General features: G+C 41.4%; 2 pseudogenes; both read right to left on the bottom strand.

The window, feature by feature from the left end:
* Positions 1 to 31,307: 31,307 nt before the first annotated feature.
* On the bottom strand, positions 31,308 to 58,692 carry LOC149258534 (cell division control protein 48 homolog D-like; annotated as a pseudogene).
* Positions 58,693 to 59,072: 380 nt separating this feature from the next.
* LOC149258533 (cell division control protein 48 homolog E pseudogene) lies at positions 59,073 to 125,648 on the bottom strand (annotated as a pseudogene).
* Positions 125,649 to 144,179: the final 18,531 nt, after the last annotated feature.

Below are 144,179 nucleotides of genomic sequence, written 5' to 3'. Positions count from 1 at the left end.
TTGATGAAAAGGGATATATTCCTAGGCAAATACATCGTGAAGACATCGAAGAAGATGAGAGCTACCCTCAAAGACAGAATGATGAAGAAGAAGAACCTCAAGAAGAATCTCAAGAAGAACCTCACGAAGAAGCAGAAGAACGGACAAGAATAGAAGAAAAGACTCCATCCAGATATGTTCAGAAGAACCATCCAGAATCTCAGATCATGGGACAAAAAGAAGCAGGTATACAAACTAGAAGAACAGTTGCAGAAGCTTCAAGCTATTTGGCATTACTTTCCTCCACCGAACCACAAAATGTGAAAGAGGCATGCAAAGATGAATGTTGGGTGAAAGCAATGGATGAAGAACTTGAGCAAATCGAAAAGAACAACACTTGGGAGCTGGTTCCTAGACCAAAAGATAAGAATGTTATTGGAACAAAATGGGTCTTCAAAAATAAATTGAATGAAAATGGAGAAGTAATTAGAAACAAAGCCAGACTCGTTTGTAAAGGGTATGCGCAGCAAGAAGGAATAGACTTTGAAGAAACTTTTGCTCCTGTTGCAAGACTTGAGGCCATCCGAATGTTCCTTGCTCTCTCAAGTTTTCAGAACTTCAAAGTATTTCAAATGGATGTGAAATCAGCCTTTTTGAATGGAGACTTGGAAGAAGAAGTGTACATTGAACAGCCAGATGGGTTCATTCTTGGAAATGATCCAAATCTTGTATGCCGATTGAAAAAGGCTCTCTATGGTCTCAAACAAGCTCCAAGGGCTTGGTACTACCGGTTGGACAAATATCTTCATCAACAAGGTTTCTTAAAAGGTTCAGCAGATAGCAATCTGTATATAAAAGTTGAAAATGACAAATTGCTAATACTTGTTGTGTATGTAGATGACATTATTTTTGGCAGCAATGAAGAAGCTATGAGTCAAAGCTTTGCCTCAGTCATGCAGAAAGAATTTGAAATGTCCTTGCTAGGAGAACTGACATATTTCCTTGGTTTGCAAATCCAACAGAAGGAAGGAGGAATCTTTTTATCTCAAACCAAGTATCTCAAGCAGATTTTGAAGAAATATGGCATGGAAGATGCAAAACCAGTATGTACACCCATGGTCACAGGATGTAGTCTCAGTGCAAATGATGAATCTGCAGCAGTACATCAACCAACCTACAGATCTATGATTGGAAGTTTACTATATTTGACAGGTACCCGACCAGACATCATGCATGCAGTTGGAATAGTTGGAAGATTTCAGGCAAATCCAAAGGAGACTCATCTTCAAGCAGTGAAGAGAATTTTCAAATATCTTCAAGGGACTCAAAATTATGGCTTATGGTATCCTAGAGATACAGATCTCACTCTTCATGCTTACACAGATGCAGATTGGGCCGGAAGCGTGGATGACAGGAAAAGCACAAGTGGTGGTGCATTCTTTATGGGCTCCAGACTGGTATCTTGGTTCAGCAAGAAACAGAGTTCAATTGCCTTGTCTACAGCTGAAGCGGAATATGTTGCTGCTGCATCTTGTTGCACCCAACTTCTTTGGATGATGCAGACTTTGCAGGATTATCACATCACTTGTACACCTCCTATTCCTATCTTATGTGACAACACAAGTGCAATCAGCATCTCAAAGAATCCGGTTATGCATTCAAAAACCAAGCACATACCAATCAAGTACCATTTTCTCCGGGAACAAGTACTTGAACAGAAGGTCAAGTTGGAGTATGTTCCTTCTAAGGAACAAGTTGCTGATATTTTCACCAAACCGTTGCCCAGGGACACTTTTGAATACCTCAGGCAAAAGCTGGGGGTTGTTGATGCATCATCTTACTGTTGATCATCTTCCTATTGGTGGTATAGGCTCAGGGGGAGCACATAATGCATTGTTGGCATTATGGAGAAGGAGATCTTGGAAATAGCTGCAATATGTCTCTATCTCCTTCATGATGGATTTCTGGTTACAGATCTGGAGATGCATGAGCATAGGGGGAGCATACCCTTTGCCCTTGATGTCAAAGGGGGAGAATGAAGCTGAAGATTATGTGGTTGCCATCAAGTCCAAAGGGGGAGATTGTTGGCATTATGATTCAGGTGTTGTCCTTGATGGCAAACCCATTCAGGTGATAAATCAAGAAGGACGCAGGAAATATGTTCAGCAAGTGCGTCCCCGCAGGTATACCATACAGAACCCGCGTCCAGGGACGCAGGCCAGCCGTTCAGGAGGTGCGTCCGCCCAGTGCACACATTTCAAGGCAGAGAAAAGCACGTGGGGGTTTCTTGTGTGGTATCTAGCCGACGGTTTTGTGTTTCTATGGTGTCGGCTCGTGGTTTTGATCCATGTTTTGGGGAGAAGCTCGCCTATATAAAGCAAAGGAGTTCATTTGGATTATGCATCATCTTGGTTGAAGATCTTTTGGTGAGATCTAGTCCAGATCTATGAGGGCGAATCTTCTAATGGACTGTGATCTCTATGGCGCATGATCAGATCTGTGGATCTGAGTGTTTGGGTTGGTTCTGAAGTCCTCATATCTTTTATATCTGAAGGGACGCAGGTTCAGTGAAGGGCAAGTGCGCCGGGACGCAGTACAGTAAAGGCGCAGGTGCGTCTCTGAGGCAAAGGACGCGGCGCAACTGTGTTATTGGGTGCGTCTCTGAAGCAAAGGACGCGGCGCGACTGTATTATTGGGTGCGTCTCTGAAGCGAAAGACGCGGCGCGATAGTGTTTCTGGGTGCGCCGGTCGCAGCAAAGCATAGAGGAACAGTGCGTCGCCACGCAGAACAGTGGAAGGTAGACTGCGTCTAGTCGCAGGTCACAGAAAGAAAATATGCGTCCCTGTCTTAAGATGATCTGTTGACTGTATATTTCTGTTCATAAAGTGTTCTGGGTTATTTCTGTAATTACTGATCTGATATCTGTAGTGGACTGTATCTGTTGTATACTTGTTGATCATTTGATTGTTCATGAAAAGAAGTAGGGGGTTGTAGCTCCCTTCCAGGAGAGACTGGAAAACGAGAGAGAGTTGTAGCTCTCTGCAGGTTGCAGCCTGCGTGCTGGTAAAGGACTGCACCAGTACAAAATCATTGTAAAAAGAATTTCTTGAAAGAAGATAGAGACATATTGCAGCAGGTGGTTTTCTCCCGCATTGGGTTTCCACCTTACATCTTGTGTTCTTTGGTGTGACTGTCTATTTTCTTTATTCATGCTCATTATTTTATGGTACTGATATGCAAGAATAATTCAAAAGATCAAATAAGGAAGATTTGGTAAATTGCTTGATAATACTGATTCACCCCCCCTCTCAGTATTATTTCCAACACTTACTTCTGGAGTATCGGCAGCTCCGGTTTCTACAGTCCCTGTAACCACTCCTCAGACATCTGTTCCGTTGTCTGGACCTACAGTCCAAACCACAGTCCAGATGCCTGTAGGACCACCTGGTACAAGTACGGTTGTTACTACTCAACCTCAATTTGTTCAACCTCCGTACCAGGGACCGTATCAACCTGCGCAAGCTGCCCAACAACCGGCTTACCAGTATCAACCGTATCCTGGGTACACTTATCAACAACCTCAGCAACCCCAGTACGGTCCGGTTAATCCTGGTTTTCCAGGAGGATATAATATCCCCAATGCGATTCCTGTTCCTAGTTATCCTGGATATCCTCCTCCTGGGGCTGGTATTGTGTCTCAGAATTTTAGAGATCCTAACCGGCAGTTACCGTTTATTGCAACTTTAGATTTACCCGACTTGACGCGCCTAACGAACGATCCAATTCAATATCAACAGTTCTGGCCGCCCATGCCAAATAAGTTGCCCAGCGATATACCCAAGTTCGAAGGAAAGTCTGGAGAGGATCCATCCAATCACGTGATGACTTACCACCTCTGGTGTGCATCAAATTCCATCTCAGATGATTCCATCCGCTTACGTCTTTTCCAGCGTACACTCATTGGTCTCGCGGCCAAGTGGTACATTGAGTTACCACGGGCCTCTTTTTACAACTTTAGCCAGTTAGCTACCTCGTTCTTAACTCATTTTCAGTTACCAGTCAGATACGATAATGGTACAGAATTATTAACATCGCTAAAACAATCGACATCCACGTACATTTCCGATCACATCCATGAGTGGAGACGTCGAAAGAGATTAGTGAAAGTTTTTATCCCGGACCAAATCTTAGCTGAATGGTTTGTCAAATCATTATTACCACGAATTACTGAAGATGTAGCCAAGGCCGGAGTAGTTACTGAGGAGCAAGTCATTGTTCAAGCACAGTACCTTGACTTAGTTTATACTCAGTCGGGTACGTTACATGAGAAAATTCCGGATCTTCCCAAGTCAAACCAAATCGCTGCTGCTCCTTCGGGATCTCATGCCGCTGATGGTATGATTGGTATCGTGACTACGAAGAGCAAGAAGAAGTCTTCCAAGGCTTCAACTACTCCAATTATCACTTTACCTGATTCTCTGACAGGAGAGTCTTCTCCTGAACTCACCGCCGACATTCACGCCGTAGAGTCATCTACGGCCAAACCAAAAAATGGTGGAAAGAAGAAAGGAAAGAAGAAGGCCAAAGCAGACAAGGCTCCAAAGGAGAAAACAGAAAAATCGGAAACCAATGACGAAAAGCGCAAACCTCGTTATCCTTGTCTAATTTGTGAAGAAGATCATTTTACGAGAGACTGCCCTCATCGGGCCGAGGTAGTGAAAATAGTCAAAGGTTCTCCCACTCCTGCTGTGTTAAAAAATCCATTTCCAGAGCAGGAGAATAAGATGATAGGTTCTTCTTCGAATGCCAGTGAAGAACCCATTTTGATGATGTCTCATGTCAGGATTGCGACTCGATCGCAAGATTATGGTAGTAAGGCTCCTGTTGATGGTAAAGAAGCAGAATCTTCTCACTCTAACCCATCAACCTCAACTCCTGGTTCCGATCCACTACAGATCGAAAAACCTAACCCAGACTTAGTGATTAAGCCACCCGCCAAGGGTGTACTTCGAAGGTCTGCTTTCAACCCACATGCGAGAGCAGCCCAGAATTACAACATTGTTGAAGACTTAGCTGTTTCACCTTCAGCAATGTCGGCACTCGAAGTGCTGCAATCATGTCCAGTGCAACGAAAATTGCTTTTGTCGGCTATCGGAGCTGTCGATGTTCAAGACCCAAACCTAATGATCTTTGATCTAGAAAATAGTACACCACGTCTCCCCCATCAAATGGCTTTCCAAATCCCAGTGATAGTCAAAAACAGGCCTATTCATCGGACTGTGATTGATGAGGGAGCTTCTACGTGTATTATGTCGATTCAATGTTGGAGATCACTTGGTTCTCCTTCGTTGAACCAACCCCCACCATCCTTAAGGCCTTTGATGGCCGTGGGTTCCGTCCGTTTGGTATTCTCCAAGAATTGCCTATAGGGGTCGAAGGTAAAACCGTTAGTCTCGATGTGGAAGTGGTTGATGCCCCTCTAGACTACAACCTTCTTTTGGGTCGAAGTTGGTCATATGCTATGACAGCGGTCGTTTCATCGGTCTTCAGAGTCATTAAGTTTCCACATAACGGTAAGATCGTGACTATTGATCAGCTGACATACTTTTCATCCGACCCATCCTCTTCAGAAACTATCCAACATGTTGGTAAAACGACAATCCCTTATAAGGACATTGGTGTAGGTTTAGTTAAGGATTCCGGTTTACTGGGAACTTTTCCTCTCCCTCCACTCAATGTAGATCCTTCATTTGCAACGATTCATATGATCACGTTAGAAAACATTATTTATGATGATCCTTGGTATGTTCCCTCTGACTCTGAGCTAGATTCACTCGGTGATGTTATGCCGTTGAGTCCGTATGAAATTGCTTATGAAGCTCTTATGTCTTTTACCGATTTTCATTCAACCGAACCCGACCAAATGAATGTGGTCAGTGAAGAGTCACTTTTCACCTCACCTTTAGAACGGATAACGTTTCCCGAAGACGTGTCATCTGACGAACGACTTCGCGAAATCCTAAGTGTAGATGATCTACCATGGGAAGATCTCCATCACAGATCTGTGTTTTTACCTAAGGGCGATGCATTTGAAAATGATTTTTCATCTATCTTTACCGCTGAATATGTCAAAGACGCTCAGGATCCAACGAAACATTCTGATTCAGAGCTGAACTTAGGGAATATTTCTCGTACTGTTCCCATTGATATATCAGTGAAGCCCGGAATTAAGGAGAACATTCATATAGGTGCCGCATGTACTGAAGAAGAAATCGAAACTTACAAGGCCCTATTCCAAGAATTCCGCGACGTGTTTGCCTGGTCCTACGAGGAAATGCCAGGAATCGATCCTGCCATTGTTGTTCATGAAATCAAAACCTACCCGGATGCTAAACCCATTCGGCAACGGTTGCGTCAGATTCACCCTCGAAAAGCAGCTGCGATTAAAGCTGAAGTCGAAAAGCTGTTGAAAGCAGGTTTCATTTATCCGATCCCGTTAACGGATTGGGTATCGAATATTGTTCCCGTCAATAAAAAACAAGGAACAATAAGAATCTGTATCGACTATAGGGATATCAATCGAGCTTGTCCAAAAGACAACTATCCTATGCCTTATATCGATCAAATAATTGATGATTGTGCCGGAAGTGAGATGTTTTCCTTTATGGATGGTTTCTCAGGCTATAATCAAATCAATATTCTACCTGCCGACCAACCAAAAACGGCATTCATTTGTCCATGGGGAACATTTGCTTATTGCAAATTACCTTTTGGGCTTAAGAACGCCGGCGCTACTTTTCAACGGGCCATGTCTTATGCATTTCATGACATCAAGCACATTGTGCAACCCTATCTCGATGATTTGCCTGCTCATTCTTTACACCAAGCTGATCACCTTGTCCATTTACGAGCAATCTTTATGAGGTGTAGGCATTATCGAATTCGGTTGAATCCCCACAAGTGTGTTTTCTGTATAGAAACAGGTCGATTGCTGGGATTTGTTGTTTCCAAAGCCGGCATTCGCGTCGATCCCTCGAAAGTCGAGGCTATCATCCAATTGCCTCCTCCTTCGAGTTTGCGCCAACTCCAAAGTTTGCAAGGGAAAGCGAACTTTTTACGTCGATTCATCCCTAACTACGCCGAGGTCACTAAAGGTTTTACACGGTTGTTGAAACAGAACGTACAATTCTTTTGGGACGAGATTGCTCAACAATCTTTTGATGCATTAAAACACGCGTTGACCCATGCACCGTTATTGCATCCTCCCAACTACAACCAGGACTACTTCTTATACCTCGCAGCTTCGCATTCCACCATTGGAATGGTGTTAGTTCAAGAAGATGAATTCAAGGCAGAGCATGTGATATATTACCTTAGCAGAACCTTAAATCCAATCGAGTTAAAATATTCACATGTGGAGAAATTGGCCCTGGCAGCCGTTCAAGCTGTCCAGCGTTTCCGTCACTACATTCTTCTCCGCAAAACTACTGTTATTTCGGATTGCAACCCTATGATTTATATCTTGACAAAACAACTGCTAAGGGGCAAGTACTCTAAATGGATCGTCATCCTGCAAGAGTTCGACTTGGAGTTTGAGAAGTCCAAGTCTAAGAAATCTTTAGTCTTCGCGGAATTGATGTGTGATTTCCCGAGTGCTGACACAGAGACTGTGGCAGAGGAGTCCATTGCGGACGAATCTTTGTTTCTTATTAGCACTGTAGATCCGTGGTATGGGGATATAATCATCTATCTCCAAACCCAAACCTTTCGGCCTGAAGCTTCCAAGGAAGACCGTCGAAAAATTCGGTTTCAATCCCAGCAATACAGGATTATTGGAGATACACTTTATCGCCTGGGGGCAGACTTAGTTTTTCGACGTTGTTTAACTCACGACGAGGCTGAGAGAGTTTTGAATGATTGTCACTCTGGAGCATGTGGCGGTCATATGTCTGGGTATGCCACAGCTCAGAAGGTGTTGCGCGCTGGCTATTTCTGGCCGTCTATGTTTAAAGATTGTATCCTTGCCGTCAGAAAATGCCACAACTGTCAAGTGTTTGATCGAAAGATGCGCGCTCCACCTGCTCCTCTCCACCCTATAATTGCCGCTGGTCCATTCGCCAAATGGGGTATTGACTTTATTACTTGTAACCCTCACTCGGCCGGGGGGCATGCGTATATCATCCTCGCGGTTGATTATTTTACAAAATGGGCCGAGGCGATGCCTACATTCGACGCAAGCGGCAAAACAGCTGCAGTTTTCGTATTCAATCATATCATAACTAGGTTTGGTGTCCCACAAGCAATCATTACTGACCATGGGAGCCATTTTCGAAATGTCATGATGACTGAGCTTACAAGCCATCTTGGTTTGCGCCACGATAGCTCTACACCTTATTATCCGCAAGCCAACGGTTTGGTTGAGTCAATCAACAAAGTTCTAGTCATCATGATTCGACGGATCATTGGTATCCATCGAACGAATTGGCATAACATGTTATTTTCGGCGCTATGGGCATATCGAACTTCAGTGAAAAATTCAACAGGTTTCACCCCTTTTCAGCTAGTTTATGGCTTAGAAGCTGTGTTACCTATTGAATGCGAAATCCCATCACTTCAAATGGCTGTCGAATTACTTCCAGCTACTTCCGAAGAGGAGAAACGGTTTTTATACTTGGCTAAATTAGATGAGACTCGACGTGACGCTACTTTAGCTGTCGAGACTCACGCAAAACGAATGAAAACCCAGTACGATAAAAATGTAACTCCTCGAAGTTTTTCGGAAGGAGACCTAGTACTATTATATGATCAAGCTAACGATAAGCTAGGTGCCGGAAAATTCGTTCCCATGTGGCATGGGCCCTACATTGTAAAGCGAAAGCTAGCAAAAGGGGCTTATGAGTTAGTTGATTTTGATGGGGACTCTTTGGGTAAACCCAGAAATGGACTTTACCTAAAGAGGTATTATGCTTAAAATGATGGATGGAGAAGTTTTTAGATAGGTTAGATTTTTCTTTCTAGCTAGCAAGTGTATTAGTTTAATCTGTGTGCTTAGCTTAGCGAGTGTGGTTTGTCGTCATTATTCTGGCTTATTTTGGTTTTACTCTTGAAATTGTAGATGTCGATGCCTCTCCAAACATACATTGGATTCGCTGATGGTGCTTGTCGTAGTACACGGAATATTTCTTCCGCAGCTTGGGTTATCTATTCACCCTCTGACGAGTTAGTTTCTATGCATGGGGTAAGCCTCGGTCAAACAACGAATAACATTGCAGAATACAGTGCAGTGGTTGAATTATTATCCGAATCTATTTCATTTGGAATTCGACGTTTGATTGTGAGGTTAGATTCTGAACTTGTTGTATTACAGCTTAATAGAGTTTATGCCATTAGAAATCCGTGTTGTTAAGGTTGTTTTTGAGAGTGCGTCTCTTGGAACGTGAATTTGATTACATTGAATATCAACATATTCCAAGGTCCCTGAATACATTAGCAGATGCAATTGCTTCTCGAGTGTTGGACAGACATTTATAATAATCATGCAAGTAAATTTAAAGACATTTCATCACATATGTTAAACAAGATAAGCCGGTAATAGTGATATATATAGATAGAAGTGTGTCCAAAAAATATATACATCGTCTTCGATCATAGGTTGAAAACACCTTATGATCGGCAAAATGATAGTACAAAAAGTCAAAAATGTCACATGTGACTACAAAAGTGACTAGTCAATCACTGGTGGTGCTCTCTGTACGACACCACTGCGCGAGCTACCTTACGCAGAAATCTCCTAAATGGTCCAGGGACTGCAACTACAAAACGTTGAAGCCTGATAGGAATGTCGTCCATAGTAGTCTCAGGTATGTCTACCGTGAGACGATCTAGGTCATGCTCCAACTCAGCTAATACGTCTGCAGCTGCGTCCTGTGGGGCCGGTGCCGGTGCAGCTGGATGTCGTCTATCATAAGGCCGGAGATTGGCTGGACGCTGTGGGCCAACATCTGCATTTTGAAAATTTTACTATTAGTTTGAGACGATATATATGAAAAATAAAAAATACATAACTAGAAAACTTGTGAAAATAAAAGTACCTCTGTCGTCCCATTGTTCTCCCTGTGGAAGAACCATGTCCGGATCACCTCTGAAATCCATTCCGGCATATGGAAAGTCTTGTATCACAAAAAGCTGGCCCTCTAACCAGTCAAAGTAACTGTCTGAGAATCGAACCACTGCCGCGCCCTCGTCAGGATGCCGGGCCATCACCGCAACCCATCGAATCAGCTTTGGCTGTTGAGGACCCAAATCATCAACAGTGAGTTGCTGAGGGATCAGCATTGGAACTCTCTCCAAGGCAAAGCTCACGACTATAGGCCCATACCCAAAAGTCTTTAGTCATCCGTTCTTTGCCTTGGTCAGTTGGCTCTTCATATGAGCCGACACAGCTTCACACCAGTTGAAGATGGTGCCTTGGTAACAGTCAACTGCCATCCGCATTTGGGATCCGGAAGCAATATGTAAAGCGGCCGCACCGCAAATTCTGGTGACCGTGAACGCAATGACTCTGAGTTCCGGCAGGGCGATGTGTTTTATCTCTATGCCTTTTTTATGGCGAGTCCCGGGTCTACACCACTCCTCGCGGAGATCATCAAGGGATTGGCCACCCGGCCTGGTCCCCGCAAGATTGAGTTGCTCACCTCTGTTTGGCAAGCCAATAAGAAAGTATACATCCGAGGGCTCTATCTCGAGCTGGTGCCCTCCTATGTAAAAACATTGATCCTGAACGTTCCATCGCTCAACCAGCCATTCCAAGAATCTTACCTGGCCCCTCATGCCCGGTATGGTCCAATATTTATACAACCCGCATGTTCTTAAGGCATCCAAAGAGGGCTGGTGGTTTATTGCAGCTTCATCTTCATCTACGTGCTCTCTCTCTCTCCAGTCTAACATGATTAATGCCCTGCATATCAAAAAAGACAATTAGAAATTGATTTGAAGAAATTTGGTGGTTTTTTGAGAGAGTTGGGGTTTTCAAATGCGCATTACTCGAAGGACGCACTCCGGCTTTGTAGCACAGGGCGTCCGGACGCAGCTTGCCTGAAGGCGGGCTGCGTCCCCCGACCTTTTTCCCGTGTGAGAAAAAGTCGGGGGACGCAGGTCACCCGAAGGGCACCTGCGTCCGACGAGAGGCGCATTTTAAACCCAAAACCCCCCCAAAAAATGAAACAGAGACCTAAAACTTAATTCTAAACGGATAGAAATGCAGAGTAGGATGTGTAAAATACCTGGGTGAAGCGGCGTTCGATTCCGACGGTCAGATTTTCCGCAGCGACCACGGGAAGTTTCTTGTCAAAAGCTCCTTTTTCAACCTCCAAAGTCAAACGGTAAAAATGACATGGTAAAAGGTCTTTTTATAGGTTTTTTGGGTGAATAAGTTCATTTTTTACCATGAAAAGATGTTTTTCGACGTATTTTTGCCTATTTTAAACAGGTATGAGTAATGTGTCGCTTTTGTGCAGGACAAAGGGATTTCGAGGGAAATTGTAATTTTCACTAATAAAAATATCAGAGTCATCTTTTAAGCCCTTTTCTGACTCCTAAAACATGAAAAGATCGCCGAGTGTTTCTTTTACACTCGTTAAAACGGAATTAAAAGACGGTCCCCTTTTAGCTCTTTTCTGACCGTAAAATCAGGAAAAGATTGCCGGGTTTTTGTCGTTTCAAACTCGATAAGGAACTAAAACGACGTGTCTTTGATCGCTTTTTACTTTTCAGGTCAACGACACTATTATGAAAGTACTCCTTGGTCGCAAGATCAAGCGGTTCCCCCAGGTATTATTTTATACTTTTTCGGGCTTGAGGGACACAAATTTACGAAAAAGTTCAAAGTGGAGTTTCCTTAAGTTTTTCAGACTCCCTAAAAATGAAAAACGCCGAGTTTCTCCTATACTGGGCTCGTTAAAACTTTTACAGTAAAGGACCTGTTCAATTACAAACGGGAACGAACCACTCCTTCCTAGGGTTCGAATTTAAACTAGGTTGGACTCGTCCGAAGGATGAGCTTATAACCAAGCATATGTTATCCTCCTCAAGCTTGATAAAAATAAAGAGGTACTTGCCAGAAATGGTGGGGGAAAAGAGAGAAGAATGAACCTATTTGTCACCTTTTGTCTCAAACGAAACTTTATTACCACTCTTGAACACGACACTTTTTCATTTCACCTGGGTTGGGAAATCTTTTACCTCACTTTGAAAATCTTTAACCGGGTTCAGGGATCAACTTTGAGTTATTCGTCACCAAACCATCTGTTGTGTCGTTATGTGTTCAAGAGGTCTGCAAGCAAAACTTTCATCTGCAAAATACTTATCATCCATTTGACCATCCCTGAGTCAGTCCTTACAGCAACATTTCTTCAACTTGAACAATGATTTCGTGTTGCAGGCTTGCCTGCAACGAGTCGCTTTCTATCGACATCGACACATTATCTAGAAAGATGACTTAGGAATCGACAGTACCTTGAAGTCTGCATGCATCAATGGCAGGTTTCTCGCCTTTGACGACAGTTTACATCATTGACTTTCGATCAAAGGATTTCGTGAAGTGTTCGACATCAGAACATCTATTCACATTTCACGGGTTGTGCTTGGTACTTTGAGAACCATTGACATTACTGGTGGTCTCTCTCATACTTGTTAACAGTTCACATCATCGACTGGTAATCAAGTGGTTTCTAACATGTTCGACATCAAATCATTTAATCACATGTTTAGAATCGTACCAATTCGGGAAGTAGAAGTGAAGACCCTGGATCTAGTTTCCACCATCCAGGCTGCGAGGAGTTTTGTATTCATTATCTATGTAGACTAATCATAAACAGATGGCTGCGCCCATACTGTGTCTACAAAAGTCTATAAAAATGATGTACTGCAAGATCATTCCTGTATCAGAATAGTTAGTCCATTAGTTAAAGTTTTGAATCTGAGTATGGGAATGCCTACCTCAGTGATGATATGATCTTATACATGTATTTTGTGTTGAAAATTGCAGGTTCTAACCAGGTCATCCACAAGTCAATCCTTGAAATGATAAAGCGCTTCACCCTTCCTAGAATTACAAAACACCAATCTATTCCAGGCTTTGCACTTTAGGGGGCAATATGTTACACTAAAAAATGTCACCTTGACTACTTACAGTTAGTATGGCTCAAATCAACAGTCATGCTACCCTCTTAGGCAAGTCTCTATGCCTCTGTTATCCATCTCAAACTCAAAGAAGAGAGAAAGTCTTGTAAAAACTATGTTTATCTCTGGGGTCGCAGGTTCTCTCTAGCCTTACCTGCGGGGACGCAGGTCATGTTCACAAAAACTGCGTCCATGGACGCTCTGTATGTTAAAGGACAGGTGCGTCCTCCTGTAAAAGGCAAAATGCGCAAGTTTTATCTTGAGAAAGTTACTTGTGGTTACTTCTAGAACATTCTAGAGGTCGGTTTGATGAAATGGATGCGCCTCCAGTTGGTTCATGTATCTCTATTAAGAGGGGACTTATCCCATCAATAAGGGAGCTATCCCACCCATAGAGGGGGATGATCCCATTGATAGTGGACCTGAATAACCTCTTTACAACACTATAAATAAAGGCATTGAGCCAGAAGGAGAGGAGGTTGGAGCTATACATTTTCTTTGGGTAAATGCTGCAGGATTTAGGTCTTCCATTAGAACCTTTGTGAGGAGAGATTGTCTTTACATGATTCTACTTGGAAGTGGGTGAGCTTTGTCAAAGTAGGGGAAAACACTTGATGGACCCTGGGAGGAACTTGCACAACACCAAGGCCAGGTTGTAAGAGTTTCTTTGTTTCGTTATTAATACAAACTGGTTTATTTTTCTCAATAGCTTGTGTTAATGAGTTATTTCATGTGTTCCTTGGTCTGCATGTTGAATATATGTTTTATTATATGAAATGCAAGTGCTTGGTAATTGTTTGATTGTTTGTGGTTGCAGGAATTGACTTGAAAGAGGAGCTCATCTGGATCGTCAAGAACGAACTTCAACAACAGCGTTTTGGAATAAGGTAAGCCTGAACACTTGTAGTTTTCATGTTGTAAAGCGTGTATTTAGAGAAAGATCACTCCATTTTGTCTTGTTTGTCATTAGAACGTCTTAGACTTCTAGGAAGGTCAGTCGTGTCCGCACCCTTGACAGATTCCGTGTGACACTCCTTGGCTTTGAAGGTAGTCTTCCACACATCGGAGGGTTCGATTGGTACCTGGTGATATCTTGATTTCAAGTCGATCTTGCTGAAATATTTTTTCCCGTTCAATTGGTCCAGAAGGTCATCAATCTGTGGGATCGAGTACCTATTCCAGACAATGATCTTTTTTAGCACCTAATATTCAATACATAGTATCCAAGTCCCATCCTTCTTCTGTACCAACACAATCGGGCTCCCACAAGGTGATGAACTTGGACAGATGTGACCTTTCTGTAGCAGCTCCTAAATCTGCCTCTTGATTTTGTCATTCTCCAGAATATAGCATCAATAGATTGGTCCATTGGGAAGTGGTTCACCTGGGGTCAGATTGATGGAACACTTGACCTGACAGTGCAGAGGCGCCCCTACGGGGGAGGTGAAGATGTCCTTGTACTCCTCCACGACCTTGTCCATCTATTTTTGTCATGAAAAGGGGTCCTGTCTGGAGGTCATGGCCACCTTCTTCTTCTTTCTCTAAGGGCATATCATCAGGAAAACAAATTTCCTAGTTTTGGAAATGAGCTTACTACATTAGTTTGCAGTAACCAAAGAGATGGCAGTAGGCGATGCTACCTACGGTATCCTATACAATTTATTTCCCAAAGTGACAATAACAGCACGAGGCCTTCACTCATACCAGCATGTCACTTCAATAAGTATGGTTGGTCTAATAATACATCATAAACATCAAGGGGAGCAATGTAACATAATACCTCATCTGTGAAGGGCTTGATGTTGTATGGAAGGCGACACTGTTGGCTCACGCGAAGATCCTGTCCTTGGTGAAGCCACCCAATGATTTACAGTTGTGGATGTGCTATGGTCGGTAAGCCCAACTTCTTCATGACCTCTGCTGAAATGAGATTCTTTTGGCTTTTGCTGTCGACAATGAATTGTAGCAAGGAACCCTTTACCCACATTTCGGAGTGGAAGAGGCGCTCCTCCTCCTCTGGATCTTTGGGTTCCTCCTTCTGGATCTTCGTGGTGGCAATGGTGGTGTTGGGCTCCGCATCAATAATATGCTTCCCTTTTTCATTCCTCTTGTTAGGTTTTGACTCATAGTCAGAACATGCATCTGTTTCTGAAGCCTTTAGCTCAGCCACCAGTGGCTGCATGGCTTGATACTCACTTATGTTGTAGGTGGAGCTCTTATGGAACTCTCACCACTTTCCCGTGTCCTTCTTTGGCTTCGCGGTGTTCTTATTTCCTTACTGCTTTGGCAGGTTGTCTTGTGCCATCCTGCCTTGGCTTTGTCCTTTATTCTGCGATTTGGGGGCACCTTTCCCTTGCTTCAGATTCGCAGATCCAAAGTCTAGCTTTTTCTGTTTAAACTTTTGCTCGATCTTGATGGCATATCGGTATGCCATGCTGAGTGAGGAGATGTCCAAGAATTCCATCTCATCTTAGATGTACCTGTGTAGGTAGTCATGGCAGTTGAGAACCAAATGCTTCTTGAAAACCTTGATACCCAACTTCGTGCGAAGGGTATGAAAAATATTGGTAAACTTTGGCACATCTTGGTCCCTTCCCTGTTACAGTGTTGTCCACTTTATGTATTTAACCTCATAGCTCCAGAAAGGGTAGTACTTCTCCTTGATGGCATCCCTAAATGAGTTCCAAGTGGGTGCAACTGAAAACAGTGAGTTCATACTTTCATCCTTCTGCTCACACTAGGTTTCCCACCAATCCTTGACGTGGGGGGCTGCTTTGAGAAGTGCAAAACTGATATTTTCCCGGCTAGAAAAATCATGAATAGAAACATATCCTTCTAGAAATTAACCATTTATCTACAGCGTCTGCATCTATCTAACCCTCAAATATGGGAATGTCAAAGTCAACTTGTACCTTAAAGGGTGTGGCGCTTCCAGAGTAGGTGTTGGAAGTAGATGTGTCCCCCTGGGTAGTCGCTGAAGGATCTGGACAAAGTTGTCCATCATTGCATTCCTTTGTCGCTCGAGGGCTTCTTCGAGCAAGATTTTGATAGGATCTCCTGCCCCCTCGTCTCTCTTTTCATCCACCATGGGAGATTGTCAGGATTTGCGAGGCTAGTCTATCAAAGTTTTGAATACTTCGAGCCCTAACACCTTATATCCCGACCTCGTTGGGGACATGCAAATAAAATCAGAGAAAGGGCACACCGCTCTGATACCATTGATTCAGATTTAAAAAAAAATGCAACAAATTACAAATATAACCATAAATACAAAGATGTAGTAGAAATAACACTTCATTTCATTAATATCAAATACTAAAATATGCTTACATACAGAATGGAAATAAGACTAGCTTGAGCGATGGTAGCATAACTCTAAGAAGAGATGCGGTGGCTACATGCCTCTGAACTATGTTACAATGAGGATAAATGTCTTTTTTATTATTGAACAATAAGAGAAAACCATAAACAACCAAAACCCTAACCCGAGGAGATGTAATGCCAACAGTTTATTGGCCTCCTTGGGGTTAGTTGGACAAACAACTTCCCGGGGTCAGGACTTGGTCATATTATCTCTGTTTGACACACATGATATCTCATTAGAAAGAAATCTCTGAGGAGTACGACAAAAAAAAATGATTTATATCTATCACTAGTGGCATATTGCTAGATAAAAGTCATTTAGGGCCTTAAAACATCTTCGGAAGTTTAGGACCTGAAAAACCGCTAAAAATAGTAAACTATGCTACAATTAAGGAAACTGAAAAACTTAAAGAAATAATGGTGGGGATCCAAGTGGAATTGGCAAGTGGCCACCAATATCCATGTGGATCATTCCTCCCCCCTTAGGAAGTAATGGTCCCCATTGCATTGAGTTCCTCCATGAGATGAGAAAACTTCTGTTGATTTTGGTCCCTGGTGAGCCACTTGCCCTGGTGAAGGAGTTGGACTGCTTTGACAACTCGATATAGTTGGATCTTTTGCTGGCGAGTGTGCTTGATCTACATGTCCATGATTTGATCAGTTGTGGCTTGTTCCATGAAATATGGATTTAACTATGTAGGTGTGAGTTGTTCTGCAATGTTTGATGTATCTAGCAATGGTGGGAAGTATGGTCGAAGGTGGTCCACATTGAACACTAGGTGTAGGCCAAGGAATGGGGGAATGCTGAGCTCAAATACATTTTCTACCACATCCTTTGTAATTTTGTAAGGACCATATCAGAGTGTTCTAATTTTGTCATAGACTTTGGTAAGGCATTCCTTTTGCAAATGCAACCAGACTTTGTCACCCACCTGAAACTTGTGTGGAACCCGATGTCGATCATGTCGCTACTTGTACTTGGCATTTGATTTCTCCAAAATGTCATGGACCTACTGGCGGATATGTTGGATTTTCTTAATGAAGTTGTTTGCCTTATTGGTTTCAGACTAGACATGAGCCGAATCTGCCTGAATCGCTCCAAATGGCATGGCCACATCAATGGGACATAGTGGCTGGAATCCCAAGCCCACTTGAAAATGGTTGTGGCCATTCGAGTTGTGGAGAGCTCAGTTATAGTTGTGCTAGACATATGGGAGGCTCTTATCCCATGTGCATGGATGCTTTGAGTTGTACATGCACAAAATGTGTACGATCATCATGTTGATGACCTCTATCTGGCCATCAGTTTGGGGATGGAAAGTTCAGTGGACTTAGTGAGCTTGGTGTACAGCATCGACCAGAGACTGGACCAAAATGTACTAAGGAACCTGCTTTCCTGATATGATATGATAGACTATGGGATCCCAAAGTGTACCCACACTCGTTCAAAGAAGATTTTAGCAGTGTCTTCCGTTGTGATATGCTTCTTGCAGGCATCCATAATGGCCATCTTCGAGAATCTATCGAAGACTACAAAAACACAGACGTTGCCATGCTTAGTAGAAGGAAGGCCTGACATGTAATCCATGGATATGGATTCCCAATGTCAACTAGGGGTAGATTTCCAAAAAAATCGTTGGCAATAGATTCACAAAAAAATGTCGTTTAGGGCCCCAAAACAGCTCTGGAAGTTTAAGACCCGAAAAACTGCTAAAAATAGTAAATTGTGCTACAATTAAGGAAAATGAAAATCTAAAAGAAACAATCATGTGGGTCCAAGTGGAATTGGTGGGTGGCCACCAATATCCACTTGGATCATTCCTCCCCCCTTAGGAAGAAATGGTCCACATTGCGTTGAGTTCCTCCATGAGATGAGGAAACTTCTACTGATCTTGGTCCCTGGTGAGCCACTTGCCCTAGTGAAGGAGTTGGCCTGCTTTGACAACTCGATACAGTTTGATCTTCTGCTGGCGAGTGTGCTTGATATGTGTGTCCATGGTCTAATCAGTTGTGGTTTGTTCCATGCAATCTGGATTTAACTCTATAGGTGTGAGTTGTTCAGCAATGTCTGACGTGTCTAGCAATGTTGGGAAGTATGGTCGAAGGCAATCCACATTAAACACTTGGTGTAGGCCAAGGAATGGGGGAATGTTGAGCTCAAATGCATTGTCTCCCACATCCTTGGTAATGGTGTAAGGACCTGATCTGATATTCACCCTATGAGTGACATTAGTTAAAGATTTATTAAACTAAGGTATTACAGACTCATGTGATGGTGTGTGTGTTCTGTGTTATTGAAGCAACGGATCGATCAGATTGCTAATACACAGACAATAAAATGGAAAAACAGTAGAGGAATACAGTAAGAAAACATAAAGACACAAGCAATTTTAATAAGGAGTTCACCCTATTCTCCAGGGCTACAGTTCCTGTCCAGCTTTCAATGGTGGCCTTGTTTTATTGTGCCTTTAAGCAAAGAAATTACAATACAAGGACTCAATGTGAGTTCTCTTGAAGCAGGTTTTGCTTGGCAGGGTGGTTGTTGGATTCCCCAAGCCACTTGAGTACATAGACTTCTTCTTCCTACCATCTCTGTGACCTTTTGGTCTACAAGGGGAAGAGCCAAATGTGATGCTCAGTCCCGGACAGATTCCTCTATGGGATGGCTTAAGTCTTCAAGCTCTCTGGTGCTCAATGCTGCCTCTGGTCAGCTCGACCCTCTGTCTCTTCTGCTTTGCTTTACTGTTCTCTATGTCTAGTCCTCCCCTATGGGTTCACTGTTCCCCTTCTTCATCTCTCGACTCTTGTTGTCTTACTTCCACTGATTCGACTATCTATGTTCATGGATTTAGCCATTCAAACTCTATGCCTATTTAGTTCCTCTTCCGCTTCTGTCGATTCACCTTTTGTAGCTACGCTTGGAGTTCCCTATTCGGCGTTAGCATGAACGCTCAGGGAGTGGCCACTTGTCCTCCTCTTAATGGTGCCAGCATACTTCATCGATTCATTTCTTCAGTTACATCGTGGATGAATCTTCCCTCCACTATGGCAGTCAAAACGGATTCCAAATCCCTTCTAAAATGCGGCATATTCCCTTGTTGATTCTGCTTCCTCTGTCGGGCACGATCTCAACTGTCTGAACTGGGCCCTCTAGATCCGACGCCATATTCACGTTTTGCGTGGTTGACTTGCTCAACTGATAGTGCACGATCAACGATGGTTTTCTCTCACCTTTTCTTGCCATGCGTCGATTGATGTATGGAATCGCTCTGCGCTCGTCCAAAACCTCTTACCGTTCATGGGTGCCTCGATCAATACTGCTAGTTTTCCGGAGCACGGGTCTTGCCTTGTACGTTTAGCACTTTTTTCCTTTTCTGCCCATGGTCCTCCAGTTCCCAACTCGACCAGCAATGCGCAATTAGTGCTAGGATCAAAATCCACCTTCGTTTCCCACTCTGGGGCTCACAGGGGCTACTTTGGCCTCCTGCGTGGTCTCCATGGGCCTCGGTCAACGTGCTTTGACTGAGGTCCTCGTCGTTCCATGTTGGCTGCCATTGCCACTGGTTCAAGGTGTTTTTTATCACTATTTTGGATTTCTTTAGAGATTTGTTCTGACCTGATACAGTCATGGTTCTTTGACAATCTTCTATGGATCCAATTTGGATCACGACCTTCCCATTGAAAAAGCTTTTGGACCACCAAAAGTTGGTTTTCAAACATCGAATAAGTGAGGATACTGTTTCTTCACTTGTCCAATCTCAATCCACTTTGCGCTGCTCGGCTTTGAACCTTTGAGCCCAATCTTGAGGTACTCCACATTTCCCCTGCGTGTCATCCTTACCTTCCTGTCCATCATTGTGTCTTCCTGCAACTCATTGAGATATTCAGGTAGCAGGTCATCTATAGAGGCAATTGACTCTGTTCTTCAGGGTCCTCAATCATTGAAGGTTCAAACAATCTCAAGCAATCTTCATTTATGACTTAGTAGATGTGCAGGTAAGTTGGTAAATCAAGGCAAAAAGCATTTTCCCCAATCTTCTCAAGTACCCTAAAAGGTCCATACCTGATAGGCTTTAGATTTTTACCTTCACCTTGCATCCTGTCCTTGGTGATATATAGCCAGACTTGGTCTCCAACCTAAAAACTATGCTCCATCCAATGCTTTTCATGCCTAGCCTTGTACTTGGCCTGGTTCTTTTCCAACTGTTCTTGTACTGCTAGGTGGATCTCCTGGATTTGTTCAATGAACCTAGTCGCCTTGTCCACATCACTGTGTCCATCAACCATGGTATCTTTACCAAAGACAAAATCTAAAGGAGACCTTGGTGTGAAACCAAAATAGGTCTCAAAAGGAGATCTCTATGTAGAAGAGTGCTTGGCTCTGTTGTAAGCATGCTGCACATAACACAAGTTTTCATCCCAAAGCTTAGGTTGTTTGCTGCAATAACCTCTTAGTAACTGGATCACTATCCTATTTACTACTTCTGTTTGGCCATCTGTTTGTGGATGAAAAGCTGTGATTTTCTTTAGTTTGGTGTCCATCAATTCCCATAGACTTGACCAAAACTTCCCCACAAATCGGGTGTCTCGATCAGATATAATGGAAGTGGGTAATCCAAAATGAACCCATACATGTTCAAAGAACAATTTTTATGTTTGTTCAAATATAATTTGTTTATTACAAGGTATCAAAATACACATTTTGCTGAACCTATCCACAACAACATATAGATAATCATGAACTTTCCTAGATTTAGGCAGTCCTCCAACAAAATCCATGGAAACACTTTCCCAAGGGTGAGAAGGAACTGGTAATGGAGTGTACAAGCCTAGTTTTCTATTTATGGGCTTGCTTTTAGCACACCCTCTTACATATCTAGAATCTGTCTCATTCATTTTCGGCCAATAGCAGAACCTTTGCAACTATGCAACTGTTTTACTTACCCCAAAGTGACCTGATATCAGAGAAATTTGAGCTTCCCTAATTATCTTTATCCTCTCAATTTGTGGAATGTAGAGTTTCTCACAATGATATAAGAGTTGGTCCTTCACATGATAGTCCAATACTTCTACTCTTTTTCCTTGACTCAAAGTTGCATATACATCTTTAAAGTCCATATCCTAAGCATATTGTTCTATGTAGCTTTCATGTAGCACATAATTATGCTTAAGTATGGTGGATTAATTTATAATGGGTCTAGGTAACATGCATGTAACCCTGTTATGTATTCCCTTTTTATATCTAATAACCAAATGAAACTATTGTAGAAAACCCATCCATCTATAATGTCTTGATTGTTGCAACTTAGTTTGGGAGTGTATATATTGAAGTGGCTAATGATCAGTATGTATTACTGTCTCCTTGCCCATTAAATAATGTTTCCACATTTTCACACTCTGAACTAATGCATACAATTCTTTATCATATGTAGGATAGTTAACTACTGCAGGATTAAAGGTCTCAGAATGATAACATATGGTTTACCGTGTTGTGTCAACATTGCTCCCATGGCATAGTCACTAGCATCAGTTTGGATCTCAAATGGTCTTTGTAAATCTGGTAGCGCTAGTATAGGTGTTGTACTAATTCTCTCTTTCAAGGTGTCGAAGGCTTTCTGATGTTATCCTCCCCACTGAAACACCTTATTCAATCCTGTTAAAGTATGTAAGGGAGCTACAATCAAGGAGAAGTTAGAAATGAACTTCCTCCAATATTGTGTTGCTCCTAAGAAGCTTCTCACTTCTGTAGCAGACCTAGGTTTAGGCCAGTTCGCAGTGACTGCCACTTTAGAGGGATCCATTTTTAATTAACCTCCCCCTACTATATGAGCTAAGTAGTTTAGATATGTTTTTCCAAATTCACATTTTGAGAGTTTAACATAAATTTTTTCTCTTTTCAAAACATCTAATGTCTGCTTAACATGCTTTAAATGTTCTTCCCACATTTTACTAAAAATTAGAATGCCATCTAGATACACTAACAAAATCATCAAGAAAAGGTCTGAGTACATCATTCATTAATCTCATGAAAGTAGCAGGAGCATTAGTTAAGCCAAAAGGCATAACTAGCCATTCATACAATTCCTGCTTTGTTTTAAATGCAGTCTTCCATGCATCTTTCTTTGCAACTCTAACCTGATGGTATCCACTGTGCAAATCCAGCTTGGTGAAATTAACAGCTTCCTTTAATTGATTTAGAAGATCATCTATGCGAGGAAGGGGATAACTATTTTTTATTGTTATCTTATTCAGTGCTTGGTAATCAATGCACATTCTCCATGAGCCATCTTTCTTTCTCACCAAAATGATTGGTGACCCACATGGTGATGTGTTAGGCCTGATGAACCCTTTCTTGAGAAATTCCTACACTTGCTTCCTAATTTCATCATTCTCTAAAGCAGAAAACTTGTACATCCTAATGTTAGGCAAAGGAATATCTTGCGGCAAAATAATATCATGTATTATTCCATTTTTGGGCGGCAGACCTTTAGGTTCTTGAAACAAAACATCATACTCTGAAACAACCTTTTCTATATCAACTTGTTGTTCAACATTACAACCCTCAAATACATTGGTTTTATCAGGTTTCTTTTCCTTTACAACCATCAGTAAGAATTGTTTACATGAATTTATCATTCTTTTCATCTGTCCTAAGTTTATGAGAGTATAATTATTTTTGAGCTTATGAGCTCTTACAAAGTATTAGATTCCATCTTTAACAAGTAGAGTTTTTCTCAACTCTATAGAAAATAGCCTTTCTATCATACAAGTAAGGGCTTCCCAAAACAATTCCACATATATCTAAAGGAATTATGTCTAACTCAACCTCATCTACAAACACTGACCCAAAAGAAAACTTGAGTTTGCACTGTCTAGTCACTTGTAGTTGTGATTTATCATTCAACCATCCTAATGGGTATGGTTTCTTGTGAGGTGTAGTTGCTAATCCCAATTTCTTTACAATTGCTTCAGAAATCAAATTTACTTGTGAACCACTATCAAACTAAGTATCGATCTTTTGATTTTTGGAAATAACCCGAATATGGAAAAGCTCATGTCTTTTTCTCTCATTTTCTTCATCAATAACAGATTGAGCAGAATTACTAGTATATGCTTCAAAATTCTTACCTTTTATATCTATGGATGATATAGTTGTTTCATCTCTCGAGTCTGACCCCAAATCTTTCTGAATAGTTGCAGTTGTCTTCTTCTTCTTGCCCTCGGACTTCTTAGGTCTCAGCTCTGGATGCAGAATCCAACAATGCTCATCATCATGCCTATCCTTTTTACATTGAGTGCATGAAGCTTTGGATTTCTGTGCAATCTTAGCCTTCCTTTCTTTCCACCTCTGTTTTCTTTTCTCCTTTCTATTGCTTACAATGGGTTGGGATGGTCCCCCAACTTCTAGATTTCCATTCTTTCCTCTAGCTTCTAGATGAGTAGCTTGTACAAATACCTCATCTATACTAGTGGGATTAAACATGAGGATGGTATGCCTCATGTAGCTATGTAGACCAAAAATGTACTTCAAAAGAGTCTCTGGTGAGTCTAATGAGATACCCAACATCAATGCTCTCTTTCTGAATTCTTGAGTATACCCTTGCACACTTTGCCCCTTCAACTATCGAAGAGTTTTCCAACTCATCACGACTTGTTTCATGTAGGCCAATGAATAGAACTAATTTTTGATTGCAGAAACAAAGTCACTCCAGATAGAGATGGTCTTACCATGTCTTTTCATATCAGCTTGGGTTCTGCCTTCCCACCAAACCAAGGCAGTGCCTCCTAGGCATAGGCTTGCCAGCTGAATCTTACTCTTGTTTGAGTTTATGTTTTGTACCCTGCAATACACATCAATTTGTCTAATCCAATTGTCCAACTTTTCAGCATTTAGCTCTCCATCATATATAGGCAAATCAAATTTAACATCTAGCTTAATCAAAGATGCTTTATTATTATGCACAAGGCTATTAGGAGGTGTGAGAAAGCTTTCCTCTTTCCCCTTTCCTTTGGAGTGGTCATGGCAGTGAGACTCATCTTCTTCTTCTTTAACTTATTTAGAACCTGATGAATCTTCCAACTTTTGCTTTCTAAAGTCTCTGTACATTTCTTCTACCATAGACTTTATAGCTAGGAAACTCTCTATGAATTGAAGGTATGGCCCAACAAAACCTTCTTCTGACATTGCCTTCTGAGGATGGACTCTCCCAATTTTAGGATTAGTTTCCACCAACTCTCCTTCTCCTAATTTGAGCTTTGATCTTGTGAGCATTCACAGCTAAGCCAACACAAGCTTGTCTAACCTTATTACCTAGAGCTTTGATACCACTTGATCTGATATTCACCCTATGAGAGACATCAATTAAAGATTTATTAAACTAAGGTATTATAGACTCATGTGCTGGTGTGTGTGTTCTGTGTTATTGAAGCAATGGATCAATCAGATTGCTAATACATAGACAATAAAATGGAAAGACAACAGAGGAATACAGTAAGAAAACATAAAGACACAAGAAATTTTAATAAGGAGTTCACCCTATTCTCCAAGACTACATCACTGGTCCAAATTTCAGTGTTGGCCTTGTTTTATTATGTCTTTAAGCAGAGAAATTACAATACAGGGACTCAATGTGAGTTCTCCTGAAGCAAGTTTTGCTTGGCAAGGTGGTTCTTGGATTCCCCAAGCCACTTGAGTACACATACTTCTTCTTCCTACCAGCTCTGTGACCTTATAGTCTACAGGGGGAGGAGCCAAATGTGATGCTCATTCCCGGATAGATTCCTCTATGGGTGACTTGAGTCTTCAGGCTCTCTAGTGCTCGATGCTACCTCTGGTCAGCTTGGCCCTCTGTCTCTTCTACTTTGCTTTACTGTTCTTTTTTTTCATTCCTCCCCTCTAGGTTCACTATTCCCCTTCTTCATCTCTCGACTCTTGTTGTCTTACTTCTGCTGATTCGACTGTCTCTATTCATGGCTTTAGCCATTCAAACTTTATGCCTGTTCAGTTCCTCTTCTGCCTCTGTCAATTCGCCTTCTGCAGCTGTGCTTGGAGTTCCCTGTTTGACGCCATCATGAACGCTCAGGGAGTGGCCACTTGTCCTCCTCTAAATGACACCAGAATACTTCATCGATTCATTTCTTCAGTTACGTCATGGATGATTCTTTCCTCCACTGTGACAATCAAAACGGATTCCAAATCCCTTCTAAAACACAACGTATTCCATTGTTAATTCTGCTTCCTCCATCAGGCGTGATTTCAGCCATCTGATATGGGTGCTCTAGATCCGATGCCATACGCACGTTTCACGTGGTTGACTTGCTTGACTGATAGCACGTGATCAACGGCGGTTTTCTCTCACCTTCGCTTGCCACACATCGATCGATGTATGGAATCACTCCACTCTTGTCCAAAACCTCTTACCGTTCATGGGTGCCCCAATCAATACCACCAGTTTTCTAGAGTGTGAGTCCCACCTTGAACGTTTAGCACTTTTTTCCTTTTCCAGTCACGGTCCTCTGGTTCCCAATATGACTGAGTGCTCGGGCTTCATCCACTTTGGCCCTGTTCACCCAGCGATGCACGATTAGTGCATCAAAATCCACCTCCATTTCCCGATCTAGGGTTCTCAGGGGCTACTTTGGCTTCCTGCATGGTCTCCATGGGCCTCGGTCAGTGCTCTTTGACCAAGGTCCTCGTCGTTCCACGCTAGCTACCATTGCCACTAGTTCAAGGTGTTTTTGATCGTTGTTTTGGATTTCTTTAGAGATTTGTTCCGACCTGATATAGTCATGGTTCTTTGACAGTCTTCTATGGATCCAATTCGGATCAGGACCATATCAGAGTGGTCTGAGTTTCTGATAGGCTTAGGTAAGGAATTCCTTTTGCAAATGCAACTAGACATTGTCACCCACCTGAAACTTGTGTGGCACTTGATGTTGATCATGTTACTGCTTGTACTTGGAATTTGATTTCTCCAGAATTTCATGGATTTGCTGGTTGATATGTTGGATGTGTTCAATGAAGTTGTTTGCCTTATTAGCTTCGAACACGACAAGAGCTGAATCTACCTGAGTAGTTGCAAATGGCATGACCACATCAATGGGACATAGTGGCTGGAATCCCAAGCCCACCTAAAAAGGGTTGCAGCCATTCGAGTTGTGGAGAGCCTCATTATAGCTGTGTTGGACATAATTAATGCTCTCATCCCATGTCCATGGATGCCTCGAGTTTTACATGTGCAAAATGTGTATGATCATCTTGTTGATGACCTCTATCTGGCCATCAGTTTGGGGATGGAAAGCTGTGGACATAGTGAAATTGGTGTCCAACATCGACCAGAGACTGGACCAAAATGTTATGAGGAACCTACTATCCCGATCTGAGACGATAGACTATGGGATCCAAAAATTTACCTGCACTCGTTCAAAGAAGATTTTAGAATTGGCTTTTGCTGTGATATTCTTCTTGCAGGCAGTCATAATGGCTAGCTTCGAGGATTTGTCGACGACCACAAAAACACAATCGTTAACATGCTTAGTAGAAGGAAGGCCTAACATGTAATCCATGGAGATGGATTCCCAAGGTCAACTAGGGGTAGATTTCCAAAAAAATCGTTGGTGATAGATTGCCAAAAAAACGTTGTTTAGGGCCTCAAAATGGCTTTGGAAGTTTAGGACCTGAAAAACTACTAAAAATAGTAAATTGTGCTACAATTAAGGAAAATGAAAAACTGAAAGAAATAATCATGGGGGTCCAAGTGGAATTGATAGGTGGCTGCCAATATCCACCTAGATCATTCCTCCCCCCTTAGGAAGCAATGGTCCCCATTGCATTGAGTTCCTCCATGAGATGAGGAAACTTCTGCTGATCTTGGTCCCTAGGGAGCCACTTGCCCTGGTGAAGGATTTGGCCTGCATTAACAACTCGATACAATTGGATCTTCTGTTGGCGAGTGTGCTTCATCTACGTGTCCATGATACAATCAATTATGTCTTGTTCCATGCAATCTGGATTTAACTCTGTAGATGTGAACTGTTCTACAATGTTTGATGTGTCTAGCAATGGTGAGAAGTATGGTCGAAGGTGGTCCACATTGAACACTAGGTGTTGCCCAAGGAATGGGCGAATTTTGATCTCAAATGCATTGTCTTCCACATCCTTGGTAATGGTGTAAGGACCATATCGGAGTGGTCTAAGTTTCTGATAGGCTCTGGTAAGGCGTTCCTTTTTCAAATGAAACCAGACTTTGTCGCCCACCTGAAACTTGTGTGGCACATGATGTTGATCATGTCGCTGCTTGTACCTAGAATTTGATTTCTCCATAATGTAGTGGACCTACTGGCAGATATGTTGGATGTGATCAATGAAGTCATTCTCCTTATCATTTTCGGACTGGACACGAGCCAAATCTACCTAAGTAGTTGCAAATGGCATGGCCACATCAATGGGACATAGTGGCTGGAATCCCAAGCCCACCTGAAAAGGGTTGTGGCTATTCAAGCTATGGAGAGCTCGGTTATAGTTGTGTTGGACATAGGGGATGCTCTCATCCCATTTGTGTGGATGCTTTGAGTTGTACATGTGTAGAATGTGTACAATCATCTTGTTGATGACCTCTGTCTTGTCATCTTTTTGGGGATGGAAACCTATGGACTTAGTGACCTTGGTGTCCAACATCGACCAGAGACTGAACCAAAATGTACTGAGGAACCTGCTATCCTGATCTGAGATGATAGACTGTGGGATCCCAAAGAGTACCCACACTCATTCAAAGAAGAGTTTAGCAGTGGCTTCCGCTGTGATATTCTTCTTGCAGGCAGCCATAATGGCCATCTTCGAGAATCTGTCGACGACCAAAAAAACATAGTCGTTCACATGCTTAGTAGAAGGAAAGCACGATATGATACCCCATTAGAAAGATATCTCCGAGGAGTACAACAGAAAAAATGATTTTCTCTGAATATCACTCGCAGTAGATTGCCAAAAAAACATAGTTTATGGCCTCAAAACAGCTCCACAAGATTAGGACCCAAAAAATTGCTAAAAATAGTAAACTATGCTACAATTAAGGAAAATGAAAAAATGAAAGAAAAAATGGTGGAGGTCAAAGTGGGATTTGCGGGTGGCCACCAATAACTACCTGGATCATTCCTCCCTCCTTAGGAAGCAATAGTCCCCATTGCGTTGAGTTGCTCCATGAGATGAGGAAACTTCTGCTGATCTTGGTCCCTAATGAGCCAAATGCCCTAGTGAAGGAGATGGCTTGCGTTGAAAACTTGATACAGTTGGATCTTCTGCTGGCAAGTGTGCTTGAACTGCATGTCCATGATCCAATCATTAGTGGCTTGTTCCATGCAATCTGGATTTAACTTTGTAGATGCGAGCTATTTTGCAATGTTTGATGTGTCTAGCAATGGTGGGAAGTATGGTCGAAGGTGGTCCACATTGAACACTGGGTGTAGTCCAAGGAATAATAGAATGTTGGGCTCAAATGCATTGTCTCCCACATCCTTGATAATGGTGTAAGGACCATATCAGAGTGGTCTGAGTTTTTGATAGGCTCTGGTAAGGAACTTCATTTGCAAATGCAACCAGGCTTTGTCGCCCACCTAAAACTTGTGTGATACCTAATGTTGATCATGTCGCTTCTTGTACTTCGCATTTGATTTCTATAGAATGTAGTGGACCTGCTGGCAGATATGTTGGATGTGCTCAATGAAGTTGTTTGCCCTATCAGTTTTGGACTGGACATGAGATGAATCTACCTGAGTAGCTACAAATGGCATGGCCACATCAATGGGACATAGTGGCTAGAATCTCAAGCCCACCTGAAAAGGGTTGTCGCCATTGGAGCTGTGGAGAGCTCGGTTATAGTTGTGGCTGACATAGGGGAGGCTCTCATCCCATGTGCGTGGATGCTTTGAGTTGTACATGTGCACAATGTATACTATATCCTATTGACGACCTCTGATTGACTATCAATTTGGAGATGGAAAGTTTTGGACTTAGTGAGTCGACTGGAGACTAGACCAAAATGTACTGAGGAAACTATTGTCCTAATCTGAGATGATAGACTATGGGATCCCAAAGTGTACGCACACTCGTTCAAAGAGGAGTTTAGCAGTGGCTTTTGCTATGTTATTCTTCTTGCAGGAAGCCATAATGGTTGTTAGCACTTAGAATGAACCTCAAGGATGAGAAGAGGTAACTCTGAGGTAACCACAGACCAAGCTTTGGATTTGGCATCTAGCCTTGCCAGACCAGAGAGGGCTTTCTCTTTGCCAACAAGATGTGGCTGCAATAAATGAAATTTTAGGCTAGCTATGGAGTGTGGGGATTTGTTTGAAATGTTTAGGATCGAAACAACAAAAGAGAAGATGATTGGGCTATGGAGTCGATGCCAGTTTCCACCGGAAAACTTGGGGCAAAGTAAGTGCCATGTTCAGATAGATAGAAGATTGCAAATTTGAGAAGAATAGGGGAGAAAGCCTACTGTCCTGTAGGCATCAAACAGGGGATGGCTCTATAGTAGCAACGTTAGACGAAAGAGAAACATGAGGTTTCTCAACAAATCATCTAGCAGAGGATGAATTCTGCAAAGTCAACCATTACATCTAATAGAAAAATCATCATGAAAGGAGCATCATAGGGAATGAATTCCTAACACATCTCTTAGATAATGTTGTAACAAGGTAGAAAAAACAAAATATGTAAGTGAATGACAAGAAAAACATACCGAACAATAAACACCATGATGGATCCCAGGTCCAAAGGGCAAAAACTACTTTATTAAAATAATATTCAATAAACTTTACACAGTGCCAAGTAACCTCTCTCTGCTGCAAAAATCGAACCTCTATCTTTTAAAAATAATCATATATATACTAAATTACAAATCTGTTTTTATTTCCTCAACATAGGAAATAGGAAATAATAAAATAAAATTAATAATACAATCCTATCATAAAACAATATTATAAACTAATTTGCAACTAAAATCCCAAACTATCTCGAGAACCATGAGAAGTAGTTTTTGAAAACCCAAATTATGTGAAAGTTTGCCAAGTGGATTAATATTATTATATCTGCTCCTTCAGGTGTGGAACCATATTCCACAAAATCTTCCTTTTGACTGCCACCTTGCACCTGCTTGCACCAATCCTGGATTTGTTTGATCAACCTGCTGTTCTTGTCCCTCCTTGGATGCTCTTTGACTGCCATTTGTACCCAGAATTCTGTGAACTATACACCCTATGTTTTCAGCAATAGTCTCTCCAACACTGTGCATTCTGGTTTTGCAATCCTTCAAGCAAAAATTACGCTTTCACTCAGACATGTAATTAAACAACTGGCCTTCACTTGTTAATAATGTAATCCTGCATCAAATATTTAACACCATATAATGAATCCTCTGTCATTTTAATCAATTAGATACTTGGATTTAACATTTTTCCAGTGCCCTCTTTTAACATTTTCATGGGCTTGGCACTAGAATCGGTTGTTGCGCTTTGACCTGTGTATTATGACTTATAATATGCAGCATGAGTGGCTTGGAGATTTGGCAATGAAGTATAAGAATTGGATATCATGATAATGATTGTTTTTAGAAAACTAACAGTGCAACCTGTTGTTCTGTTTGTTTCCCAGGTGTAAGCGTTGCGCGTAGGGCCACACTCCAGAAGTGCAACGCCATAGCTAGATTGGCTTGGCTTTTGATTTCTTGACCTTGTGTGTGTTGTGGATGCAGGGGCGCTGAGCTGTGGTAGTAGTAGTCTGATCTGTGACCTAGAATTCTGACCCAAAACCTCGAGATTGTTGTAATTTTTGAGTAAATGCTTGATATTTACGTATGTCTACATTGCTAACACTTCTTTAGGCATATTTCATTGATTCCTCAAAATGAGCTACCTTTATTTCTGCAACTTCAGTTTCATCTTCATCCATGGCTTCAGGGTTTTCCTTTCTTTTCCTTTCCCTTTCAATGTCCTTCTCAATATGTTCTCTAATAGCATATTTGCAAGCACACTGATAAATTTCAATAATATCAGCTCCACTAAATGCTTGTGTGTATTGAGCAAAAGTCGCAATTTCAACATCCTTTGCAACAGGTGACTTCTGAAAACATGATTTAAAGATTTGAAAGTGGGAAGCTTCATGAGGCAAATGTATGTATATTAATTAACCAAGGAATCCGGGTCATAATAAACCCGAATCAATAATGTTAGGGCAATTTGTAGCTCCAGTAGTCAAAATAGTTTTCTTGGCAGACATGCCATCCATCTCAATTAGCAACTAATTCAAAATTCTATCTGCCACACTACTACCACGCTAGGTAGCAATCAAATCAAGATCATAAAAAAAACGACACAAAGTGCTGACTTCCTAGCCTGATCAAAAATATCGCACACATTGGCTTCACTTTCTCCAAACCACATTGTTAGGAGCTTTGGGCCTTTCACACTGATAAAATTGGCCTAACACTCATTGGAAATGGCCTTTGCCAGAAGTGTCTTACCACAACCAGGAGGTCCATAGAATAGAACACCTTTAGAGGGAGACATACCAAACTTCTCGGATTTCTCTGGATGTTTCGCTAGATATTGCACAGTCTCCTGAAGCTCTCTTTTGATATTTTCCATACCCCCAATATCCCCCCAAGAAACATTTGGCACATCCACAATATTCTCACGCAAGGTAGAAGGGTTGCTAGAGCCCAGTGCAGCCTGAAAGTGCTCATTTGTAACAGCCATAGAATTCAGAACTTCCACATCAATAGTTTCATCTTCCAAGTCAATGACATCCATTTTTTCCCTATTACAATGTAGTGCAGCCTCAGTGCAAAGAGCTGCAAGATTTGCCCCAACAAAACCATGTGTATTCCTCGAAATATTTTCAAGATCAACATCTTATGGTCTTATGCTCTTCACAAGTATCATCAGCCAGAACAATGCAAACTGTATCCTTTCCCTTTTTACCCTTAACAAGGATGGTATCACCCTAGAAAAGATGCAATGTTTCCATTGTTTTTGAATTAAGAGCCACAACCGAATTATCATCATTTATGGCTTCATCCACAACTAACCGATTGTGAGACTTCTTACACTCAAGTATTGTACTACTAAAGTCTTTCTTTGTTCCCTTCCTTTCACCCACAATATAACTGTCAACAATGTACAGTGTCCTCTGCACAGATTCATGGATATCTCTTTCAATCAAAGCATAACGAGCTCGCCATATGTTGAGATGAGTATTAGCAACACGGAAATAGACCTCAAAGGCTATGTTCTCTCATTCACTATCACAATCCAACCACAAATCCAGCCACTGACATCTCCTAGCTTCATTTGGATCATTCAATACCTGAACTGTTGCACGGGAGATTTTTGAGTCAATCATTCATTTGGGCATATCTTTTGATCCGGGAACTGGTTTTGGGAGTGTGATATACCACTGGAAATATTTTTCTCAGATGATCCTAATGAACATGCTTATGACATTTTTTGTGCTGAAGTTCATGTACAAAACATCTAACAAAATAAACATAATAAGAGACCCATTTTGATCACTGAAGGAAGGCCAAAGGACTAACTCTAACCGTGGTGCCATCTGGGATGGTAGCCCCTCGGAGGTGCCAAGAACTGTAGATATTTGGGAACATGTAGATTAGTGCCTCATCCGTTGGGAAATATGTTCAAATAGCTGCAAACACAAAACAACTTATACCAACCATAAAACATACACATACTACAACCTGTACATAAACAAATACCGAAAACTGAAATGTTGCCTCAGGAAGCTTATTTATGTAGAAATCTAACCTACTTTTTTGAAAAATTGATAGATCAAGTAATGTTGTAATGTCAGACCAATCAATCAAGTAACTATGACAAGGATGCTATTTGGAAGTACTAGAACTAGGACACAAATGTAAATGCTGGCAGCCATATATGCACATAATGAGTTTGACTGTGTGAAAGGCAATCTGATCTATCATTCAAACAAGAAAAAAACCCATGTATGTTGCAATAGGATCGAAGAAACCAGACTCTGTTTGCTGCCCCAACTCCTTAATACATGCTTCTAGCTACAACTTATTAATGCAAACATCCACGAACAACCCTATTGTTTCTTGTTTTAAAGGAGGGAGAGTTTCCAAGAACTTTTTGGGATCTTGGAATTCATGTGATTTAATTTGAATATCCAATAGTTCAATTTCATTTTCTAATCTTTCAGCAACTAAGCCAAGAAAACAATATTTACTTTCAGATGTGAGTCAGCTGGATTTCAAACAAAGAAACACTGATGTTGATAAATTCAGATCAATCTGAAATTTTTCTAACTCATCCCTTAAAGTCAATAAAATTTCACTAGATAACGGATTTTCCACATACCCTGTCATCAGTGATTACCATCAACATTCTGAAATCTAGATTCTGGATTCATTGGTAGTGAAGTCGCTTTGAAACTTTGAAACTCAGGATCTTGAACAATGGAGTCGTTAGGTAGATGATTTTAGCCTTCATATGTTTCTAACTACTATCCACCATCAACAATCAGATCTCCAACTTGAACGATATTTCCCAGAGAAGATCTCTCACCTCATGCCTGGCAATGGTGCCAAAATGTTAGCACTCATAATGAGCCTCAAGGCTGAGAAGAGTTAACTCTGAGGTAACCACAAACCAAGCTTTCGATCTGGCATCTAGCCCTGCTAGACCAGAGAGGGCTCTCTCATTGCCAACAAGATGTGGCTGCAATAAATGAAATTTTAGGCTAGCTATGGAGTGCGGGGATTTGTTTGAAATTTTTTGGGTCAAAACAACAAAAGAGAATACAATTGGGCTATGGAGTCGATGCCATTTTCTACGACAAACTTGAGGCAAAGTAAGTGCCATGTTCATCCAGATAGAGGATTAAAAATGTGAGAAGAATAGGGGAGAAAGCCCTCTACCATGCAGGAATCAAATAGGGGATGGATCTATAGTAGTAGTGTTAGACAAAAGAGAAACACGAGGTTGTTCAATAGAGCATCTAGCAAAGTATGAATTCTGCAAAGTCAACCATTACATCTAACAACAAAATCATCATGAAAGGAGCATCATAGGGAATGGATTCCTAACACATATCTTAGATAATGTTGTAACAAGGTATAGAAAATAAAATATGTAAGTGAATGATAGGAAAAACATACTAAACAATAAACATCGTGATGGATCCTAGGTCCAAAGGGCAAAAACTGCTTTATTAAAATGATATTCAAGAAACTTTACACAGTGCCGAGTAGCCTCTCTCTGCTTCAAAAATTGAACCTTTATCTTTTAAAAATAATCCTATATATACTAAATTACAAATTTATTTTTATTTCCTCAACATAGGAAATAAGAAATAATAAAATAAAATTAATAATAAAATCCTATCATAAAACAATATTATAAACTAATTTGCAACTAAAATCCCAAACTACCTCGAGAACCATGAGAATTAGTTTTTGAAAACCCAAATTATGTGAAAGTTTGCCACGTGAATTAATATTACTATATCTTCTCCTTCAGGAGTGGAACCATATTCCACAAAATCTTCCTTTTGATTTCCACCTTGCACCTACCTACACCAATCCTTGAGTTGCTTGATCGACCTGCTGTTCTTGTCCCTCCTTGGATGCTCTCTTACTACCATTTGTACCCAGAATTTTGCGAGCTATACACCCTACGTTTTCAGCAATAGTATCTCCAACACTGTGCATTCTAGTTTTTCAATCCTTCAAGCAAAATTTACGCTTTCACTCAGACATGTAATTAAATAACTAGCCTTCACCTGTTAATAATGTAATCCTGTATCAAATATTTAACACCATAGAATGAATCCTTTGTCATTTTAATCAATCAGACACTTGGATTTAACATTTTTCCAGTGCCCTCTTTTAACATTTTCATGGGCTTGGCACTAGACTCGGTTGCTGGGCTTTGACCTGTGTATTGTGACTTATAATATGCAACATGAGTGGCTTGGAGATTTGGCAATGAAATATAAGAATTGGATATCATGATAATGACTGTTTTTAGAAAACTAACTATGCAACTTGTTGTTCTATTTGTTTCCTAGGTGTAAGTGTTGCGCGTAGGGCCACACTCTAGAAGCCAGTGCTGTTATAGACATTTTTGTGCCTCGCGTCAAGGAGCAGGGAATGTCGATAATTACAGGGATCCTCAGTCCCTAAACATGTTGTTCTTACCCCTAAAAGAACAAGGTCATCAATCAACAGCACTTCCAATCAGTTCTCCACCTGAAAACACTTCAGAACAGGCTTATTTTGGATCATGTCAGCTGCTTAACTGAGCTTCTGCACTGTATTGCAACTGTCCCACTCTGTACCTGCGCTGGAAGTCAAAAACAATGAAGGCTACCTGCGCTGGGCGAGATTGGCCAAGTGGCACAGTCATCCTGCAAGGTGTCAGTTGCCCAGGAAGCTTCCAAACTGACACTTGGGTCATGAGATTCGCCCTGTGATGAGTAAGAGGTACCTGATCACCATGTGTAAGCAAGGATCTCCAAGTGGACACAGGAACTGAAGATTAACTGAAGATGGAGAGGACACTAGTCAGCTATATGCCAGCCTCCAGCTGACTCATCCTTTCCTCTTCCCTCCTATATATAGATCTCTTCTATGAGGTCTAAGGAGGCTGGAATTTTGTATAAGCAAGGAGGTGCTGTTGGTATACTGCCAGGATTATTGGGTGATTGTTTTACTAGAGGTGAAGAAGAGAGTTCTTGCTGCCGAGGAGGTGCTGCTGGATTGGAGCCAACATCATTGGTTGTAACTTCCTCTGGAACCCTGTTACTTTCTATCAATAAAGTTTGCATGTTCTTCTATATACTTGTTTTACATAGATGCTTTTGTGTTTACATGTATATTTGATGCAACCTAATCCATGCTTCAGTTATGATTGCTTGTATCTCGTAGTTTGCTCCCTTTTGTTGTGCAGATTCTGTGTGTAGCTGGATCGGCTTGGAGAGCAAAGAGCTGGGAATCGGATACAAAGAGAGAAGGACAAGGATCGACTAAGCGCAAGACACCAGGTTGGTTGACCCTATTTCCATTCTCTCTGTGCTTTCATAAAGATGAACATGAAAACTTTGTCATTCAGTTGTTGCTAAAGTCTGTCACCTTTAGAAAGGGTTAGTGTCATCCGCATCGGATACTTTTCCCCACAACAAACTGGCGACTCCACTGGGGAGATCCTAGTATCTTGTTGTTGTAGTATTTTGCTATTCATTTCTTGAAGAAAGGAGTACCGAATCGAAAAGCTTTTGACTCTATCAAAAGCGAAGTAGAGGGTTTTGCTACTCTTGCTCCTTTGCTGAGCAAATTCAAGATTTAAAGAGCTAATCTACAGATGAATCCTTGCTCTTAGTGATAGATCTTTATCCTCTTGATCATCCCTTAGCCTGTACTTAACCCATAGCATTTTATTTCAGTCAAAACAGTACATTTTTGAGCTTTTTATGACCCGGAATTCTTAGCAGACGTAACTCTCGTAAGTCAGTGCAGGCTGTCCACTGGCAGTCTGCATTACAGCGCAGGTAGTCCCTTCGGGAACTGCGCTGAGAGTGAAACTGGTGAACTAGTGCCTGCGCTGGTCCAGTTGGCCTTAGTCTAGCTCAGCTCTTCCTTTGTGTCTTGGCCCTGTTTGCACTTGTTTTTGGCTGATTGCTTGCTGGTTATTGTATTTGCTGTAGACCTCATCTCCTTGACATTATTCCGCCTCAGTTGTGTGATGAAATTGTAAACGTTCTTTCAGTATTTCTTGTTTCAGTTACAATTTCCCATTGTGAAAAGCGAACCTAGTAGCTGTGGCCTCTTAGATTGCGATCTTATGAGTTAGTGTTATTGCTGTTCATAGCTGTTTTGGATTGGTTTGCTTCTCACTTTATGGTTTGAATCTATACTTTTCTTGTATTTAAAACAAGTCTTTCATAAGGTGTTCTTTTGATTGTGGACAAGCTTGTTTATTTCTACTTGAAAGTTGATTCAAAAATCATACAACCGTTTCCTTTTGTTAAGCATCAACATTAAGGATAACGAAAAGAAATACATGCATTGTGCATTTTGCATTTGACTGTATGCTTGACGATTTAGGAAAATGTGCATTTTAGTGTGTGTTCTTTGATCTGTGGAAAAAGTTGTGTCTTGCTCTTTCCTCAAGTAGATTAAGGTTTTCAAAGTTGAAAGATTGAAAAGATTTTGCTTCTCATTCTTAGATTGCATATAGGAAGTTGTATATATACATCTCGTGGCGAACCTGAAAGGCAAACTGTTAAGAAAGATCAACATTAAAATAAACTCAATTTACATAATAACGCTTTGGAATTTAACGCAAACATCTAGAGGTCTAGGTAGAGACGTGTTCCGGCGTCGTTAAACATAGTGACTGTCGATCTCTACGAAGGTGGGTGATTCCTCCTGAGAGTCGGTGGCACTAACACGGATTTGAGCTCCCGCGTACCGTCGAGTATATTGGGAGACCCCTATAGGCTTTTATCCTTTATCCTTAGGAAACCGTGTCGGCCGCCCTACTAATCGCGATGCAGTGAACACAGCATTCACGAAGATCGACCACCCGTACCGTAAAACGTATTCTGTGGTTTCGCGAAAGGTTTGGCACACCCTCTGCCTAGATCTCCAGAGCAGTTTCTTTTGGCCCTTTTCAAACTCTATAACTGAAAAGGTCCAACCGAGCATTTGTCACTTCGGGCTCGTTAATACATCGAAGGCGACTAGAGTCATCTTTAGCTTTTTCTCGACTCTTAAAACATGAAAAAGCAAGTTTGCGTCTAAAAGCGTCGTAAATAAAACTTATTTTAAAGCGGAACATAATCACCTGTTATTCCCACGTTGATCTTTCAGTTGAAAAGTATGGAGCCCACCAACCAAGGAAGTAACCTTGGCGGAAGTCCAAATCCCTTCTCCTCTTGGGGAGATGTTGGTGCGCCTCATATGGCTACATTGTCACTTCCAGGATTGACAATCGGCCTTCCTGTTTGGCTCTTTTCAACTAATGTTGTCCAAATCGCCACTAATCCTGAGCAGTCGAATCAACTGTCAGAACAATCTAGAACTATCCACCAGCCTTCTACATCTTGTGATACTTCCTCTGATCCTTCATCTTCGCAGGGTAGAGCCGGCAAAAGTCAGCCTCCCAAGGAGAAGAAGGAAAAGAAGAAGAAAGGGAAGAAGAAGAAGGAGCCTCTGGCGAAGGCGACTGGGGGCAAGCAGAAGAAAACTGACAAAAACCCACACACTGCACCGACCGGGCCTAAATCGCCATGTGTCATTTGCAAAGGGATCCATTTCCATCGTGATTGTCCTTGTATTCCCCGGATACTAAAGGACTGGTCCCCGAGGTTGCACAATCCGGTAGCATCAACCTCTGGTTGTCAAGTTGATTGCATTCCCTCAACTAGCGAGAGTGAAGGACGAAGAAGGGGACCAAGATCACCCTGTCTATTGTGTGAAGGTCACCATGCCATCCACAAATGTCCATTCTTAGATGAGGCCAAGAGAGTTTTGGAAGATCGCCCGGTGTCACCGGTGCAACTTCCGCCTGGATACCGAAAACTCGCGCCTAATCCCTCGATAGTTGAAAATCCAGTTGAACCACTCAAGTGGTCAGCTGATGTGTCAGTCATTGAGAATGAACCTACCGAATCTAGACCAGACGAAAGTCTAAAGGTCGAAACGGCAGTTGACCTGGTTCTTCCTTCAAAGGTTCTATCGTCCAATGACTCCGTCATTGAAGACCCGTCTTCAAATGACACCGTCACCGAAGTGTCGTCTTCATGTGACACCCTCACTGATGAGAACAAGGATGACACCATCCAGGTTCTCTTTATTAGCACCGACTCCGACGAGCATCCGGGCAATGCGCCCATTCCTTTATCGCAGGAAGGAACATCATCTGAGTCGTATCCGGCCGTATATTCGGTCCCACCGCCAAGCAACCTGGTTGTATCCTTTGATTGGAATCAACTAGGCAGACCCCGGTTACCAGCCAGTGTTCCATTCAGAATCATTGTCCAGATCTATAGAATGGTTATGGCCGGTACTATCATTGATGAAGGGGCGTCTATGAGTATCCTTTCCTCTGTTGCTTGGAAAGCACTGGGTTCCCCAGCGCTTTTACTTGAGTTGAGAAATCTCTCAGGTTTTGATAAAGGAACCAGTCAACCATTAGGGATCCTCCCCGATGTACCTGTTACATTGAAAGGGAAGACCGTCAGGATGAACGTGTTGGTAGTTCAAGGACCCTTGGATTATAACCTACTCCTTGGACGCGACTATATTTATTGCATGGGAGCGATAGTCTCCTCACTCTTTAGAGTAATGTGTTTTCCACACGAAGGAAGGGTGGTCAAGCTCGTAGACCAACTTTCATTTCCGGGATCTCGCATCGCAAATAGTCAAATACCAATCCTAAATGGTCTGTTCACTCAAGATTCGCCTCCGCCCCCAGTCCTCCTTCCCGATGAATGTGAGTGATTCGGAAAGAAAGACTAGGACCCAGGGGGCATGCACCCTGGTCTGCTTCGGGCAGAGGAAACTCCGGATATAAGGAAGAATTTCCGCAGAAGAACATGACTAGTCCGTACCCCGTCCGTGGAAGGAAGTGGGGTTGTTCTGGAATAGTGTTCTTTTGTTAAAGTTATGTGTTTGGCAAAAGAGTCATTCACCTTTGTCTAAAAAAGTGGGCAATGCCCAAGTAGGAATTCCCTTATTGTAACAAGTAGTCACCATCTTTAAATTCAAGCCTCGCCCATCGAAACATATGTTTTGAAGGATAAGCAGGGGCAGTAAACTAAGAAGGAGACCATATTGTTGTAACAGAGGGTAACCATCTTTGGACAACCCAATGATAGACACCGCCGAAGAAAGAGATTGATTTGCGGCAGCGAATAGAACCACTCTTCGGATAATAAGAAAGAGGCAAGCCTCCCTCAATAATACCAATGTTTTATCTTTGAGTAGTGTTCTTCTATTGTCACATAGCTGTTTGTTAAAAGTGGGCCGACAGGAAGTCTGAATACTGCGTAAGACCCCTTAAAATAACGAGAAGACAAGTATCGTTAGCATTAGATTAGCAAGATGACAAATAAGTAAGAACACCCAGAGAAAAACAAAAGTAGGGGAGAGGAGGGGCAGCCTCGAAATTCTATCCTATACCTGGGGGCATGCAAACTTTTGGAATGCAAGCAAGGGACGACTATTGATTTTTTAAATTTTTAGGTCCTCCCTTTAAACCTGTAGGTCTAACCCGTTAAACTCGTAGGATTAGCCGTTTCCAACCTTGCATGAAGAAAGCCTGTGGGGCAAAAGTAAAATTTGCCAAAAATGGAGCATAGCTGTGGTAAGGCCCAAGCTCTATAAAAAATGGATCCTTAGAGGAGGCGTTCTTCTTATGACTGGTATATCGAGCAGTTTTAGCATATAGTTCATGCTCGTTAAAAAATAAACGTGAAAATCGAGCAGTTTTATGACTGAATTTATGCTTGTTAAAAAATAGAGAAGTGTGAGCAAAAGTTTCCCCCAGAGTTCAAGCTCATGGAAAAAATGAACCGGTAAATAACCTTTTGAGATCGTAAATTCATCAGCCATAAGAACCTTGATCGTGTTTTCATCCATCACCTCCACTGTTCATTTGGCCGATCATTCACTTCCATTTGTGTGTTTACCTCTTTTGAGAAACAGCTGCGAAGAGTGATTTCACCTAGCCATCCTGGTGACACTGCCGAGATTGGAAATTCCAACCTGTACCTGGAATCTGTAGCTATCCCTGTTTATCACTCGTTCCTCAAAAGACGAGTCTTCTTTCAGCTCTTTTCACTGACTCGTAAAATATGAAAAGTTTGCCGAGTTTTGGCCTTCCAGCTCGTTAAAAAACCGGAACGCTATCCCTCCTCTAAATTTTAATCTTTTTGGACCTGAGGGATTATTGCACAAAAGGATCGAGCGCTTGTCTTGTTCGGCTCGTTAAAAGTACCGAACAGCCATCCCTTCTGTATTGTTTTATACTTTTTCGGACTTAAGGGATTTGCTGACGAAAAAGGAATTATGGAGTTGACTTTCTGTACCTTTTTAGACTCTCTAAAAATGAAAAGGACCGAGTTTTCCTTGTCATTAGACTCGTTAAAATGATTAAATAGCGACAAACTTGTCTTTAGACGAGAACGAGTTTTCCTATCGCTAGGCTCGTTAAATCTTAGCGATGGGCTTGCCCGAAGGGCAGGTTATAGAACAAGCATATGTTATCCTCCTCAAGCTTGACAAAAATAAAGAGGTACTGGTCAGAAATGACTGGGGAAAAATTGGGAGAACATCAAAGTTTAGAGGTAGCAAGTCACTCTTGAACATGACACTTTTCTTCCGTATCACATCGGGTTGGGTTGTCTCATTCACCGGTTTCATCACCATGGTCCTCGCCACACCATCCAGTTGGGGTAATGCTACCGATCCATCACATCAGTGTCGTTATATGTTCAAGAGGGGTCATTCAGAAAGTGTCAACCGTGTCCCATCCACTACCATACATTTTCCTTCATCCATTTCATGATCGCCACCCTGAATCATATGTCACAGTTTGTTTCACCTCCACTAAATCATTAGCTCCGTTCCGTGTCATTGATGTGGGATTCATCAAGGCCCTCCTTTGACGGATCACTTCTTGTCGACTTCAGCTCATTATCCAAGAAGTCGATCTAGGAACACCCCCATCAGTACTTTGAAGCTTGCATGCCTCAATGGCAAGTTTCTCACTTCCGGCGACAGGTATACATCAATGACCTTCGACCAGAAGATTTTGCGTGGCGTTCGACGCCAAGTCCTTTATTCACGCCACGTGAATTGTACTGCCGTACCTTGAGGGTCATCGTCATTATTGGTGATTCCTCTCGCGCTTGTTAACGGTTTTCATTATTGACCGGTAATCAAGCGATGTCTTTCCATGTTCGACTTCAGCGTAATTCTCACATGGATCGACTTGTACTTAGAGTGAAGATCGAACGAGTTTGAAGACCCCGGATCTAGTTTCATCCATCCGGGCTGCGATATATATTCAGGAAATATAAAAGCATTTGCCATGTACATCATTGCAGCAGATGATCATCCTCCTCAAAGGATGATAATTTTAGCGGAAGATTATCAGTCTGTCTTCAGACGATCGTCTGTCATATGTACCAAAATGTATTTATAGAAAGCTGAGCATTGGAATACCCACCTCAGCTAGATCATGAGAATAATGATGAATGAAAGATAATGTATTGTATTGTATTGTATTACAGGGCACTCTCCTCAGCACTGGAATGAACTTCGGACCCTCTAGCTAAAGCATTTCACCCGATTAACGGCCTCATACTTTAGGGGGCAACTGTTATAGACATTTTTGTGCCTCGCGTCAAGGAGCAGGGAATGTCGATAATTACAGGGATCCTCAGTCCCTAAACATGTTGTTCTTACCCCTAAAAGAACAAGGTCATCAATCAACAGCACTTCCAATCAGTTCTCCACCTGAAAACACTTCAGAACAGGCTTATTTTGGATCATGTCAGCTGCTTAATTGAGCTTCTGCGCTGTATTGCAACTGTCCCACTCTGTACCTGCGCTGGAAGTCAAAAACAATGAAGGCTACCTGCGCTGGGCGAGATTGGCCAAGTGGCACAGTCATCCTGCAAGGTGTCAGTTGCCCAGGAAGCTTCCAAACTGACACTTGGGTCATGAGATTCGCCCTGTGATGAGTAAGAGGTACCTGATCACCATGTGTAAGCAAGGATCTCCAAGTGGACACAGGAACTGAAGATTAACTGAAGATGGAGAGGACACTAGTCAGCTATATGCCAGCCTCCAGCTGACTCATCCTTTCCTCTTCCCTCCTATATATAGATCTCTTCTATGAGGTCTAAGGAGGCTGGAATTTTGTATAAGCAAGGAGGTGCTGTTGGTATACTGCCAGGATTATTGGGTGATTGTTTTACTAGAGGTGAAGAAGAGAGTTCTTGCTGCCGAGGAGGTGCTGCTGGATTGGAGCCAACATCATTGGTTGTAACTTCCTCTGGAACCCTGTTACTTTCTATCAATAAAGTTTGCATGTTCTTCTATATACTTGTTTTACATAGATGCTTTTGTGTTTACATGTATATTTGATGCAACCTAATCCATGCTTCAGTTATGATTGCTTGTATCTTGTAGTTTGCTCCCTTTTGTTGTGCAGATTCTGTGTGTAGCTGGATCGGCTTGGAGAGCAAAGAGCTGGGAATCGGATACAAAGAGAGAAGGACAAGGATCGACTAAGCGCAAGACACCAGGTTGGTTGACCCTATTTCCATTCTCTCTGTGCTTTCATAAAGATGAACATGAAAACTTTGTCATTCAGTTGTTGCTAAAGTCTGTCACCTTTAGAAAGGGTTAGTGTCATCCGCATCGGATACTTTTCCCCACAACAAGTGCCACAACTAGATTGGCTTGGCTTTTAATTTCTTAACCTTGTGTGTGTTGTGGATGCAAGGGCGCTGAGTTGTGGTAGTGATGAGCCCCAGAAATGGGTAAATATATGGGCTCATTCTGCCTATTATTTTCATTTAATCCACCATTCTCCATAGTTTTGTGCATGTTTTTGAATATATGTATGTCAATAGAGTGAATGGGTATAGTCATTTTGCCACATAGTCTAATGAGTGTTTATTGCATATTTTTGGACATTTTTGGACAAAGACTAGGCATTTATGAGAAAATTGACAACCAAACTCGAGAAACAAGGCTGAGGACTAATAGGAGGGGTGTCTCCTGCATTAAATGACCCCTTCCTTGAGTTCTCCATCAACAACTCAGTGTACAAAAGCCCACAAATGATGATTCCAAGGGGCAACCGAGTAGGTCTAGTGAAGTTGTTGTTATCTGCAGTTTTAAGCAACCGAGATCCTAAAGTTTAGGAGGGCTATTGGGAGTCCTTAATTTTATAAATAAGAGGGCTTCAAGCCTCAATAGGTTAGCCATTTGATAGTCTATTTTTGCACTTTAGTCCAGTCTTATACTCAGCTCATTTTCGAGCTCTTTTTGCAGACAGTTTGGTGATGTAACTATTATTTTTTTATCAATGAAGATGAATCTAGCTTTGAACCAGCACTGATCTTTCCTAGAGGGCTGTAGCTCTTGGGTTTGGGCCCAACCCAAGTGCCCAACACCTCCTTTGTGTATTTATATTTTTTTCTCTTCCACTCATGAAATAATTTCTCTTGTTTAGGTTAAATCTTGCTTTGTTAATTAGGTTTCTTTTGATGATTAAAATAGTTGTTCTTGCTTCAGGTTGATTAGATAGTTTGCTGCAATAATAGAAAAATATCCAAAAAGGCTACCAATCAGGCCTTGATCTCCTTTCTACCTCCTTGGACCATGATTTGAGATCAAGGCACTCTTGTTGCCACCAAAACACTGTGTTTTCTTTCCAATGCAATTGCTAGTGTGAGATTTTGAGTTGGAGAAGTTGATATCAGTTGTATTTACATGCTTAGATCTGTTCTTTTCAGTTTCCATGGCTTTCTTGCATAACTTCCTGTTGATAAAGTTCAGTTTAGCACTTTTATGGTTTTTAGGTCAGAATTAGGTTAAAATAGGTAAAACTCTGTTTTTTTAGTTCTTACTTGGGTCAGTTTTGAAATGTAAGTGTACATCTCACTTGTAGAACACTCCAGCTTATCATTCTTCCATCACAAAACCTGCTCTATTTCATCCCCCAAGATTCCCCCACTCATTCACCATACTTTCCCAAACTGCCCTAATTTCTATGTTTTTCTGCAAAAATTGCTTTCTTGGCCTTTGAACAAATCCAACCATCTCCTTCATTCCTAGTAAAGGTCCTAGACCCCTTAACATCTCCATCTAGCCTTCATTTCCATTCTCCCACTATTTTTCCACCTTCAAACCTCCAAAAACCACTTTTTGCCTCCTCCTCCAGATCCTCCTGTAGAACCTCCTATAGATCCGTTGCAACCTCCTATAGAAGTTCATGCGAGTGATTTTTTGAAATCTGATCGCAATGGAAGTCTCTAGAAGGGTACTAGGGACTTCTTAGGTCCTCTCCACACCTTCCACACCTTCTAAAAATGCCAACTCCATCTCCCTTTTCCACCAAACCCCTCCACAGTCACAAATAGTTAAAACACAAGCATAATAATTCTGCATAAAATTGCTCAAAAGTACAAAAAGATGATTTCTTTTCATTTTCCTTTAGAAGTAGCTTGAATACATGCATTTTACCTTTTCAATATCCAATGGCATCCATTTCAGTAGTTTCCATCTCTTTTCTTGCAAAAGTAGGGTTAGTGGGTAAAACTAGGTTTTGCTAGGGTTTGCTTTTCCTTTCAGTTTTCATCTTCTTTCTGTAAGTAGAATAACCTATTTTGAGTTAGCTTTCTTCCATCACAATTAAAAATCTTCTTCTGACAACTCATAGAAGTTGGCTTAAGCTCCTAGCGAAGTTATGCCAGCTAATCAAGTGACAACCTGCAGTAAGAGCTAGTACTTATGCATATAGCACTGTCGCTTCCAAGTTTGTTACAAACTACTGGGTTGATAAAAGTAAAGTAGGGAGCCCCGAGAGTTGTAGCATCATTGCTGCAATATTGGAGCTCACAATCTTTTTGGTTCCATTTCTGGGGAAGCGTTAGAGTATTTTGTGATTACTGCTTTTCTTCTATTTTCTACTGCAACCTTCTGCTAAGTAGTTTATTTCAACAAGAGTAGAGTAGTTGTTTCATTTCAATTCTGCAAAAGCAGATTAGAAATTTCATGATTTCATTTCAATTCTACAATTTCATTTTGGCAAGCGTAGAGTAGACTTTCCCGCTTTCATTTCAGCAAGATAGAGTAGACATTTCCTGCTTTCATTTCAATACTGCAATTTAATTTCAGCAAAATAGATTAGTCATTTCCTGCTTCCATTTCAATTATGCAGTTTTCATTTCAGCAAGGTTTTTTTTAGTTAGTTGCAATTTGTTTTTCAATCCATTTCGTTTTTTTCAGGTACAAGTAGAAAAAGAAACAAAAAAATCACCCAAAAAAAAAGAGAGATTTCCTTTCATGCCTCGTGGGAATAGAAACAATTCAGGAAAATTCCTACCGAACACCCCCACCACATCACTAAGTCATTCTTCTCTCTTCTTTGGTGGCAGTGACCTAGAAGAACCTATAGGTGAACCTCTTGAGATATACGAAGATCCTATAACAGAAGAAGAGCAAAAAACCATTCCTCCTGAGACCATTGCTGAAAATAGAAACGTTAAAGGAAATGGGGAAAGAATAGAAGGTGCCTTTCCTATCTAAGAGACCAATGGGGACACAAAGATGAAAAACATAAGTCCCTCAGCCTTACCTCACTTCCATGGATTGACTATTGAAAACCATGATACCTTCTTGTTTGAGTTTGTTGTCGTTTGTCGAACCTATGACTATGCAGAAGACGAGCAAAAGTTGAAACTCTTTCCCTCTACCCTCAAGGATGCAAAATTACATTGGTTCATGGGGTTACATGGAAATAGTATCACAACTTGGGCTCAAATGTAGTGAGCCTTTAACAACAAATACCAGGACTACTGTAGGTCAAAGGATACAAAGGAAGAAATATTTTGAATGACCATGGTAAGTGATGAATCTTTAGAAGACTATGAAGAGAGGTTTCAACTCAGTTATAAAAGGGCTAGGTGCACACTGGACCCTAAATCTCTGAAGTTGGTTCTACTCATAGGATTCCTTGAAGACCTTCTAGATACCCTCCATTTGCTGGTTGGGGGAGACATCTACCAGCTACCTCATGATGACATAAAGACTGTGTTTAGAAACCATTCTAGAGTAGCTAGAAAAAGAGGTAGGGGAAGTCAACCTTTAGCCAATATCCCATTGTCCAGTTCATTCCTTAAAAACAAATTTTCAAATCAGATGGAAGATTTCAAAAGTGAGATGAGACAGACTATTGCCACGAAAATGGATACCTTGCGAATCCAAAAGAAGCAAGAGGAAGCCGAGAGGGCTTTGGCCATCTTTTGTCCCAAGTGCAGTAGGAAGCATCCTAGGAACGAATGTCCATTGCACTTTGTAGAAGTGTGTTTGGTCTGTGAAGAAGACCATCCTACAAATCAATGCCCTTCCTTACCTGGATTTAAAGCTATGTACCAAGGGGATGAAGGAGCCACTGAACCACTCTACTTTTTGAACCAAAGGAGGCCACATGGACATAGGCCTTACTAGCAGGGAATGTAAGGGACATCCTAGACTTAATACAACCCCAATCAAGCCACTTCCATGCCTTCTTTGGGTCCCCCTTCTCATCCTTCCTGGTCCACACCCCCTCCTTGGTCGTATCCATCTCAATACCATAATCAACTAGCTGCTCATTTGTTTCATTCTCATGCTCAGCCACAACCTCAGTGGAATGCACCTCATCAGGGGTGGAGGCCCCAATACAACTCTCCTCCCACTCTTTTGCCTCCACCACCTGCTCAACCACAACCATTTCCTCTTTCTCCTCCAAGAAAACCCCAAATACCTACTCAACTGAACCCAAACCCCAATAACGGATAGGTCCAACAGGTATATACTAGAGAAACAACATGCCCTACCTATGTTGTGGAGATTCAGGAGATCAACCTACGATCTGGGAAGGTTCTCCCAGATAGCCAATCTCCCCCTAAGGAGGATGAGGAAGAGAAATAGGAAAGTGAACCAAAAATCATTCCACCTTTTCCTGAGAGACTAATTGGAACCACTCAACCGACCCTAGAAGAAACTGAACTTCTGGGAAAACTAAAACAGTTATGTGTAAAAATACCACTTCTCCAAGCCATAAAAGATGTACAAATCTACAACAAGTTGATCAAAGAGAAGTGCTTCAGGCACCCAAGCAGGCACAAGAGAGATGCCCCAACTATCAATGTCATAGGACAACTGTCTGACCTGATGTTGGGGTAGGTAATCTGTCCAAAATATCTGGATCCTAGGAGTCCTGTAGTTGATTTCCACATCAATGGCACCATAATCCCCCACACCTTGATTGATCTAGGGGCTGCCATTAACGTAATTACCAGGGACACTATGCTCAAACTCAACCTTCAGGGTTCCCTAAGAAAGACCTCAACAGTACTACAGTTGGCAGACCACTCCATCGTGACCCCTGAGGGGATTGTGGAAGATGTCATGGTCTCCATTGATTCCTGGGAGTACCCTGTTGACTTCTTGGTTCTTCAGCCAAAGGAAAAGCTCACTAGGTATCCTCTCATCTTGGGAAGAAATTGGTTAGCTACTGTAGATGCTCACATCAGTTGTCGAGCTGGGATCATGACCATCAAGAATGGGCATATGTCCAAACAGCTAGTCCTATATCCTCCTACCCAACCTCTGCTAGAACATGACTTACCTCTCTGGTTGGAGGAGGAAGATGAGGATGAAGTCTACTCTGCACCATTATGCACAGTGGAAGCTACCAAGGGGGGTCCTCAAACCGAGGATGATCTTATTGAGAATTTGATTCAAAATCCACCCCCCAGTGTGTTTCCATTAGAAGAGTTGGTGGAAGAAACCCAAGCCAATGCTTTAGTTGATCTCTGTGTGGCTGATCCGACCTCTCTCTGAGTTAAGAATGTGGAATTTGGCCCAGAAAGAACCTTGAAGATCAACTCATCCCTATCCACCTCTCAGGAGAAAGAACTGTGTAGCTTATTGAACGACCATTTGGATGCTTTTGCTTGGAGCTATAAGGAGATGAAGGGAGTCCACCCTTCAGTCTAGAATCATCACATTTACATTAAAGAAGATTGTAAACTAGTCAGACAACCTCAAAGGAGGATGAATCCAGCCCTTAAGGACATTGTCAAAGAAGAACTGCAAAAGTTGTTGGATGCAAGATTCATCTACCCCATCTCTGACAATGAATGGGTTTCTCCTTTAGTGCTAGTGCCAAAGAAAAATGGGAAGTGGAGAATCTGTGTAGATTATCGATAACTAAACAAGGCCACCAAGAAAGACCATTTCCCTTTGCCTTTCATAGATCAAGTGTTAGATGGCCTGGCAGGGAAGAAGTTCTTTTCCTTCATATATGGGTTTAGCGGGTACAACCAGATCCAAATCAGCCCGGAAGACCAAGATAAGACCAATTTCACTTGTCCATGGGGTACCTTTGCCTACCAGGTCCTTCCCTTTGGGTTGTGCAATGCTCCTGCCACTTTCCAGAGAGCAGTACTAAGCATATTTGCTGAACTGGTTAATGACTAAGTGGAAATCTATATGGATGTCTTTACCCCTTATGGTTCTAACTTCCAGGAAGCTTTGACTAATTTGAGGAAAGTTTTAGCCAAGTGTATTGAAATGAACCTGTCCCTCAGTCCTGATAAATGTCAATTCCTGATGACTGAAGGGACCGTGCTAGGTCATACAATTTCTCAACAACGATTGCAGGTGGATCCCAACAAGATTGCTATCATCCAAAGGGTTCGACCTCCTCAAAAGGTATGAGATGTTCAGAGTTTTCTAGGCTTAGCAAGGTATTATAGAAGATTCATTAAGGATTTTAGTAAGCTAGCCTCTCCATTGTTTGGTATTTTGGGAAAAGATGTTGAGTTCATATGGTTTAACAACTGTCAAGAGGCTCTGGATGCCTTGAAAGGTAAGCTGATAACCGCCCCAATTTTGAGAGTTCCAAACTGCGCCCTACCTTTCCACATTCATACAGATGCCTCGAACAAAGCTATAGGAGTAGCCTTAGGAAAATTTGAAGAGAAGATACCATATGCCATATATTTTATCAGTAAAAACCTGTCGAAGGCGGAATTAAACTACACTGTAACCGAAAAAGATCTCCTGGCTGTAGTCCATTCTCTAAACAAGTTCAGACACTACATCATCGGCTATCAAACATTCGTACACACTGATCATGCTACAATTAGGTATTTGATGAATAAACCTAATGTAAATGCTCGTATCATTAAATGGTTACTTTTATTGTAGCAATTTGATTTGACCATTGTTGATAAGCCAGGTAAGGAAAATGTTGTTTTTGTTTTTCTGTCTAGACTAGATCTGCCTGCAGGTGAAGAAGGAATGGTGGATGATCAAATGCCATATGAACACCTATTTGCTATTTCAGTACTCTCTCCATGGTTTTCTGATATACCAAATTATTTGATTTCAACATAGTTTCCACTACACTTGTCCTCAAAAGAGAAGAGCAAGATTGTGAGGAAAAAGTGCCCCATTCACTTGGATTTGGGGCAATCTTTTTAAACTTGGCCCAGATCAGATTTTGAGGCGATGTGTCAGGGAGGAGGAAGTTTTTGAAATCCTCCTAACTTGTCATGATGGGCCCTGTGGGGGCCACTTTGCATACTGCCTTCAAAATTCTGTAGGCAGGTTACTGTTGGCCCACTCTTCATCAAGATGTCAAGAGATACATCAGCCAATGTGACTGATGTCAAAGGATGGGGAAACCTACTCCAAAACATGAGATGCCCCTGCAACCTAAAGTGACTTTCAAGACATTTAAGAATTGGGGCATGGACTTTGTGGTTCCTATCAACCCTCCTACAAAACAGAAGTGTTACATCATTGTGTGCATGGATTACCTGACAAAATGGGCAGAAACAAAGGAAATCAAAGTAGCAACACAAGAAAAAGTAGCTAAGTTTTTGAGGGAAAATATCTTCTACAAGTTTGGCTACCCAAGAGAATTGGTCACAAATCAGGGAAGTTATTTTACCTCCAATCTAATTGAAGACATGCTTACACATCACAATATTAAGCACAAAACTTCCACCCCTTATCATCTGCAAGAAAATGGATAGGTGGAAGTCACTAACAGAGCTCTGTAAGGGATTTTGACTAAGGTAGTGAGCATAGCAGAAAATATTGGGCATAATGATTGGTTGAGGCCACCTGGGCCTATAACACTACTTGGAAAACCACCACAAGTTTCACACCCTATGAGCTGGTCTACGGGAAGAAGGCTTTATTGTCCATAGAATTTGAATATAACACATTAAGGATGGCAGCTTAGCTGGACCTAGATCTCACCCATGCACAAAAGGAAAGATTACTTCAGCTAAATGGATTAGATGAATAGAGAATGTAGGCCCTTCTCCACTCATAGGTAGTCCAAATTCAAAGGAAAATATGGAATGACTGACACCTCCAAGAAAAACAATTCCAACAAGCAAATTGGGTGCTGCTATATGATTCGAGATACAAGGATTTCAAGGCCAAGCTGAGGACAAGATGGTTGGGACAATATGCAGTAGAAAAATGCAATGATAATGGTTCAGTTCTTATCCGGACTATTGATGAAGAAGCCATCCCCATGCTTGTCAATGGGCATAGATTGAAGATCTACAGGAAGCCCCTTTCCAAGTAGAAGTTCATTGAGAATTTGGGTAAATCAGTGTTGGTAGTGGAGCAAGCCCCTGCCTCCACTCCACTCACACCCTAAGCAAACAAAACAAAACAAAAATGAAAAGAAAAAAAAATAGAGAAAAATGAAAATGGAATAAAATATCCTTGGGTGAAAACCTCTTGGAGGCACCCAGGGTAGGCAGTGAGGGTGAAAACCTCCTGGAGGTGCCCCAACTGTCTCAAAAAAAAAAACCTAACTTCTTTTGAATAAATTGCAGGTTGTAGGAGGATCATTGCAGGTTGCAAGAGGGTCACGCAAGAAGAAAAAGTCATGGCCAAGCTACATACATCCTTCACAGTCCATCCTTCCATTGTCGTTATCATTTCCCAGGCCTTGGTCCCATTTGGTCTGAAAATTTCGCATCCTACAGGACACTCTATGTATTCTACAAGAGGATCTTGTAGAAACTACAAAAAGGCCAAAATCAATCTCAAAGAAGGACCTGAGGGTTGGAAATTTGTCTATGAGGCTTGTGAACCTCCCTGCCACCATCCATCTTCCTATTTCGCTATTCCATCCCTGTACACCTACATTTCCACTCGTTTTTTGTCCTTGCACAACCACATACAGAAATTTTGTTTCTTTCATTCTGCAAACCCAAAAAAATGATGACAAATAAAAGCAGCAGCGTTCTTACTCATTCCTACTTGATACCTTCCAGTTGCTATTTATTTTTAGTCGAGATCTTCTTCAGTGGTTTTTTAGCCCTGCTCAAGTATTAGCCTAAATTTTAAAAGAAGTAGCTATAGGAAATCCTACAAGATTCCTATAGCAACTGATCCCTTTGAAAAACATACTCCAGAGACAGGGTCAGTGCAGCAAGACGTATGAAACATGCAAGGAGCATTTTTTGACCGAGAGATCATCAGCATAAGCCCAAGGCCGAGCATGAAGAGTGCCAACAGCAACAACAATGAGGAAGTGAAGTGCAAAATTCCGAAGCATGCATAACACAGCAGCGACTGAGCAAGTGCCTAAACCTATTCCTCGATTTCATGAATATTATTTCAAAAGTGCATGAACTATGGGAATGGTCACGATTAAACGAAATCGGTGGCCAGCTAACTGGCCACCCTCATTCAGTTACACACCCTCGTGGAATTCAAATGAGCCCCGTCAAATTCAAACTGCCGATCAGATACGTAGCCAACACGTGTGGCATGTCAACTCAGGAAGAAAAAATTCAGGACTGGTAGTCGTGGTGGCGTATAACGGGAGTAAGGGAGGTGATGGTGGTTAGGCATCATGTAGAACCATTATGACTGTGATGTATGACCAACGGTCTAGATGGGGATAATGTACCCATCTGGCCACCTCACCTCCTCACCACAGATTACGCCAACAATTAAAGGACAGTGCGGTCTAAGCCTCCACCACCCTTTGTTTCATTCTTCATTCATGACGTTCTCGACTGCAGTACTCACCTACCATCTTCAAAACAAAAACTAGTCGTCTTCCGCCAGTTTTCTGCTAGATTTTCAAAACCGTCCCACCTATCGGGCTCTACAGGAGCATTGCTGCATTCTACAAGAGCTGGAAGATTTCTACAGGAAGGGAAAAGAGCAGCTCTACAGAAGGAAAACCCAATATTTTTGTCAAAATTCGAGCTTGAAATGAGGTAGGCTTGGGAAACCTCTCTACATATGACCTATTTATATAAGGTGGTAGATTAAAAACATAGTATTGGGTTGAAAGAAAGGAAAGTGAAGCATAAAATTCTACCTGCATATTTTCTTTGAGTTCTCCACGGTTCTCTGTTTTCTTCTTTCTCACATTCTACTATAAAAGAAAACACATGCAACTGTAGAGACTAGCCTGTGAAAAAAAACCGAATTTGCAAGTCTGTGTACTCTTTGAAAAAAGCCCCGTGTTATCTGTTCTCTGTCCTGTAATTTTTTTTTTTTTCCAAAAGTGAGAATCAAATTCAGGATAAAAGCAGTTTGAAACAAGGGAAATATTTCCATTTGATGTTGTAAGGAGAAAGCACACGGGAAATTCCCTATCTTGTTTCAGAAAAAGACAAAATTCATCTATCCCTCTGTTTTTAGTTTTGCCTACCTTCTCACCAGAGAATTTTTAGAAATCACTCAACACCATGACAGGAGGTTTCATGAGAAAATAACCTTTTAACTCCAGCAAATTGTATGAACACCCTGAGGTGGTGGCCCTCTTCACCAGGGCAAACTGGATGCCCTTCTTTGAAATAATTCTTGGATATGATGAGGAGGTGAGTAAAGAATTTTTGATGTCACTAAAACCCCATTCAAAAATACATGCTACAATCAGTTTTAGGGGTTTGACCCTAGAGCTTACATTTGATTTTATCAGTAGAATCATAGGTCTTCCACTTGGGCTCCCTTAGAGCAAGGAGGAAAAAAAATTGGGATAGGTTGCTAAGACAACATTTTTTCAGCCTGAGGAGCATCCTGTAGAGGATAAAAATGGGGTCAGAAGGACAAGCTTATCTCCTCCATGGAGTGAAGTCAGCGACCAGATAATGAAATATATCACATGTGAAGGGAGGTTTAGCACAATTTATGGTTATCACTTCAGGTTGTTGCATGAATTGAGATATGGGATGGACCTACCTCCAACTAGAAAACTCAGTCTCCCATATTTCCTCCTCCAATCTTTAACAGAATGTGGCACCAAGCTAAATGCAGGGGTCCCAGACCAGTTGGCCCACCATGGTCCCATCAAACTGTTGGTAGAAGATGCCTTACACACATATACCATCCCCATAGCTTGGGAAATTTTCAGGAATATGTCCAGAGAAGATGACATCAAAACTTTGATTGAGGACATTAGCCCATCCAGCAGTGAAGAGGAGGAGAAAATTGAGGAACTTGAGAAGAACAGTAATGAGGAAACAAAAGACATTCAAACAAAAGGAAAAACAGAGGAGAAATAGAAAGAAGAGGAGAAATTTGACAAAACTGTTGCTGAGCCTAAGGCAGAAAATAAGACAACCTCAAAAAAAGAGAAGAGGAGAAGGATAAAGGCTGAGAAGAAAAAGCCCAAGAAAGCCAAAAAAAACACTGCCAGAGGCAAGGTAGGGACCCAACAAGAAAAGGAGAAGACACTGCTAGAGATAGCAGAGACATAAGCAAAAACAAAAGATACAGGAAAGACTACAGGAGATGAAGGAAAAGAACAACAAGAAGAAACATCCCTTGAAACATTGGAAAGGGAAGCAAGAGTTGTGCTTGCTGCATTAAGCACTCCAACAAAACAGAAGGGAAAAAGAAAAAGGAAACCCTCTATGTATTTCAAAGCCGAAAGGAGCACCAGGATTAAGGTAGGCAAGCCCTAGCCACCATCAAAGGAACCAATTGTCATTGAGGATACACGTACTAAAAAGAAGGCAGTATCTCCCTCCAAGATCTCTATCACATATGAAAGAGGAAGTCCCAAAACATCCACCTAGAAGGAAAGAATCAAGTTGATGGACTACAAAGCAGTCCTACAGGAAGCTGAAACATCTCTACAGGAACACTAGCCAAGTTGAAAGAAACTGAAAAATTAGAAGAGAAGGTAGTAGAACAGTCACAAGGGGAAGGCAAGGCCAAAGAAATACCTGAACCAAGCCCTCGGCCTAATTTAAGCTCCTATTAAAATCTACTAGAAGGTGGGAAGATCATCCCACAAAAATTTGTTGTGCCTCTTTTCTTTGAATTAGAAAATGAAAGGGTTAGAACCCACACTTGGATGCAAATTTCTAAATCTAAAGGAGTTGAATATATAGGGCACATGGAAGACAAGCTGAAAGAGTTGAGAGGGGAGTTGGCCATGGTAAGGCACATAGAGAGTAGTAAAAGAGCCCAACTACAGGAAGAAAATGAACTATTGAAACAATAGTTACAGCAACGGGAAATTCAAAAGGGAGATAGGTTGCCAATCTTGGAAGGGAAACAATAGCAAAAATTCCCCTAGCAGGCAATGAAGCAGCAGAGAAATAGCAGCAAGGGGAAGAGCCAGAGACTGATGTTGAAATTCTAATGAAACAACTGCAAGAAAAAGAGTCTCAGATAGCAGCTGAAGTGCAGATTTTGCAACAGCAGTTGCAGGGAAAAGAAGCCAAAATGGCCTGCATGACCAGTTGGGAAATGGAAGCCTTGCAATGTAGACAACCAGCTAGATCCTATGAATTGTATCTTAAAGACCAATGGCTCCAATTCCAAATTAAAACATTGGCCCAAAGGGGCATAATCCCATTCCAAAATTATGATCAGTTTATGCATTTATGTGATAGTAGTTTAGCAGAGGATAAAGCCAAATTAGCAGAATTTTACCTACATAATATGGCACTCCCTGATATGAATTTATGGGATCCAAATGTTGCATTAGGATATCTATAGCTCATGGCTATGGCTTATTGGTTGAGCCATGAGGAAAAGAGGGCAGTGGAAATTCAGAAGATCATGACAAAGGAGTTAAGTGAACCCCTCCTGATAAGGGCCGAACCAGAAGATCCCTTAGCTCTCATATATGCCCACCAACACCTTGCAAACAATCCTCAGGTTGCCCCTGACTATGTTGAAAGGTAAGCACAGGCTATTGCTCACTTTGAAGATATGGAGAGATTGTTTGCTGATAATTTCCTTCATGCTTGCACAAGAAGATGGAATACATTGTCCCATAGCCTAAAGATAAGGGAGTATCACTCCCCAACCAGAATGAGGGAAGCTATGAGGAGAGTACCCCTATACAAAAAATAAATGCAAAACTTGAAATCCAACTGGATTGGTCTAAAATATAATCCTCCACTACTGCTAGGACTGTTGGAAGGAATCAAGGAGGAGGAAGAATAGAAGCGATGGGAGGAAGTGGACAGAAGAGCAAGTTTTCATGAAAAAGAAGAGGACATCACCTAAGAGGCTTGTAATGTTAGGGAAGCTATTAAAGCTATCAAAGATGAAGAACTATATTAGTTGCTCAGAGGATGAGCAGCACATTCAGTAGGGGGGTGATGATGAGCCCCAGAAATGGGTAACTATATGGGCTCATTCTGCCTATTATTTTCATTTAATCCACCATTCTCCATATTTTTGTGCATGTTTTTGAATATATTTATGTCAATAGAGTGAATGGGGATAGTCACTTTGCCACATAGTCTAATGAGTGTTTATTGCATATTTTTGGACATTTTTGGACAAAGACCAGGCATTTATGAGCAGATTGGCAGCCAAAATCAAGAAACAGGGCTAAGGAATTATAGGAGGGGTGCCTCCTACATTAAATGACCCCTTCCTCGAGTTCTCCATCAACAGCTCAAAGTACAAAAGCCCACAAATGATGATTCCAAGGGGTAGGCGAGCAAGTCTAGTGAAGTTGTTGTTATATGCAGTTTTAAGTAGTCGAGTTCCTAAAGTTTAGGAGGACTATTGGGAGTCCTCACTTGTATAAATAAGAAGGCTTCAAGCCTCAGTAGGTTAGCCATTTGATAGTCTATTTTCGCACTTTAGTGCAGTCTTGTACTCAGCTCATTTTCTAGCTCTTTTTGCAGACAGTTTGGTGATGTAACTATTATTTTTTGATCAATGAAGATGAATCTAGCTTTGAACCAACACTAATCTTTCCTAGAGGGATATAGCTCTTGGGTTTGGGCCCAACCCTAGTGCCCAACACCTCCTTTATGTATTTATATGTTTTTCTCTCGCATTCATGAAATAATTTCTATTGTTTAGGTTAAATCTTGCTTTGTTAATTAGGTTTCTTTTGATGATTAGAATAATTGTTCTTGCATCAAGTTGATTAGATAGTTTGCTGCAATAACATAAAAAGATCCAAAAGGGCTACCAAGTAGGCCTTGATCTCCTTTCTCCCTCCTTGGGACCATGATTTAAGATCAAGGCACTCTTGTAGTCACCAAAACACTATGTTTGCTTTCCAATGCAATTGCTAGTGTGAGACTTCGAGTTGGAGAAGTTTATATCAGTTGTATTTACATGCTTAGATCTGTTCTTGTCAGTTTCCATGGATTTCATGCATAAATTCCTATCCATAAAGTTTTGTTCAACTCTTTTTTGGTTTTTAGGTCAGAATTAGGTTAAAATCGGTAAAACTCTATTTTTTTAGTTCTTTCTTGGATCAGTTTTGAAAAGTAAGTGTGCATATCACATGTAGAACACTCCATCTTATCATTCATCCATCACACAACCTTCTCCAATTCATCTCCCAAGATTCCCCCACTCATTCACCATACTTTCCCAAACTGCCCTAATTTCTACATTTTTGTGCAAAAATTGCTTTCTTGGCCTTTGAACAAATCCAACCATCTCCTTCATTCCTGATCTTCATTTACAAGGTCCTAGACCCCTTAACGTCTCCATCCAGCCTTCATTTCCCTTCATTTCCACCTTCAAACCTCCAAAAACTACTTTCAGCCTCCTCCTATAGATCCTCCTGTAGAACCTCCTATAGATCCCCTGCAACCCTTGTAGAAGTTCATGCGAGTGATTTTTCGAAGTCTGATCAAAATGTAGGTTAGCATAAGGCTATTAGGGACTTCTTAGGTCCTCTCCACACCTTCCACACCTCTTGAAAACACCAACTCCATCTCCCTTTGCCACAAAGCCCCTGCACAGCCACAAATAGTTAAAACACAAACATAATAATTCTGCATAAAATTGCTCAAAAGTACAAGAACATGATTTCTTTTCATTTTCCTTCACAAGTAGCTTGAATACATGCATTTTACCTTTTCAATAGCCAATGGTATCCATTTCAGTCATTTCCATCTCTTTTCTTGCAAAAGTAGAGTTAGTGGGTAAAACCAGGGTTTGCTAGGGTTTGCTTTTCCTTTCAGTTTTCATCTTCCTTCTACAAGTAGAATAGCCTCTTTTGAGTTAGCTTTCTTCCATCACAGTTAAAAAGATTCTTTTGAGAACTCATATAAGTTGGCTTAATCTCCTAGAGAACTTGTGCTAGCTGATCAAGTGACAGCCTGTAGTAAAAGCTAGTACATGTGCATATAGCACTCTCACTTCCAAGTTTGTTACGAGCTACCGGGTTGATAAAAGTAAAGCAGGGAGCCCGAGGAGTTGCAACATCATTGTTGCAATATTGGAGTTGGCTAGGTAGTAGTTGTTTGATCTGTGAACTGGAATTTTGGCCCAAAACCTCGAGATTGTTGTAATGTTTGAGTAAATGCTTGATATTTACGTATGTCTGCATCGCTAACACTTCTTCGGGCATATTTCATTGATTCCTCAAAATGAGCTGCCTTTATTTCTGCAACTTCAGTTTCATCTTCATCCATGGCTTCAGGGTTTTCCTTTCTTTTCCTTTCCCTTTCAATGTCCTTCTCAATATGTTCTCTAATAGCTTATTTGCAAGCACGATGTTAAATTTCAGTAATATCAGCTCCACTAAATGCTTGTGTGTATTGAGCAAGAGTCGCAATTTCAACATCCTTTGCAACAGGTGACTTCTACAAACATGCTTTAAAGATTTGAAAGTGGGAAGCTTCATCAGGCAAAGGTATGTATATTAATTGATCAAGGCATCCAGGTCGTAATAAAGCCGAATCAATAATATCAGGGCGATTTGTAGCTCCAGTAATGAAAACAGTTTTCTTGGCAGACATGCCATCCATCTCAGTCAGCAACTGATTCAAAACTCTGTCTGCCGCACTACAACCACAGTAGGTAGCAATTGAATCAAGATCATTAAAAAAAACGACACAAGGTGCCAACTGCCTAGCATTATCAAAAATATCACCCACATTGGCTTCACTTTCTCCAAACCACAATGTTAGGAGCTTTGGGCCTTTCAAACTGATAAATTTTGATTGACACGCTTTGGTAATGGCCTTTGCCAGAAGAGTCTTACCACAACTAAGAGGTCCATAGAATAGAAAACCTTTAGAGGGAGACATACCAAAATTCTCGAATTTCTCTGGATGTTCCACCAGATATTGCACAGTCTCCTGAAGCTCTCTTTTGATATTTTCCAGACCCCCAATATCCTCCCAAGAAACATTTGGCACCTCCACAATAGTCTCATGCAGGGCAAAAGGGTTACTAGAGCCCAATGCAGCCTGAAAGTGATCATTTGTAACAGCCATAAAATTCAGAACTTCCACATCAATAAATTCATCTTCCAAGTCAATGAAACCCATTTTTTCCCTAATACAATGCAGTGCAGGCTCAATGCAAAGAGCTAAAATATCTACCCCAACATAACCATGTGTATTCCTCGAAATATGTTCAAGATCAACATCTTCAGCAAGCTTCATATTCTTTGTGTGGATGCGAAGAACTTCCAGTCGACCAACTTCATCTGGAACCCCAATGTCAATTTCACGATCAAACCTACCAAACCTTCTAAGTGTTGGATCAATGTTGTTAGGCCTATTTGTTGCTCCCATGACAATCACATGAGATCGAGATTTTAGACCATCCATCAATGTCAATAGTTGAGATACAATGCGCCTCTCTACTTCACCATTTGTTTTCTCCCTCTTTGGAGCTATGGAGTCAATTTCGTCAATGAAAATGATAGAAGGAGCATTCTTCTCTGCTTCTTCAAAAGCCTTTCTAAGATTGCTTTCACTTTCTCTAGCAAGCTTTGACATAATTTCAGGACCATTAATTAGAAAAAAGAAAGCTCCAGTCTCATTTGCCACTGCCCTAGCAATCAAGGTTTTTCCTGAACCAGGAGGACCATAAAGCAAAATACCCTTAGGGGGCTTAACACCAATGGATTTGAAAAGTTGTGGATGCCTTAGTGGTAATTCAACTATTTCTCTGATCTGTGCCATTTGTTTCCTTACACCACCAACATCATCATAGCCAATGTCATCCAATCTGTCTTCATCTTCTCATTTTATTGGCTCTCCCTCACAAAAAATTTCAGTATCTAGAGAAACAACACAATACTCACTAGGATCTGTCTCAATGATTTTAAATTCTACACTTCTCATTCCTCCTTGCACTAGAAATATGTCTCCTTTTCTTACTGGGTGATAGGCTTCCAAGAAGTAAGGCTTCAAGTACACATCGAACAAGTTTCCTGTAACACCTTCGATTATGTCATCTATAGGAAGAATATGCACACACTTCCCATACTTAACATCTGGTCACTGATGAATAGATACTACATCCCCTAATATTACTCTTAGATTTGACCTAAAAAATTTGTTCATTCTAATCTTATGCTCTTCACAGGTATCATCAGCAAAAACAATGCAAACTATATCCTTTCTCTTTTTACCCATAACAAGGATGGTAGCACCCCAGAAAAGTTGCAATGTTTCCATTGTTTTCAAAGTAAGAGCCACAACCGAATTATCATCATTTATGGCTTCATCCACAACTAACCGATTGGGAGACTTCTTACACTCAAGTATTACAGTACTAAAGTCTTTCTTTATTCCATTCCTTTCACCCACAATATCATTGTCAGCAATGTACAGTGTCCTCTGCACAGATTCATGGATATCTCTTTCAATCAAAGCAGAACGAGCTCGCCATATGTTAAGATGAGGATTAGCAACACGGAAATAGACCTCAAAGGCTATTTTATCTCCTTCACTATCACAATATAGCCACAAAACAAATCACTGACATCTCCTAGCTTCATATGGATCATTCAATACATGAACTGGTACACGGGAGATTTTTGAGTCAATCATTAATTTGGTCATATCTTTTGATCTGGGAGCCAGTTTTGGGAGTGTGATATACCGCTCGAAAGCTTTTTCTGAGCTACTACTGATGAACATGATTATGACATGTTTTGTGCTGAAGATCGTGTACAAAAAATCTAACAAAATAAACATAATAAGAGGCTCATTTTGATCGCTGAAGGAAGGCCAAAGGACTGACTCTGACAATGGCCATATTTGAGAATCTGTTGATGACCACAAAAAATAGTCGTTTCTATGCTTAGTATAAGGAAAGCACAACATGTAATTCATGGAGATGGATTCCCAAGGTCGCCTAAGGGCAGACTGACAAAAAAATTGTTCACAGTAGATTGCAAAAAAAACGTCGTTTAGGGCCTCAAAACGGCTCTCAAAGTTTAGAACCCGAAAACTTGCTAAAAATAGTAAACTGTGCTACAATTAAGGAAACTAAAAAATTAAAAGAAACAATGGTGGGGGTCCAAGTGGAATTGGTGGGTGGCCAACAATATCCACCTAGATCATTCCTCCCCCCTTAGAAATCAATGATCCCCATTGCATTGAGTTCCTCCATGAGATGAGGAAACTTCTGCTAAACTTGGTCCCTGGTGAGCCACTTTCCCTAGAGAAGGAGTTGGCCTTCTTTGACAACTCGATATAGTTGGATCTTCTATTGGTGAGTGTGCTTGATCTACGTGTCCATGGTTCGATCAGTTTGGCTTGTTCCATGAAATCTGGATTTAACTCTGTAGGTGTGAGTTTTTCTGCAATGTCTGATGTGTCAAGCAATGGTGGGAATTATGGTCGAAGGTGGTCCACATTAAACATTGGATGTAGGCCAAGGAATGGGGGAATGCTGAGATCAAATGAATTGTCTCCCACATTCTTGGTAATGGTATAAGTACCATATCAGAGTGGTCTGAGTTTTCGCGGCTCCGGTAAGGAATTCCTTTTGCAAATTTAACCAGAGTTTGTTGCCCATTTGAAACTTGTGAGGCACCCGATGTTGATCATGTCGCTACTTGTACATGGCATTTGATTTCTCTAGAATGTCATGGAATTGTTGGCAGATATGTTGGATGTGCTCAATGAATTTGTTTGCCTTATCGATTTCGGACTAGAAATAAGACGAATCTGCCTAAGTAGTTGCAAATGGCATAGCCAGATAAATGGGACATAGTGGTTGGAATCCCAAGCCCACCTGAAAAGGGTTGTGGCCATTCAAGTTGTGGAGAGCCCGTTATAGATGTGCTAGTCATAAGGGAGGCTCTTATCCCATGCGCATGGATTCTTTGAGTTCTGCATGCACAAAATGTGTATGATCATCCTATTGACAACCTCTATTTGGCCATCAATTTGCGAATGGAAAGTTGTGGACTTAGTGAGCTTAGTTTCCAGCATTGACCAAAGATTGGACCAAAATGTACTAAGGAACCTATTGTCTCGATATGAGATGCTAGACTATGGGATCCCAAAGTGTACCCACACTCCTTCAAAGAAGACTTTAGCAGTGGCTTCTGCTATGATATTCTTCTTTCAGGCCTCCATAATGGCCATCTCTGAGAATCTATCGATGACCAAAAAAACATTGTCATTGCCATGCTTAGTAGAATGAAGAATTGACATGTAATCCATGGAGATGGATTCCCAAGGTCGACTAGGGTTAGATTTCCTGAAACGTTGGCAGTAGATTGCCAAAAAAACGCCGTTTAGGGCCTCAAAATGGCTTCGGAAGTTTAAGACCTGAAAAACTACTAAAAATAGTAAGTTGTGCTACAATTAAAGAAACTGAAAAATTGAAAGAAACAATGGTGGGGTTTCAAGTGGAATTGGTGGGTGGCCACCAATATACACCAAGATCATTCCTCTCCCCTTAGGAAGCAATGGTCCCCATTGCATTGATTTCCTCCATGAGATGAGGAAAATTCTGCTGATCTTGGTCCCTGGTGAGCCACTTTCCCTGGTGAAGGAGTTGGCATGCTTTGACAACTATATAGAGTTTGATATTCTGCTGGCGAGTGTGCTTGATATGCATGTCCATGATCTGATTATTTATGGCTTGTTCCATGCAATCTAGATTTAACTCTGTAGGTGGTCCACATTGAACACTGGGTGTAAGCCAAGGAATGGGGGAATGCTGTGCTCAAATGCATTGTCTCCCATATCCTTAGTAATGGTGTATGGACCATATCAAAGTGGTCCAAGTTTCCAATAGGCTCCAATAAGGCGTTCCTTTTTCAAATGCAACCAGACTTTGTCGCCCACCTGAAACTTGTGTGGCACCTGATGTTGATCATGTCACTGCTTGTACTTGGCATTTGATTTCTCCATAATGTAGTGGACCTAATGGCGGATATGTTGGATGTGCTCAATGAAGTTGTTTTCCTTATCGGTTTTGAACTGGACATGAGCTAAATCTGCCTGAGTAGCTACAAATGGCATGGCCACATCAATGGGACATAATGGCTGGAATCCCAAGCCCACTTGAAAAGGGTTGTGGCCATTCGAGCTGTGGAGAAACCGGTTATAGCTGTGTTCTACATAGGGGAGGATCTCATACCATGTGCATGGATTCTTTGAGTTGTACATCCGTAGAATGTCTACGATCATCCTATTGATGACCTCTGTCTGGCCATCATTTTGGGGATGGAAATTTGTGGACTTAGTGAGCTTGGTGTCCAGCATCGACTAGAGACTGGACCAAAATGTACTGAGGAACCTGCTATCCCGATCTGAGATGATACCTTGTGGGATCCCAAAGTCTACCCACACTCATTCAAAGAAGAGTTTAGCAGTGGCTTTCACTTTGATATTCTTCTTGCAAGCAACCATAATGGCCATCTTCAAGAATCTATTGACGACCTCAAAAACATAGTTTTTTCCAAGCTTAATAGAAGGAAGGCATGACATGTAATCCATGGAGATGGATTCCGAAGGTAGACTAGTTATAGATTGCCAAAAAAATAGTTGGTGGTAAATGACCAAAAAACGACGTTTAGGTCCTCAAAATAGCTCGAGAAGCTTAGGACCCGAAAAACTGCTAAAAATAGTAAACTATGCCATAATTAAGGAACCTGAAAAACTGAAAGAAGCAATGGTGGGGGTCCAAGTGGAATTGGTGGGTGGCCATCAATATCCACCTATATCATTACTCTCGCCTTAGGAAGCAATGGTCCCCATTGCATTGAGTTCCTCCATGAGATGATGAAACTTCTGTTGAACTTGATCCCTAGTGAGCCACTTTCCCTGGTAAAGGAGTTGACCTGCTTTGAAAACTCGATACAGTTGGATATTCTGCTGGCGAGTGTGCTTGATCTACGTGTCCATGATTCGATCAATTGTGGCTTGTTCCACGCAATCTCGATTTAACTCTCTAGGTGTGAGCTATTCTTCAATGTCTAATGTGTCTACCAATGGTTGGAAGTTCGGTCGAAGGTGGTCCACATTGAACACTGGGTGTAGAATAAGGAATGGGGGAATGTTGAGCTTGAATGAGTTGTCTCCCACATCCTTGATAATGGTATAAGGACCATATCGGAGTCATTTTAGTTTCTGATAGGCTCCAATAACGTGTTCCTTTTGCAAATGCAACTAGACTTTGTCACCCTCCTGAAACTTGTGTGGCACCCAATGTTTATCATGTCGTTGTTTGTACTTGGCATTTGATTTCTCCAAATTGTCATGGACCTATCAGTAGATATGTTGGATGTGCTCAATAAAGCTTTTTTACTTATCGGTTTCGGACTAGACATGAGCCAAATCTGCCTGAGTAGCTGCAAATGGCATGGCCACATCAATGGGATATAGTGGTTGGAATCCCAAGCCCATCTGAAAAGGGTTGTGGCCATTCGAGTTGTGGAGAGCCCAGTCATAGCTGTGCTAGACATAGGGGAGGCTCTCATCCCATGTGCATGGATGCTTCAAGTTGTACATGCGTAGAATGTGCACGATCAACCTGTTGACGACCTCTATCTAGCCATCCGTTTGGGGATTTAAAGTTGTGGACATAGTAAGCTTAGTGTCTAGCATCGACCAGAGACTAGACCAAAATGTACTTAGGAACTAACTATCCCGATCTGCAATGATAGGCTGTGGGCTCCCAAAGTGTACCCACACTCATTCAAAGAAGAGTTTAGTAGTGGCTTCTGCTGTGATATTCTTCTTGCAACCAACCATAATGGCCATCTTTGAGAATCTTTCGATGACCAAAAAAACACAATCATTGCAATACTTAGTAGAAGGAAGGCCCAACATGTAATCCATGGATATGGATTCTCAAGGTTGACTAGGGATAGATTGCCAAAAAAGACGTCATTTAGGGCCTCAAAACAACTCTGCAAGTTTAGGACCCCAAACACTGCTAAAAATAGGAAATTGTGCTACAATTAAGGAAACTGAAAAACTAAAATAAACAATGGTGGGGGTCCAAGTGGAATTGGCGGGTGGCCACCAACATCCACCTGGATCATTCCTACCCCCTTAGGAAGCAATGGTTCCCATTGCGTTGAGTTCCTCCATGAGATGAGGAAACTTCTACTGATCTTGGTCCTGGTGAGCCACTTGCCCTGGTGAAGGAGTTTGTCTGCTTTGACAACTCGATACAGTTGAATCTTCTGTTGGCGAGTATTCTTGATCTGCATGTCCATGATTCAGTTGGATATGGCTTGTTACAAGCAATCTAGATTTAAATTTGTAGGTGTGAGTTTTTCTGCAATGCCTGATGTGTCAAGTGTTATAGACATTTTTGGGCACTGCAACCCCAATCATAAATGTCCATAAACCAAGGGCTCTTAAGTCCCTAAAAGTGTTGTTCCAACCTCTAAAAGAACAAGGTCAACTGATTACATCTTCTCCCAGAAGTTCTCCATGAAAACTACTCAGAACTGGACAAAACTGGACCATATCACCTGCTCCATGGTCAAAGTGCGCTGCATCCCACCTAAATACACACGAGAAGTGCGATGCATACTAAAAATCCCTTCTATGGGGTGCGATGGGCGAGAGTGGACAAATGGCAAGGGCAATCTGCAAGGTGGAGGATCATGGAATCTTCCAGAAACTTCTCCTTTAACACTTGCCTCTCTGCATTCGCCCATGGATGAGTAAGAGATCATCAATCTCCAAGTGAAATCAAGAACTATCAGAGAGAGGACACTAATCAAATCTCAAAAGCTAACTCACCCCCCTTGCAAACATATATATATGGATCCTTTATCCCAGAGATCCAGGGGGCTGGAATTTTGTATCTTGTAAGGAAGTGTTGTTGGTTTCTTGGTGCAACATCATAGTGTTGGGTGATCTAAGCTTTTCATGAGGTGAAGAAGGGCTTTCTTGCTGAGAGGATGATGCTGGGTCAGAACAATTGGTTGTAATCCTCTTTGCTATTCTTGATTATTAATAAAGCTATTCAAGTTTTCCTCCACATTCTTGTATGATTGATGATATATGCATTTGTGTGGTCAATATATATCTGGTCCTATATTGTTTATGATAATAGATCTATGTTCTTGGATAGTGTTATGCTGCTTTGATTCTGCAGGTGCTCTTTGAAGCTGGGTAGGCGAAGAAGCGAGTGGCAAAGATATATCAGAAGGGAGAGGAATCAAGCAAGGAACCAAGCGCAAGACAGAGGTTGGTCTCCTTTATTCCCCTCTTATCTATTTCTCATAAAGGAAAATGAAAGTAGTTTTAGTTTGTTTGTTTCTAAGGTAGCTACCAGCCTTAGTGGGACTAGTATCTTTGCATAGACACTAGATTTCCTGATAAAAAAATGGCGACTCCGCTGGGGACCGAATAGATTGTTTGTTTATCTACATTTGTTTACTTTATAAACTTATAGACGAAGCCTGAAGTCAAGCCAGCTAGCCTTCAAATTGAATTTTCTATGAAAGTGCAAAGTAGATCAATGTTGCTTCAGTCTATCTCTGGGTTTTGTTTATGAACTGAACAATTGATTTAAAAGCTCTCTAATTGCCCTTGTGGTGGCTCTAGTAACCTCCTTAGCTCTACCTCTGTGATTTATTTATTGATTACCACTTGCTCGACCTAAATCCCTGAAGAGCTGCAAACTGTGACCCGGAACCCAATTGAAGTCTCGTGCCTGGACCATCGCACTGTCTCTTCTTTGGATTCTAGATGCATCGCACTTCCCAAGTGTAGTAGGTGCGCTGCATCTCACTTTCCCTATGTTACAGGTGCACTGATTAGGCAAGGCCTCTTCTGCTCTTATATTTTGGTTTCCGTGTTCACTCTTTTCAGCTCTATTTAGGAGTTTTGCTGTCTGTAGTCAGTATACCTCTATTGAAACCCCCTTCCTTGCCATTATTCTGCCTCCATTGTGCAATGAACTGTAAAAAATTTTATGTATTGTGATCCAGTTTTAGTTCTCCTTACAAAGAAGTAGCGTAATTGAACTATCGTTTCTTGATTTGAAAGTGTCGCAAGTTTCGTTTTCAGTCATAAAAGAGAATCCAATTGTTCTTGATAGTCGATTACACTATTACTCTTGTATTTGATTTGAATTAGTAGTTTTTCAAGTGTCAAAAGCAAGTTTTCAATTCCAAATCGCAAAGTGTCGTCATTGCCTTCATTTTGTTTTGAAAAGAAACTTGTTAGTAATGTTGCTTTGAAGAAATAATTCAGATTTGCACTTAGCTTTCTTTTTATCATTCACACATTAAGAAGGCTGAAAACAAATACATGCATGTGCATTTGCATTTAGATTGTTTTTTGGTTTGATTTAGGACAGTGCATATAGTGTGTGCTCTATACTCTATGTTGAAAGAATATCATCTATCTTTCCATAGTAGCTAGGATTTTCATTGAAAAAAGAAGATTAAATGATTGTTTATTATCTTAGATTGCATTTTAGGAATTGTGCATCTACATCATGCGGTGAACCTGAAAGGAAAATTTCTTAAGCAAGATCAACTGTAAAATAAATTTAATGAATCTAAAAAGGCTTTGGAACCTAACACACAACATTTAGAAGTCTAGGCTAGAGATGTATTCCAGCGTCGTAAAGCCTGGTAACTGTTGTTTTCATTGTTGGTTGGGTGATTCCTCCACTTTGAGACGATAAGTGTCAGTACGGACTTGTGCTCCCACGTACCGTCAAGTATATATTGGGAGACCACAATAGGATTTATCCTTTATCCATAGGAAGCCATGTTTGCCACCCTATCGATCGTAATGCACTGAACACAGCATTCGGGAAGATTGACTGCCGTACCATAAAAATTATTCTGAAGTTTTGCAATTGGTTTGGTAATCCCTCTGTCTAGATTTCCAGAGCAATCTCTTTAGTTCCTTTTCATACTTCTTAAAGGAAAAGGTCCATCTGAGCACTTGTCACTTCAGGCTCATTAAAAATCGAAGGCGACTAGAGTCATCTTTTGTTTTTTCTCGACTCTTAAAAATTGAAAAAGCAAGTTGTGTCAAAGCATCTAAAATTCATTTAATTCGGAAACATATTTCCCCTTGATTTTTAGTTGATCGATTAATCCACAATCGTGGAAGAAAGTCAATTGAAACCCCGTCATTCGCGAAGGCTTACGAGTCAACTGTCTTTGTCTCCAGAATCGAAACTGTTACGGACAAGGCGAACTCATTTAACTGGTTCCAAATCCCCTGGTAAAATTAGAACAAGTGTTCCAACACCATCGAAGACTCTGGTTATCCAAACATTTATGGTATCCCTGCCTTTACAAAAGAAGTTCCGCAGCCACCAAAGGACAGTAGAGCTGATCCTAGTGTGAAGGTAAACACTTGTATTACTGAACCAACTCCATCTACAACTGATTCGGAAGGTGTTATTCCCCAAACATCCATCGCTGCAGATTCTATACCTTCTTTGGCACCAGAAATATTTTACGAACCTAACGGTCTTCCTCTTCCAACTGGTCTGATTGCTATAGAAGAGATTGTGGAGGATCCTCCATCTAGTACTCCATCGCGATTTGGAGTCGGGATCACTCTATATCCTTCTTCATCAGAAATTAGTCTACCGTCATCAAAAGCTCATGTAGAATCACTAGGAAATCTTTTGGATAGACTAGAAATGTCTGAAAAACCATTGACATATAGGATTGTGTCATCCGACACAACAATGGCAGAACTTCCTGCTATCACTCCAACAATGTTCATTGGCATACCATCTGTCCCAACTAGCTCTCAATTGCTAGAAGGGGCCCACTCAGGGGCTATTTCGACAGTATGGGCCATTCCTGTTTCCTCATCTGGAATAGTATCTGGGAACTCTTATGTTGAGTCTCAACAAATTGATTCTTCAGGGTGTCAATTTGGGCAGTCCAGTCCTAAAGGACAAACAATTCCTTTGAGTACTGGATTACTGTCGTATGGGGGGCAATATACCCTTTCATTGTCTCCTCTGGGAGGACAACCATACGAGAGTTCACAACAAAATTCAATTTATGCTGGAATTACATCTAGCGGTTGGGTGCCAATACTGCCTCAACAACCAAGAGTTGTATATACGATGCAACAATGTTTACCTATGTCAAATATATCAACTACGCCGGCTATTGTGACGGTGTCGCAAGTACAAGCATTGCCTGTTGTATGCCAACCTTAGGTTTCTCAGGTTGTAATGCAACAGCCTCTTGTCCCTGCGACTCAACCACAATCGCCAACTAGTGGAATGACACTGGCCCAAACGGGTACAATTACCCCTCATCTTGGTCAAACAGCCAGTATTGGACAACAGCACATGACTTCACAACCATGGCTGGTGCAATACTAACAACCGCAATTCCAACAAGTATACCAAGGATCTGAGCAACAAATCTTTGCAAATAATGGGCAGCCGTATATTCAAAACGGTCAAAATCAACCATTCTACAATGGTTATGCCCATCAACCTTACCAAAGTTACCAGCATCAAATGCATTATGTTGGTATGCAAAGACCAACTACTCAGGCCATTCCATCCTATCCTGGGTATGCTTTGCCAAACCTGAATCAACAGTTACCCTTCGTGGCAACTTTATAGTTACCAGATCTAAATCGGCTAATGAACGATACAATTTCTTACGCCCCTTGGTGGCCAGTGATTCCGCATAAACTTCTGTCAGATATTCCTAAATTTAATGGAAATCTGGGTGAAGACCTGTCGAATCAGGTGATGACCTTTCATCTGTGGTGTTCATCAAACACCCTAAATGATGATTTGATTAGGCTTCGCCTTTTTCAGAGGACGTTAACTGGTCCGGCAACAAAATGGTATATCGAATTACCTAGAGCTTCGCTTGACAACTTCAGTGCCCTAGCCACAAACTTTTTAACCTATTTTCAGTTACCCATAAGGTATGAAATGGGAATATAACTTCTTACCAATTTCAAACAAACAACGGCCACTCACATATCCGATCATATTCATGAGTGGAGACATCATCGTAGAATGGTAAAAACGTATGTTCCTAATCAACTTTTATTTGAATGGTTTATTAAGTCATTATTACCTTCCATTACAGAAGATGTGGCAAAAGGATGAGTCGTCACTGAAGAGAAAGTTATTTCTCGTGCACAATATTTAGACTTCATTTATACTCAGTCTAGCACGCTCTATGATAAAATCCCTAAAGCTCCCAGACCGGAATTTTTCGTCCCTCCTCCTCCTAAATCGAACAATGAATCTCATGCTAGCGATGGCGTGATTGGTACGACAGACACGAAATCGACAAAGGCTACGTCTAAAAAGGCCCGTAAGATTTCTAGTCAAAATGCAAAAGAAGAACTTCTCGCCTCAGAAGTAAATGTTGTCTCGACTGATAAACGCAAAGAAACCAAGCAACTAGGAGGCAAGAATAAAAACAAAGGGAAGAAGAAGAAACGGGAGGAATCATCACCTGAAAAATCTTCTGCAAACCCTTCTGGAGATAAGAAACCAAGTCGTCCATGTCTTATATGTGATGAGGATCATTGGACAAGAGATTGTCCATATAAATCTGAGCTTAGAAAATTCTTCAAGAATTCAAAAACCTCGACAGTATTGACTGATCCGTTTCCAAATCCAGGAACAAATCTGGTTTCTAGTGAAAATTCTTCCCCATCCCAAGTGCTGATGTTGTTGGTTTTGAAACAGAAAAATGATTCTTTGATATCGACAAGGAATAAAGATTACGGGAATCCACAGCTGTCGAACAACAAGGATAAAGATCAACCTAGTAGTTCGACAACAACTTCGACAGAATTTGCATGACCCATCATTCCAGAGCTAACAATAAAACTGCCAAAGGGAGTAGTACACAAGTCGACATTTAATCCCCATGCCAGAGCAGCACAAAATTATAATATAGTGGAAGATCTGGCCCAATCGCCATCTACTATGTCGACACTTGAGGTACTGCAAAATTTCCCCTCCCAAAAGCAGGCTTTATTATCAACAATAGGTGGGATTGACCCAAAGGATTCTAATCTTGTGTCCTTTAATCACAAAGGATATGATCCTCAGTTACCAGCTCAACTAGCTTTCCTCATTCAAGTGAAAGCCCTCAACAAAACTGTTCATAGAACAACTATTGATGAGGGGGCATCTACATGTATTATGTCGATGAGTTGCTGGAAAACTTTAGGATCTCCAACCTTGTCGCGATCGTCGACGACATTAAAAGCATTGGATGGACGAACATATACCCCATATGGGATTCTAAGTAACTTGCAAGTTGAACTGGGGGGAAAAAAAGTAGAAATAGATGTTGAAGTAATCGACAGAAACCTCGATTACAACATCCTACTGGGAAGGCCTTGTATGTTATGGCTACGGTCGTGTCGACATACTTTAGGAAGATTGCATTTCCTTTCCAAGGAGGAATTACAATCGTCGACCAACAAACATTTCTCCCCAATAGTTCCGAAGTTACAGGAAGCATTCTGATCATCCATGGAAGCCCCCATTCGCTTCAAAATATCGGAGTAGGCCTACTAAAAGACCCTATATTAATGGGGAATTTTTCCCCCTCGCATCCAATCAATTTGGGGGAAGTGGCGACGGTAGGAACCTGCAATATGATATCTTCGATTCAAAAGATCTCTGAAAACGATATTAACATGGATCATCTGCAGGTATTGCCTCCAAGCCCAATATAAATATTGTAGCAATCAATGTTTTCGGCATGGGAGGCAGACCCGAATAAATGCTCATTAAGCATTTGGATAGATAGGTCTAAGGAATATGGCACCCCTTCAGATCCTTGGTCGCAAGTGCATTACACCGACGAAGGAATTGTTCAGTCAATGATGATTGAAGAGGCGCCATGGGAAGATTACCACCATCATTCCCATCTTCCAGATTGTTAAGAAGATACTCCTGATGACCTTCATCATCCTTCAGTTTTTGATTTCCTATCAAATACTGTAAACATGGTGGATTCCAAGTGAAACTTGTCCAATATTGAAGAGACTATCGCCATAAATATCTCGACAAAAATGGATGTTGTAGAGAATATTTATGTTGGCAAATGTTGTTCTCCTTCAGAACTGGAAATATATAACACTCTTTTTTCGTGAATTCAATGATGTCTTTGCTTGGTCATATGATGAAATTCCAGGCATTGACTCGAAGATAGTTGAACATGAAATAAAGATGTATCCAGATGTCAAACCAGTACGAAAACGGATACGGTAGGTGCACCCCAAGAAAGCCGCTGCCATCAAGGCAGAAGTTGAAAAGCTTCTCCATGTTGGTTTTATTTACCCGATTCCTCTAATCGATTGGGTATCAAACATTCTTCCTCTGATGAAAAAGCAAGGAACGATTAGAGTGTGCGTCGATTATAGGGATGTAAATCAAGCTTGTCTGAAAGACAACTACCCTACACCCTTTATTGACCAGATAATTGATGAATGTGCCGGATATGAAATCTTTTCATTTATGGATGGATTCTCCGGGTATAATCAAATAAATATCCCCACACAGGACCAGTCAAAGACTGCATTTATTTGTCTGTGGGGCACATTTGCATATCGCAAATTACCCTTTGGTTTAAAGAATGTAGGGGAAACATTTCAGAGGGCAATGAATTATTCCTTCCATGACATCAAAAAAATCGTTCAACCATATCTCAACGACCTTTCGGCTCATTCGTGAAAGCAGACCGACCATCTGCAGAAGTTGAGAGCGATATTTCTACGTTGCCGACACTACAAGATACGACTCAATCCACACAAATGTGTGTTCTGTGTCAGTTATGGTCGTTTTCTTGGCTTTGTAGTCTCAAACAATGGGATTCATCTCGACCCATGTAAGGTTTAGGAAATCATAAATTTGCCTCCACCTTCAAATTGTAGGAATTTACAGGGTAAGTTCCACAGAAAGAATACCAAAAGGACACCGCTCACAACCAGATCTCAAATCAATACACCAGTATTTTTGACGTGGTTAAAACCCTCAGAGTGCAAGGAGGGAAACAGTCCACGGCCTGTCCCAACGTGGGTACTACAGGCAATTTATTAATCAAAGAATAAAAATTTACATAAGCTTCTCTCATGCACGGATTACCCGAACAATGACCTTCCATGTGCTTTAAATAGAACTCATGGACCAATCGGGTGTCAAGCCACGGATCAAGTGTCGGTAATACCGAGGTGAGATTGAACCGTCGGATCACTACATATCGTGACCGTCGGATTGTAAGTTACAAAATGTACAACGGTAAAGAAACACACTTTACCTAACTCTAACCTAACTCTATACTAGACCAAGTTGAACTTAACTATATCCTATGTGTCGGAATATCCTAACATCCCCCCTTAAGAACAACTTGGGATAGGATTGAAGGATTTACAAATATGACACAATAGGAGAAGGAAGGAGGCACTAGAGCCTATCCCCCCTTAGTGACAACTTCCTGAACTCCAAGCATATATCGAAGTTTAGTGAACTTCGCCTCTGTGAGAGCCTTTGTGAAGATGTCTGCAACCTGATCATCTGTTGGACAATATTGCACTTCAAGAACATGGTCATGAATGAGCTTTCTGATGAAGTGCATGTGTAGTTCAATGTGTTTGCTGCGCTGATGCTGGACTGGATCTTTGCATAGCTGAATGGCACTTTGATTATCACACCAAAGTGTGGTTGGATGCTGCTGCTCAAAGCCAAACTCTGATAGGATCTGACGAAGCCACAAGGCTTCCTTACTAGCTTCCACGGCACCACGATACTCTGCTTCTGCTGACGAAAGAGAAATGGCAGCCTGTTTCTTACAAGCCCATGTAATAGGTCCTGAACCAAGAGTGAAGACATAACCGGCAGTAGACTTCCGATCATCAGGGTCACCAGCCCAATCAGAATCAGTGAAACCAACTAACAGAGGAGCTGCTTTGGCACTGTAATGAATCCCAAACTGTATGTACCTCGAACATAACGAAGTATTCTTTTAGCTGCTTTCCAATGACTTTCACGGGGGTTTTGCATAAAACGAGCAACAAGGCCAACAACAAAGGAAAGATCAGGACGAGTATGGGTTAAATACAAGAGTTTTCTGACAAGTTGACGGTATAAGGTAGCATCAACTTCAGGAGAAGTACAAGAGACTGAAAGTTTGACTCCAGACTGAAAGGGAGAAGGGGCTGGCTTACAGTCTTCCATGTGAAAATGACGAAGAATATCACAAGCATACTTGGACTGGGAAAGGAAAATACCCTCTTGGGATTGCAAGACTTGAAGACCGAGAAAATAGTGTAAGTGTCCTAAGTCTGTCATTTCAAATTTCTTTTTAAGGCTGGACTTCACATGGTTTATAAGGTTGGGATCACTACCAGTAAGAATAAGATCATCAACATAAAGAACAAGGATGATAAGAGAGTTGCCCACTTTCTTGGTGTAGACAGTATTGTCAGAATGACACCTAGAAAAGCCAGATTCTAAAAGAAAGCTATCCATTTTGGCATACCAAGCCCGAGGAGCTTGCTTGAGGCCATAAAGGGATTTCTTAAGTCGACAAACAAGGCTGGAGTCTGTTTGTATGAAGCCAATGGGTTGTTCCATATAGATTTCTTCCTGCAAGTCCCCATGCAAGAAGGCAGATTTAACATCCATTTGATGGACTTCCCATTTTAAAGAGGCAGCAAGGGAAAGAACAAGGCGGATAGAGTTCATTTTGGCAACAGGGGAGAAGGTTTCAGTGTAGTCAATGCCTTCAACCTGTGAAAAGCCCTTAGCAACGAGACGAGCTTTATGTTTATCAACTTTCCCATCTGGTCCATACTTGGTTCTGTAAACCCATTTACATCTAACAAGTTTGCGTCCCTTTGGTAGAGGAACAAGATCCCATGTATCATTTGTCATCAATGAATGATATTCTTCATTCATAGCTGCTTCCCAATGTGGATGGCCTGAAGCTTCTGCAAAAGTGTCAGGATCATGATTTACTGGAGCTTGAGCCAGTAAAGAAGAGGCTCTTTCAAACTGAGAACGTGTACGTCGCTGATCTGTAGGATCACCGGCAAGATCACCTGCTGCATCCCGAGTAGCACGGACCCATCTTGGAAGTTGAGGATCCTGAGAAGGTGGGGGAGGATTATCATCCTCGCTTTCATCATCTGAAGAAGAAATGTTTTCAAAAGTAGAAGAGATAGGAAGAGGTGGCACATCCGCCGGACTAGGCTCGCAGGCCGATTTATTTTCATCAAATTTTACATCTCTTCTAATGATAACATTTTTGGACTTAAATGGAATAAGTCTATAACCTTTTACATCTTCAGAATATCCAACAAAAGTACATTTCTCACTCTTAGGTTCTAAAGCTTTATGCTTTTCATCTGGAATATGGGCCCATGCTTCACTTCCAAACACACGAAAGTGACTTACATCTGGTTTAATGGAACTCCAAGCTTCTTCTGGAGTGATATTCTCTAGAACCTTAGTAGGAGTGCGATTGATTATATAATTTGCACAATTAATTGCTTCGGCCCAAAAACTAAGACTGAGTCCTTTAGATTGCAGCATACAATTAGCCATTTCCTTTAAGGTGCGATTTTTCCTTTCAGCTACACCATTTTGTTGTGGAGTGTATGGAACAGTATGTTGCATTTGAATTCCATTTTCGGTGCAAAAGTTGATGAATGTGTTTTTAACATATTCTCCACCATTATCAGTTCTTAGCTTAAGAATTTGATGTCCAGATTGTTTTTCAACAAATGCTTTGAAGGCCAAAAAGGTGGTAAATACTTCGCTCTTGAGTTTTAAGAAGTATACCCAAGTGCGTCTGGAGAAATCATCAATGAAAGTTAAGAAGTACTTGCAGCCAGAGAATGAAGCAACAGGAAGAGGACCACATAAATCACTGTGCACAAGCTGTAAAGGGGCTGAGGCGTGCCAAGAGGCACGTTTGTCAAAACTGTCCCGATGATGTTTTCCGAGTACACATCCGGAACAAACACCATCTCTGCAAGATACCATAGGAAGACCTGTCACCATATTTTCTTTACATAGATGCTGAAGGGAGCGATAGTTTAAGTGACCAAATCGCTCATGCCAAAGTTTGCTCACTTCATCATTATGAGCAACAAATACTGAGGGAAGATTGGATGACCCAAAGTTGTGAAACTTATACAACCTTTTGGAATCATCAGCAAGACCAGTAGCTAGAATCTGTTTAGGATCTTTTAGATCCTTGATTACAACATCATGAGGTGAAAATTCAACAATTTTACCTTCACCTGAATGAGTTATCTGATAGACAGATAGAAGGTTGCAGGATAAGGTTGGAACACATAATACATCATTAAACTGACCATTGTCTAGATGAACAGTTCCAGTCCCTACAACATTAAGAGATCTATCATCACCAATATATATATTTTTGGTGTTACAATCATTTAAAGAAGAAAACATGGCTTGGTTTTTGGCCATGTGACAAGAGGCTCCAGAATCAATGAGCCACTCATGAGAATGAGAAGAAGAAGAAGATACATTTAATGCATAACCAGACTGAGATGATTGATAATGACATGCAGAAAGTGCCATTCCGGAAGTTGAAGTTGAAGTAGGCTCCACATGGATGTTATGTTTCTTCATTGCGGCTTCCAAGGCTTCCATCTTCTTAAAGCATTTAGATTCTAAGTGGCCATCTCGATTACAAAAGTTACAATGTCTATCAGTCTTCTTCCATTTATTGGTCTTATCATTTTGCTGAAATGATCTTTCATTTTGAGGCTGAGATGGTTTAGGACCATTCTTTTGAGGATATGACTTCTTAGGATTCTTTGAATTTGGTTGCTGCTGGGCGGCTAACGCTTTCGTGGAAGAGTTTCCAAGATTAAGAAGACCAAGGTGTAAGAGTTTTTCTTGTTCTCTTATTAAGGAATCACAAAAGGAGTCAAAGGAAGGGGCCTTGTAGTCTTGTCCTTGACAAATGAAAGCTTCCCTTGTAGAATGGAAAGTGGAAACAAATACAGAGTAGGCTGGTCCCAACTTAGTAAGGATGGAATAAATAAGGTTACCATCTTCTTTCTTAACTTTAACACCTTCCAAGAGATATCTAAGGTTCTTGAATTTGGACAAGAAATCTTCAATGCAAGAAAAATTATTAGGATCCAAAGTAAGCAGCTCATTTTCAAGTTGATGGGCTCTAATTTCATTTTTAATCCCAAAAACTTTAGCAAGTTTTTCTAATGCTTCATGAGGAGTCTCAAGTTCTGCAATGTGGAATCTAAGATCAGGAGAAATAGACATCCCTATCAAACCACGTGCTTGATCTTGTCTATTTTCCCATTTTGTCGCCTTGTCTTCATCTTTTGGTTTCTTCTCTTGGTCTGTGGCTATTCTGAAGAGACCTTTACTTCTAAGTAAATCTTCCATGTAGGCTACCCATTGGAAGTAGTTAGTGCTGTCAAGAATGACTTGGCATGGACTTTCCATTTTAAAAAACTGAAGCTGAAGATGCTGAAAGTAGGTGTTCCAATGGATAGATCTCGAAAAAATAGGCGGTTTTAAAAAAAACGGCTCTGAAAAAGGCTTCCGGATGAAGAAGTTATGGCTTTTTGAAAAATAATTGTTGAAGTTGCCGGCAAAGTGCGCGAATGTGCGGGAATGAAAAAAATCCGCCCCCACAAAATGGAGACTTGAACCCAAGACCTCTACTCTCTTAAAATAGCTTTGAACCAATTGATCTATACAAAAAATTTGAGAGAGAGAGAGAGAGAGAGAGAGAGAGGGGGGCCTTGGTTTGCGTGCTTGCCTTGAGAAACCTCTTTTTCCCTACAAAACACAAAACACAAAACCCAACACGAATATGCAAAGAAAAACGAACCTTGCGGCTCGAAGTTAGCTTTAGCCAAAAAACTAGAAATTTTTATAAAAAAAAATCTCAAAGTTAGCTTTAGCCGAAAAACTAAATATTTTTCTCAATGTTTCTGATTTTCCGAGATCACACTAAAGTGCAGGGAAAAGAGCATACGCATGAGAAAAATCCTTCCTTTCTGTTTCTGATTTGCCCAGATCGCACAGAGTCGCAGGGAAAAGAGCATACGTAGAAATGAAAGGTATAGATCCGGTTAAAAAAAAAGCTAACTAAACCGAAACCGAAATAAGCAGAGAGAAAATAACAGTAAACTGCAAAAAAAACACTGTATACCTCCCGATCTGAAAAATGACGCAGCTAGGGCTACCGAAAAACTTTTCACGTGAAACGAAAGGGGTTCCTCACTGGAAAAAATGCTCCGAACGCAACAGAGTAGTCCTCTCAGCCTGAAAGCAGTCAGAAACAGCAGATCTAGGAAACGACAGCCGCATGCAGTTCTACCGGCTTCAGATTTGGATCACCAACGGACGCGGCCCTCAAATAGCTTTGATACCATGTAGGAATTTACAGGGTAAGTTCCACAGAAAGAATACCAAAAGGACACCGCTCACAACCAGATCTCAAATCAATACACCAGTATTTTTGACGTGGTTAAAACCCTCAGAGTGCAAGGAGGGAAACAGTCCACGGCCTGTCCCAACGTGGGTACTACAGGCAATTTATTAATCAAAGAATAAAAATTTACATAAGCTTCTCTCATGCACGGATTACCCGAACAATGACCTTCCATGTGTTTTAAATAGAACTCATGGACCAATCGGGTGTCAAGCCACGGATCAAGTGTCGGTAATACCGAGGTGAGAGTGAACCGTCGGATCACTACATATCGTGACCGTCGGATTGTAAGTTACAAAATGTACAACGGTAAAGAAACACACTTTACCTAACTCTAACCTAACTCTATACTAGACCAAGTTGAACTTAACTATATCCTATGTGTTGGAATATCCTAACACAAATTTGCTTCAAATTCAGAAACTCCAAGGGAAAGCAAACTTTCTGAGGAGGCTCATTCCAAATTACACCGAACTTGCTAAAGGTTATACACGTCTATTGAAAAAAGAAGTACCCTTCATCTAGGATCAGGTCGCGCAAGCCTCCTTTGATGCTTTAAAAGAATCCTTAATGAAAGCATCATTAATGTATGCTCCTGATTATCAAGAATACTTGAACCTGTATCTGGCTGCAGCGGATACAACCATCGCAATGGTTTTAGTTCAAGAAGACAACGGAATTGAACATCCTATATATTATTTGAGTAGAAACTTAAATGATACAGAAAGCAAGTATTCCTATGTTGAAAAGCTGGCTCTCACAGCTGTTCAAGCGATACAGAGATTTTGACACTATGTCCTCTTTCGAAAAACTACCATTTTGTCAGATTACAACCCCACGACTTATATATTGTCGCGAAAGTTGCTGGGGGGAAAATATTCAAAATGGATAGCAATTCTTCAAGAGTTTGATCTGGAATTCGTAAAATCCAAATCAAAGAAATCCCTGGTTTTCGCGGAATTACTATGCGATCTCCCATCGTCGTCCAACGATGAAACATCCAAAGAAACCATCGTGGATGAATCTTTGTTTCTGATATCTTCAAGCAATCCGTGTTATGGAGATATAATCATCTATCTCCAAACCCAAAAATATAGGTCTAATACATCCCGCTCGGAACAAAAACGTATTCGATACCAATCAAAAGACTACATGATTGTCAGTGATACACTTTACCATCGTGGTGTCTATACAATTCTGAGGAGGTGCCTCACCCATGAGGAGGCCGAAAAAATCCTGAATGATTGCCATTCAGGCACGTGTGGAGGGAATCAATCTGGTTACGCTACGACACAATTTTTTTTTATGAGTAAGATACTTCTAGCCAACAATGTTCAAAGATTGCATAATCGCAGTCAAAATTTGCCATGCATGTCAAATTTTCGATAGCAAAACCAAAAACCACCTGCACCCCTGCAACCGATAGTTGCAGTTGGGCCATTCGCCAAATGGGGCATTGATTTCATGACATGTAACCCCACCTCGACCGGGGTGCATGCGTATATCATAATCGCAGTAGACTATTTTACCAAATGGGCCGAGGCGATGCCTACATTAGATAACACTGGTGAAACAAATGCCCTTTTTCAATCATGTAGTCACCAGATTCAGTGTTGCACAGGTTATAGTCACAGATCATGGATCGAATTTTCGCAATCACATGATGATTGAATTAGCTGCCAAATTAGGGTTGTCTCATGACAGCTCTACTCCGTATTACCCGCAGGCCAATGGACAAGTTGAAGCAATCAACAAAGTCCTGAAGCAGATGTTGCAAAGGATGGTTGGAGTCCACAAAAGGAGTTGGCACCTAATCCTGTACTCAGCCTTGTGGGCATACCAAACATCGGTAAGGAATGTAATCAGGTTTACACCCTTTCAACTGGTGTATGACCTAGAAGCAATCTTACCAGTTCAGTGTGAAATCTCGTCTCTCAAACTCGCAATCGACCTTCTTCCTAGAACTTCAAAAGAGGAGACTCATTTCTTGGAACTAATCCAATTGGATGAAACCCGTGGTGATGCCGCTTTGGCTAATGAAGACCATAAGAAACGAGTCAAGGCGCAGTTCGACAAAAATGTCAAACCCCATGTCTTCTCAGAAGGTGACTTGGTCTTACTTTACGACCATGAATCTGATAAATTGGGAGCACATAAGTTCAAGTCTTTGTGGATGGGCCCCTATATTGTTAAGCGTGTATTAGCAAAAGGAGCCTACGAGTTAATGGATTACGAGGGGATTCTACTGGCGCAACCCCGTAATGGGTTGTACCTTAAGTGTTATTACACATGATTCAGTGTGGTAACCCATATGCTTTTGTTACATTTTTGTTTTCGCTAAGAGTAATTGTTTTGGTCAAGTAATCCACTTTTTACATTTGTCGCAGATGTTGAACCTATTGAAATATTTTGTTGGATATGCCGACGGAGTGAGTCGTAGTTCGTGGAACCTATCTTCCACAACCTAGGCCATTTTTTATCCAAGCGGCGAGTTAGTAAGTTTCAAAGGGGTATGTATTGGTCGTTCAACATATAACAACGCTGAATATAGAGCGTTGATAGAACTCCTCTCTGATGCCATCACACATGGCATAAGCCGACTTGTCATTAGGCTAGACTAACAGCTCGTCATACTACAACTCACTGGTATCTACTCCATCCGAAATCCAGCTATCTATCACATGTTCCTAAGGGTCAAGATTTTGGAAAGGCAATTTGATTTTATTTAATATCAGCATATTTCCATAAACTTAAACACATTAACAGACTCATTGGCAAATTATGTGTTAGATAGACATTTGCAACATTTATAAAAAGAAGCATTTCATCAGTATTTGCATCAGGATCATGTAACTTAACCAAAATAAAACTCCAAAAAAAAAAAAAAAAAAAAAAATATATATATATATATATATATATATAACTGTTTATGGTTTACACAAAATGTTCTATAACCAAGACAAAATTGGTCAAATGACCCAAAAATCAAAACGCTAGGGGGCACCCTAGTCTAATGATGCTGGTGATAACAAGTCACCGCTTGTGCAATCATGTGTAAAAGCCTAGTCCACCGACTCGGCATGTCGGTAGTATGTTGTTGCAACCTCAGAGGCAGCTCGTCAGTCCTCATGTTCGGAATACCAAGAGTGAGGCCTTCGACCTGATTCTGCAATGCTGAAAGAGTCTCAACCACATCAAGGTCGCGAAGGATAGCCGTTCCCACACCCACTCCTGCTGGAGCGGCAGCTGGCACTCTCAGGCATACTATTGGCTGAACTGGTCCAACATCTACATGAGCACATTAGTTTTGATTAGTCCTGATAGAAGAAAGCATGAGAACATTATAAAGAGAAACGATAAACAAAGATATGGTCAGAGAATTTACCGATGACACCCCACTACTCGCCAACCGACAGTACCAAATCCGGATCACCCCGGAAATCCATACCAACATATGGATACTCGGAAAAAACCATCTCCTAACGGTTGAACCACTCAAAAAAGGTATCAGAAAATGAAACTTGGGACTGACCAGCATGTCTGGCCATAAGGTCGACCCATCTCTGCATCTGTGGCTCAGTCGATGGAGGTAAACCAAGTGAAACATACTGCGGCTGCATCAGCGGGATCTTTTCCAAGGAGAAAGTTTTCAAGATAGAACCATATCCAAAGTTCTTCAATCTTCCATTTTTCACCATGGTCAGTTGTTCTTTCATCACAGAGAGTACTGCATCACACCAGTTGAACACCTTTGGTTCAAGGCATTCCAAGTTGTATTGCATGTAAGACCTGTTGGCCACGTGAACTGTCGTACTACCAGCCAATCTAGAAAAAGTGAACAGAATGGTCCTTAGGGACCTGTCAGTGACATCTTAGATATTGATCTTGTCGTCCTTACTCGGCTGAGATCCCTCTCTGCAATACCCGCGAATGTAATCTCTCACAGATTCACCCCCACGGGCTGAACCTGATAATGAGATAGGGGCACCCCGCCTCGATAAGCCGGTCAAAAAATAGATGTCCCTGACAGTCAAGGGAATGGACTTGCCCCTAATCTAGAACAATTTTGTGGCAGGATCCCATGCATCGAGAAAATATTGCAATAGGTTGATTTGTTGCCTCATGCAAGAGATGCGGAAAAACTTGAATAGGCCACAATTCCGCAGTGCATTTACCGTAACCAGATCATGTAAAGCAAGCAAGTCCTCTTCTTCATGCTCACATTCTCGCCATGTAACAGGCATTTTTCTCCAATGAATCTCTGAAACAAACAAGAGAAGAGTCAAGATCCTGATTTGGTAAAAAACAGGCAAAAATTTCTATGAAAAATTGTGCATAAATTTACCTCTTTGCGTCCATCGCACCCCCAGTAGTGTTCTAGGTGGGATGCATGATGACTGGCCAATGGCCAAGCCAGCATGCATTGCACCTTTCAATATAGAAGAGGTGAGATGGAGCCAGGGCGAGTTTTTCAAACCCCAGAGGCTCAGAAAAACCACAAAATATGCTCAGAATTCAAAAAGGAAAGGATGAAACTAAAGAGCTCAGGTTTAGCTCCTACCTGGTCCAGACGGCACCGAGAATTGTCCACATAATCTCTCGGAATAAGCTAGTGAAAATCAAGGGGGAAAGCACCTCCAAAGCTCCAACAAACCAAAGTTCAAATGAAATGGTAAAATGAGAGGTGAAAAGCACTTTTAAATTACTTTTCACGTAATTCAAGTAAAGTATTAGTGTTTTAACTCATTTTTCAAACATATATTGTTCATTTCTAACTAGTTTGATGAAGCAATTGAGTAGGTAGTACAACCTTTGAAAGAACAAAGTTTTCAATGGTAAAATCAAGATAATCAATGACCACTATATCGAGCAGTTTTAACGCGGAATTCAAGCTCGTTAAAAAATAAACATAAGAAATGAGCAAATGTTCCCCCAGAGTTTAAGCTCATTAAAAGATGAACCATTTTCTTGTAAATAACCTTTGTGAATGTATTATCATCAGCCTTTGAAGCCTTGGTCCTGTTCTCATCATCACCTCCACTCTGTATTGGTCGATCATTCACCTCCATTTGATTGTTTACCCTTTTGAGGAACAACTGTGAAGAGTGATCCTGTTAGCCATCCTTGTGACACTACCGTGATTGAAAAATTCCAAACCTTACCTAGAATCAGCTACTACCCGAATTTATCACTCGTTCCTCAAAAAATGATTCTTTAAGCTCTTTTCAACTGACTCGTAAAGTATGAAAAGATTGCCAAGCAATTGGCCTCTCCAGCTCGTTAAAGGGACCGGAAGTGCTATCCCTCCTTTAGATTTTAATCTTTTTGGACTTGAGGGATCATTACACAAAAAGATCGAGCGCTTGTTTTATTCGGCTCGTTAAAAGTACCGAAAATTCATCTCTTTTGTATTGTTTTATACTTTTTCGGACTCAAGGGATTATATGACGAAAAAGGATTATTGGAGTTTTCTTTACGTCCCTTTTTCAGACTCTCTAAAATTGAAAAGGACCAAGTTATCCTTGTCGTTAAACTCGTTAAAACTGAATAGCGACAAACTTGTCCATACAGACAAGAACGAGTTTCACTATCGCTAGGCTCGTTAAAACATAGCGATGGGTTTGCTTGAAGGGGAAATTATAGAACAAGCATATGTTATCCTCCTCAATCTTGAAAAAAATAAAGAGGTACTGGTCAGTAATGTCTGGGGGAAAATTGGGAAGAAAACTTGAAGAAACTTTATTGGTAGCAAGTCTCTCTTGAACATGAGACTTTCACTTCCGTTCACTGGTCATATCACCATGGGTCCATCACACCATCCATATTTTGGGTTAACGCTACCAATCCATCATGTTAGTGTCACCGATATGTTCAAGAGAAGTCGCTCAGAGAATTCACCTGTGTCTCATCCACTGCAATACATTTACGCTCCATTCTTTCATGACCGCCACCCTGAACCTTATATCACCAGATCATTTTCACCTCCATTAAAATCATTTGCTCCGTTCCGTGTCATTGATGTGGGATTAACTAAGGCCCTCCTATGATAGATCACTTCTTGTCGACATCAGCTCATTATCCAAGAAGTTAATCTAGGAACAACCCTTTCAGTACTTTAAAGCTTGCATGCCTCAATGGCAAGTTTCTCACTTGGGGCAACAGATTTACATCAATGGCCTTCGATCGAAATATTTTGAGTGGTGTTCGACGCCAAGTCCCTTATTCACACCACGTGAATTGTACTGTAGTACCTTGAGGGTCATCATCACTATCGGTGATTCCTCTGGCGCCTGTTAACAACTTGCATCATTGGCTGGTAATTAGGCGATGTCTTTCCATGTTCGACTCCAGAACATCTCTCACATGGATCAACTTGTACTTTCAGTGAAGATCGAACAAGATTGAAGACCCTAGATCTAGTTTCATCCATCCGAGCTGCGATATATATTCAGGAAAATAAAGACATGAAATATACATCATTACTGCACAGATAATCATCCAATCCAAGGGATGATGGCTCTACCAGAATCATCAGTCTACACTCAAACGATTGTGTGTCTTATGTACATGAAAATGAATTTGTAAAGCTAAGCATGGGAATGCCCACCTCAGCTAGATCATGAAAATATTATGAAGATAATGTATTTTATTGTATCTTATTACAAGTCATCTTCCATCTCGAAAAAACTTCAGATCCTCACGATAAAGCATTTCACTCGACATCAACAAATTAATGACCTCATGCTTTAGGGGGCAACTGTTATAGACATTTTTGGGCACTGCAACCCCAATCATAAATGTCCATAAACCAAGGACTCTTAAGTCCCTAAAAGTGTTGTTCCAACCTCTAAAAGAACAAGGTCAACTGATTACATCTTCTCCCAGAAGTTCTCCATGAAAAACTACTCAGAACTGGTCAAAACTAGACCATCTTACCTGCTCCATGGTCAAAGTGCGCTGCATCCCACCTAAATACACACGGCAGGTGTAATGCATACTGAAAAGCCCTTCTATGGGGTGCGATGGGCGAGAGTGGACAAATGGCAGGGTCAATCTGCAAGGTGGAGGATCATGGAATCTTCCAGAAACATTTCCTATGACACTTGTCTCTCTGCATTCGTCCAGGGCTGAGTAAGAGATCATCAATATCCAAGTGGAATCAAGAACTATCAGGGAGAGGACACTAATCAAATCTCAAAAGCTGACTCAGCCCCCTTGCAAACATCTATATATGGATCCCTCATCCCAGAGATCCAGGGAGCTGGAATTTTGTATCTTATAAGGAAGTGCTGTTGGTTTCTTGGTGCAACATCATAGTGTTGGGTGATCTAAGATTTTCATGAGGTGAAGAAGGGATTTCTTGCTAAGAGGATGATGCTGGGTCAGAAAAATGTGTTGTAATCCTCTTTGCTATTCTTGATTATTAATAAAGCTATTCAAGTTTTCCTCCACATTCTTGTATGATTGATGATATATGCATTTGTGTGGTCAATATATATCTGGTCCTATATTGTTTATGATAATAGATCTATGTTCTTGGATAGTGTTATGCTGCTTTGATTCTACAGGTGCTCTTTGAAGCTGGGTAGAAGAAGTGAGTGGCAAAGATCTATCAGAAGGGAGAGGAATCAAGCAAGGAACCAAGCACAAGACAGAGGTTGGTCTCCTTTATTCCCCTCTTATCTATTTCTCATAAATGAAAATGAAAGTAGTTTTAGTTTGTTTGTTTCTAAGGTAGCTACCAGCCGTACTGGGACTAGCAGCTCTGCATAGACACTAGATTTCCCGATAACATCTAGCAATAGTGGCAAGTATGGTTGAAGGCGGTCCACATTGAACACTGGGTATAGGCCAAGGAATGGGGGAATTATGAGCTCAAATGCATTGTCTCCCACATCCTTGGTAATGGTGTAAGGACCATATCAGAGTGGTCTGAGTTTCTGATAGGCTCTGATAAGGCGTTCCTTTTTCAAACGAAACTAGACTTTCTCGCAAACCTTAAACTTCTGTGGCAACCGATGTTGATCATGTCACTGCTTGTACTTGGAATTTGATTTCTCCAAGTATTGTGAACCTACTGGTGGATATGTTGGATGTGCTCAATGAAGTTGTTTTCCTTATCACTTTCAGACTAGACATGAGAAAAATATTCGTGAGTAGCTGCAAATGGCATGGCAACATTAGTGGGACGTAGTGGCTGGAATCCAAAGCCCACCTGAAAAGGGTTGTGGCCATTTGTGTTGTGGAAAACCCGGTCATAGCTGTGCTGGAAATAGGGGAGGCTCTCATCCCATGTGCATGGATTCTTTGAGTTCTACATGCATAGAATGTGTACGATCATCCTGTTGACAACCTCTATCTGGCCATCAATTTGGGGATGGAAATTTGTGGACTTAGTGAGCTTGGTGTCCAACATCCTTTAGAGATTGGAAAAAAATGTACTGAGGAACCTACTATCCTGATTTGAGATGATACACTGTGGGATCCAAAATTGTACCCACACTCATTCAAAGAAGAGTTTAGCAGTAGCTTTCGATGTGATATTCTTCTTGCAGGCAACCATAATGGCCATCTAAGAGAATCTGTCGACGACCAATAAAACATAGTCTTTGCCATGCTTAGTAGAAGGAAGGATCAACATGTAATCCATGGAAATGGATTCCCAAGGTCAACTAGGGTAGCATTGCCCAAAAAATCATTGGCAGTAGATTGCCAAAAAAATGTTTTTTAGGGCCTCAAAATGGCTCCAAAAGTTTAGGACCCAACAAATTGCTAAAAATAGTAAGTTGTGCTACAATTAAGGAAACTGAAAAATTGAAAGAAACAATGGTTTGGATCTAAATGGAATTGGCAGGTAGCCACAAATATCCACCTGGATCATTCCTCACCCCTTAGGAAGAAATGGTCCCCATTGCATTGATTTCCTCCATGAGATTAGGAAACGTTTTCTAATCTTGGTCCCTGGTTAGCCACTTGCCCTGGTGAAGGAGTTTTCATACTTTGAAAACTCAATATAGTTGGATCTTATACTATTGAGTGTGATTGATCCGCATGTCCATGATCTGATCAGTTGTGGCTTGTTCCATGCAATCTGGATTTAACTCTATAGGTGTGAGTTGTTCTACAATGTCTTATGTGTCTAGCAATGGTGGGAAGAATGGTCAAAGGCGATCCACATTGAACATTGGGTGTAGGCCAAGGAATGGGGGAATGTTGAGCTCAAGTGAATTGTCTACCACATCCTTGGTAATGTTGTAAGGACCATATCAGAGTGGTCTGAGTTTCCGATAGGCTCCCTTAAGGTGTTCCTTTTGCAAATGCAACCAGACTTTGTTGCCCACCTGAAACTCGTGTGGCACACGATGTTGATCATGTCATTTCTTGTACTTGGCATTTGATTTCTCCAGCATGTAGTGGACATGCTTGCGGATATGTTGGATGTGCTCAATGAATTTGTTTGCCTTATCAATACAAATGGCATGGCCACATAAATGGGACATAGTGGCTGGAATCCCAAGAAAACCTGAAAAGGTTTGTGGCCATTAGAGCTGTGGAGAGCCCGGTTACAATTGTGCTAGACATAGGGGAGGCTCTCATCTCATGTGTGTGGATATTTTGAGTTGTACATGTGCAGAATGTGTACGATCATCCTGTTGACGACCTCTATCTGGCCATCATTTTGGGGATGGAAAATTGTGGACTTAGTGAGCTTGGTGTCCAGCATTGACTAGAGACTGGACCAAAATGTACTTAGGAACCTGTTGTCCTGATTTGAGATGATAGATTGTGGATCGCAAAGTGTACCGACACTCATTCAAAGAAGAGTTTAATAGTGGTTTCCGCTGTGATATTCTTCTTGCAGGCAGCCATAATGGCCATCTTCGAGAATTTGTCGACGACCACAAAAACATAGTCATTTCCATGCTTAGTAGAAGGAAGGCCCAACATGTAATCCATTGAGATTAATTCCCAAGGTCAACTAGGGGTAGATTTTCAAAATAATCATTGGCGGTAGATTGCCAAAAAAACGTCGTTTAGGGCCTCAAAACGGCTCTGGAAATTTAGGACCTGAAAAACTGCTGAAAATAGTAAATTGTGCTGCAATTAAGGAAACATAAAAAACTAAAAGAGAGAATGGTGGTCACTCAAGTGGAACTAGCGGATGGCCACTTATATCCACCTGGATCATTCCTCCCCCCTTAGGAAGAAATGGTCCCCGTTGTGTTGAGTTCCTCCACGACATCAGGAAACTTTTGTTGATCTTGGTCCCTGGTGAAGGAGTTGGCCTGCATTGACAACTCGATAGAGTTGGATCTTTTGCTTGAAAGTGTGGTTGAATTGCATGTCCATGATTCAATCAGTTGAATCTTGTTCCATGCAATCTATATTTAACTCTGTAGGTGTGATTTGTTCTGCAATGTCTGATGTGTCTAGCAATGTTCAGTAGTATCGTTGAAGGCGATCCACATTGAACACTAGGTGTAGTCCAAGGAATGGGGGAATGTTGAGCTCAATTGCATTGTCTCCCACATCCCTCGTAGTGGAGTAAGGACCATATCTGAGTGGTCTATGTTTCTGATAGGCTCCGATAAGGCATTCCTTTTTCAAATGCAACTAGACTTTTTTTCCCACCTGGAACCTGTCTGGCACCCAATGTTGATCATGTCGCTGCTTTTGTTAAGAAATTTACTGCATAACATAAATAATTATTGAGAGGAATAAATATAAAAATAACCAGCAACAACCATAAAAAAATAAACACAAATGTTTATCTGGGAAAACCCCAAATCCAGGGAAAAACCCAACCTAATAAGATCTCATTAGCATTGGCCAAAAACCTGGCCAATCCGACCAAGTGAGCCTTCACCACTCACCTCCAGGTCTTGCATTACAATGAAATCCTTCTAGCCTTTAATAAGCTCCATTACATATAATACCACGGGTAGAATACTATGGGTGCACAATACCATGTGCCCCAAAACCATCACTATTTAACCCAGTCAACTTTGACTCTATCCTGAGTCAAGTTTACCTAACAATTCCCCCCTTAAACTTGACTTGGGGTTCCTTGACTAACTCCAGCCAAACTTGCTAAGTGAGACAATCTCACTTACTCTAGCTCTTACCCCCCTCAGAGTTTTTACCCAGGGTATTGTTAACTCGACATCCCCCCTATCACCTAGGTCTCACCTAGACTTTACCGGTGATCACCGAGGGGTGCACATGCCTTACCAAGTCTTACAGTAGTATGCCCATTTACATGCAATAATTTGACTTCATTATTTTTTTTTGTTTATTGCTACTGTGATTCTGATCCATCCTCTCTCAATTTGATTTGCTCAAAAACGTCTATCAAACCGCTCAAACTGCGAGCCCAACATGAACCTTGTAGATTCCAGCACCGATGTCCTCATGTAGCAGAAAACGAACAATTTTCTTCTGCTGACCTGCATGCAGCCCACGCCTACTCCATCTTTCAACACGACATAGAACACACAGGAAATATCCCTTATCAATTCCCTACGAAAAAAATCTCCGAACAAAATCAACCTTGAATTTTAATATTACCAAAGGTATCTCTCAAACTTCTTTAAATAACTGCATGAATCCCGAACAATTCGTTAACATGTTCCAAACCGGTAAATATCGCAAATGCATTGCGATCCCTAGAAATTATGGCACTATCTTCCGCACATTCTCCTCGAGGTTCTTATGCTTACGATTGTTCCACCATTATTTTCCAAACCCAGTTCTCGAAAAAAGGCTGCATTGATCTCATCAGGCACTATAAACCCCTGGCATCAAAGAATCCCTTTGAAGCCAATATCTGGCTCCGATACCAGTTGTTAAGAAATTTACTACATAACATAAATAATTACTGAGAGGAATAAATATAAAAATAACTAGCAACAACCATAAACACATAAACACAAATGTTTATTTGGGAAAACCCCAAATCTGGGGAAAAACCCAACTTAATAAGATCTCATTAGCATTGGCCAAAACCCTGGCCAATCTGACCAAATTAGCCTTCACCGCTCACCTCCAGGTCTTTCATTACAATGAAGTCCTTCCAGCTTTTTATAAGCTCCATTAGATATAATACCATGGGCAGAATACTATGGGTGCACAATACCATGTGCTCCAAAACCATCACTATTTAACTTGGTCAACTTTTCCTCTATCCTGAATCAAGTTTACCTAACAGCTTTTACTTGGAATTTGATTTCTCCCTAATGTCATGGACCTATTGGTGGATATGTTAGATGTGCTCAATGAATTTGTTTTCCTTATCAGTTTCAGACTGGACATGAGCCGAATCTGCTTGAGTAGCTACAAATGGCATGGCCACATCAATGGGACATAGTGGTTAGAATCCCAAGCCCACTTGAAAAGGGCTGTGCATTAAAGTTGTGGAGAGCCCAGTTATAGTTGTATTGGACATAGGGAAGGCTCTCATCCCATGTGCGTTGATGCTTTGAGTTGTACATGTTTAGAATGTGTATGATCATCCTGTTGACAACCTCTATCTGGCCATCAGTTTGGGGATGGAAAGTTGTGGACTTAGTGAGCTTGGTGTCCAACATCGACCAGAGACTGGACCAAAATGTGTTGAGGAACCTGCTGTCCTGATCTGATATGACAGACAGTGGAGTCTCAAAGTGTACCCACACTCATTCAAAGAAGATTTTAGTGGTGGCTTCCGCAGTTATATTCTTCTTGCAGGTAGCCATAATGGCCATCTCCGAGAATCTATCGATGGCGACAAAAACATAGTCGTCTCCATGCTTAGTAGAAGGAAGGACCAACATGTAATCTATGGAGATGGATTCCCAAGGCCGACTAGGGGTAGATTGCCAAAAAACGTCGTTTAGGGCTATTACACTAAAAAATGTCACCATGACCATTTACAGTTAGGATGACTCTATCAACAGTCATGCTACCCTCTTAGGCAAGTCTTATGCCTCTGCTCTCCATGTCAAACTCCAAAAAAGAGAGAAAGTCTTTCTAAATGTATTTATCTCTGGGGACGCAGGTTCTCGCAACCTTACCTGCGGGGACGCACCCAATGTTCACAAAAGCTGTGTCTTTGGACGCTCTGTATGTAAAGGTGCAGGTGCGTCCCCCTGAAAAGGTTAAAATGCGCAAGTTTCATCTTTAAAAAGTCACTTGTGGTCATTTCTAGAGCATTCTAGAAGGTTGTTCGACGTGTATTGAGCACCTCCAGATGGTTCATGCACTCCTACCAAAGAGGAACTTATCCCATCAATAGGGGAGCTATCCCATCCAAAGAGGGGATTATCCCATTGATGGTGGACCTGATTAACTTCCTCTTGAGCACTATAAATACAGGCATTGGGCCAGAAGGAGAGGAGGTTGAAAGCTATACATTTCTAAGGGTAAATGCTGAAGGAATTAGGACTCCCATTTAGAAGCTTGTAAGGAGAGATTGCCATCTTTGCTTGTTCTATTTGGAAGTGGGTGAGCTTTGTCAAAGTAAAGGAGAACTCTTGATGGACCTTGGGAGGGACTTGCACAACACCAAGGCTCAGGTTGTATTTGTTCCTTTTGTTACCTATTAATGCAAATGAGTCCATTCTTCTCAATAACTTGTCATTTATGAGTTGTTTCATGTACTCCTTGGTCTATGTGTTAAATATGTTTTATTCTATGAGATTATCAAGTGCTATTTAATCGTTTGATTGTTAGTGTATGCAGGTTTCAAAGTGAAGGAGGAGCTCATCCGGATCAGCGGAGCTGGACTGCTACAACAGCGTTGGATTACAGGTAGGATCTAAACACTTGATTTCCCGTATAGTAAATGCATGTTTAGAGAAGGATTGCTCTTGTTTGTCTTGTTTGTCACTAGAGAGTCTTAGGCTCCTAGGGAGGTTGGTTGTGTCTGCACAAACGACTCTTTCCACCTGACAAATTGGCGACCATACTGGGGATTCCATTGATGTGAAAAGTCTTTTCCTTTGTGTGAACTTTGCTCTGAGAAAATTGGTTTATTTTTTTGGTTTTGGCTCTGTGACTTTGTCTGTGGGTGGGTTAGCTTAGGATTAGATTCATTTTGGTTTTTCTTGAGTTTTTCAGTAGGACGCACCCTTTGAGTGTTGCACAGTGCGTCCCTAGATGCACTGTCGCTGTGTGCACAGAGCGGGCCCACACCTGTGCTAACGGGTCGCCTGCGTCCCCTGCTAAAATTTAAAAAAAATTCCATTTTTTCCATTTTTACTCTTAGATTTTGTTTTTTCTTAGTTTTTACTGCCCAGATTCATTAGTCCCTTGTCAAAGATCTTCACCTGAACTTGTTTCAATAGCATTGAGTGTTTTAGTGGATTTCATCGATGTGTAAGCCCTAGGGTTTGATTTTGAGTAGGTCTTGTAGTGACTTTGGCGGTAGAAGTTGTCAAGCCTTAGATCTCTCTGGTTTTGTCAGCATTCTAAGAAGTCAGACCTGTCATAAAGTCTACCTGTGAGAGCAACTTACCATTGAGTTGTCTCTTTGGGCAAATTTCGAAGTGCTTGTTGATTAAGTCTTGAATTCCATTTTACAAAAAGAACAAAAAGGTTTGAGTTTTGTTTTGACTAGTCCTTTGATTCTGCATTAGCTGGTCCTTGATTTGATTTTGGTCAAGTAAAACAACCTAGAATCATCTTTGTGAGATTTTTCCTTGTTAGGTTTGCTTAGAGTAATTTCCCTTTTGATTTGCTTGTGAGTCAAGTTTTCATAGATTTTTTAGTTTTTGAGATTGTTTTTTGTTAAGATAGGTTTATATGCTTAATTAAAAAGAGAAAATACAAAAACATCTCCTTTGAAAAGTTTTGTTTCAAGTAGCTTTGAAAAGTTTTGAAAGAAAAAGGGTTTTTTCGTGCACCTAAAGAGTGGTCATGATTGTATGCTTGAAAAGATAAAGAGAATTGTTTCTTTGATTGTCTTTTCTAAGGAAGTGGTTTTCTATAAAATTTGCATCTCTCAACTCTCTTAGTTAAGAATTTCATTGAAAAAGGAAAGTAGCGTAAATCATCTTAGGTGCATCTTTGTAGTGGTTTGAGTCGAGTCTACACACCATTGGTTTCACTTCCACTACCTTTTGTCTTAAAGAAAAACCATAAAATTAACGCTTAAAGTAAAATCGACGTAGTAACTTTTATGTACTAGGGCTCTGAAACACCAATTTAGATCAGGCTAGTGTCTTGGAGTAGGTGAGTAATTAACTCTCCAAGACAACAAAACCAAACAAGTAGCTTATCTTGTGATAGAATAAATCCAATTGTCTCACTTGTACTCTGGGAAAGCTCCTCTTAAAAGAGAAGCACGAGCTCGTGTCCGAACCAGTGAGGGGATCAATCCTCCCTCGTTGGGAACGATGCCAGACACGCACGTATTACAAACGGTAAACCTCGGATTAACCATTGTCGAGGAGCCAGGGGTCACTTGTCGGTAAACCTTGGATTATTGTCAAGGAGCCGGCAAGGGGATTGAGCTTGCTACTCTGCCCTTGCGTGCTGTCGGAGTTTAGACTGTTCCCCCAGGTGCATTTGTTGCGGTTGGTAACCTTAGTGACCATTATCTTTAGGATTCTACCGAGGTGACGGTGGAGGGAAGATCCCACTGTACCTGGAGCAGACGTCAGCTAGACTCACTTGGATTTTCTGGGGGGTTCACTTCACTCGAGATGGTTAAAGTGGAGGAACTTGGTCCAGTCTATTCATTAAGCAGGTTGCCGGGGTAACTGTTCCACCCGCCACTTCTGTACTGAATCCAGCGATGTTGGGCTTCATCACCAACTAGCGCTTTCGGTCTGGAAGGCTACTGTTTGTGCTTGGTTTGACGCTCTAGATTCTTTAGGCGTGTGATTCACATTTGTTTGGTTCTTTAGAGACTTTAGGTGGTTTGATTTGAAATTTTATTTTGTTTTCGTGTGTAGTATTTAAAAGTTTTTAGCTGTGGCGGAATTACCGAGACAGTCCCGTAGACTTCGGGGCCAGTCTCCTGAAGTTGTTTCTGCGGCCGAATTGTTGAGAAGATCCCGTAGGCTTAGGGGATCACCTCCTCGAGACGACCCGGGTAATCTAGAAGGTTTAAAGGTCCTTGTAACTCCTCCTAGTGGCGGTAGAGTAGGTTCACCTGAAGAAGGGGAATCTTCCTTGGTAGTCCATTCAGATTACCAAGGCTTAGAGACAGGTTATAATCCCGAAGCTGTTACAGTTTCTGAGCTTGTTGGTAGTTTTTCGTCTGCTAGTGATACAGGTGAAGAACCAGAAATATCTGAACCTGTTACTCTGACTTCTAGTGTTCCTGATTCACCGAGAATAGAAAGAATTATCACCGAAAATCTTCCTACTGGTTTGATTGCTATCGAAGAACTTGCTCCAGAGGAAGAAATAGGCGTCTCTAACCTTTAAGATCAACTTACTATTGATCTAAGGGAGCGTGAATCTATCTTTTACAGTCCTCCTAGAAGTACTACTTGGTACCTTTCGTTAACCAATTATTTAGACAACTTTGGGCTAGGTTTTTCTACACCTCATACTCCTTTTCCACCTGGAGGTATTCATACTCCTGTCAATATGGCTGGTCCGTCGTCCGTGTTTACTCAAAGTCCTGAATCTTTTTTACATGGCGGTCCTTCTGTCCCCACTGGGTATCAATCTCTTTCTGGTACCTTTGCGGGGGAATCTCCTCAACCCGTTGATCATGGGTTATTAGTTGGAAACAGTGGTAATGTACCATTGGGTGTAGGATACATTTACATGATGTCAGGCTCAGTTCCCGTTTCCCAACCTCAAGGTGGCCAATTACCGCCTGGGGGGCAGCCTCAGTTAATGCCTGGGGGGCAACCTCAAGGTACATCATTTGTGTCTGGGGGGCAACCTCAAGGTCAGTACGCGCCTATGGGGCAATACATACCTCAAGGTCAACCCCAGCCTCAATATGTACCCCAGGGTCAACCTCAGTATCAATATCAACCTCAAGGATGGCAACCTCAAGGATGGCAACCCCAAGGGTATCAACCCCAAGGGTATCAACCTCAAGGGTACCAACCTCAAGGTCAAGGTCAACCCCAGTATCCGTATTTACCTCAAGGTTATCAACCTCAAGGTCAATACTGAGGTCAAGGTTATCAACCACCTCAAGGTCAATCATATGGTCAAGGTATGGGAACTGCACCTTACAATTATCAATCCTATCCTCAATCCGGCTATGGATCTCAGTATCCTCAACCTATTACGGGTCAATACCCTGGAATGTTAGTGTGGGATCCGTCACAGGGTCAACAGGTGTTGCAGCCAAGTATACAGTTGGTACCTCAAGCTGGACAGCCCGTAGTTTCTGGTCCACCCCAGCAACCACAACCTGTCCAGTCAAGTGTTCAAACTTCTGTAACTTCGGTAGTTACTCAGCCACCAATTGCACCTAGTACTCCATCTCAAACGGCTGCTGCAACTACCGCCACATCTACCATACTTACTTCTGGAGTATCGACAACTCCAGTTTCTACTGTCTCTGTAACCACTCCTCAGACATCTTTACCGTTGTCTGGATCTACGATTCAAACCACGGTCCAGATGCCTGTAGGCCAGCCTGGTATAAGTACGGTTGTCACTACTCAACCTCAATTTGTTCACCAACCATACCAGGGACAGTACCAACCTGGGCAAGCTGTCCAACAACCGGTTTACCAGTATCAACCGTATCCTGGGTACACTTATCAACAACCTCAACAACCCCAGTACGGTCCGGTTAATCCTGGTTTTCCAGGAGGATATAATATCCCAAATGCGACTCCTGTTCCTAGTTATCTTGGATATCCTCCTCCTGGGGCCGGTATTTGTAGAGCCTCTACTCTACACCTACTTGTCTACCATTTTCCTCAGTTTTTCCTCATCTTTTCTTCACTTTTGCCTCATTTTCACTATAAAACCACCCAGATCATTACATTAGGTGTCATTAAGCATGATCAAGCAAGTTTTGCTAATGGATGACTGTTTGTTTAGATTTTGACTTACTTGCAGGAATCCCGCAGCTATCTGATGATCCTGCAGCCTTTTTGTTAAACGCAAAGTTCCACGTGTCAGTTTGCCAGATGAGCCACATGGGAACTTAGGTATCAACGTGCTCGAGGTTCCTGTCCTATTTTTCCAGCCATCCACGTCATCTTTACCCTTGGTCAAAGCTGGTCAAGATACGGTCAACTAAAGGCTGTTTAACGGTGATTGTGAGCTGCTAGGTCACGTCAGCTTAAACGGTGACTTGTCCACGTTTTGCAGATGGTAGGGGACATGATCCAACATGGGATTCATTGCCCATGACGACAGAAGCACCAGCTCATCCACGCAGCCGTATGATGTGTCCAGGAACCATAATTACGCATTACAGTTAGTTGTTTTTCAGTTAGTAGCTGTACGTGTTAGGCTATCCTAGAAATGCCTATAAATTGTTGCGTCTGCGTACGCTCAATAGACTTTTTATCAGTTGTAATTTCTGAACTTGTGTTAATTTTAAGAGCGTTGTGAACTCTGTTTTTTTTTAGTGCTATTCTAGCACTCTGTTTTGTACACTTTTGCAAATGAAGGAATAGACATAGTACTGTTTTGAAGCTTCCAGATCTCTGAGTTTTCTTGTGGCTGAATGAATAGAGGGCCCCTGTTCATCTTAGCCTCTGTAAAGTATTTTATGTTCAGTATTTACTTATTTTCTCATTCAGCATTCCTTTAAGCATGTATAGTTTCATTTATTTGATTTCTTTTCTTTCACGCTGATCAATATTATTTCTTTGCAGGTTTCTTTTAGCCTGGGATTTGTTTTTATGTGTGTATGTTTGCTTTACAAACTAATGGTATTTGAAGTTGACAGATTCAAGTTGTTGCCTTTGTTTTTATAGCTGATTTTTAATCTTATTTCTCAAAGAGCTGCTAACACATGAATGATCTTTTATCATAAACTGTTATCTTTTAAGATCAGAATACCACTAACTTGCAGCTAGCTTTGAGTGCTTTCTAGACTATTCTTTCACTACTTTCTAATCATACTTTGCATAGTACATATGGCTGAAGTAGAGAGTTAGAAAGAGCAAAACGTTATCACTAGTCTTTAAAGTAGATTTTTGGTTTTAAGAGCTTTCTAGACTATTCTTTCACTACTTTCTAATCATACTTTGCATAGTACATATGGCTGAAGTAGAGAGTTAGAAAGAGCAAAACGTTATCACTAGTCTTTAAAGCAGATTTTTCCCATTTTTAATCACTTTTCTAATTCAACTTAAGCTACTTTCTTTCCGTGCTTTACACAGTACATGTGTTTGAAGCAGCGAGTTAGAGAGAGATAATCTTTATCTTTGGTTTTAAAAGTGACTTTCTTTTCTTTTATTTGCAGCTGCATGAATGGTGTCTAGTGCCATTGGAAGTGGTTATTTGCTTTCAAAGTTATTTCAAGATCTTTCAAGTCATTTCCTTTCAAGCAAGTAGTTAGAAATCACTAATCACACACTCTCACTCATTTAGGATTCACACTACACACACACCATCACTCACTTGTTTATAAATCATCATTCCATCTTAGGAACATAATTAACCACAACAACACCCCCAACGATAAGAAAACTCTAAGAGGTTACTTAAGTACATATAGTACACCTTCACTTCATCAGCTTACGAGCCCCGGGTTGACAATTAATACTAGCAATTTAGACAACACTAAATTGACTAAACATTTTGGCGCCGTTGCCGGGGATCGAACACTAAAAGATCAAGCTTTGAAATGGTTCATGGGGTTACTTACTCAATCCATTAGGACCTGGGATGAAATGAAACAAACCTTTTTGGATAGGTATTTGGACTATTGTATGCCTACTAATCACAAGGATGAGGTTTTTAAAATGATGCAAAAAGAAGATGAGAGCCTAGAAGATTTACTTGAGAGATTTCAATATAATTTAAAAAGAGCAAAAATGAGTACCTTGGATGAAGAGACCTTAAAAGCCCTCTTATTAAAAGCCATTAGGGATGAATGGATAGATATCTTAAACATGATGGGGAAGGGGGATATTTCTCAACTTTCTCTCAATGATATAGCAGAACTTTGTATCCATCTCTCAAGGGGCAAATCAAAAACTCAAAAAGGGCCTAGAGATCCTTCTCTCCTTAGGGCAAATAAATCTGCAACAGGATCAGTGAGTAGGGCTGAAATCGGTAATATGCTAGATGAATTTAAAACTGACATCTTAGGGAGTCTTAGTGAACAAACTGATACCCTTAAGATTCAAAATAAACAAAAAGCAGAAGCCGAGGCTATGACTATCTTTTGCCCGAAGTGTAGAAAGAAGCATGCTTTAAGGGAATGTCCCTTGGAAGCACAAGTTGTGGAAACCTGTGTAATTTGCTCAGAAACCCATGAGACCAAGCAATGTCCTTCAATCCCTGGCCTCAAAGCAGTCTTTCAAGAAGATCCAAGTACGCTTGAATCTCTTTGTTTTGTTGCAAGAAGACCTTGGCAGGGGCAGCAAAATCAAGGGTTTAACAACTCTATGAATTTCCAACCCCCACCAAATTGGAATCCTTGGCAACAACCTTGGTCACAACCACAAAATCCTTTCCAAGCATGGTTGCAAGGCATGCAAATGCAAAATCCTTATGGGAGATTTGCCCAATTCTATCAATATCCTCAATCCTTTCAGAATCAGCAAACTCCCCAACTTCCAAATCAAGGTCAACAATTGTCATTGCCATTCCCTCAACAACAACAACCTCCTCCACAAAATCAAAATTCTCAACTCTTGCTACAATCTCAACAGAGGCCAAATCAACTTCCTTCTCAGCCTCAACCAAACCCCAATAATAGGAATCCTCAAAATTCTTATGTGATGGAAGGTCAACCACTCATGGAAGGTCAACCATTCCCTACCTATATGGTTGTTCCTCTCAATGAGGTACAACTCAGATCAGGTAGAATCCTAGACCAACCTTCTACAAGTGCTCAACAACCAAGCATTTCTGAGGAAGAATCTCTCAAAGTCAATAAGGGTTCTGAAGCATCCCTTCAAAACCCAAGCATTCAAGAAAAAGAAAAAGAATCAACTCCCTTAGTTGAGCAACCCACATCTTCAGCTACTCCTCCTTTTCCTGAAAGATTGCAAATTGACAAAGGAGTGGAGAAGCAGATTTGGTTGCCTGACTATAGCTTTCTAGATGAATTGAAAAATGTCTGTATCAAGATTCCCTTGTTAACATCCATTAAGGAGATTCCCATTCTAGCAAAGACGATAAAGGAGTTGAGTTTGAAAAAAACAATAAAAAGAACCAGAGATACCAAAAGGATACATCTAGTTGGAAAAATTGCAGACATTATGATGGGTAAGATTACCATGCAAAAGTATGTGGATCCCGGTAGCCCTATTGTTAAAACTCATATTAATGGGGTTGAAATCCCAAATACCTTGATCGACTTAGGAGCCGCTATCAACATCATGAGTAGACAGACCATGGATCAGTTAAAGCTTCCTAACCTTCTCTTTACACCTACTTTGTTGCAACTTGCAGATAGATCAATCATCAAACCTGATGGTGTATTGGAAGATATTCCAGTCTCACTAGACTCTTGGGAGTATCCAGTTGATTTTATGATTTTAACTCCCAAGAACAATCTAGGAGGACATCCTCTTATTTTAGGAAGACCTTGGCTGGCCACAGCTGATGCTTTCATAAGTTGTAGGTCTGGAGACATGTATATATCAGATGGTAATTCTACCAAGAAATTCAACTTGTATCCTCCCGCAAAGGCAATAACAGAAATAGGAGAAGATGAGTGGATTGATGATGAGGATACTCTTCAACCTGTTCTAATCATCTCTGAAATTAGTGAGGACATTCAAATTCTAAATACATTAGAAAATTTTGAGATACCTTTAGAATATGACTCTTCACAGTTTCAGTTAGATGCAGACATTAAATATCTCTCCTCTAGACAGATGTCTCTCTTCTCAATGGAAGAGTTTGGTAGTTCTACAGTTGAAATCTTTCCAGGAAAAACATTAAACATTAACAAGAACTTGGAAAGACTACAGCAAGAAGAATTAACTAAACTGTTGCAAAAACATTCCACTGCCTTTGCATGGGAATACACTGACATGAAAGGAATCGACCCTAAGACTTGTATTCATCACATTTATATTGAAGAAAACAGCAGACCTATTAGGCAGCCACAAAGACGGATGAATCCAAATCTTAGGGAAATTGTGAAAGAAGAACTTCAGAAATTGCTCAAGGTAAACTTCATTTACCCCATTTCAGATAGCCAATGGGTTTCTCCCTTGGTTATAGTGCCAAAAAAGAATGGTAAATGGAGAGTTTGCATTGACTATCGAGAATTGAACAAGGCAACCTTAAAGGATCATTTTCCTCTACCTTTTATTGATCAGGTACTAGACACTTTAGCAGGTAAAAAGTATTTCTCATTCTTGGATGGTTTTAGTGGTTACAATCAGATTCAGGTAGCACCTGAAGATCAAGACAAAACCACCTTTACTTGTCCTTGGGGAACTTTTGCCTACCGAGTACTCCCTTTTGGATTATGCAATGCACCCGCTACATTTCAAAGGGCTGTACTAGGAATTTTCTCAGATCTGATTTATGATTGTGTAGAGGTATACATGGACGATTTCACAGTTTATGGTAATACATTTGAAGAAGCTTTGGCAAATTTGGAAAAAGTACTGGTAAGATGTAAGGAAACAAATCTTTCTTTAAGTCATGAAAAGTGTTTTATGATGTTTACTGAAGGGATTGTTTTAGGACATCATATTTCAGGAGATGGAATCAAAGTTGATAGATCTAAAGTCGAAGTCATCTCTAAGTTACCTGTTCCAAATTGCCAAAGAGATGTTAGAAGTTTTCTTGGGTTTACTGGTTATTACAGAAGATTTATTGAAAACTTCACTAAGATAGCATCCCCTCTTTTCAAACTACTTACTAAAGATTGTGAATTTAAGTGGGATCCTGAATGTCAATCTGCCTTTGAAGCTTTAAAGACTAGAATATCTGAAGCACCCATTCTAAGGGGTCCAAATTGAAAACTCCCTTTCCACATTTCTACTGATGCTTCAGATACAGCTTTAGGAGCTGTTTTGGGACAAAAGGATTTGATCCCTTATGCCATTTATTACACAAGTAAGAATTTGACTCCTACTGAGTTAAATTACACTGTTACTGAAAAGGAATTTCTAGCCGTTGTTCATGCTATAAACAAGTTTAGACACTATATAACCGGCTATGAAACCTTTGTCCACACTGATCACTCTGCCATTAGATACCTCATGAACAAACTAGTCACTAATGGTAGAGTTACAAGATGGCTTTTGCTTTTACAAGAATTCAACATAACTGTGTTAGATCGACCAGGTAAACAGAACACAGTAGTTGATTTCTTGTCTAGAATCCAAAACACTAATGAGGACTCTCCTGTAGAGGATAAATTTCCAGATGAGTATTTGTTTGCAGTAACTACCAAAACCCCTTGGTATGCTGATATTGCTAATTATTTAGTTACTGGAAAGTTACCTTTACATTTATTTCCTAATGAAAAAAGGAAAATCATTCAGGATAGTTCACATTATTCTTGGATTTCTAATGAATTATTCAGAACAGGGCCAGATTTGATGATCAGAAGATGTGTACGGGAGGATGAAATGCCTGACATCCTTAAGGCATGTCATGATGAACCTTGTGGCGGACACTTTGCTGATAAGAGGACTGCTTATAAAATCCTTTCATTAGGATATTATTGGCCTTCTCTCTTTAAGGATGCAAAGCAATATGTTAAAAGGTGTGACAATTGTCAGAGAGTTGGGAGACCAACTCTTTCAAATGAAATGCCACTACAGCCACAGGTATGCATCGAACCCTTCGAGAAATGGGCTCTAGATTTTGTTGGACCACTTAATCCGCCATCCAAGCAAAACAGATATATATTGGTTTGTACTGATTATGTTACTAAGTGGGTAGAAGCTATAGCATTGACTTCTGCTACTGAAAATTCAGTTGTTCAATTTCTTTTTAAGGATATTTTCACTCGTTTTGGTGTCCCAAGAGAAATTGTAACAGATCAGGGAAGCCAATTTACATCAAGGATGATGAAGAAGCTGATGGAGGAGTATAAGATCAAGCATAGAACATCTACTCCATACCATCCACAAGCGAATGGTCAAGTAGAATCTACAAATAAATTTCTTGAAAGCATCATCACAAAGACTGTTCATCTTCATAGAAGAGATTGGGCAGAAAGGCTTCCTGAAGCCTTATGGGCCTATAGAACTACGTGGAGGAACACCACAGGACATTCTCCCTATGAACTTGTTTATGGGAAGGAAGTCATGTTCCCCATTGAGTTCCAAATCAAGACCTTCAAGACAGCAGTCCAATTGGGGATGAGCTTATCAGAAGCCCAGAAGCACAGAATGGACCAGTTAAATGAACTAGATGAAATGAGACAAGATGCAATTCTAAGGACTGATCTAGTTCGGCACCAAAGAATCAAATGGCATGATCGACATATCAAAGAAAAGAAGTTTCAAAAGGGTGATTGGGCACTCTTGTTTGATTCCAAATTTAAGGACTTCAAGGGAAAATTTCAAACTCATTGGCTTGGGCCATATGAGATTGATGAAGTCTTTAATAATGGAGCAGTTAGAGTGAAGACTATTGACGAACTTCAAACTCCCTTTATTGTGAATGGCCACCGGTTGAAAGTTTACCACAAGCCACTTTCAAAAGAGGAGTTTGTTAAGTTGTTCCAAGGCGATTCTGAAATAAGGCTGGTGGAGAAGAATTCTTCTCCTCCATTAGCCTAATCTCTGTTTCTTTCAATTTCAGTTCAATAAATTAAAAAATAATAATAATAATAATAATAAATGTATGAGCCTGAAAACCAATCTCTAATTGGCAATCTCATGCAGAAAACATGAGGTGAAAATCAGGGTCACCTGACACCTCATGTTTTCCAAAAAAAAAATCTCTCTCTCTCTCTCTCTCTCTTTCATCTCACTTCACCATTCCATCTCACCATCCTCACTTCACCTCACTGTTTTCCACCCATTCATCCATTCATTCATTCCATCTTATTTCATTAATAAAAGTTTTTTTTCAGACAACTAAGGTTATTTTATGCAGCTGGAGGACACTATTGCAGTTCCCGCAGCTATTTGGCAATTCTGCAGCCGTTTAGCCTTTCTGCAGCTCCTCTGCACCTGCACAAAGAAATACAGTCTGTTTGAGAAATTTTTCACAGTTCAGAAATTACCAATAACAAGGAGGAAAGAGTCATGAATAAAGTTGATAAAGGGTTAGTGGCAAATTATTAGAAGGCAAATCAAATGCGGATTTGAGGTATGTTTTAAAATCTTAAACCTATAGTTATTTCATTACGCAGAATTTTCTGGGTTATGTCTTTTTGGCCACTAATTGTAATGATTACCCATTTTCTCTACCACGCGACCACATATCCACGAATCCTCCACGTCTATCAGCTCATGATACTCACGATTTTTGAAATCACATATGGCTGTTTTTGTCATTAAGGTTTTTGTACCCTAATGACGTAACCTACCGTATTACGACTCTCTCAGTCCTCATCCCACAGCCATGTGTTAACCTACAATCAAAATCTGAGAATCTAGCCGTTTCACTCATTATTTCGAAACCCTCTACGCTCATAACACTCCATTTCACGCTGTTCTATTCTCTCATCTCCCTCATTCCGTTTCACTCACTACGATTGCCTCCATAAACCATACTCTGTTTTTCCTCTCTGCTCATTCTGAGAAACAGTGAATACGTATAGCCAGTAAACGTATGTTACGGTTGTATTACGGCCGCTAGCCACCGTTTCACTGTGTTAACGCTGTTTATCCACCATTTAACTCTGTTCAAGCCGTGAATTCTCTGTGTCTAAGGCTGCTGCTAAACCCATATATCCTCTGTTCCACAAATTCTGAACAAGAATCGAGGATTTACTGTGTAAAGCCACCATCAAAGTCGTGTTTTAAACAGAGCTGAAGAGTCAATGGGAAAACTTTTAAGGGCTGAACCAGAAGGTTCGAAATTCTTGGAGGCATATCCTCAAGTTGAGGAGGCATTGCAAAAAGCCAATTGGCTACAGTGCATCAAGAAGTTTAAAGGCTACCACAAAGAAGTAACAAAAGCCTTTGCAAGGTCATTCAAAGATAAAGACAGTCAAGTGGAGGTGGGTGATTTAACATTTGCAGTCAGTGAGGGAAGCATAGCAAAAGCTACATCTCTTCCACAAACCGGGGAACGGTGGTTCAAAAACCGGGCAGTCCAGGATCAACAATGGAAGCGGATTTTTAAAAACCCAGGTATGGATACAAGTGTTTTCACAAAAGGAATTCCTATCTCTCATGTTAAGGAAGAATGGAAAATTCTACTGTTGTTAGTGCAAAAAATTTTCACGTGTGAAGGGAGATTTGGGGTATTATACGTTTATCATGGTAAAATTATGCTGCAATTTCAAGGAGAACATGATATAAATCTTCCCTACTTTCTATTCCAAAGCCTTAGGAAAATGTGTTTCATGGCCCAACGGAATCCACGAAACATTGAAGCATACCTCTGTCATCATAGTCTTGTTAAGTTGTTAGTGGAGGAACAATTAAAGTGAAAACGTTTAGTCAACCAAAATGTTTAGTCAATTTAGTGTTGTCTAAATTGCTAGTATTAATTGTCAACCCGGGGCTCGTAAGCTAATGAAGTGAAGGTGTACTATATGTACTTAAGTAACCTCTTAGAGTTTTCTTATCGTTGGGGGTGTTGTTGTGGTTAATTATGTTCCTAAGATGGAATGATGATTTATAAACAAGTGAGTGATGGTGTGTGTGTAGTGTGAATCCTAAATGAGTGAGAGTGTGTGATTAGTGATTTCTAACTACTTGCTTGAAAGGAAATGACTTGAAAGATCTTGAAATAACTTTGAAAGCAAATAACCACTTCCAATGGCACTAGACACCATTCATGCAGCTGCAAATAAAAGAAAAGAAAGTCACTTTTAAAACCAAAGATAAAGATTATCTCTCTCTAACTCGTTGCTTCAAACACATGTACTGTGTAAAGCACGGAAAGAAAGTAGCTTAAGTTGAATTAGAAAAGTGATTAAAAATGGGAAAAATCTGCTTTAAAGACTAGTGATAACGTTTTGCTCTTTCTAACTCTCTACTTCAGCCATATGTACTATGCAAAGTATGATTAGAAAGTAGTGAAAGAATAGTCTAGAAAGCTCTTAAAACCAAAAATCTACTTTAAAGACTAGTGATAACGTTTTGCTCTTTCTAACTCTCTGCTTCAGCCATATGTACTATGCAAAGTATGATTAGAAAGTAGTGAAAGAATAGTCTAGAAAGCACTCAAAGCCAGCTGCAAGTTAGTGGTATTCTGATCTTAAAAGATAACAGTTTATGATAAAAGATCATTCATGTGTTAGCAGCTCTTTGAGAAATAAGATTAAAAATCAGCTATAAAAACAAAGGCAGAAACTTGAATCTGTCAACTTCAAATACCATTAGTTTGTAAAGCAAACATACACACATAAAAACAAATCCCGGGCTAAAAGAAACCTGCAAAGAAATAATACTGATCAACGTGAAAGAAAAGAAATCAAATAAATGAAACTATACATGCTTAAAGGAATGCTGAATGAGAAAATAAGTAAATACTAAACATAAAATACTTTACAGAGGCTAAGATGAACAGAGTCCCTCTATTCATTCAGCCACAAGAAAACTCAGAGATCTGGAAGCTTCAAAACAGTACTATGTCTATTCCTCCATTTGCAAAAGTGTACAAAACAGAGTGCTAGAATAGCACTAAAAAAAACAGAGTTCACAATGCTCTTAAAATTAACACAAGTTCAGAAATTACAACTGATAAAAAGTCTATTGAGCGTACGCAGACGCAGCAATTTATAGGCATTTCTAGGATAGCCTAACACGTACAGCTACTAACTGAAAAACAACTAACTGTAATGCGTAATTATGGTTCCTGGACACATCATACGGCTGCGTGGATGAGCTGGTGCTTCTGTCGTCATGGGCAATGAATCCCATGTTGGATCATGTCCCCTACCATCTGCAAAACGTGGACAAGTCACCGTTTAAGCTGACGTGACCTAGCAGCTCACAATCACCGTTAAACAGCCTTTAGTTGACCGTATCTTGACCAGCTTTGACCAGGGGTAAAGATGACGTGGATGGCTGGAAAAATAGGACAGGAACCTCGAGCACGTTGATACCTAAGTGCCCATGTGGCTCATCTGGCAAACTGACACGTGGAACTTTGCGTTTAACAAAAAGGCTGCAGGATCATCAGATAGCTGCGGGATCATCAGATAGCTGCGGGATTCCTGCAAGTAAGTCAAAATCTAAACAAACAGTCATCCATTAGCAAAACTTGCTTGATCATGCTTAATGACACCTAATGTAATGATCTGGGTGGTTTTATAGTGAAAATGAGGCAAAAGTGAAGAAAAGATGAGGAAAAACTGAGGAAAATGGTAGACAAGTAGGTGTAGAGTATTAATTGTTAAACGCAACGGCGCCGTTACGTTTTCACTATAAAACCACCCAGATCATTACATTAGGTGTCATTAAGCATGATCAAGCAAGTTTTGCTAATGGATGACTGTTTGTTTAGATTTTGACTTACTTGCAGGAATCCCGCAGCTATCTGATGATCCCGTAGCTATCTGATGATCCTGCAGCCTTTTTGTTAAACGCGAAGTTCCACGTGTCAGTTTTCCAGATGAGCCACATGGGCACTTAGGTATCAACGTGCTCGAGGTTCCTGTCCTATTTTTCCAGCCATCCACGTCATCTTTACCCCTGGTCAAAGCTGGTCAAGATACGGTCAACTAAAGGTTGTTTAACGGTGATTGTGAGCTGCTAGGTCACGTCAGCTTAAACGGTGACTTGTCCACGTTTTGCAGATGGTAGGGGACATGATCCAACATGGGATTCATTTCCCATGACGACAGAAGCACCAGCTCATCCACGCAGCCGTATGATGTGTCCAGGAACCATAATTACGCATTACAGTTAGTTGTTTTTCAGTTAGTAGCTGTACGTGTTAGGCTATCCTAGAAATGCCTATAAATTGCTGCGTCTGCGTACGCTCAATAGACTTTTTATCAGTTGTAATTTCTGAACTTGTGTTAATTTTAAGAGCGTTGTGAACTCTGTTTTTTTTTAGTGCTATTCTAGCACTCTGTTTTGTACACTTTTGCAAATGGAGGAATAGACATAGTACTGTTTTGAAGCTTCCAGATCTCTGAGTTTTCTTGTGGCTGAATGAATAGAGGGCCCCTGTTCATCTTAGCCTCTGTAAAGTATTTTATGTTCAGTATTTACTTATTTTCTCATTCAGCATTCCTTTAAGCATGTATAGTTTCATTTATTTGATTTCTTTTCTTTCACGCTGATCAGTATTATTTCTTTGCAGGTTTCTTTTAGCCCGGGATTTGTTTTTATGTGTGTATGTTTGCTTTACAAACTAATGGTATTTGAAGTTGACAGATTCAAGTTGCTGCCTTTGTTTTTATAGCTGATTTTTAATCTTATTTCTCAAAGAGCTGCTAACACATGAATGATCTTTTATCATAAACTGTTATCTTTTAAGATCAGAATACCACTAACTTGCAGCTGGCTTTGAGTGCTTTCTAGACTATTCTTTCACTACTTTCTAATCATACTTTGCATAGTACATATGGCTGAAGTAGAGAGTTAGAAAGAGCAAAACGTTATCACTAGTCTTTAAAGTAGATTTTTGGTTTTAAGAGCTTTCTAGACTATTCTTTCACTACTTTCTAATCATACTTTGCATAGTACATATGGCTGAAGTAGAGAGTTAGAAAGAGCAAAACGTTATCACTAGTCTTTAAAGCAGATTTTTCCCATTTTTAATCACTTTTCTAATTCAACTTAAGCTACTTTCTTTCCGTGCTTCACACAGTACATGTGTTTGAAGCAGCGAGTTAGAGAGAGATAATCTTTATCTTTGGTTTTAAAAGTGACTTTCTTTTCTTTTATTTGCAGCTGCATGAATGGTGTCTAGTGCCATTGGAAGTGGTTATTTGCTTTCAAAGTTATTTCAAGATCTTTCAAGTCATTTCCTTTCAAGCAAGTAGTTAGAAATCACTAATCACACACTCTCACTCATTTAGGATTCACACTACACACACACCATCACTCACTTGTTTATAAATCATCATTCCATCTTAGGAACATAATTAACCACAACAACACCCCCAACGATAAGAAAACTCTAAGAGGTTACTTAAGTACATATAGTACACCTTCACTTCATCAGCTTACGAGCCCCGGGTTGACAATTAATACTAGCAATTTAGACAACACTAAATTGACTAAACAGTATTGTGACCCAGAGTTTTAGAGATCCTAACCGGCAGTTACCGTTTATCGCAACTTTGGATTTACCAGACTTGACACGCCTAACGAACGATCCAATTCAATATCTTCCGTTCTGGCCGCCAATGCCAAATAAGTTGCCCAGTGATATACCCAAGTTCGAAGGTAAGTCTGGAGAAGATCCGTCCAATCACGTGATGACTTACCACCTCTGGTGTGCTTCAAATTCTATCTCGGATGATTCGATCCGCTTACGTCTTTTCCAGCGTACACTCATTGGTCTCGCGGCCAAGTGGTACATTGAGTTACCACGGGCCTCTTTTTACAATTTTAGCCAGTTCGCTACCTCGTTCTTAACTCACTTTCAGTTGCCGGTCAGATACGATAACGGCACGAAGTTATTAACTTCACTAAAACAATCAACGTCCACGTATATTTCTGATCGCATTCATGAGTGGAGACGTCGAAGAAGGCTAGTGAAAGTTTTTATCCCGAACCAAATCTTAGCTGAATGGTTTGTTAAATCATTATTACCGAAGATTACTGAAGATGTAGCTAAGGCCGGAGTAGTTACTGAGGATCAAGTCATTGCTCAGGCGCAATACCTTGACTTAGTTTACACTCAGTCGGGTACGTTACACGAGAAGATTCTGGATCTTCCAAAGTCGAATCAAATCGCTGCTGCTCCTTCGGGATCTCATGCCGCTGATGGTATGATTGGTATCGTGAATACAAAGAGCAAGAAGAAGTCTTCCAAGGCTTCAACTACTCCTATTATCACTTTGCCCGATTCCCCGACAGGAGAGTCTTCTCCTGAACTTACCACCAATATTCACGCTGTAGAGTCATCTACGGCCAAATCAAAAAACGGCGGAAAGAAGAAAGGAAAGAAGAAGGCTAAAGCAGACAAGGCTCCAAAGGAGAAAACAGAAAAGTCGGAAACCAATGACGAAAAGCGCAAACCTCGATATCCTTGTCTTATTTGTGAAGAGGATCATTTTACGAGAGATTGCCCTCATCGGGCCGAGGTTGTGAAAATAGTCAAAGGTTCTCCCACTCCTGCCGTGTTAAAAAATCCATTTCCGGAGCAGGAGAATAAGATGATAGGTTCTTCCTCGAACGCCAGTGAAGAACCCATTTTGATGATGTCTCATGTGAGGATTGCGACTCGATCGCAAGATTATGGTAGTAAGAATCCTGTTGATGGTAAGGAAGCAGAATCTTCTCACTCTAACCCATCAACCTCAGCTCCTGGTTCCGATCCACTACAGATCGAGAAACCTAACCCGGACTTAGTAATTAAACCGCCCACCAAGGGTGTACTTCGAAGGTCTGCTTTCAATCCACATGCAAGAGCAGCCCAGAATTACAACATTGTTGAGGACTTAGCTGTTTCACCCTCAGCAATGTCGGCGTTAGAAGTGCTGCAATCATGCCCAACATAACGAAAATTACTTTTGTCGGCTATAGGAGCTGTTGATGTTCAGGACCCGAACCTAATAATCTTCGATCTAGAAAATAGTACACCACGTCTCCCTCATCAAATGGCTTTCCAAATCCCCGTGATAGTAAAAAACAGGCCTATTCATAGGACTGTGATTGATGAGGGAGCTTCTATGTGTATTATGTCGATTCAATGTTGGAGATCCCTTGGTTCTCCTTCGTTGAACCAATCCCCCACCATCCTTAAGGCCTTTGATGGCCGTGGGTTCTGTCCGTTTGGTATTCTATAGGAATTGCCTATAGGGGTAGAAGGTAAAACCGTTAGTCTGGATGTGGAAGTGGTTGATGCCTCTCTAGACTACAACCTTCTTTTGGGTCGAAGTTGGTCATATGCTATGACGGCGGTCGTTTCATCGGTCTTCAGAGTAATTAAGTTTCCACATAACGGTAAGATCGTGACTATTGATCAGCTGACATACTTTTCATCCGACCCAGCCTCTTCAGAGAGTATCCAGCATGTCGGTAAGACGACAATCCCTTATAGGGACGTTGGTGTAGGTTTAGTTAAGGATTTCGATTTACTGGGAACTTTTCCTCTCCCTCCACTCAGCGTAGAACCTTCATTTGCAACAATTCATATGATTACATCAGAAAACATTATTTACGATGATCCTTGGATTGTCCCATCTAACTCTGAGATAGACTCATTCGGTGATGCTATGCCTTTGAGTCCATATGAAATTGCTTATGAAGCTGTCATGTCTTTTACCGACTCTCATTCGACCGAGATCGACCAAATGAATGTGGTCAGTGAAGAATCACTTTTCACCTCAACCTTAGAACGAATAGCGTTTCCCGAAGTCGTGTCATCTGATGAACAACTTCGCGAAATCCTAAGTGTAGACGATCTACCATGGGAAGATCTTCATCACAGATCTTCGTTTTTACCTAAGGATGATGCATTTGAAAATGATTTTTCATCTATATTTACCGCTGAATATGTCAAAGACGCTCAGGATCCAACGAAACATTCTGATTTAGAGTTGAATTTAGGGAATATTTCTCGCACTATTCCCATTGATATTTCAGTGAAGCCCGGAATTGAGGAGAACATTCATATAGGTGCCGCAAGTACAGAAGATGAAATCCACACTTACAAGGCCCTATTCCAAGAATTCCGCGATGTGTTTGCCTGGTCTTATGAGGAAATGCTGGGAATCGATCCTGCCATTGTTTTTCATGAAATAAAGACCTACCCGGATGCTAAACCCGTCCGGCAACGGTTGCGTCAGATTCACCCTCGAAAAGCGGTTGCGATTAAAGCAGAAGTCAAAAAGCTGTTGAAAGCAGGTTTCATTTATCCGATCCCGTTAACGGATTGGGTATCGAATATTGTTCCGGTCAACAAGAAACAAGGAACAATAAGAATCTGTATCGACTATAGGGATATCAATCGATCTTGTCCAAAAGACAACTATCCTACGCCCTATATCGATCAAATTATTGATGATTGTGCCGGAAGTGAAATGTTTTCCTTCATGGATGGTTTTTCGGGCTATAATCAAATCAATATTCTGCCTGCCGACCAACCAAAAACGGCATTCATTTGTCCATGGGGGACATTTTCTTATTGCAAATTACCTTTTGGGCTTAAGAATTCCGGGGCCACTTTTCAACCGGCGATGTCTTACGCATTTCATGATATCAAGCACATTGTGCAACCGTATCTCGATGATTTGCCTGCTCATTCATTCCATCGAGCTGATCACCTTGTCCACTTACGAGCAATCTTTATGAGGTGTAGGCATTATCGAATTCGGTTGAATCCCCACAAATGTGTTTTCTGTATAGAAACAGGTCGATTGCTAGGATTTGTTGTTTCAAAAGCCGGCATTCACGTCGATCCCTCGAAAGTCGAAGCTATCATCAAATTGCCTCCTCCTTCGAGTTTGCGCCAACTCCAAAGTTTGCAAGGGAAAGCGAACTTTTTACGCCGATTCATCCCAAACTACGCCGAGGTCAATAAAGTTTTTACACGGTTGTTGAAACAGAACGCTCAATTCTTTTGGGACGAGATTGCCCAACAATCTTTTGATGCACTTAAACACGCGTTGACCCATGCACTGTTGTTGCATCCTCCCAACTACAACCAAGACTACTTCTTATACCTCGCAGCTTCGCATTCCACCATTGGAATGGTGTTAGTTCAAGAAGATGAATTTGGAGTGGAACATGTGATATATTATCTCAGTAGGACCTTAAATCCCACTGAGCTAAAATATTCTCATGTGGAGAAATTGTCCCTGGCAGCCGTTCAAGCTGTCCAGCGTTTTCGTCTCTACATTCTTCTCCGTAAAACTACAGTTATTTCGGATTGCAACCCTATGCTTTACATTTTGACAAAACAACTACTAGGGGCAAGTACTCTAAATGGATCGTTATCCTGCAAGAGTTCGACTTGGAGATCGAGAAGTCCAAGTCTAAGAAATCCTTAGTTTTTGCGGAATTGATGTGTGATTTCTCACGTGCTGACAAAGAGACTGTGGCAGAGGAGTCCATTGCAGACGAATCTTTGTTTCTCATTAGTACTTTAGATCCGTGGTACGGGGATATAATCATCTATCTCCAAACCCAAACCTTTCGGCCTCAAGCTTCAAAGGCGGAACGTCGAAAAATTCAGTTTCAATCCCAGCAATACAAAATTATTGGAGATACACTTTATCGCCGGGGGGCAGACTTAGTTTTTCGACGTTGTTTAACTCATGAAGAGGCTGAGAGGGTTTTGAATGATTGTCACTCTGGAGCATGTGGCGGTCATATGTCTGGGTATGCCACAGCTCAGAAGGTGTTGCGCGCTAGTTACTTCTGGCCATCTATGTTTAAAGATTGTATCGTTGCAGTCCGGAAGTGCCACAACTGCCAAGTGTTTGATCGAAAGATGCACGCACCACCTGCTCCTCTCCACCCTATAATTGTCGTTGGTCCATTCGCCAAATGGGGTATCGACTTTATTACTTGTAACCCTCACTCGGCCGGGGGCATGCGTATATCATCCTCGCGGTTGATTATTTCATTAAATGGGCCAAGGCGATGCCTACATTCGACGCAAGCGGCAAAACAGCTGCAGTTTTCATATTCAATCATATTATAACTAGGTTTGGTGTCCCACAAGCAATCATTACTGACCATGGGAGCCATTTTCGAAACATCATGATGACTGAGCTTACAAGCCAGCTTGGTTTGCGCCACGATAGCTCTACTCCTTATTATCCGCAAGCCAACGGTTTGGTTGAGTCTATCAACAAAGTTCTGGTTATCATGATCCGACGAACCATTGGTATTCATCGGTCGAATTGGCACAACATGTTATTTTCAGCGCTATGGGCATACCGAACCTCAGTGAAAACTTCAACAGGGTTCACTCCTTTCCAGCTAGTTTATGGCTTAGAAGCTGTGTTACCCATTGAATGCGAAATCCCATCACTTCAAATGGCTGTCGAATTACTCCCAGCTACTTCCGAAGAGGAGAAACGTTTATTGTACTTAGCTAAATTAGATGAGACTCGACGTGACGCTACATTGGCAATCGAGACTCACGCGAAGCGAATGAAAGCTCAGTATGATAGAAATGTGACCCCTCGAAGTTTTTCGGAGGGAGACCTAGTGCTATTATATGATCAAGCTAACGATAAGCTAGGTGCTGGAAAATTCGTTCCTATGTGGCATGGACCCTATATTGTAAAGCGAAAGCTAGCAAAAGGGGCTTATGAGCTGGTAGATTTTGATGGGGACTCTTTGGGTAAACCCAGAAATGGACTTTACCTAAAGAGGTATTATGCTTAAAATGGTGGGTATGGAGAAGTTTTAGTTAGGTTAGGTTTTCTTTCTAGCTAGTATGTTTGTTAGTTAGTCAGTGTGCTTAGCTTAGCGAGTGTGTTTTCGTCGTTATTCTGGCTTATCTTGGTTTTACTCTTGATAATGCAGATGTCGACGCCTCTCCAAACATACATTGGATTTGCTGATGGTGCTTGTCGTAGTACACGGAATATCTCTTCCGCAGCTTGGGTTATCTATTCACCCTCTGACGAGTTAGTTTCTATGCATGGGGTAAGCCTCGGTCAAACAACAAACAACATTGCAGAATACAGTGCAGTGGTTGAATTATTATCCGAATCTATTTCATTTGGAATTCGACGTTTGATAGTGAGGTTAGATTCTGAACTTGTTGTATTACAGCTTAATAGAGTTTATGCCATTAGAAATCCTGTGTTATTAAGGTTGTTTTTGAGAGTGCGTCTCTTGGAACGTGAATTTGATTACATTGAATATCAGCATATTCCAAGGTCTTTAAATACATTAGCAGATGCAATTGCTTCTCGAGTGTTGGACAGACATTTACGATAAATCATGCAAGTAAATTTAAAAAGCATTTCATCACATATGTTAAACAAGATAAGTCGGTAATAGTGATATATATATAGATAGGAGTGTGTCAAAAAATATACATCGTCTTCGATCATAGGTTGAAAAACACCTTATGATCGGCAAAAATGATAAAGTACAAAAAGTCAAAAATGTCACATGTGTCTACAAAGTGACTAGCCAATCACTGGTGGTGCTCCCTATACGACACCACTGCATGGGCTACCTTACGCAAAAATCTCCTAAACGGTCCAGGGACTGCAACTACATAGCACTGAAGCTTGATAGGAATATCATCCATAGTAGTCTCAGGCATATCCGCCATCAGACGCTCTAGATCATGCTCCAACTCAGCTAGTACCTCTGCAGCCGCGTCCTGTGGGGCCGGTACCGGTGCAACTGGATGTCTCCTCTCAAAAGGCCAGAGGTTGGCTGGGCGCTGTGGACCAACATCTGCATTTTGAAAATTTTACTGTCAGTTTTGAGACGATATATATAAAAAACAAAAAATACATAATTTGAAAACTTGTGAAAAATAAAGTACCTCTGTCATCCCATTGTTCTCCCTGTGGAAGAACCATGTCCGGATCACCTCGAAAATCTACTCCGGCATACGGAAAGTCCTGGATCGAGAAAACCTGGTCCTCTAACCAGTGAAAGTAACTATCAGAAAATCGAACAACTGTCGCGCCCTCGTCAGGATGCCGGGCCATCACCGCAACCCATCGTACCAGCTTTGGCTCCTGGGGACCCAAGATATCAACAGTGAGTTGCTAAGGGATCAGCATCAGAACTCTCTCTAAGGCAAATCTCACGACTAAATGCCCATATCCAAAATTTTTCAGTCGTCCGTTCTTTGCCTTAGTCAGTTGGCTCTTCACATTAGCCGACACAGCATCACACCAGTTGAAAATGGTGCCTTGGTAACAGTCAATTACCATCCGCATTTGGGACCCGGAAGCAATGTGTAAAGCAGCTGCGCCGCAAATTCTGGTAACCGTGAATGCTATAACTTTGATTTCACGCAGAGAGATGTGTTTTATTTCCACACCTTTCGAATGGTGTGCACCGGGTGTGCACCAATCTTCCCGGAGACTAACAAGGGATTGGCCACCCGGCCTAGTCCCGGCTAGATTGAGTTGCTCGCCTCTATTTTGCAAGCCAGTGAGAAAGTATACATCAGAGGGCTCTATCTCGAGCTGGTGCCCTCCTATGTAAAAGCATTGCTCTTGAACGTTCCATCTCTCAACCAGCCATTCTAAGAATCTCACCTGAGCCCTCATGCCAGGTATGGCCCAGTATTTATATAGCCCGCATTCTTTTAGGGCATCAATGGAAGGTTGATGTTCAATTACAGCTAAATCAACGTCCTCGTGCTCTCTTTCTCTCCAATCCAACATGGTGAGTGCCCTACACACCAAGAAACAATGATTAGAACTGATTTGGGGAAATTTGAATGGTTATTTGTGGAGATTGGGGTTTCAAAATCCGCCTTTCACGGAGGACGCACCCTGCGTTTACAACACAGGGCGTCCGGACGCAGCTGGCCTGAAGGTGGGCTGTGTCCCCCGACCATTTTCCTGTATAGGAAAAAGTCGGGGGATGCAGGTCACCCGAAGGGCACCTGCGTCCACCAAAGGGCGCATTTTGAAACCTAAACCCCCCCAAAAAACAAAACTAAAACCTAAAATACAATTTTAATCGAATGAAATTGAAGAGTAGGATGTTGTAAAATACCTGGAAGAGACGGCGTTCGATTCTGACGATCGGATTTTCCGCAGCAACCATGGGAAGTTTCTTGCCAAAAGCTCTTTTTTCAACCTCAACAGTAAAATGGTAAAAATGATATTGTAAAAAATCTTTTTATAGGTTTTTTGGATGAATTTGTTCATTTTTCTCCATGGAAAGATGTTTTTCGATGTATTTTTGCCTATCTTAAACAGGTATGAGTAATGTGTTGCTTTTGTGCAGGACAAAGGGACTTAGAGGGAAAATTGTCATTTTTTCATGAACCAAAATATCAGAGTCATCTTTTAAGCCCTTTTCTGACTCCTAAAAAATGAAAAGATTGCTGAGCGTTTCTTTTACACTCGTTAAAACGGAATTAAAAGACAGTCCCCTTATAGCTCTTTTCTGACCGTAGAATCAGGAAAAGATTGGCAGGTTTTTGTCGTTTCAAACTCGATAAGGAAATAAAACGACGTGTCCTTGATCGCTTTTTACTTTTCAGGTCAGTGACACTAATTATGAAAGTACTCCTTGGTCGCGAGATCAAGCGGTTCCCCCAGGTATTATTTTATACTTTTTCGGGCTTGAGGGACACAAATCTACGAAAAAGTTCAACTTGGAGTCTTCTTAAGTTTTTCAGACTCTCTAAAATTGAAAAAAGCCGAGTTTCTCCTATACTGGGCTCGTTAAACATTTCACAGTAAAGGACCTGTTCAATTACAAACAGGAACGAACCACTCCTTCCTAGGGTTCGAATCAAAACTAGGTTGGACTCATCCGAAGGATGAGCTTATAATCAAGCATATGTTATCCTCCTCAAGCTTGCTAAAAATAAAGAGGTACTTGCCAGAAATGGTGGGGGGAAAGAGAGAAGAATGAGCCTATTTGTTACCTTTTGTCTCAGAAGAAAACTTTATTACCACTCTTGAACACGACACTTTTCATTCACCTGGGTTGGGAAATCCTTTACCTCACAGTTGATCAAACCACTTTGAAAGTCTTCAGCCGGGTTCCGGGGATTAACTTCGAGTTATTCTGCACCAAGCCATCTGTCGTGTCGTTATGTGTTCAAGAGGTCTGCAAGCAAAACTTTCATCTGCAAAATACTTGTCATCCATTTGACCATCCCTGAGTCAGTCTTTACAGCAACATTTCTTCAACTTGAACAATGATTTCGTGTTGCGGGCTTGCATGCAACGGGTCTCTTTCTATCGACATCAGCACATTATCTAGAGAGATGACTTAGAAATCGTCGGTACCTTGAAGTCTGCATGCATCAATGGCAGGTTTCTTGCCTTTGACGTCAGTTTACATCATTGACTTTCGATCGAAGGATTCCGTGAAATGTTCGACATAAATTCATTCATTGACATCTCATGGATTGTACTGGGTACTTTGAGAACCATTGACATTACTGGTGGTCTCTCTCACACTTGTAAACAGTTTACATCATCGACTGGTAATCAAGTGGTTTCTACCATGTTCGACATCAACTCATTTATTCGCATGGCTAGAATCGTACCAATTCGAGAAGTAGAAATGAAGACCCTGGATCTAGTTTCCACCATCCAGGCTGCGAGGAGTTTTGTATTCATTATCTAAGTAGACTAATCATAAACAGATGGCTGTGCCCATACTGTGTCTACAAAAGTCTATGATTATGATGTACTGAAAGATCATTCCTGTATCAGAGTAGTTAGTCTGTTAGTTAAAATTTTAATCTGAGTATGGGAATGCCTACCTCAGTGATGATATAATCTTATACATGTATTTTGTGTTGAAAATTGCAGGTTCTGACCAGGCTCTCCACGAGATAATCTTTGAAATGATAAAGTGCTTCACCCTTCCTAGATAATACAAAACCCTAATCTATTTCAGGCTTCGCACTTTAGGGGGCAATCTGTTACACTAAAAAATGTCACCATGACCATTTACAGTTAGGATGACTCTATCAACAGTCATGCTACCCTCTTAGGCAAGTCTTATGCCTCTGCTCTCCATGTCAAACTCCAAAAAAGAGAGAAAGTCTTTCTAAATGTATTTATCTCTGGGGACGCAGGTTCTCTCAACCTTACCTGCGGGGACGCACCCAATGTTCACAAAAGCTGCGTCTTTGGACGCTCTGTATGTAAAGGTGCAGGTGCGTCCCCCTGAAAAGGTTAAAATGCGCAAGTTTCATCTTTAAAAAGTCACTTGTGGTCATTTCTAGAGCATTCTAGAAGGTTGTTCGACGTGTATTGAGCGCCTCCAGATGGTTCATACACTCCTACCAAAGAGGAACTTATCCCATCAATAGGGGAGCTATCCCATCCAAAGAGGGGATTATCCCATTGATGGTGGACCTGATTAACTTCCTCTTGAGCACTATAAATATAGGCATTGGGCCAGAAGGAGAGGAGGTTGAAAGCTATACATTTCTAAGGGTAAATGCTGCAGGAATTAGGACTCCCATTTAGAAGCTTGTAAGGAGAGATTGCCATCTTTGCTTGTTCTATTTGGAAGTGGGTGAGATTTGTCAAAGTAAAGGAGAACTCTTGATGGACCCTGGGAGGGACTTGCACAACACCAAGGCTCAGGTTGTATTTGTTCCTTTTATTACCTATTAATGCAAATGAGTCCATTCTTCTCAATAACTTGTCATTTATGAGTTGTTTCATGTACTCCTTGGTCTATGTGTTAAATATGTTTTATTCTATGAGATTATCAAGTGCTATTTAATCGTTTGATTGTTAGTGTATGCAGGTTTCAAATTGAAGGAGGAGCTCATCCGGATCAGCGGAGCTGGACTGCTACAACAGCGTTGGATTACAGGTAGGATCTAAACACTTGATTTCCCGTATAGTAAATGCATGTTTAGAGAAGGATTGCTCTTGTTTGTCTTGTTTGTCACTAGAGAGTCTTAGGCTCCTAGGGAGGTTGGTTGTGTCCGCACAAACGACTCTTTCCGCCTGACAAGGGCCTCAAAACCACACCAGAAGTTTAGTACCCGAAAAACTACTAAAAATAGTGAACTGTGCTACAATTAAGGAAACTGAAAAACTAAAAGAAATAATGGTGGGGGTCCAAGTGGAATTGGCGGGTGGCCACCAATATCCACATGGATCATTCCTCCCCCCTTAGGAAGTAATGGTCCCCATTGCATTGAGTTCCTCCATGAGATAAGGAAAATTTTGATGATCTTGGTCCCTGGTGAGCCACTTGCCCTGATGAAGGAGTTGTGATGCTTTGATGACTCGATACAGTTGAATATTTTTCTAGTCATTGTGCTTGATCTGTGTATCCATGATCTGATCATTTGTATCTTGTTCCATGCAATCTAGATTTAACTCTGTAGGTGTGAGCTGTTATGCAATGTCTGATGTGTCTAGCAATGGTGGGAACTAAGGTTGAAGGTGGTCCACATTGAACATTGGGTGTAGGCCAAGATATGGGAGAATCTTGAGCTCAAATGCATTGTCTCCCACATCCTTGGTAATGGTGTAAGGACTATATCAAAGTGGTCTGAGTTTTTGATAGGATCACTAAGGCATTTCTTTTGCAAATGAAAACAGACTTTGTCTCCCACCTGAAACTTGTGTGGCACCAGATGTTGATCATGTCTCTGCTTGTACTTAGCATTTGATTTCTCCAGAATGTAATGGACCTCTTGGAGTATATGTTGGATGTGCTCAATGAAGCCATTTTCCTTATCGATTTCAGACTAGACATGAGATGAATATTCCTGGGTAGCTACAAATGGCATGGACACATCAATGGGACATAGTAGCTAGAATCCCAAGCCCACCTATAAAGGGTTGTGGCCATTCGAGCAATGGAGAGCCTGGTTATTGTTGTCCTGGACATAGTGGAGGCTCTCATCCCATGTTCATGCACGCTTTGAGTTGTATATGCACATAATGTGTGTGATCATCCTATTGACAACCTCTATCTGGCCATTAGTTTTGGGATGGAAATTTGAGGACTTAGTAAGCTCAGTGTCCAGCATCGATGAGAGACTAGACCAAAATGGACTGAGGAACCAGTTTTCCCGATATGAGATGACAGACTGTGGGATCCCAAAGTGTACCCATACTCGTTCAAGGAAGAGTTTAGTAGTGGCTTCCACTATGATATTCTTCTTGCAGGCAGCCATAATGGCCATCTTCCAGAATCTATCGACAACCACAAAAACAAAGTCATTTCCATGCTTAGTAGAAGGAAGTTGCGACATGTAATCCAGAGAGATGGATTCCCAAGGATGCCTAGGGGTAGATTGCCAAAAAAACATCGTTCAGGGCCTCAAAATAGCTCTGGAAGTTTAGGACTCGAAAAACTATTAAAAATAGTAGATTGTGCTACAATTAAGGAAAGTGAAATCTAAAAGAAACAATGGTGGGGGTCCAAGTGAAATTGGCGGGTGGCCACCAATATACACTTGGATCATTCCTCCCCCCTTAGGAAGAAATGGTCCCCATTACGTTGATTTCCTCCATGAGATGAGGAAACCTCTGCTAAACTTGGTCCCTCGTGAGCCACTTGCCCTAGTGGAGGAGTTGGCCTGCTTTAACAACTCGATATAGTTGGATCTTCTGCTAGCGAGTGTGCTTGATATGTGTGTCCATGATTTGATCAGTTGTGGTTTGTGTCATGCAATCTAGATTTAACTCTGTAGGTTTGATCTGTTCCACAACGTCTAATGTATCGAGCAATGGTGGTAAGTATGGTTGAAGGCTGTCCACATTGAACACTAGGTGTAGGCCAAGGAATGGGGGAATGTTGAGCTCAAATGCATTGTCTCCCACATCCCTGGTAGTGGTTTAAGGACCATATCGAAGTGGTCTAAGTTTCTGATAGGCTCTCGTAAGGCATTCCTTTTGCAAATTCAACCAGACATTTTTGCCCACCTAAAACTTGTGTGGAACCCGATGTTGATCATGTCGCTGCTTGTACTTGGAATTTGATTTCTCCAGAATGTCATGGACCTGCTGATGAATATGTTGGATGTGCTTAATGAAGTTGTTTGCCTTATCAGTTTCGGACTGGACATCAGCTGAATCTACCTAAGTAGCTACAAATGGCATGGCCACATCAATGGGACATAGTGGTTGGAATCCTAAGCCCACCTAAAAAGGGCTTTGGTCATTCGAGTTGTGGAGAGCTCAATTATAGGTGTGTTGGACATAGGGGAGGCTCTCATCCCATGTGCCTAGATTCTTTGAGTTGTACACATGCAGAATGTGTACGCTCATCTTATTGACGACCTCTATTTGGCCATCAGTTTGGGGATGGAAAGTTGTGGACTTAGTGAGCTTGGTGTCTAGCATCAACCAGAGACTGAACCAAAATGTACTAAGGAACCTGTTGTCTCGATCTGAGATGATAGACTATGGGATCCCAAAGTGTACCCACACTTTTTCAAAGATGAGTTTAGCAGTAGCTTCCACTGTCATATTTTTCTTGCAGGCAGTCACAATGGCCATCTTTAAGAATCTGTTGATGATAAAAAAAACACAGTCATTTCCATGCTTAGTAGAAGGAAGGCCTGACATGTAATCCATGGAGATGGATTCCCAATGTCAATGGTGAGCTCCAGTATTGTAGCAATAATGCTACAACTCCTGGGGCTTCCTGTCTCTCATTTTATCAACCCGGTAGTTCGTACAAACTTGGAAGCGACGGTGCTATATGCACAAGTACTAGCTCTTTTCGCAGCTGTCACTTGGTCAGCTGGCACAAGTCCGCTAGGGCTCAAGCCAACTTCTATAGGCTCTCAGAAGAAGCTTGCTAATTGATGGATGAAAGCTAATCTCAAAGGAAAGCTACTCTACTTGACAAAAATGAACTGAAAGCAAATCAAAGCATGTAAACCTAGGAAACCCTAATTTAACTAGTCTGACCTCTACAATGCATGGAATGTAAATGCAACTTCTACCAATGCTGTCACTACCTCTAATAAATGAAAATGCATGGATCTAAACTACTTGCATCATGAAAGTTATGTTTTTGTATTTTTCTTTTAAGTGTGTGGAATGATGGTGATCTTGTGCTAACTAGGGTTTGGTTGTGCAGATGGGATGGAGAAGGAAGGAAAGCATGGGATAGGTTGGGGAGGCTAGGAGAGGTCCCTAGGGATCCTTAGCATCCATCCACAGAGGTTCCTCGCATTCAGATGCTCAGCAACCGAGAGAGTGGCCTCCTACAGGATGGCTGTGGAGGGTCCTACAGGATACTCTGTTTTCTACAGGGTGTCTAAAAATGGCTACAGGATGACCTACCGTGAGTGTTTGGAGTGATGGAGGGATGATGAAATGGTAGAGGGAGATGTGTAAGGTAGGAATGAGGCTGGTGATGGCTTTAGAAGTGAAAGAATGGGATGGGAAGTGAGTGTAGGGAGTAGGTTGGAAGGTAAAGGGCTATGTCAACGAAAGGGCTAGAGAATGGAAGTACGTGAGGAGTGAAAGGCTTTGTGAGATAACAGAGCGGAGCAGGGATCAAAGATGTGTTTGCAGGTGTGATCAACGTGGAGGAAGAAGTGATGGAACAAGAGAAAGTAGTGTAGATGAAACAAATGCTTGTGAGTGTCACCAAAACGAGAATGCTTCAACCTGAGCTACCTGTGACATAAAATCAATGAACAGCAATATAAATTGTGAAGGAAACTCATGCATGGCAGTGGAATCAAGAAGCAATGCTAAATATGAAAGTGCATGAATGGATCTAAGTAATGCATCAGCCTACTTCCAAACAACTACAACATTTCTAACTAATAAAACCAATCTGTTTGACTTCTACAGGAAATCTAAATCAGTAGCTATACTCAAATGCATGTAAAGGAAAATGGAAACGAAATGCTAAAGAAACAATGTTGATACAAAGGAAGGAGGCCTGAGCTCTCAGGTTGGGCCCAACCCCGAGAGCTTTAGGCTCCTTTAAAAACTCAAAATCTGATCCAAAACTGCTTGCTTTTATTCATAATCAAAAGTCTAATGTCATGCCAAAACTGGCTTACAAAGAGCTAAAACCACATTGACTAACTAGCTGCTACGAAATGACTAACTACTAGCTACCAAAAATGACTACCAACTAGCTAACAAAAATGACCAACCACTAGCTAACCAAAATGAGGCCCCAAGCCTTCTTATTTATTCAATTTGAGGACCCAACAGTCCTCCTAAAAGTTAGGGACTTGGCTGCCCAAGACTTGGAGTTAACAGCAGTCCAACTTCACTTGCTTGGCTGCCATTGTGCTCATTAATTTGGTGGCCTTTGAACTCCGAGCTGATGGTGGAGAATTCGAGGTAAGGGTCCATAAATGAGGGGGACACCTTCCTACAAATCCTCTAGCTTGTTCTCCCACGAATTTGACTGCCAAGTGCTCATTAAGACCTTCAAATTTGTCTCCAAGTTGACCAACAAGGCTACACAAAGCACCCATTAGACTTGTTGGCATAATGACTAACCAAATTCACTCTATTAACATAAAAATAATCAAAAACATGCAATAAACAAATGAGAATGGTGGATCAAGTCACATTAGGAGGTTGAATGAGCCCAAATATTTGTCCATTTTTGGGGCTCATCATCACCCCCCTACTGAAAGTGTTGCTCATCCTCTGAGCAACCAAATCTCTCCCCTTGTCTTTGATGGCTTTGGTGACTTTCTTGGCTAGCATCTCAGCCGATTTCTCCTTTGGCTTCCCTCTTTTCAAACTTTCCTGTAGAAACTGTTCTGTCTTCCTGTAGAAACAGACTCTGTCTTCCTGTAGAAACAGAGCTGTAGTTGAGTTTTGGCTTCCTGTAGAAATCGTTTCAACTGTTTTGGTCTGCTTGGTTGGGGGTTCCTTCTCATTGACCTATGTTGTGGTTTCCTTGGGTGTGCTCTGTTGTTCATCAGATGTTTCCTTGTCTGCTGGAGGCCCTTCTTACTGCTGTTGTTCTCCCAAAATGGAGGGCCTATCTTCGTTCTGACTTCCCTATAGCTGTAACTACTGTTTCAACAGCTCATTCTCCTCCCGTATTTTGTCTATGTCTCTATCTCTGATCCTGTCCCCAAAGTGATTTTCTCTAGCAAATGTGGCCCTTGATGACTTACTCTTTACTTCATTCACTCTTACAGTCCTCCCACCAATTGCCTTTGCATCCATGTCATTGATTACATTAACTGCAGCTCTGGGATTAGTAAAAGTGACAAAGCCATAGCAATTACCCCCAACTCTCGGTCATTTACAATCATCAGGCTCTCCGCGTAGGATTTATCACAATCAAGACAATAATGGTCATAAACAGTAAAGCTTGGCAATTAGGACTGCTGCCCAAGTTTTCCTGAAACATTGGCATCTTGATAATTTCTTATAATGCAGTGTATGATGCCTTTGATATTAGGTCTGGCACCAGGGACCACCAGTGGACCTGACCAATATCTGCTTCAAAATAAAAGCCATATGTTGCCGGACTAACAGTGATATTAGAGCAAAAAAACTCACGTTGATAAGCAATAACCGTTTTGAGAAGAGATGTGTATTGATGTCAAATTCACATGTGTAGAATCCCAACTATCTCGGATAAGGATACATGATGAGGCAACTCTGGAATATGAATATCTGGATAGAGCCTTTACTGCAATAATAGTGCCATAAATCTCAAAGGCCCTTATGAATGGAATCTTCAGTAGAATCATATGGAAGGCCATGAACATATACTGAATCTTCATCATCAACTGTCATCTTTCTAATACTTTGGATGCTTGATAACCGGTTTTTCACTTTAAACTTGAAACAACGAAGAACTTAAAGAAGATCAAACACTGGACATCCTTGAATTTTCAGCATCAAAGGCGCAAGAATTCCTTCTTATGAAATAGGAAGTAAAGGAATTTGAACTTGTGATATTTCTCTTGAAAAGGAAGGGATAAAGTTCCCAAAATGTTAATAGGCCATTTGTATTTGTTGGTCCTGCTGAAATTAGTCACCACATCTAAAACAAGCCAGCAATATGGTGATAGACCCCTTTCTCAAGGTCATCCTCCAATTGATATCAAGGTTCTGCAACCCAAGCTTTCATGCAGACAATCACAGTATCTCGTCTGGAGCTCCAAATTCAACAAGAATTCTTGGTTTTCCTTCCGCATAGTTGTTCTCTGCCTTTCCTGTAGACGACATCCTGTAGAAACGGGATTTTTTTTAAGGAACTGAAGAGATCTCAAGAATAAAAGGCAGAAATCGGTAGAGAACCATTGTTTAACTGATCTGGATGGTGGACATGCGCTTCAGTTGACCGCAGCTGAACAAAGAGTGGTGAGAGTCAGCCAAGCATCATTTAATTTCAACGTGATTTTTGGTAAGGTAGTGAAGTGGCCAAGTGTACGTTGGCCCCATGCAACTGTTGTCTCCACTGCAGTGTTTAACTAGTTTTTCTCTACTGTTAATCTCATCCATCAAGCACACTGAGGTCTAACTGTCCATCACTACCCGTTTTCAATTTTCTTCTTGAGTTGGCTGAGCACACATGGCGTATCCACCCACCGAGCGCTGTTGAACTAGATGAGGGTGTCCAGTTGGCTGGCCACCGATTCTCTTAACCACAACCATCTCATTCGTTCATGCAATGCTTCGAATTACATTCATGCAACAGAGGAATTAGTTTAGTCACGTACCTGCAAGTCGACTGGCTGCTGTGAGCTCTTTGTTGATGCATGCTTGGATTCTTGCTTGCATGTGGCTTGGCTGCTAATCTTTGATTGTTTTTTTCATGTGCAGGTGTCCTCTGGCCGGATCCAAGCTCCAGACAATCTTTTCCACGTTCAAATCTGCACGTCCAAGCTGCTGTTGCTGCATCTTCACCAACCTAGAACTTGTTTTCGACATTTTTCCCCAACGCCAAAGTGGATCGAGCTGAAACTTGCTGAGCATGTTTCTACCATCATTATGCATCTCCCATATCAAATTCGTGATCAATGGATGCACGGATTTCGAGAAAATTGGAAAATGGCTGAAGATTTCAGAGCTCGATTTCTCGGAAACCGTGCATCGGAATTGGCTGAAAACGCTTGGGTAGGCTACTATCACCCACGTGCATCTCCCCATGAAACAGGTTTTAAAACGGATGCACGGTTATGGAGAAAATGCAAAAATGGCTGATGGTGATGGAGGCTGATTCCTTGGAAACCGTGCACCGGAATTGCATGAAACTGCTCAGGCATGTTGTCATCGACCTTGTACAATCCCCCATAAAACGGTTTGTCAAATGGATGCATGGTTTTCAAGTTATGGCAAAAACAAATTCTGCTCTATGTGTTTTTGGCTTCAAGGCATTTTGCATGTGTTTGCATGGTATGACAAAATGAATTTTTGCTGTGATGCAGGTATGGAGATGATGGAGGATGAGTTGGAAGACTGCAGGAGGACTCTTGAACCTTTGAGGAAGCTACCATGCTTGCAAAGCCACTTTTTGAAATGCATGCCTAGTGTCCCACAATTTCTACAGGAAGATCCTGTAGAAGCACAATGAGAGGCACAAGGAGGTGGAAAAATGATGGATGAAGGCAAGGGATGGACACACGAGTGCTTGTAGGCCTAATCAACAGATTCCCACCATTAGATTCATTTTTGAGATTGAATTTGGCTCGTCCAAAGGTTCTACAGGATGTTTCCTGTAGAAATATAGAGCATCCTGTAGAAAACACAGTTTGGAGGAAAGAAGCATAATGACATGAAAAGAATGATGGAAAAGGGGTGAGGAGTGGAAACATAGATGAGTGTAGGCCTCATGGACATATTCCAAGCCTTCAGGTCCTCTTTGGAGATCAATTTGGCTTTTTTGTAAGCTTCCTGTAGAAGACACAAAAACTCCTTTGTCCTTGATTTGAGTGCTCCTCTTGCCATGAAACGTCCTTCCTTAACCTGCAATGTCATTGCTGCAAGATGAAATGGAGATTAGCTTTATTTTTCTTTTCTTTTTCTTTTTCTTTTTTTGAAAAACAACTAGGGCGCCTCATGGAGGTTTTCACCCTAATTGCCTGCCTTGGGCGCCTCCAAGGGAGGTTTTCACCCAAAGATCTTTTTCTCTTTTTTTTTTTTTTTTTTTCAACCCATTGACCGCCTCATGGAGGTTTTCAATCAATGAGCCAACCTAAGGCACCTCCGAGGAGGTTTTCACCTTAGATTTCTATTTTCCTTTTTTTTCATTTTCCCTTTTTTTCTTTTTTCTCTTTTTTTTTTTTTTTCTTTTTTTTTTTCTACCCTACCCTACTTGAAAAACAAATTCATTCTCAAGTATAAGAATACTTCCAATGGAGCCATGTGCACATCGAGATTAGAGACAAAACGATGTGAAGGCTCGAAATGCATGCTTGGATAGGTATCCATATCTCAGGGACCAAATGATCTGACCTTGAAGGGATCAAACATAGCTGAGGAAGAAAGTACTGCTGCAACTTAGTGACCTTCTGAAACCATATCTCAATATAGCTTTGATATCCTTGGCTCTTTTGCTGATTTGGATCATTCTTCATGTCACCTTCTATCATGACCTTCTGATCTTCCTCTTTTTGCTGATCTTTCTCTTGAATACATGGAAGATCTGATGGTAACCATGAAGGAACTCTCTCCATCTCTGATTCTGATCTCTTCTCTTCATCAAGTGCAATCAATGGTTCTTTGGTCTCCTCTTTTGAATCTTCTTTTGCTGGATGTGATCCTTCAATGCTTTCAAGATGATCTCTTTTTTGCAATGCTTTTCCTGAGCTTTGGTGAACATCATTGAGCTCAAGAGGAGTTTTTTGGATATGTTGTGCCTCAGATTTGCAATGGGGTTGAGCTACTCCATTGCATGGCTTTGGAAATGGTGGCACGGGTAGTTGAGTTTGAGATGGAGATGGATGGCATTGTGATTGGGTAGGCATTTGGGGTTGCCTTGGTGGAGGAGGAGGCGATGGTTGTGGATGAGCCTGTGGTGGAGGAGAATGAGCGGGATGAGAGTTGTACTGGGGCCTCCACTCCTGATAAGGTGCATTCCACTGAGGCTGTGGCTGAGCATAAGAGTGAAATGAATGAGCAACTGGTTGGGCATAATATGGATCTGTGAAGGAACAAGGAGAATATGACCAAGGAGGAGGTGTAGACCAGGAAGGATGAGCAGGGGGGCCCCAAGAAGGCATGAAGGTGGCTTGGTAAGGGTCATAATAGGTCTCGAGTGTCCTTTGTAGTTCCTGCTGGTAGGGTATGGGTCCATGTGGCCTCCTTTGGTTCATATAACAGAGTGATTCAGTGGCTCTCTTGGCTCTTTGGTATGTAGCTTTGATTCTGGGCAAGGAAGGGCACTGATCTGTAGGATGGTATTCCTCACAGATGAAACACAATTCTAGGGAGTGCATTGGACATTCGTTCCTCGGATGCTTTTTAAGGCACCTAGGACAAAAAATGACCAAAGCCCTCTTGGCTTCTTCTTGCTTCTTTTGGATCCGCAAGGTATCCAATTGCATGGCAAGAAACTGCCTCATATCACTCTTGAAACCTTCGATCTGATTTTCAAATTCATCTTTGGACAAGATGTTTCTCCCAACATCTCTGCTTGTAGCCATTTGCTTCAGAGGAATGTTTTCTTCTTCTTCTCCCCTATAGGCTCTTCAGATATGTCTTGATGTCCACCCAGGGGCTCTTTCATCACAGCCATCGAAGAAGAACGTTGTCTGTGTGAAGCAGTGGGGGTGTTGTGCAATCATTTTTCTAACTTATCTCTACTCCTACAAAGCATGAAATAGATTGAATTGCAACTAACTATCTTGCAAAATTGAAAGGACTAATCTATTTTGCTCAAATGAAATTGCAAGAATAAAATGCTAGTCTACGCTTGCGGAATTGAAATGCGGAATTGAAAGGCTATTCTAGGAAAGCAGGAAATGCTAATCTATGAAAGCAGGAAATGCTAATCTAGGAAAGCAAGAAAAAATACTCTAGGAAAGCAAGAAATATTAATCTAGGAAAGCAAGAAAGCTAATCTACTTTTGCATAAATGAAATTGCATAATGGAAATGAAGTAAACTACTTAGAAGAAGGTTGTAGTAGAAAATAGAAGAATAGCAACAATCACCAATACTCTGCCGCCTCCCCGGCAACGGCGCCAAAAAGATGGTGAGCTCCAGTATTGTAGCAATAATGCTACAACTCCTGGGGCTTCCTGTCTCTCATTTTATCAACCCGGTAGTTCGTACAAACTTGGAAGCGACGGTGCTATATGCACAAGTACTAGCTCTTTTCGCAGCTGTCACTTGGTCAGCTGGCACAAGTCCGCTAGGGCTCAAGCCAACTTCTATAGGCTCTCAGAAGAAGCTTGCTAATTGATGGATTGAAGCTAATCTCAAAGGAAAGCTACTCTACTTGACAAAAATGAACTGAAAGCAAATCAAAGCATGTAAACCTAGGAAACCCTAATTTAACTAGTCTGACCTCTACAATGCATGGAATGTAAATGCAACTTCTACCAATGCTGTCACTACCTCTAATAAATGAAAATGCATGGATCTAAACTACTTGCATCATGAAAGTTATGTTTTTGTATTTTTCTTTTAAGTGTGTGGAATGATGGTGATCTTGTGCTAACTAGGGTTTGGTTGTGCAGATGGGATGGAGAAGGAAGGAAAGCATGGGATAGGTTGGGGAGGCTAGGAGAGGTCCCTAGGGATCCTTAGCATCCATCCACAGAGGTTCCTCGCATTCAGATGCTCAGCAACCGAGAGAGTGGCCTCCTACAGGATGGTTGTGGAGGGTCCTACAGGATACTCTGTTTTCTACAGGATGTCTAAAAATGGCTACAAGATGACCTACCGTGAGTGTTTGGAGTGATGGAGGGATGATGAAATGGTAGAGGGAGATGTGTAAGGTAGGAATGAGGCTGGTGATGGCTTTAGAAGTGAAAGAATGGGATGGGAAGTGAGTGTAGGGAGTAGGTTGGAAGGTAAAGGGCTATGTCAACGAAAGGGCTAGAGAATGGAAGTACGTGAGGAGTGAAAGGCTTTGTGAGATAACAGAGTGGAGCAGGGATCAAAGATGTGTTTGCAGGTGTGATCAAGGTGGAGGACGAAGTGATGGAACAAGAGAAAGTAGTGTAGATGAAACAAATGCTTGTGAGTGTCACCAAAACGAGAATGCTTCAACCTGAGCTACCTGTGACATAAAATCAATGAACAGCAATATAAATTGTGAAGGAAACTCATGCATGGCAGTGGAATGAAGAAGCAATGCTAAATATTAAAGTGCATGAATGGATCTAAGTAATGCATCAGCCTACTTCCAAACAACTACAGCAGTTCTAACTAATAAAACCAATCTGTTTGACTTCTACAGGAAATCTAAATCAGCAGCTATACTCAAATGCATGTAAAGGAAAATGGAAACGAAATGCTAAAGGAACAATGTTGATACAAAGGAAGGAGGCCTGAGCTCTCAGGTTGGGCCCAACCCCGAGAGCTTTAGGCTCCTTTAAAAACTCAAAATCTGATCCAAAACTGCTTGCTTTTATTCATAATCAAAAGTCTAATGTCATGCCAAAACTGGCTTACAAAGAGCTAAAACCACATTGACTAACTAGCTGCTACGAAATGACTAACTACTAGCTACCAAAAATGACTACCAACTAGCTAACGAAAATGACCAACCACTAGCTAACCAAAATGAGGCCCCAAGCCTTCTTATTTATACAATTTGAGGACCCAACAATCCTCCTAAAAGTTAGGGACTTGGCAGCCCAAGACTTGGAGTTAACAGCAGTCCAACTTCACTTGCTTGGCTGCCCTTGTGCTCATTAATTTGGTGGCCTTTGAACTCCGAGCTGATGGTGGAGAATTCGAGGTAAGGGTCCATAAATGAGGGGGACACCTTCCTACAAATCCTCTAGCTTGTTCTCCCACGAATTTGACTGCCAAGTGCTCATTAAGACCTTCAAATTTGTCTCCAAGTTGACCAACAAGGCTACACAAAGCACCCATTAGACTTGTTGGCATAATGACTAACCAAATTCACTCTATTAACATAAAAATAATCAAAAACATGCAATAAACAAATGAGAATGGTGGATCAAGTCACATTAGGAGGTTGAATGAGCCCAAATATTTGTCCATTTTTGGGGCTCATCAGTCAACTAGTGTTGGATTGCCAAAAAAATTGTTGGCGGTAGATTGCAAAAAGAACGTTGTTTAGGGCCACAAAATGGCTTCGGAAGTTTAGGACCCGAAAAACTTCTAAAAATAGTAATTTTGCTACAATTGAGGAAATTGAAAAATTGAAAGAAACAATGGTGGGGGTCCAAGTGGAATTGGCGAGTGGCCACCAATATCCACCTGGATCATTCCTCCCCCCTTAGGAAGAAATGGTCCCCATTGCATTGAGTTCCTACATGAGATGAGGAAACTTCTACTGAACTTGGTCCCTTGTGAGCCACTTGCCTTAGTGCAGGAATTGGCCTGCTTTGACAACTCGATACAGTGTGATATTCTGCTGGCGAGTGTGCTTGATCTGCATGTCCATGATCTGATCAGTTGTGGCTTATTCCATACAATCTAAATTTAACTCTGTAGGTGTGAGTTGTGTTGCAATGTCTGATGTGTCTAGAAATGGTGTGCACTATGGTCAAAGATGGTTCACATTGAACATTGGGTGCAGGCCAAGGAATAGGGGAATGTTGAGCTCAAATGAATTGTCTCCCACATCCTTGGTAATGTTGTAAGGACCATATCGGAGTGGTCTGATTTTCTGATAAGCTCCAACAAGGCGTTCCTTTTGCAAATGAAACCAGACTTTGTCACCCACCTGAAACTCGTGTGGCACCCGATGTTGATCATGTCACTACCTGTACTTGGTATTTGATTTCTCCAGAATGTAGTGGACTTGCTGGCGGATATGTTGGATGTGCTCAATGAAGTTGTTTGCCTTATCAGTTTCAAACTGGACATGAGTTGAATCTACCTAAGTAGCTGCAAATGGCATAGCCATATAAATGTGACATAGTGGCTATAATCCCAAGCCCACTTAAAAAGGGTTATGGCCATTCGAGTTGTGGAGAGCCCAATTATAACTATGTTGGACATAGGGGAGGATATCATCCCATGTGTGTGGATTCTTTGAGTTGCACATGCGTAGAATGTGTACGATCATCCTTTTGACAACCTTTGTCTGGCCATCAGTTTGGGGATGGAAAGTTGTGGATTTAGTGAGCTTGGTGTCCAGCATTGACCAGAGACTAGACCAAAATGTACTGAGGAACCTGCTATCCTGATCTGAGATGATATACCATGGGATACGAAAGTTTACCCACACTCGTTCAAAGAAGAGTTAGTGGTGGCTTCCGTTGTGACATTCTTCTTGTAGATAGCCATAATGGCCATCTTCAAGATTCTGTTCTTTCTCTATTTTTCTTTGCATGTCCCCAACGAGGTTTGAATATAAGGATTTAGGGCTTGAATTTGTTGAACCTTTGCAAGACCAGCCTCACAAATCCCGATGGCCTCCCATGGCAGATGAAAAGAAATATGAGGGGGCACGAGATCCTATCAAAATTTTTCTCGAAGAATCCCTCGAGCGACAAAGGAATGCAATGATGGACAATTTTATCCAAATCCTTCAACGGCTACCCAAGGTCAATGTATCCATTTCTGGAAGCTACTCTAGAAGCGCCACACCCTTTAAGGTACAAGTTAACTTTGACATTCCTATATTTTAGGATCAGATAGATGTAGACGATGTAGATAAATGGTTAAATCTTCTAGAAGGATATTTTTCCGTTCATGATTTTTCCAATCGGGAAAGGATCAATTTTGCACTTCTCAAAGTAGCCTCCCACGTCAAGGACTGGTGGGAAACCTACTGTGAGCAGAAGGATGAATGTACAAACTCACTGTTTTCAGCCACAACCACTTGGAACTCATTCCAGGATGCCATCAAGGAGCAGTACTACCCTGTCAGGAGCTATGAGGATAAATACATAAAGTGGACAATGCTGTGATAGGGAAGGGACCAAGATGTACTGGAGTTTACCAATGCTTTTCATACCCTTCTTACGAAGTTGGGTATCAAGGATTCTGAGAACCATTTGGTTCTAAAGTATCAGAGCTACCTACACAGGTACATCTAAGACAAGAAGGAGTTCCTGAACATCTCCTCACTCTCCAAGGCATACCGATATGCCATCAAGATCGAGCAAAAGTTTAAACAGAAGAAGCAAGACTTTGGATCTCAAATCCGAAGCAAGGGAAAGGTACCCCCAAACTGCATAACAAAGGACAAAACAAAGGCGGGGTGACCCGGGACAACCCACCAAAGCCGTAAGCAAATAACAACATCACGAAGCCAAAGAAGGACACAGGAAAGTGGTGTGAGTTCCATAAGAGCTCCACTTACAACACAAGTGAGTTTCGGGCCAAGCAGTCACTTGTGGCCGAGCTAAAGGATTTGGAATCATATGCATGATCCGAATATAAGTCAGAACTAGACAAGGGGAACGACAAAGGGAAGTAGATTATCGATGCAGAGCCCAACGCCAACATTGTCACCATGAAGATCCAGAAGGAGGAACCTAAAGATCCAGAGGAGGAGGAGCACCTCTTCAACTTCTAGATGTTTGTAAAGGGTTCCCCACTATAGTTCATTGTCAACAGCGGGAGCCAAAAGAACCTCATTTTGGTAGAGGTCATGAAGCGGCTGGGCATACCGACCACGTCACATCCACAACCATACACCATCAGGTGGCTTCACCAAGGATGACATCTTCGTGTGAGCCAATAGTTTCGCCTTCCATATAGCATCAAGCCCTTCAAGAATTAGGTATTATGTGAAATTTCTCCCCTGATGTTTGTGATGTATTATTAGGCCAACCATACTTATGGAAGCGACATTCTGTGTATGAGTCAAGGCCTCGTGTTGTTATTGTTACTTTGGGAAATAAGTTGTACAGGATATTGGAGGCAGCACCGCCTACTGCCATCTCTTTGGTTACTGCAAACCAATATAGTAAGATCATTTCCAAAACCAGGAACTTTGTTTTCCTAATGATAAACCCTCAGGGAAAGAAGAAGACAATGGCCAAGACCTCCAGACAGGGCCCCTCTGCATGACAACAATAGATGGACAAGGTCGTGGAGGAGTACGGGGACATCTTCACCTCCCTCGCAGGGGTGCCACTTCACTATCAGGTCAAGCACTCCATCAATCTAACCCCAAGTGCACTGCTGCCCAATGGACCAATCTATCGGTGTTCTATTCTTGAGAATGACGAAATCAAGAGGCAGATTCAAGAGTTGCTACAAAAAGGTCACGTCCAACCAAGTTCATTGCCATGTGGGAGCCTTATCGTGTTGGTACAGAAGAAAGATGGGATTTAGAGACTTTGTATTGACTATCAAGCGTTGAATAAGATCATTGTCTGGAATAGGTACCTAATCCCACAGATTGATGACCTTCTAGACCAGATAAAGGGGGAAAATATTCTAGCAAGATTGACTTGAAGTCAAGATATCACCAAGTACAAATCGAACCCTCTGATGTGTGGAAGACTGCCTTCAAAGATAAGGAGGGCCTTTTCGAATGGTTAGTTATGCCTTTCAGGTTGACAAATTCTCCTACAACCTTCATGAGGCTGATGGATGTCATCTTGTGGCCTTTCACCAACTCATTTGTAGTGGTACACTTGGATGACATTTTGATCTTCAGCCAGAGTTGGGAAGATCACCTCCACCACATCCGACAGGTTCTCCAAACACTGCGACAACACAAGCTATGTCCCAATTTAGAGAAGTGAACTTTTGGCATGAACCAGGTTCTATATATGGGATACATTATTGATGAAAGAAGTGTGCATGTGGATCCAGCCAATATCCAAGCCATCCTGGATTGGCAAGCTCCAACCACTTTGACAGAGCTCCGTAGTTTTTTGGGTATTGCCAATTTCTACTGTAGGTTTGTGTTGGGATTCTGTCATATTAATTGGCCCTTAAGTCAAGTCACCAAGCGAGGAGTGAAAGAAAAAATATTTTGGTATGAACCTCAACAGAAGGAATTCACAGAGTTGAAACATCACCTATGCTCTGCACCAGTATTCACATTCCCAGACTTGCAACAACCATTTGAGATTGAGATAGATGCCTCTGACTATGCTATTGGGGCATTCCTTACTCAACAGGAGCATCGAGTGACATATCACAGTGATACACTTTCAGACACATTCCAGAAGTATCCCACTTATGACAAAGAGATTTATTCCATTGTGCATGCCTGCCGACAATGGAAGCAATGCATTTTGGGGAAGGAAGTGGTCATCCACACAGACCACTAGCCCCTACAATTCATACAGACGCAAGGGAAGTTGCAGAATGATCGCCATTAGAAGTGGTCCACATACCTGCGACAGTTCCATTTGAATATCAAGAATAAGAAGGGAAACACCAATTATGTTGCAGATTTCTTCAACCTACCATGAATCATGGCGTTAACCACTGTGCTCAACTCTTGTAGGCACAAGACTTCTAATTGGCCACTTCTCTACAAAAGTGACCCAAAATTTTTCCACACATACCAGATGCTCTTGGAGGGTTAGCAAGTTCTAGATTTTCACCTCCAGGATGCCCTATTATGCCACCTGGGACACCTTTGTGTTCCCTCAATAGAGCATGCCAAGATTATTTGGGAAGCACACTACAGTCGAGCCATTGGGCATTTTAGGGTCGAGAAAATGGTGGCAGTACTGCAAAAGTATTTCTATTTTCCGAATCTTCGATAGGATGTCGGGAAGTACATCATATCCCGCACTACCTGCGCCATTGACAAACCAGCCATCAAGAAGCAAGGCCTCTATACTCCACTGCCTACCCTTAGTCGACCTTAGGAATCCATCTCCATGGATTACATGTCGAGCCTTCCTTCTACTAAGCATGGAAACGACTATGTTTTTGTAGTCATCGATAGATTCTCGAAGATGGCCATTATGGCAACCTGCAAGAAGAATATCACAACAGAAGCCACTACTAAACTCTTCTTTGAATGATTGTGGATACACTTTGGGATCCCAGAGTATATCATCTCAGATTGGGACAACAGGTTCCTCAATACATTTTGGTCCAGTCTCTAGTCGATGTTGGACACCAAGCTCACTAAGTCCACAACTTTCCATCCCAAACTGATGGCCAGACAAAGGTCATCAACAAGATGATCATACACATTTTGTGCATGTACAAATCAAAGCATTCACGCACATGGGATGAGAGCCTCCCCTATGTCCAAGCTATAATCGGGCTCTCCATAGCTCGATTGGCCACAACCCTTTTCAGGTGGGCTTGGGATTCCAGCCACTATGTCCCATTGATGTGGCCATGCCATTTGTAGCTGCTCTTGCAAATTCAGTTCATGTAAAGTTTGAAACCAATAAGGCAAACAACTTCATTGAGCACATCCAACATATCTACCAATAGGTCCACGACATTTTGGAGAAATCAAATTCCAAGTACAAGTAGCGACATGATCAACATCAGGTGCCACACAAGTTTCAAGTGGGCGATAAAGTCTGGTTGCATTTGCAAAAGGAACGCCTTACTGGAGCCTATCAGAAACTCAAAACACTCTGATATGGTCCTTATACTATTACCAAGGCAGTGGGAGACAATGCATTTGAGCTCAGCATTCCCCCATTCCTTGGCCTACACCTAGTGTTCAATGTGAACCGCCTTTGACCATACTTCCCACCATTGCTAGACACATCAAACATTGCAGAACAACTTACACCTACAAAGTTAAATCCAGATTACAAAGAACAAGAAACAACTAATCAGATAATGCACACGCAGATCAAGAACACTTGACAACAAAGGATCCAAATATATCGAGTTGGCAAAGTAGGCCAACTCCTTCACCAGGGAAAGTGACTCACCAGGGACCAAGTTCAATAGAAGTTTCCTAATCTCATAGAGGAACTCAATGCAATGGGGACCATTGCTTCCTAAGGGGGGAGGAATGATCATGGTTGATATTGGTGGCCACCTACCTATTCCACTTGGACCCCCAACACTATCTCTTACAGTTTTTCGGTTTCCTTAAATGTAGCACAATTTACTCTCTTTGGCAGTTTTTGGGTCCTGAACTTCTGAAGCCGTTTTGAGGCCTTAAACAACGTTTTTAGGGAAAATGGAGAGACCAGAGACATCCTAGGTCGGCTTGACTATTTGTTTTCAGCCTTCTCTATGAGATCTTCAAAACGAGGTATTATGATAGCCAAATGAAGATCGTATGACAAACTTATGACCCTGGGACGTTGATGTACCAATTTATCCAAACGGGGCCCATAGTTTTGGCGCTTCATCTCATAAGGTTAGGTTTTTAGATTTTTAGGATTTTCCAGTGTCTCTTAATAATAAACAGGCCTTTGAGCCTCATAGTAACACAGTTCACAACAATGTAGCTGCCACATCTCTTCTCAGACATAAGCTACCATCGCCCGAGCTAGTCTTATTTCCATTTTGTAAGCATATTTTAGTATTTGATATTAATGAAATGAAGTGTTATTTCTACTGCATCTTTGTATTTATGGATATGTCTATAATTTGTTGCATTCTTGTTTAAATCCAGACCAATAGTGGTTGGAACCCCAAGCCCACTTGAAAAGGGTTGTGGCCATTCGAGTTGTGGAGAGCCGAGTTATAGCTGTCCTGGATGTTATAGACATTTTTGTGCCTTGCGTCAAGGAGCAGGGAATGTCGATAATTACAGGGATCCTCAGTCCCTAAACATGTTGTTCTCACCCCTAAAAGAACAAGGTCATCAATCAACAGCACTTCCAATCAGTTCTCCACCTGAAAACACTTCAGAACAGGCTTATTTTAGATCATGTCAGCTGCTTAACTGAGCTTCTGCGCTGTATTGCAACTGTCCCACTCTGTACCTGCGCTGGAAGTCAAAAACAATGAAGGCTACCTGCGCTGGGCGAGATTGGCCAAGTGGCACAGTCATCCTGCAAGGTGTCAGTTGCCCAGGAAGCTTCCAAACTGACACTTGGGTCATGAGATTCGCCCTGTGATGAGTAAGAGGTACTTGATCACCATGTGTAAGCAAGGATCTCCAAGTGGACACAGGAACTGAAGATTAACTGGAGATGGAGAGGACACAAGGCAGCTTCATGTCAGTCTCAAGCTGACTCATCCTTTCTTCTTCTCTCCTATATATAGAGCTCTTCTATGAGGTCTATAGGGGCTGGAATTTTGTATAAGCAAGGAGGTGCTGTTGGTATACTGCCAGGATTATTGGGTGATTGTTTTACTAGAGGTGAAGAAGAGAGTTCTTGCTGCCGAGGAGGTGCTGCTGGATTGGAGCCAACATCATTGGTTGTAACTTCCTCTGGAACCCTGTTACTTTCTATCAATAAAGTTTGCATGTTCTCCTATATACTTGTTTTACATAGATGCTTTTGTGTTTACATGTATATTTGATGCAACCTAATCCATGCTTCAATTATGATTGCTTGTATCTCGTAGTTTGCTCTCTTTTGTTGTGCAGATTCTGTGTGTAGCTGGATCGGCTTGGAGAGCAAAGGGCTGGGAACAGAATACAAAGCGAGAAGGACAAGGATCGACTAAGCGCAAGACACCAGGTTGGTTGATCCTCTTTCCATTCTCTTTGTGCTTTCATAAAGTGGAACATGAAAACTTTATCATTCAGTTGTTGCTAAAGACTGTCACCTTTAGAAAGGGTTAGTGTCATCCGCATCGGATACTTTTCCCCACAACAAACTGGCGACTCCGCTGGGGAGATCCTAGTATCTTGTTGTTGTAGAATTTTGCTATTCATTTCTTGAAGAAAGGAGTACCGAATCGAAAAGCTTTTGACTCTATCAAAAGCGAAGTAGAGGGTTTTGTTACTCTTGCTCCTTTGCTGAGCAAATTCAAGATTTAAAGAGCTAATCTACAGATGAATCCTTACTCTTTGTGATAGATCTTTATCCTCTTGATCATCCCTTAGCCTGTACTTAACCCATAGCATTTTATTTCAGTCAAAACAGTACATTTTTGAGCTTTTTATGACCCGGAATTCTTAGCAGACGTAACTCTCGTAAGTCAGTGCAGGCTGTCCACAGGCAGTCTGCATTACAGTGCAGGTGCTCCCTTCGGGAACTGCGCTGAGAGTGAAACTGGCAGACCAGTGCCTGCGCTGGTCCAGTTGGCCTTAGTCTAGCTCAGCTCTTCCTTTGTGTCTTGGCCCTGTTTGCACTTGTTTTTGGCTGATTGCTTGCTGGTTATTGTATTTGCTGAAGACCACTTCTCCTTGACATTATTCCGCCTCAGTTGTGTGATGAAATTGTAAACGTTCTTTCAGTATTTCTTGTTTCAGTTACAATTTCCCATTGTGAAAAGCGAACCTAGTAGCTGTGGCCTCTTAGATTGCGATCTTATGAGTTAGTGTTATTGCTGTTCATAGCTGTTTTGGATTGGTTTGCTTCTCACTTTATGGTTTGAATCTATACTTTTCCTGTATTTAAAACAAGTCTTTCATAAGGTGTTCTTTTGATTGTGGACAAGCTTGTTTATTTCTACTTGAAAGTTGATTCAAAAATCATACAACAGTTTCCTTTTGTTAAGCATCAACATTAAGGATAACGAAAAGAAATACATGCATTGTGCATTTTGCATTTGACTGTATGCTTGACGATTTAGGAAAATGTGCATTTTAGTGTGTGTTCTTTGATCTGTGGAAAAAGTTGTGTCTTGCTCTTTCCTCAAGTAGATTAAGGTTTTCAAAGTTGAAAGATTGAAAAGATTTTGCTTCTCATTCTTAGATTGCATATAGGAAGTTGTATATATACATCTCGTGGCGAACCTGAAAGGCAAACTGTTAAGAAAGATCAACATTAAAATAAACTCAATTTACATAACAACGCTTTGGAATTTAACGCAAACATCTAGAGGTCTAGGTAGAGACGTGTTCCGGCGTCGTTAAACATAGTGACTGTCGATCTCTACGAAGGTGGGTGATTCCTCCTGAGAGTCGGTGGCACTAACACGGATTTGAGCTCCCGCGTACCGTCGCGTATATTGGGAGACCCCTATAGGCTTTTATCCTTTATCCTTAGGAAACCGTGTCGGCCGCCCTACTGATCACGATGCAGTGAACACAGCATTCACGAAGATCGACCACCCGTACCGTAAAACGTATTCTGTGGTTTCGCGAAAGGTTTGGCACACCCTCTGCCTAGATCTCCAGAGCAGTTTCTTTTGGCCTTTTTCAAACTCTATAACTGAAAAGGTCCAACCGAGCATTTGTCACTTCGGGCTCGTTAATACATCGAAGGCGACTAGAGTCATCTTTAGCTTTTTCTCGACTCTTAAAACATGAAAAAGCAAGTTTGTGTCTAAAAGCGTCGTAAATAAAACTTATTTTAAAGCGGAACATAATCACCTGTTATTCCCACGTTGATCTTTCAGTTGAAAAGTATGGAGCCCACCAACCAAGGAAGTAACCTTGGCGGAAGTCCAAATCCCTTCTCCTCTTGGGGAGATGTTGGTGCGCCTCATATGGCTACATTGTCACTTCCAGGATTGACAATCGGCCTTCCTATTTGGCTCTTTTCAACTAATGTTGTCCAAATCGCCACTAATCCTGAGCAGTCGAATCAACTGTCAGAACAATCTAGAACTACCCACCAGCCTTTTACTTCTTGTGATACTTCCTCTGATCCTTCATCTTCGCAGGGTAGAGCCGGCAAAAGTCAGCCTCCCAAGGAGAAGAAGGAAAAGAAGAAGAAAGGGAAGAAGCAGAAGGAGCCTCTGGCGAAGGCGACTGGGGGCAAGCAGAAGAAAACTGACAAAAACCCACACACTGCACCGACCGGGCCTAAATCGCCATGTGTCATTTGCAAAGGGATCCATTTCCATCGTGATTGTCCTTGTATTCCCCGGATACTAAGGGACTGGTCCCCGAGGTTGCACAATCCGGTAGCATCAACCTCTGGTTGTCAAGTTGATTGCATTCCCTCAACTAGCGAGAGTGAAGGACGAAGAAGGGGACCAAGATCACCCTGTCTATTGTGTGAAGGTCACCATGCCATCCACAAATGTCCATTCTTAGATGAGGCAAAGAGAGTTTTGGAAGACCGCCCGGTGTCACCGGTGCAACTTCCGCCTGGATACCGAAAACTCGCGCCTAATCCCTCGATAGTTGAAAATCCAGTTGAACCACTCAAGTGGTCAGCTGATGTGTCAGTCATTGAGAATGAACCTACCGAATCTAGACCAGACGAAAGTCTAAAGGTCGAAACGGCAGTTGACCCGGTTCTTCCTTCAAAGGTTCTATCGTCCAATGACTCCGTCATTGAAGACCCGTCTTCAAATGACACCGTCACCGAAGTGTCATCTTCATGTGACTCCCTCACTGATGAGAACAAGGATGACACCATCCAGGTTCTCTTTATCAACACCGACTCCGACGAGCATCTGGGCAATGCGCCCATTCCTTTATCGCAGGAAGGAACATCATCAGAGTCGTATCCGGCCGTATATTCGGTCCCACCACCAAGCAACCTGGTTGTATCCTTTGATTGGAATCAACTAGGCAGACCCCGGTTACCAGCCAGTACACCATTTAGAATCATTGTCCAGATCTATAGAATGGTTATGGCTGGTACTATCATTGATGAAGGGGCGTCTGTGAGTATCCTTTCCTCTATTGCTTTGAAAGCACTGGGTTCCCCAGCGCTTTTACCTGAGTTGAGAAATCTCTCAGGTTTTGATAAAGGAACCAGTCGACCATTAGGAATCCTCCCCGATGTACCTGTTACATTGAAGGGGAAGACTGTCAGGATGAACGTGTTGGTAGTTCAAGGACCCTTGGATTATAACCTACTCCTTGGACGCGACTATATTTATTGCATAGGAGCGATAGTCTCCTCACTCTTTAGAGTAATGTGTTTTCCACACGAAGGAAGGGTGGTCAAGCTCGCAGACCAACTTTCATTTCCGGGATCTCGCATCGCAAATAGTCAAATACCAATCCTAAATGGTCTGTTCGCTCAAGATTCGCCTCCGCCCCCAGTCCTCCTTCCCGATGAATGCGAGTGATTCGGAAAGAAAGACTAGGACCCAGGGGGCATGCACCCTGGTCTACTTCGGGCAGAAGAAACCCCGGGTATAAGGAAGAATTTCCGCAGAAGAATATGACTAGTCCGTACCCCGTCCGTGGAAGGAAGTGGGGTTGTTCTGGAATAATAGTCTTTTGTTAAAGTTATGTGTTTGACAGAAGAGTCATTCACCTTTGTCTAAAAAAGTGGGCAATGCCCAAGTAGGAATTCCCTTATTGTAACAAGTAGTCACCATCTTTAAATTCAAGCCTCGCCCATCGAAACATATGTTTTGAAGGATAAGCAGGGGCAGTAAACTAAGAAGGAGACCGTATTGTTGTAACAGAGGGTAACCATCTTTGGACAACCCAATGATAGACACCGCCGAAGAAAGAGATTGATTTGCGGCAGCGAATAGAACCACTCTTCGGATAATAAGAAAGAGGCAAGCCTCCCTCAATAATACCAATGTTTTATCTTTGAGTAGTGTTCTTCTATTGTCACATAGCTGTTTGTTAAAAGTGGGCCGACAGGAAGTCTGAGTACTGCGTAAGACCCCTTAAAATAACGAGAAGACAAGTATCGTTAGCATTAGATTA

Source organism: Pinus tabuliformis, chromosome 6 (genome assembly GCF_031772625.1).
Source record: "Pinus tabuliformis cultivar Carrire ecotype Pingquan chromosome 6, CPIR1, whole genome shotgun sequence".
NCBI classification, from domain to species: domain Eukaryota; kingdom Viridiplantae; phylum Streptophyta; class Pinopsida; order Pinales; family Pinaceae; genus Pinus; species Pinus tabuliformis.
Note: the sequence above shows the minus strand (reverse complement) of the source record. Positions and strands in the feature narration are given on the sequence as shown.